This window comes from Phalacrocorax aristotelis, chromosome 5 (assembly GCF_949628215.1).
Source record: "Phalacrocorax aristotelis chromosome 5, bGulAri2.1, whole genome shotgun sequence".
Taxonomy (NCBI): Eukaryota; Metazoa; Chordata; class Aves; order Suliformes; family Phalacrocoracidae; genus Phalacrocorax; species Phalacrocorax aristotelis.
In genome coordinates, this window is record NC_134280.1 from 67,852,050 (window position 1) to 67,996,228 (window position 144,179).

Genomic DNA, 144,179 nt, shown 5'->3' on the forward strand with positions numbered 1-144,179 from the left:
AGAAAATAATAGTTTAAGTTATTCCAGGCTGGTGCTTATTAACTTTTCAAACACTAAATAAATTAAAGCCCAATCTGGTTTGGCCAGGAAAAACTGAGCAAAGTAAAATGTGAGTTAGCATCAGAAAAAATCTAGCAGTAATGTGATCTACACCAGGCCATTACAAAGTCATTAAACAAGAGGGCTGAAAACCACCACTTTGAATTAAAATAGTACAGTCCAAGCACTTGTTTTTGCACTGTAGAGATTATATTATTTAAATGTAAGATATCTAGTTTGGATATATGCAGGTACTCTGCAAATCTATGTCTAGATCTATATATCTGCAATATAATATATAATCTATGTCTATATCTATATATCTGCATAGATATATGCAGATATTTGCCTGTTGAGCATGAGCCAGCAGTGTGCCCAGGTGGCCAAGGAGGCCAACAGCACCCGGGCTTGTATCAGGAATAGTGTGGCCAGCAGGAGCAGGGCAGGAATGGGGCCCCTGTGCTTGGCACTGGGGAGGCCCCACCTGGAATGCTGGGCTCAGTTTTGGGCCCCTCGGGACAAGAAGGACTTTGAGGTGCTGGAGCGTGTCCAGAGAAGGGCAGCGGGGCTGGGGCAGGGTCTGGAGCACAAGTGTGCTGGGGAGTGGCTGAGGGAGCTGGAGGGGGTTTAGCCTGGAGAAGAGGGGACTGAGGGGAGCCCTTATCGCTCTCTGCAGCTGCCTGAAAGGAGGTTGTGGTGAGGTGGGGGTTGGTCTCTTCTCCCAAGTCACCAGTGATAGGATGAGATGAAATGGCTTCAAGTTGCACCAGAGGAGGTTTAGATTGGGTATTAGGGAAAATGTCTTCACTGCAAGAGCGGTCAGGCACTGGCACAGGCTGCCCAGAGAGGTGGGGGAGTCACCATCCCTGGGGGTGTTCAAAAGCCATGTAGACATGGCAGTTTGGGACATGTTTTAGGAGGCCTGGGGGTGTTTGGTTAGCAACTGGACTTGATGATCCTAGAGGTCTTTTCCAACCTTAATGATTCTATGATTCTATGTAGCTATGTTTAGATCATGCAGCATTTTGAAGCGCAGTCAGAAGCTGCTTCTCAAACTCTAGAGCAATTTACCTCATTTCCAAAGGCAATGAATAAAGAAATGATAAGGAAAGCTGTATTTAAGCCTCTGGTACTGCTGTACATGGCAGCACTGGGAGTCATATCTTTCTTTCATTTTAATTCCTTTCACTCAAGACTGTACTCCAAAATTTCAAAAGCTAAAGAGCATATGACCTTATTCAAAAAAAAGGAATGCAGCTTTTTTGCCAGTAATACTGTTCTGATGTTGGGCACAGTGTTGGGCATTTGCATTACTGAATGTTTGATCTGAGCAGGGGTTGTGTGGCCACAGCTATTGCTTGTAAGGTATATGGGGAAGTGCCCTTCCCAGCAATGTCAGTGCAGAGGCAACAGCCCCTGCTTTATCTCTAGCCCAATACAGATGAAACCAGCTCCAGCACTTAATGTATCTTCCATCTTGAGAAGATGCATTTATTTTCTGCATATATTATTTCACCAAAGGCAACACCAAAGAGGAAAAGACAAATGTATGATTCATATTCTAAAGAGTGTTATCAACCTTTTCATCTACTAGTGAATTTGTTTTGAGAAGTAAATTGCAAGGAGACTCTATATAAATGCTAACCTATCTATTAGCAGAGTAGGTTTTTTGACTGTTTTGGTGACTTCAGTTTCCTTAGCAGAAGAAAGAAAATAATTGCCACAGTTATGCCTAGTTCACATGGAAAATGAGCAGCTTCAAGGAAGATTTCTTTAGTGGGAATTCAATTCCTGTGAAAAATTCATAGTCTCAGTTTGTGTGGACTCTTTATGACACTAACTTAACAAAGCTGTCCCTTCAAATCCATAATTTTATTAGAGAGAATAAAATACCCATGGCTCAACATCAGATGATATAACTTAGGGGACAGTATTTTCTAGTGAGTTTGAAATTCCTTTGTCCCACATTGCCTCTAAGTCTCCAGCACAGTGCCAGGAGATTCCCAGTGCTCCCACTCCTTGGCTGGCTGCAGGACATCCAGGCTTGAGGTTCAAGTTCTGAAATCAGACAATTGTGGTGCTGCATTTTTTAATTTTTAAACAGATATTTGACCTGAGCATAATGGTATCTGTCAGAGTATTGGGAAAGCCTTAATGCTTCAGTCATCTGAATAGACTGGGTGCTATAAGACCCACTTTCTTGGGGAATCATCATATGGATTATCAAAGATCAGAAGATGGTTGCAGTGATGTGCAATGGTTGTAATGATTTTACCGTAGCTAATAATTATTTCCAGCATTTATTTCTTTTCCTTATTCTGTCAGCCTTCAACGATGTGATAATTATTGTTCTTGAAATCTTGTCCTCCTTTAGCTTTTACCAGTGGAAAATTCTTTTTTATTCTATTCCTCCTACTGTACCTCCAACCAATCTTCCAGCATGTCCCTGAGAAGCTCCTACTTCCCACCTTCCAGCTTAGTGGGACTGCCACTGCCTTTGTTCTTGATACCGTAGTCATGCTCAACATCAATTTGTTGTACTTATTTTTCACATCACTTACAAAGCCTAAAAATGTCAAGGTGTCTGAGAGCTGGCATCAGGACCTGATGACTGATAGTGCCCCTCTATTTCTCCATTTTCACACTGAACAGTCAATATTTTAGCATTGTCCTTTATTTTCTATTTAGATTACAAGCACCCTGTAATCAAGCTTTTATATTTAGATCACAAGCACCCTGTAATCAGGCTATTATATTTAGATTACAAGGACTCTGTAAAAGCTTTCTGGACTGTGTGGCACAACAGTCTGGGGTAGAAGAGTGACTTGTTACCACTGCAGCTCCCGATATGGGAAAGTATTAGATAACTACATGGACTTATACCATAACGTGCCTAGGGTTCCAAACTATTTACTTTTATTTGCATGTTTACAACACCTAGTAGCTCCCATCAAAGATACTTCTAATGACAAATTGTAGCCCAGGGCTCAGTACAGAAAATGCATAAAACGCCTTTCCCTAAGAAGCTGTCAAAGAAAACTATCCCTGATGTGACCTCGCTTGTGAGACTGGATGTATTCCAGCGCAGGGGAGACCTTTGAATCTAAAATGTATATAAACAGAAGTACACAAATCCAGTAGCAATACAGATCTTAAAAAACATCAGGACATTGTCTTTACAAGAACAGTCCAAGAGCAGGACAGTTTATCATGGCTGCCCTGCCTAATATGGGAAGCAGTGAGCAACAGCAGCACTTGGTAGGAGGCAACACGACTTGCTGGAGCCTTGGTTTGTGTGACAGAGCACCACATATGCCGACACCCATGGGGCGAACTAAGGGACTGCCTCTTAATGCATCTGATCTGATAGAACTTGTTTGCAAATATATTTAATTTTCAGGGTGGGAGATAGGGTCTCTTATTTATGATACTGAAAACTTCTCTGGCCTTAAGAGGAAGCACCACCGCTTCTGCCCTGAAAGGCACTGAGCTATCTCTCAATGCCTTGAGAGGCATTAAATATGCTGATGAGTCTGCTGCCATGAGAAATCCAACCGGCCTTGTACCATCAGTTCTTATGTGCCCAAAAAGAAAATGCACCGCAGCCTTAAGCAATACATTTACACAGTACCAGGTAGGATGTTAAAAGATAACACTTAGAACTAAGGATAATTTTTGCATTTTTAGCCAACTTTATTAATCGACAGATCTCCTGTACTGTAAAATGTATCAAAGACTTCCCATTTGAAAAATGGTGTGGATAATGGTTGAATACTAGCGCTAATTGTACCTTGTTATGTTTGGGAAAACTAAAAAATGACTGAAAGAACGGCCAAGAAAAGCTGAGAAATCACTACCACAGCTGATTAAATGGTGTGATAAGGCATATATAAAACTCTCTGCTTGAAACTGGAAGACACCTTTCATGGTTTTGATTTGTTGCCAAAAGGAGTAAAAGATACAACAACTAAGGAAATACAAAAGCAATGAAGAATGTAATTTATCTTCCTCATGATCATTTTCCTGAAGTAAAACATCTTGTGAAATGCAGAAGTACCAGGTTCAAAGCAAAAAGAAACCCTTACATTGATTTGAATATTGCATGGAGAAAAAGGAACGGGAAATGATTTTTCCATACATGTTATGGTTATAAATTACATAATTTAAATTTATTTGATTAAAATCATATAACAAAAATTTAAAATGGTTACAAAGTTTTAGCACCAGGGATTAAAACCCAAGAACATTGACAGAAATTGATTTATTTATTTCCCCATGGCAGAGATGAATGACCCCTGGAATTCCAGCTGTACTTTTTGCCTGTTCAGCTTCACTGTTTTCAAGGTTCACAATTAGTTTTACAAAAAAATACCCCAAACCCCAAACTTTTTGCTTATCCAGATGGGATTGTTCTATCCTAGTTTTGTGGAGAGTACCTTTTTGATAGAACATTCTTTGTATTCTTTATGCCCTTCAACTTATTTCCTGCAAACAGAGGAGAAATCATAGCACTCTTGGAAATAATTTTGTGGTATTAATTTTCTGCCACACGAACAATCACTTCTAATATATTTTTATGCTTCTTTTCACACCAGGCACTGGAATCTCACAGTAGGCCCTGTCACTATGCCAGAAAAAGCAGTTACAACATTTTTAGCTCATTTTCTAGTTTATTGGCACTGTGATATTTTCCTTTCTTTTTACTCTCTTTTATGCATTGTTGGAACATGATTTTGTGTGTAACTGTTATTACCCGTATGTACACCCACTGCTGCCATCCTTTTCACAAACCCATGCAGAAGTCTGGACTTCCATTTGTTGGTCACCAGCTGAGGCTCGACTGCTGCAGCTGCCTGATGTCTACATTGTTACTGGAATATAGGGTAATATCAGGCCACCAGGGAGGTAGACCAGCTGTCATCAGGCTTGCTTGACAATACCCCTGAAGATATTTCCAGGTCTTCTTTCCACAAGAACAGAATTTAGAAGCATAGGTATTGGTAAATCAAGTTATCCTTTGCGGCAAAATGGGTTCAAAATGTTTTTTGAAGCCTCTGAGCTAGGCCCAGAGTAAGGGCTGCAGGAAGACCACAAGGGCGTATCAGGTGTATTTCTCAGGTCTAATAAGGAACAGACGTGTGCCCCGGGCTAGGTTTAGCGCTGATCAAAAGCAGCCAGACTATCGGGTCATAGTGCGCTGTAGGCGTGACAGACACTTGCCAGGGATCTGAGCCTAGACTGTGACATCTCCAGGCCAAGAAGATTTTAAAAGCCCAGGGTCCACGTGCTGCAATCCATACACAGAAGCTCAGCGCATGCGATAGGAGGGAGTTTTAAAAGGCTATTTGTGTGTCATATATGGAAAAAACATTAGTGTACTTCTGCCTACACTTCTGGGTACTTTAAAAGAAAGTTGAAGGTGTGTTTTTCAGCAGCATTCTTTATTTGATCATTCAAATCCTTATCTAAAATTTCCATGCTAAATGCATTTCTAGCAATTGCATTAAATATTGCCTATGCCTGAAAGGATATTAAATATTAATATTGGGAAAAGGAAGACTGTTCTCTCTTCTTCCTCTTCTAAAGTCCTCCTTTGATTTACTGCTCTCTGTAGTCCCCAATGTAAATAGTGTCACAGCAAATAGGTGTTTAGTGTCTGTGAAGTTTATTCTATTGGTCTATTTAGGTTCTTAAGTCTGAGTTATAATGCATATAAATTAGTGGCCAGTGAGTGTTGTTTAATTATCTAGAAGCCTTGTCATTGACAAAGTGACCTGTGCTGACTTTCTTGCCAGGAAGAATTGAAGTTGTTATGCTAAACTCTGGACAATTTGATGTAAATATTTACCCACCCAATAAAGAGGTGCTAAAACTAGTTCAGCCTCAGGATGTTAACTCCTGGAGATCACACAAGTTCCCATAGGAAGCCAGCTTCATGTTACACAGGGAAACTTCAGATCTCGCTATGGTAAATGAGCAGTTGCTCTAACAAGGTGATGATAAGGAGAAGTTTGGACTTGATCACAAGCATGCCTGGGAAAAATTATATACACACAAAGAGGGATCCACCTCTCTGTCCGTGCTCCCATACGGTGCCCATCACTGTGTGCTGTCTGACAGGGTGGATTTTTTTTAGTCCTGAGTGAAGGTCAATGCAAAGACCTAGATCTTGATGCCTACAGTCTTCTAGTGCCATCTTAGATGCTCTAAAGTATCCTGTCTGGCCTCTGCCTGGAACTCCAGGAGTGTTCTGTAAGTCTTCTAGCATGTGAATATCTTAGCTAGGCTGGGGAGTGTCAAATGGGATGAGACATTGGTGTGTGAGCAACTGAATGAAGCCCTTGCCCTCAGTAAGTCAGAATAATAAATGTCTGCCCAGGGGCTGGAGTTTTGGCAGCATATAGTTGGTGATTTTCATTTTAGCAGTTTGTTTCCATATTCCTCCTTGTGAGGGACAAACTGACACAATATTTGATGAGTGATTTGTAGTATCCTCTTTTTCCTTCCAAGACATGAATAGGGTTGGCTGCTTGGGACAGTATCAGGTTTGTTGGCTTCACATTGCTGCCAGAGAGCTCAAACCACTCTGCTCTGGATGTCCATCAGTCAGGAGTAATGAGTATACAGAATGAGATAGCCAGTGCTCGAGCAGCAAACTTTTGGATAGGAAAGGACTTCAAGGCCTGTGGACAGTAGGACATCTATTTCTGGGCTTCCTGCCCGTTGCCTCCTGACCCAGGAGTGATCAGGCTCTGCCCTTCAAAGCTGCCTAAGGCCACTTCCCGGGCCCTGCAGCACAGCACACATCTGACAAGCACTTTCAGGCCCATGAGGCTGCTGCTGGATAAGGTTCTTTGAACTTACACACTATGCACTTGACTCCCAGGGCCACCATCTGCATCATCCCGGGCAGCTCTGCTCCCTTCAAGGCAGAAGCCCTGCAAAGTCAGGGCCATCTATGTCCCTCAGGGGAAGGGACAGCTGCTGCATTTGGTTTCCATCTGCTGCTTGGCCCCTCTGGTCAGTGAACTCTGCAGAGATGAGGCTGGTAAGCATGGCCTTTCCAAAAATGTTTTCCTGCAAACATAATGTAAAGGGTTCCTGCCTGCTCCATGTTGTTGCACTACTGCCACCTCCAAGTGCAGGTTGCACGCTGCTGGCCCGCGCTCCTGAATGTCATGTGAATAGGAGGACCACAGGGCTTGCCAGGGCTGGGGTTTCTGAAGAGACATGGTAGGAAAAGTGGTACATTTCATGTGACATTGCCTTCTAGAGTGCTTTGGAAAGCCTTAGGGCACTACAGGGTGTGGGTTGTCCAGACTGAGTGTGAAGGTGCCCTCAGAAAGGCTGCAGAGCCCCCACACAGTCAGGACTGACCCTGACTCGCTCCCCTAGGGACTCTCAGGATGTCCTGCAGGCAGGACAGAGCAGAGTCAAAGGCTCTCGTCTCCATACCTGCCACTGAGAGAAGCATAAGAGGACAGTGGAGAGATAATCCTTAATGTCATTAGTCAGTGAGTAGGGACTGCTGGTGGTGTCAACCATTTTGTAGAAGGCAAAAGGGAGCAATGACTGTATCAGCAGCTCTGGGCAGGCAGGTGCGCCGTTTTCTGTGCTGCCATCGGTGCTCCCACATGGGATCATGAAGCCACAGGATAATTGAGCCTGGAAGGGACCCCAGGAGATCTCCCATCCAAGCTCCAGCTCAAAACAGGGTCAAACTATGAGGTCGGACCTAGTTGCTCAGGGCTTTATCCTCTTGGGTCTTGAAAACCTCTCTGGACAACTTCTTCATCTTCACTTCCACCCATTATCATCCATGTTAGACAGATTAAAGCCGCTGTGGATACATCTGTCTATGTTGAACTCACACCTTCCTTTAGAAGCACAGGCTTGCCCTGAAAGGTCTCATTTTTTCCAGTAAAGAAACGGAGGAACAGAGAAATTAATTTTGCCTGCAATAAATTGCAAAATTTATCTGTATATTTGCTGTCTGCTGCAAAGCAAGCACCAACATCATCAAGATATAAGGGAAAGCATATCTTCTCTTTGCTTTTGGGAAAAAATGTAGACAGAATTAAGGCAGATCTGCTGAGCTTAAGTCGTTTCCAACTCCTTCCAAGTGAGGAATATCCTAGTTTCCAATTTCACCTTCCTAAAACAGTGATATTTGCAGAGAATTACAGCAGGTCCTTTTCTGGGATTTTTGTTAGAAGCTAGTAGTAACTTCAGGAAGAAATGACCTGACAATGAATATGTATACACATATTTGGAGTGCCAGAAACTGCTTTGCATATATTTAAAAACACTCACACAAAAAGGTTACTGACTCTGTATACCCCAGAAATGTCACTCGCTTATCATACAAAGCAGGAGCGTCTGTTCAAATTTCAGATAAATACAACAAAAAATAACAATAAAGGAGCAGGGACAGATTTTTAGCCTATGTTAAGAAAATATACCAATGCTATTCTTGATTTGTTTTCTGCTTGTCCCGAAGTGGAAGTGGAAGATGAAGAACGTACTCCATAGAAATTTGCTTTTAGGGGTTAATTTTGCACCTTCATTCTTCATGACATAAAATGCACTTTTACAAGACATCAAAATCATTAATTGACATAACCAGAGACAAGTTAATTTGTATCTCCAGAGAATCTGGCTCCACATGTCTCAGATTAGAGCTTCCATTCTGTGACTCTCTCTCCTTTCCCTTCGCTGTTATCTTCCTTGCTGTCTCTTGTCGGCTGCAGAAGAGAAACCAATGGCTCCGACCACCCACAGTGCATGCTTAGCAGCTGTAAAACATAGGTGCCAAGAACCAAAATGCTTTTTCTCTAGCAGTGGTATGTCTTGTGGCGGGTCCTTTGGTTGGCATTAGGAACCAGGTCTGATGGCAGCCAGGAAATTTCTTTTAAAATGCATGAGGATAACATCCTTGCAATGTTTCCCTCAGACTGAGTGTTTCCTCTGGGGAATTTGCTACTCTGTTGTATGTACAAAAAGAGGATCTTATCGGGGGTGGGAGGTATGTGGGGGGGTATGTTCTGTGTTCAAGGCCCTAATGACTTGGATTGAGCATTCTCAGCACTTTATGGGAAAACAGCCGTGGCCCACCTTGGCTTTTATGGGAGAAGAGGAATGCGAATCAAAAATTAAATTCACATAACTTTGTGGGTGGCCTTCTCTGCTATGCAGAATATCTTTGTGTATGCTCATGTCTGCCATGACTTTGAGAAAAGAGCCCTTTACTTGTATAGCAACAAACTCATAAGTCAGAGTGTTTACGTTCCTAAGTACTATATCATATTTCCTGACTAAGTTAATGAAACAAATTAAGCAAAGCTCCACACAGATTCCTGTATTCACAGAAAAATGCAAAATTCTTACACATCCTGGTTATAGTGGTAGCTAAGCATGCTGTGTTTATACTCCATTTGCTAAAAATCGTAATCTGACTTGCCTAATCTCGGCTTTTATATCTCAAGGAATGGAAGACTAAGTTATAACACTCTTTACAACTACATCCCACTTCTCTTAATTGTTCAAAAGTTACGGTTTTCAAAGTGGCCTAATGGATTGGTCAGCTTCATGGGGATCTAGCATATGTTTAAAGTTAAGAAAATGATCGATGACAGGGTACCCTGAACACATGTTTTCCTGACTTGGGTCATTAAGCAAATAAATAATTAAATTCATTCAATGATAATGCTATAAAAGCATAAATATATAAATGGTTGCCGTGCTGGATTCTTAATGTGGTGCTCTCCAAAGGGGTATCATCGGGTCTTAGAAATACCCTGTCTGTAGTCAGTGAAATGCCTACACAAGAGCTCATTCACAGTATATAGGGGTGTACGTCTTCATTTATGTTTTATTTGAACACAAGAAAAACAATGAAGCACCCATATCTGCACCTAAAGAAAAGTGTTTTCGTGAAATACAAGTGGATCTTGAATTTCAGACTGGTTTTGCATACCCATTTAATGCAGCTTTAAACTGGTTACATACCCACTTTCTGTGGCAAGGTGTCATGGAAAAGATTTCAGCATGCATATGAACAAATGTTATTCAGGAGATACTTACGCATTTACCTAATCATCCTTCTACAGCAAATACTTTCTTCAGGAAGGGGCCTCAGGATGTTCCTCGCCCATGAAGTTCCCCTGACTGTCATGGAATGGGTCATATGAGTAATCGACCCCATAGTGTAAAGGCAGTTCAGAAACTGGCCTTTTACTGTCATACTTCTTTGGTAGTTCATTTAAGAGTTTCACATTCATGTAGATTTTCTACAGAATAGCAAATTTCAAAATTAAACCCGTGTATAAATCAAGACTATGCAATAAATTATATATATGCACTATGAATAATATGCCATTATTCATAAACAAATCCTTACATAAATCTGGTTTTGGATAAACCGAAAATTGAATATTTGAATATTAAAATAAGGATTTTTCCCCCTTGTCAGAACAATGATGTCTTATGCCAGCTTTCTGTTGATATTTTCATAAATTTATATTTATGACATAATTTACTTAGTAAATGTGGAACTTTGCCACATTGCTAGTTTTCCTCTAACCTCTCTAATCTTTTTCTAACAAAAAATTACAACACTGCTGAAAATGTATTGCAAACATTGACCAATATATAATGACAGGAAATACCACGTCTCTTATAAATTTTCCTCCAAACTCACCCTGCATCTAATATAAAAAGAAACAATTGGATTCGAAATTACACATAGTTTTAAGGGCTTACTCTTAGCATCCATTTTTAGAAATACAGAACAATTCCTCCAGCTTTTTAAATAGCTGAGACTTAATGTGCCATAAAAACATACTGTAAATATTTCTGTTGCTGTAATGGTGTCTCAGTTACCACAAAGAGTTGCTAGGATATTATCTGTGGCAGGAAGTTTGTTGTGCATTCATAAAGGAAAACCAACAGTCATTTTGATACATTATGCAAATAATATCCTGTTTTCTCAACAGATTCCTTTGGAGAAATCAAATAAACCTCCTAGCCTCTGAGCAGTGTTCATCTAGATCGTTGTACTCTGCTGTTAGTATCCCTGCAAGTAACACTTTCATTTTTACGCACTGATTACAGTAGTAAATAAACCTATGCTTAATTGAATTTAGTGCTAGAGAACATATTGCAAACATACCTGTAGAAAGCATTTTCCAATTCAGAAACAGGAAAAAACATCTAAAATGTTATAAATAAATCATATTCGTCATCAACATAATATTTAGAAAAGACACTTAAACTGGCACCTCTGCTTAACCGATGGTTATCAAGTATGACATACTTGATAGAGATAATCGTACACAGTAAAGTGCTGAAGTTAATAATTGCAAAATAGACAAACGGTTGCAAAACTTTCGCTGACCCCTATGTATATGACATCTTAAAAGAACCTGTGATAGAATTTGACATTATTAGAGTACTTATAATAAAAAGAGGAAGTTGTTTTCCCTTTAGGACACATAATTTCCCCTTGAGTTGTCTTTGAAGTTCCCAAGGCTTTTTTATTAGATCTGCAGCAGCACATGACTTCAGTCTAGCTTAACTCTAGGCAAGCCACAACTTTGCTGTGCTGCATCCAAGCATTGGAGTCACAATCAGAAAGTGAATTCTCCATAAAGAGAAAATTAAGTTCCCTGAGCTTATTGCCTTAGAATCCAAGTAGGTTATTTTAGAAAGTTAAAAACACCCCAGCATTAGCAGTGAAATGTTCGCCTGGAAGTGCTAGCAATATTGAAAGGATTATAACGTCTGTTGGCATGTTGACATACATATAAGGTAAAAAGTAATAGTGGATTTTACTACTTATTTAGGTGTTATTCTAAACAATCCTTTTAATTCAATTCCTCAATCATTTCATTAATTTGTTCTTTGTTTACAACTCTTAATAAGGACTGAATGAAAGTTAAGTAAAGGCTTTCAAATTATGTCTGTTTCTTGTAGTAACAAGACAACTATGTTAGTCTTTGATTAAATGGATATTACAAACTGTGGCCCAAGATTTAACCGAATGTACTTAATTTTTGTGGATTTCAGCAAGCCTTTAAGCTTGTTTGTGTTTATTGTTTGCATGCCTGTGCATTGCTTGGTGTTAGTGAAGGCTCTAAGTAGCACAAGAACATTTAGCACAGTGTTTCTGACCCAGCTGGGCAAGGAAATGTCAATATGATGGAAAAGTCTCATGAGATCTGCAGTGTGAATTCCAGGGAAAAGTTACTCAAACAAGTATGAAGTGAATGGTGCTAAATCTATTTAAGTTTGACTCATTACTAATGTGGTTTTTTGATGACAATTTTTGTGTATAATCAGAAAAATGGAAAGGATGAAAGGAAGTATTCTTCTGAGATAATCAAAATGGAACCTGTGGTAAATCTGATTTTATCCAGCACTGGATTTAAGTTTGAGGAAAAGCACAACGGACTCATTATATTTGTTCTTTATACAAAGCAAATTATGAAGAAGAATTAGGCATCTTCATAGGGTTTTAGTAGGAGACTTTTTATCTAAGTCTGCAGCAGTAAGCTAGGAAAAATATCACAACCCTATATCCCAAATATATGTCCTAAATACTTTTCAATTTAATTTCAGGTGCAGAAAATTATTCCCATGTGTTGGTATTATATGACTGATATTGATTGGTGAATCAGAATTACCTGGGTTTTAAAGTCACTGCACGGGGCATGCTTCAGAAATGAAAGGAGAACATTGCAAAGGAGTTGGGATGTTCTGCCTGTTCTTGAGAAAACAACTTCTTCTTGGCTTTAATAAAATCAACAGCAGGCCCTGAAGAAAACAGCACCAGGCCAGATGGGGTTTTGAAACTTGATCATATAGGGATGAAGCTTGTGCCAAGATGGGCTGCAGACAGTGTGTCGGGTAGGTACAAGAGCACCTTCGCTCCGTAACACATGCTCCTTATCTTTTGAAACTTTCATCTGGTCATCTGCTGTCTGCTTCCTTCGTTGCAACATCAGTTCCCAGCTGCTGAAGGCATTGATGCCATCAGCTTGCGTGTGCCCCTGTGGGGCTGAGGCCAAGGCTGGGTGCACCCCAGGATAGCCAGGTTAGGGGATGCTGCTCCATAGTGCAGCCACAGCCCTTCTGTGCCATAAGAGAGCTTCTAGTAGCTCCACTTGTCAAGAGTGACCTAGAAGGTGTTGTTAAAATGAAGTTAAGGATGAAATAGAGGTTAATTACTGTTTCATCAAAGGCAAACCACTTTAAAAGAATATTTAGGCTGGGAACTTGTGAGCACCTGGAAGTGCCAGGATTTGGTCTGACAAAGGCAGGAGCACCCAGGCATGCATATGTGTGGGTAGCTGTGTGCAGAGCATGTTCAATAAGATGATCTAATTCAATATACTAGTTCAGCCTATAGAAAGCTTCAAAAAGGCACAGTTTACCAGCTTCTCACTTTTTTAAAGATAAGCATTTCCCTTCAATTTGTATTATTCTATTACAGTCCATGCTACAGGAGCCATTCTGAAAGATATTTCAGAATAGTTACAAATAATCATGATTACATACTATTTGAAATGTGATAGTGCTTATGGGCAGCCCCAGTTAAAAAAAAAAAAAAAAGGTTTACAGGAATGCTGGCAACTTAGAGCAAATATTTTATGCTTAAACGAACACTACTTATAACAGAAAGATAAGCTGGAAGTATTCTTTATCTGAAGTGAATGTTTTACTTATTTCAAGAATGAATAGCACATTACATGCATGTGTTGAATGTGTATATCAGTAGATTTATTTATTTAAAAAATTAGATATTAAGTATTTATTTTCAAGCCCGCATAGGAATAAAGATGGACCTGGGATGCACCCAAAGGTATACAAGCAGTTTCTTTTCCTATTTACATTGTCTAAAATAGTAGTGGGGGGTTGCAGGGTTGGATAAAATATATATCCTGCCATCTTTAAACAAAAGGATCGTATCACAGACAGGGAAATCAAGTATAAGAAGAGACTTTGTGTTATAATTCAGATTCACATTTGTAAAGGAGTTTGAATAATACACATGACAACAGTGTACACTCTTACTGTAGCATAGTTCACACAGCGTATAAAAACCTATGATTTTCTAGGCCTAAAGGCTGTTAATAAATCCATTTAATTTGAGAAGTTGGAGAATAGAATATATTTTGAAGGATTAACATGAAGCAATAATAACAATACACTGAATATTATTTTGAGGGAGTTTAAATACTTCCTCGCTGTTAATTCCCACATAATATCTCCCATTTCTTTTAAATAGATGGTCTATTTTTCATTATGTAAGACACAGACAGTAGAGAAATAATCCCTGGGGTTTTTCAGCTCTCCTGATCTGTAATTCAGATGAAGTTTTTTTTTCTTTGCCCTTCTCTCTCCATAGAAATACGTATAATGAAAAATAATTCCTACTCAATTTTGTGTAATGCAATTTACTTGCCCAGCAGACAGTGGGGTGATATTGATGCATATTATTACCAATCTACAGAGAGAGCTGAGGTATGGCATATACACTGCTTTACAAGTAACCAAGTCATGAAGTGAATCCAGATCCTTCTGGCTGCATTTTCGGCTGCTGTGTACTTTTCAGCCACTACCTGATTATTAGTGCCATGCCAGCTTTAACACTCAGTTTTCAGAAAGTCTTTCCAAGGGCTATGGGCTTAAAAGGCTCCCCAGCAAAACTCCCCATGCAAATCAGCAAAGGGAAACCTTTGGAGTATTTAATAAGCTAGCTGAATCTTTTCCAATAAACTTAGCCATAGGCAAGTTTCTTCCCCGGTTTAATCTCTTAAATATACTCCTCTTTACTTTTCCTTCAGCTCCTCATCAAATTGTCACATGCAGTTTAGAGGAAAGTAATATGAAGTGATTTTTAAGGAGTTTCATACTTGGCAATGATTGAACCAAGGTCTGTGTATTTCATCTTGTGATATGAAAGATACCCACTCATTTTCTAGATCAGCTAAAATGCAGCTACTAAGCTGGTCCTACTCCCAGCTGGTCATGCCCTGTCTTTTATTTTAAGGAAAAACTCCCCATCGTCTTCAATGAACTAAGATTAATATAAATATAGGTGCATTTCAGCTGTTCGCCATTTATCTGCTCTCAGCAGTTACTATATACCAGCCTCTAGCTCCTTTTGCTCAATATTATCCTTCTACAAAGATGGCTCAGCACCTTTACTTTGGTTTAAAATGTATGAAATCTTGATCCTACTGAAGCAGAGAGTAAAATCCCCCATTCTTCAATGGGCTAAAGCAGATGCCCCAATTTCTGGTGATACCACATCCCATCCAAATAAAAAATGAAGCTCAGACATCTGCTGAGGGGTAGAAGGATCTGACTGAACCTTTTGTAGTGGAAGAGGTGTTGATCCTTTCTGAAAATGATCTGGTCAGCCGAAAGAGGGTATATTCACTGTGGCACACTAAAAGAGTTTTATGTGTTCTCCTAGAATTTTTTTTCCATTTTAATAGTAGGTCTATTAAAAAAAAAAACCAACCCAAACAAAACCCCAAGATTTCTTTAGCTTCCTGTTGAATGTGGAGCTGGCTGCAGTTCACAGTAGCAAAACAGTGAGTAGTGAGCAGAAAGGATGCTAGGCTGGGTTTAAGAATAGTTGCCTGAAAATACAGGTTTCTTTTTTTACTGTCTGCATTTTGGAGCAGTTATTTACCATAAAGAGTGAAAATTATACTGTAGAGTCATTTGTATGTGAAATAAGTAAAACAAATGTCCCCTTCTGACAGCAGATATGGTCCAAGTGTCATGTCTTGTAGACTCTTAGAGGAGAAGTTACTTGGCACCTCTAGTTAGTAACTGAAATGCCCACAGCAAGGGAGGGAGTTGAATTTGCCCCAGTACGTTTATCCCTGGTGTGACTCAGCTGAAATCCTTTGACTCTCACCAAAGATGTCTGTAGCCTATGTTTATGCCTTCTGCTTTAGTGCATTAGTCCTCCGAGGAGTGCAAATCCACTTGGAGAGCAAAGAGTGTTACCAAATGCTTTGTTTGTTTTGGTATGGTGTCTGCAGCATAGTGAGAAGGACTGCAGCTCATCATCAGATTAAAAAATTTCCAAAACACAGTTATATTCAGACTTTTTAAATTAAGTAGATACACATATTCATTTCCTTAGGGAAATGCATTTAAAAGGAGGTCTCTCTGCAGTGGGAAGAGAAGGGCAATTTCTAAGGCACAGTAAATACGGAGAAGAGGAAACAATAACTGCCACCTAAGCTTCAAACTTAATTTTTTTGTATAGCAGTTTGCTATTAGCTTTGTTGAATCCCAAGTTCTGTTTATGAGCAATAGGATCGACTGGGGGTAAATACTTCTGTATTTATGGGATGATTTAAAAAAAGACACAATGCCAATATCTCCTTGTGTCTATGTTGGTGCATCTATAATAATGATGGTGCCAACTCTAAGACCAAACAATAAGGATTAAATACAAGAGTCCATACTTGGGCAACAGTTCTGACCATGTTAATACATTTTAACTTTAGTAACAAATTCAGATTTGTAATTCTATCTGTAATCGATGTAAAGTGAACATCTGAGCTATATAAAGTTCTTAGAGCAAAATACAAAAATAGATTAAGCTTATCTAGTTTTACATTTTCTCACTATCTAAAGAACCAGGCTTACAAAAAGGTTTAGAAGAGTTGATGAACCTCACAAATAATCTGAATTTGATTCTGAATTCTAAAGCTGATTTGTCTTCCAGGCTTGGAAAAAAGTGTGAATCATTGTGGCATATATAGCAGCTCTTCAACGCCAGGCAAAACTTGATCTGAATCGGTAGATGTAATACTGTCTTATGCCAGAGATGTTGCCTGAGGTTCCATTGTGCTGGGTGCTGTATGTAGATACGTGTGTTTTGGAAGATGTCCATGTACTACAGAATTATGATACAAGTAGGCAAGACAGAAAGGAAGCAAAACTATTTTACAGACAGTGAATGGAAGCACAGGGAAAGGCATGTTTAAATTCACATAGGAGCTCTGTGCTGGGCCTCAGAAGTGAACTCAGTTTTATTGAGTCCTGGTCCAAAGCTCCCGTTGGTCCCCCAACTCTTTATTTTTTTTAAATTAATAATAGTTTTATTGAAATATAGTAATGATAATGCTTGAATTAGTCTTTTTGAGAAAGTACAATCTAAGCAGACCAAGAATAGAAAAAGATATAGGCACAGAGAGATACCAAAGGTCATACATTACGCGAGTAACAGAAATTGGGTCCTCAGAGTACCACCCTGCTCTTCTTTTTCCTCCAACTTTTGCTGTACTTTTAGGATTCCTTTGAGAATCAAGACATGGAAACTCCCATGGACTAGCACTTTGAGACAAGCATAATAGTCTGTGTACAAAAAAGGCCGGGTTTCTTACAGTTTCACTCTGAATAGTGATCATATTTTAGAACTACTTCATATAAATTCAACTACTTTAATTCAGACCTCATTACAGTGTAATGCAAGTCCTTCATATGCACCGTTTCCTGCAACCCATGTGTTTTCTTTAGAAATGCTTCTGGACTCTCAAAAGCAACTCCTACATATCAATTGTTGTGAATAACATATGAAAACATCTTTGGGTGAAGTGATGCAGGAGGTGCTCCCCTGGTGTGGTGGAGCTCTCTACAATGAAGGTAAAATTCACCTATGTAGAGAGAAAATCTTCTTTGCATGTCACCCCAGCTCCTGGTGATTTCCAAAGGAGCTCATGACCATCCTAAATGTCACAATCTTCCAAACAAAGTGCAGGGAACATGTCTTGGATGTTGAACTTTCTCTCATTTGCATACATAGCCCTGTGTGCCTTTATATGCATGTCGGTGAGCATGTGTGTATGTTATAAAACATACTCCACTGCACACTTTTCTCCCCCTGGGAAGATGTATTTCTATATGCTAGATCAAAGCCTATGACGTGATGAATCCCACTACTACCACTGACTCACACTCCCAGGCAGAAGCTCTCCAGAAGTAAAATGAGAAAGAAGAGACCTCAGAAGGAAATGTCAGGGTAGTCATTTTCTCATAGGACTCTTTTTGGCAGCTGGAGATAGTGACTCTGTAATAGCATGTTGAAGTTTTGAAGGGGGATTCCTCCAGAACGGAAATGTCCTTAGAAGGACCATTTCCTTAACCATATTCGAGCCTGTGGGAAACTGTTACCCTATGACGAGTCCTTCTAAACTAGATAGGATTTATATTTATTCTTAAATTATGTTTTATTTTCGGCAACTCCCCTGCTGTGACTTGACATCCCAGGAACAAGACCCTTCATATTCTCAGAAGCCAGAAACACTGCTGACAAAACTTACTCAGAATTGTCTTCGTTAGCTTTACTCACTTGTAATATTTTATTTCCATTCAGCTATTCCCTTCTCTACTAATTCTGGAGCAGCTGTTGTGTATATGAAAAATTTAAGACCATCTTGCTGGAAATGCATAGTCCAAACCAAGAGAAGCAAAGAAAAGTGCTATCTGCTTATCCTGATTATATTTCTATTTTATGAGGTTTGGATTTTGCATAATGAGGGTTAGAGACAGGTGCTGAGTAAATACTATCTTGGAAAACAGCCCCACTTTGTGGATTTAATTCTGAGTATATGTTGTGAGTTTTGGGGTACCTTAGTTTTGCATCTAGAAGGTTTTATTCACTCCACTAAATTTCAGTTGTAATTTTCCTCAGCTAAGGGACTGTAACAGCTCATATTGCATCGGGCTGAATGTTAGTAAGTTTTTTCCTTCCTCTGCAGACCTTGCAATCTCAGTCTGAGACCTAAGAATGAGACTGGATTCATTCTTAATAGAGAATCTTCATTCTCTAATTGCACATCCTCACAAGAAACAACAGATTTCACCAGTCTGCCTAATGCCTTCAGTGATATTTCTTAATCTCATTAACACCTGGAACTCTATTAATGTGAAGTGTACTCATATATGTAATAGGCCATTCTGCTGATTACGTGCAAGGTACGGACAGATTCCAGCTCAATATTTTAGTTTTACTGGTTGTTCAGATTTGGCAGTAACAGCAAATGGTAAAATCTGCTGCTAATTGATGAAGAGTGATTCCACACACACACAGCGAGAAGCTGAGGCTTTTCCAGACATTCAAAGCAGAGGCACAATCTAATATTTTGTTTGATATTTGCCCTTTAAGTCTTCCAGTTTTCACACAAGGGTGAGAATTTGGTGACTCCTGGTGTTACATTTCCCACAGGACTCTTTCGCTGCATACAAGAACAGCTATTGGAAAAGCTGACAAACAGGCAGCAATTCAGGAGTCTTTTAACTGAAATTAACTAAGTGAAATTCTCTCCCAAGCGAGGGACATGCTGGGTTAGGTACTGCTTTATGCCTTCTTTGAGGACTAAGGAGGAACAAGAGAGAGCAGCTTTGCCAGCCCATTGCTGAGCGAAGGGAAACACACCAGTGAGACGCTCCATGAATTATATTCTCTGATGCCTGCTCCAGCGAGCAAGCCAGAGATCTCAAGGGATTTGGATAGGCAATTTGGATTGAATCTTATAATGTAATGGGCACAAATCCTAGAGGAAAATGCTCCCACGCTTCAGGTTTTGCGCCTGGATTAAATATTCCTACTGTCCTTTGTGTTAAAATTTAGCAAGGACGGGATTAGCTCCTGTACTACACATCACCCACATCAAATAATTACATTTTACTGACCCTTATTTTTAGAAACAAAACTGTAAAATCTTTCTGAAATGAAACGAAACCACTCTTAAGTTCTTGCATTTAGCTCAGAGTTTAGACTTCAAATTTACACTAATAGTTAAGCTGGAGGTTCATGTTATAGACATGTTTTCTCATGCCTGTAAGTAGGCAAGAACAATTAAAGCAAAGCAAGTTAAAATCATTGAACTCCCTTTGTTACTGTAATTGAATATGGAAAAACAATGCTCAATTTAAAATTTTCAAAAATTTCTATTTCACTTTCAAGGTTTTTGCTGTTTTTCTTAACAGTCTTCAATTACTTGCCTGGTAGTAACACAGGCACTTACAGAGCCAGGTAACGTCAAGTATTAACAACCTCTTGGCAGACTTGATCCCATACCCAAACCAGCAAAACACCTACGACTTTCAAGGGAAGACACAGGCTTTCTCTTGGTCAGAGCATGCCAGAATGGCTCTTCTCTGTATGGTATTTGGTGTGATCCCAGATCACCTGTGAGGGGGAAAAAGGGAGTAAAGCTCAGATGCCAGTGCCTTAGTGCAGGGGTCTGAAGACTGGGAACTTTCTCCTTTCACAGCGCATTTGTACAGGCAGACCCCTCATTTTGTGCTGTAAAACTCATGTGAATGTCATGCTCATGGATTTTCACACCACCTCAAACACTGTGCTCTATACGAATCTTGGATGAGCAAAGCCTTGTTGAGCAAATTCTCTCTCCTCAATCTTCCACAATTGTTTCTTTTATTCCACTTTTACACTTAAAACATTTACAATATCTTCATATAAAGACAGACATACTTTTTGTAATTAAACACCTCTGGAAACCAGGCTTGCCACCCAACACATGGGCAAGCATCAACCTGTGTCTTGTGAGCTCAACTTCTTCCTCTTGAATAAATGCCATTAACGTGTTGGTAAGTTATGTGGTGATTCATGTCTGAACACTGTAGACCAGGGCAGAGCTTTTAAATGCTACATCTATGTTTAGGCATAGGTTGCAACAGATAACTAACCTGGAAAATGGGATGCAGAGCAATGTGAAAACTCTTACACAGCCTAGACTTCCAGTCACTGAATGTTGCATAATCTAAGATAAATAGAAATCTTGGTTATGAAGCTTAAAAAACCTGAGAACAGAATGCTTGTTGAACATAATACTGTCTAATTTCTACTTTGTCAGCTGCAAAATTCATCTCCTCATTAAAAAAAAAGTCAAATAAACCAAAGTTTATGAAACTTATGTTTGCATTTAAAACTGTTTTGCTGTTCATTTTCAGATGACTTTGGAGACATGGCCTGTGTTATAATACCACTTCCATTAAACATTGGAAGCTCAACTTTTTGCAGAAAAATTCACACAAACATTCTGCTCTTAATCCAAACAGAAGGGTTATGAACTGAACCTTCAAACAGAAACTTTCAATATTTGGCCTCTCAGCTCAGTAGCACCAATATGGTATGCCAGCTATCATGCACTGTAATTAATAATTGTTGTGAAAAAAGGTCTTTAAGGCAGAATACCCACTGCATATAGCTTGTCTGCTTTTTTAACCAAATAAGGTAATAGGGCATCTCACTGTTTATAATAGCAACATGAAATACGATGTTTCAAACTGTTAAAGAAAACACATTTAAACTTTTCCTGCCCATTTCCAAGTTTCTTCAACCTCTTAAAAAAAAAAACAACTGGCTACGATTCTCTGGCAGATTTATAGAAACCTCCACTTCTTACTTTTCGAAACACTTTTTAACGAAGCTTGAGAGATGAACAACGTGTCACCCAAATTGTGGCATTTATGCGAGGATTGTACACACAGTTCAGAAAGAGTAAACATGCAAAAATCAATTCCAGAGAATGACAGAAAGCGGAACTGGTTAAAGACGCCCAAGTGAAAGAGATCATTTTCTAAGACAAACATGTCAATATTTACCACAGGAATAAAGCTGGTGCTGTAGTGAATCTGGTGGTATTTATAAATATACATCTGGCACAATAACATCTTGGTAATCATAAAATGAATGCTAATATTATGTGTACAAATACTTAAGCCCTCCACTAGACGATTCTCAAAGTACTGCTTTAGCCTTTTATCAAAACTTAAACATTATGTTGTTTGACATCATCCTAAAGTTCTTTAATGACAAAACATTTGTCACTATTCCCACTTGCCATTGTAACTTTATTGACTTAACCAGAGTTGCTTTTGATTACACCAGAGAAAGGAAACAGATTCAGACCATGTTGTTCTCATGAAACATTTTTCTTCCCTCCGTTTTTCTTACCCTGCAAGTCCAGTAGCTATTTAACAGAGCTACCTCGGCCTCCCCTGGTTGTGATGCCAGCCCTATCCAGCGCCGGCTACCCCCTCGCCTTGCTGGAGGTTTTCTTGGCATCACACCTGGGCCAAAACAGATGAAACACATCCTTGGGATTTTACTCCCTGCTACTAGTTTGCTTTATGTTCTGAACAGAAAATTTGAGTCACTGGGTTTTCACTCCCCAGAAACAAGGACAATGAAGTGCATTTAGGATGAAAGGGTGTCTTCCTCAATCCTGACAAAAATCAGAAGAGGTATTGTAATTTTTAAAACTTTGCAATGCTGAAGGTGATGCTGGTATAGTTCTGCCAGGTCAAGTTTTTCTCATCAGCTGAGTGTCTGATGTTGAGTATCAGCAAACCTACATGCCCTCAGAATGCTGAAACAACCACCAGCACCTCCTTTTTTTCACAGCCTCGTTCTTTTAGGGCAAGGAGTACATGGTTGTTACTACCTCATTTCGTTTGTAGCATGGTGTGCCACTGAAACAGAGCCACTTGGAGAGGAGGCAACTATTGCCTCTGTCACTGGAAATGGAATTCAGTGCACTGGTGCCAAATCCAGAGGGTAGAAAGTGGGGAGGAGGGATGAATGAATGTACGGATGGATGCGTATGAGCTACGTGAGCTCTGTGCATTTCTGTACTCAGGTTAGTTATCTTTTTCTGATTCCCTGGCATATTTTGTTACCTAGTATATCAGAGATCTCTAACCACTTTTGAGGTTTGCGCATATCAAATGTATTCAGGAAACACTGACTCCTTTTAGCCTACAGCTCTAGAGCTCATGAATATAATTCAGCTTTTCAGGTCAAAGCTCCTTTTATCATCAATACAAATTCAGTATGCAAACCTAAGAGGAAATCTGCAGCAAACGTGCACAACACAGATTTGAAAGAGCACTGTGGCTGGAAAGCTTTACTTCCGAGTTTGAGTTTTGGGGTTTGGAAAGGTTAAGGTGCTGTTCTTTGGCAGCATTATCTCTACCACGTCAAGGGCGTCTTTCTATTTTTTCAATTGTCTTGAGTGGAAATTTAAATATAGCAGCAACAAACCCAGGTTGCATTCATCATTTGACTTGATTTCTACTTGGTTGGTTAATAAAAGAATTTCCTGTCTGCAGGAAAGTTCCATGCTTTGGAAAGAACACTTTGTTTCAGGTTGATTGAAACATTATATGTCATAGTTGACATAGTGAGTAAAATAAAGTTTGGGAAGTTTGCATTGCTGCCTGAACAGAAATGTCATCAGACCTGACATCCATGATGGCAGAAGTTTCAGTATTCACAATGGGGCATTTTCTAACTTTTCTATGACGGATTCCATTTCAGACTCTCAGCACCACATTCAGCAGCATGGTTATTTAGGATGTTGTAAGTAGCCCTTAGTTCTTTCTCCTTTTCAGAGCTGCCTCCTGCTCTGGACTATCACCAGCATGTGCGCTGTCTTGTTGTGAAATGGTCTGCAGAACTGATTCAACTGAAAACAACCCCCCTTCCCGCCCCTTCAGTTTTGTTACCTGAGTAGTTTTTTGTACGCTTGCAGAGCCAGAATGCAGGGGGAAGAGTGAGTGCAGCAATAAAAGGCCCAGCATGTACAGGCAGAGAGACGGTTAATATTAAGCCAGTGTTGCCACTGAAATTTATTCATATGAAACCTTAATCTCCATATAATTTCATTATCATGTACGGACTACCTTGCTTCCCTAAAACAATGTATCCAAATCCCCAAAGAGTTGATTCATAAGTCTGAACAAGATATATTAAGTACCATGCATGGATGAGAAACAGATGTTTTATGTGAATGTTAAAAATTCCAGGACAGTTTTTGCAATGATAGAGATTGCTCTGGTGTCCTTGGCTAGCTTCCCTGGTGTTGTCACTTGTATTGTATATTGTTTGGATACACTGCAGAGATGGATGCTGTGGTCATGTTTAATGTAAGGCATCTATCAAAGGCATCCCAGAAGTCCAGGGTACACATGTAAAATATCTGTAGATAAAAGAGGGAAAGAACTTAAATGAAAGGAAGGCAAAATGAATCAAATATATTTGTCTAAGGGAAAAAGAGGAGGTAAATGTGAAAGCAACAGTAGGAATAATGCCTCATGAAAAGTAAGCAAAACACGAGGATGCCAGTGAATATTGATTACTGAAGCCCTGAAAAAAAGCATCAGGTGATGCTGTTCCATTGGCAACTGTAGAGAACGAGTTGACTGTCACACGTCCCAGCAGCGTAAGACGAGAACAGTTCTGCTTGAAGCGAAGTTGTGCAATTCAGCAAAAGCAAAACCCGAGCTTTTGCAAGTGCAGGAATTAACACTGCTACTAGCACACACCCACCAAAAATGCCTGTATCGTAAACATAGTTGGAGACATATGGCATAATGCAAGCAAACCCGCTAGTGTTTCTGGAATGAAGTGGAAAGGGAGAAAAAATTGGCTTAGGCAACAGTTGGACACTCCTAAACTGACCTGCTCCTCTCCCCTACTCCATCCCACCATTTAAGACTAAGTGACTGAAGAAAAAGCCCCTCTCACACACCTACAAACTTTATTAAGCCAGAGACTTCCCTGATTTCAAGGGCTGGTAAGTGCGGTTGGAAGCCACCGTTGCTAAGGTTGGAAAAGCTGGGCTTCAATCTGAGGTTTGCAGGAGTGATGGTCTTTTTTCTCCCTAGTACCTGGGCCTGCTGTCTGTAGTGTACGAGATAAACGGTCACACGTGAGAGCTAAAGCACAGACGAGTTAGCTGACTCATCTTCACAAGCAAGGTAGTTAATGGTGCGAAAAGATTTCATATCTCTTGAGTCCCTCTTGTGTGTTTTATCCACAAAACCATTTTTAAGTCACAGGATACTTCTGACTTTATGATGAATTGAAAGAATACATTACATCCTCAACACATATATGTATTTACAAAGCCAAAAAGAATTTTCTCAATCTGGAAAACATTAATTAGCAATTCTACCTACTTTAAATAGGTAAGAAATAAGAAACTACATTTTCATGGCTACAAGAAATTGTGTTTTCATGTCTACACATTGGAGGGTATCTGAGGAAAGAAACTTAACAGCTGTGGTTGCATGGCAGTCAAGGTTATCCCCACATGCAATTAATGCAGAGGGACTTTGAATCCAGCAGTGCCCTGCTCCTCGTCTCCCCAACCTCCCCAGAGACCTTCTGCCTTTGGTTCTGCACAACCACCTCTATCTTTGTTCTGGGACAGATAAATCAATAATAGAGGTCATCACATCTGCAGGTTTCATTAATTTAAATCCACTAATAAATCCTTCCTAAATGTGGCAGACAGACGAACACAACAGTGAACAGGCAGTTCATAACCTATATGAACACAGAATGGGAAAAGCAGTTCTGTGCAGGTCCAAACATGGTAAATTATCAGGAAAATCTTAACAATGAGATCTGTGTCATTGTAGAACCATTTTCCCAAGCAGAATAACAGAAGCTTGAAACCTTCATACTTGGATCATCATCATATGAATGGCATAATTGTCCCGTGTGTGGTATGACTACATTGCTAAGCCATTTTAACCCTATACCGGGTTGTGCAGGGCTCAGCTGTGATTTTAAATGAGTGAAAATAGTTTAGCACTTGAAAAAAACATATTTCCTCCTTGTGATTGTTACCTGCTGTCTTAAGGGTCCCACCTAAATGAGCTCTCAGTTAGGGGAGTCCCCTTTGAGACCTCACGTTCACCTGGAAAGTGTTAATTCCTTTGAAAACTACTGCTACCAATGTTTATTTAGGCTGGGAAAGGGAAGGGCTAGACGGATAATTACCTTGAGAATTAGAAGAGCATAAAAAATCCAGGAAGAATGAGAGTGCACCTAAGAAAGCAGGAAACACCTAGGGAGGAAACCTGCGGTGTCTGAAGTCAATGAAGAGAAAAAATGGAAAAGTTAGAAAGAAAAGTACACTCTCAAAACCATTCACTGAAGTCCCAAAAGCAACTTGCTTTCATTCATTGCATGAAAACACCATGTTCCTTTGAATTCAGCTATCTTTTATAGGCAACAGTGGGAAAATGACTAGCAACTGATCTTTCACATATGTAACCTTACAACCTGACACAGGATCTTGCACCGGGACTAGAAAGCACAGCAGAAATGCAGCAGTTAAAAAGGTGAGCAAGCAGAGCTTAGGTTGCCCCTCCATCACATCACAGCTCTGCTCTCTGGATTTACGCGGTGTTGGGTCTCGTGCTCACCCTCAGCACTGGGGCAAATTCCTCTTGTCTGTATGTGCGGATACCCATATTTCAATAGACGTGATCATGCGACATTAAGAACTTTCATATCTTAATTTATATTTCAAGTCTTCATTTTCAGTCTGCTTTATTATGGAAATACAAAGAAATTGAAAAGAGAGGGGAATTTTGAGTAACATAAACATCACTGATATTTCTATGTTTTAAAAAAAAAAACAAGCTAATGGTCTTTTGGCTCACCTTTGCATTTTGGGGGATATTTGGTAATTTTTTACCTAGAAGCTGGATTCCCTCTTTATAAAACCAAGGAAACAGGATTCCACCTTCCAAGAGAACCTTCTGCGGCCAGAAATAATCCAAATTCTAGCTAGTAAATGAAATGAGGCAGCATAACATGTACATGCCAGGGATTAATTTCCCAGCCATTTCAGATGAAGGAATGATAAAGCACTGCATTGCTTTCTTTCATTTTCAAAATCCGTCTCACTTGAGAAGAGTATCAAGGGTTGTAACAGTTTTTTCTGTGTGTGGTTTCTCTCCTGCTCCACTAGCTTGTTGGTGCCCCCTTGTGTTTAAAAGAACATGATAAAGACCAACTGTGTCTGAGTCTTTTAAGGCACAAGATTCATGGAGAACTTAAATAACTATACGTGATAAAGGCATAAAATTATGACAGAGGAAAAAAAGCTTTTCAAAAGAGGACTGAAAACAGATTTTTAGCTGGTAGTTTTTCAGAATTGTTTTTATGTATTTCCAGTTGTTACCAAAACCACTGATAAATTAAAGGTATAAGTTTATAGTAAGTGTATTTTTTAAAGTATTTAAACAAATATTCATTGAGATTTCTTCTCTTTATTCTGTTCAGGTTTATTGTTCCCGTGCATATCATCAATAATTTAAAAATACCTTTTATGATCTGGTGGTGAAAGGTATCTGAGGACTTGTTTTCAGGTACATTATTTTAAGGTGTATGGGTTGTTGGGTGTGCAGGTTATACATGTCAAAAAGGAGTTAGAGCAGACTTTGCCACTGGAAGGTCTCTAACTGCGTCCCTGATCCCCTATCAGACCCTGTGCCGAGTACATCACCTCATAGCTGCTGATATCCTCATCTTCAGTACGTGTGTTGGTATCTTCCCGTAGGAATTCAACCTGCTGTTAAGATAAAAGAACTGAGTATAAGCCTCTTGGTTTCAATTTATCATTGGAATAGCTGATCAGCCAAAGAAAAAAAAAAAGTTACAGATGTGGTAACTAATGACCAGATCTCCCCCTTATTCTTGTGCAGACACACAGAATGGGAGAAAAAACACCGTGGTTTTCGGTCCCAGAACTAACATGGGTCAGTGGGCACGTTGCCAAGCACATATTTTAGTGTGGTCCTGGTTAATGGCAGAAAATTGCATCTGTTGTAACTTAGGAGCATAGGACGAAGCATGTCAGCAACCCAGCAGCTGAAAAAGAACTACCGGACTACGGCATCAAGTTATTGGAAGAACAGTGACCAGGCACGGGTTGGGTGGGTGGCAACCATCCCAGCACAACACAAGAATCCAGCAAATTTTAAGAGCTCTTGAAGGTCCTGTGTTTTGAAAGGGAATATTCAAGAGCTGATTTTGAGAAGAATATGAATCACCAGAAATTTGTGTGAATGTATCTATTTCCCCCTTTGTTCTACATAAACAATACACACAGAACTTCCTAAAACCCCTTAAAATCGCTTTTCCTCTGTGGTCAGTATGAAGCTGCTGTGATTTGAGTTCTCCTGAAAGGCAGCTCATCTCTGAAAGAAAACTCCTTAATCTGGTACTCCTTGGACTCCAGACCTAACAAAGGTAGTAGTGAAACACCCTTTCTTCTCTTCTGGCAGATAGATGTCTGTCTGACAGTCTCGAGGGTGAGCTACAAAAAATTCTCAAATGACAGATTAACTCCCAAGTGGTGCAATTAAAGAGATTTATTAAGATTAGGTGGAGAAGGTGACATGAAAGCTGAAGAAATGGCCTGGATGTCACACTTATCCTGACACATGGCAACAGCTAATCAGAGAAGTTCTGCCTTGGCTTAGTCACGCTGAATAAGACATCATGAGTTTACAAACTCTTTTTTAAAAAACATTTTTATCCCTTCTTTTCCAGCCCTCTCCTCTCACCACTTAGCCTAGCCCAGCCCAGTTATAGCTTTGGCTTCACCTTGGTTTTGTCATCCCTTCCTGCTTTGCCTGACTTCCCGCCCTGACCTACACGGGTGATGCTTTGAAGAAAGCAGAGACCTGGGCTGCGGGAACACACCAGAACCACTGTAAGTCACTTGCTTCTAAAATGTAGGGGTGTGCTGTAAGCAACACATTTTGCTGGTGCATTTGTGTACAGTAACAACCGACATGGCTTTGTTACTCTTAATTACCCAGCTGGATACAGGCAAGCTAACTATATTTACAGATACATTGCTGAAAAGTACATAGTGTTCAGCCTGACCAGGAAGCGATCACTGCTGCATTATTTTAGTTATATAGAATCAAAGCACAATGTAAAAATGCCTGTATTTGTTCTTGGATCCATTTGATATCCCACAACATATACATGAGCATACAACTATACCCGATTACCGTGTTCAGCACTCATCCACTGCAGGCGATGCTCTGTCTCGCTAAGACCCACGTACCCTGTCCCAGGTGGATGGTTGCATATCAAAACATTCTTCAAAATTTTTTTTCTTTCAATACCTGTCCTGCAGAACAACAGATATTTGAGGCTGGAAACGTGAACAGAACTATTTCTTTAACCAGCTTGTCACCCTCAAAGTTTCTCATGCAGGTCCTTGGATATCCATGTTTTGGAAAATATTGGTGAATCTCTCTGAACTTGTTAGTGACTCACAGCCCTGGGCTGGATGCTGGGTTCATTGTTCCCTTGTTTCCAGGGAGTCTTCACAGAGGTCCCGACTAAATTCATGATTCACATGTTTAAATCACAAACACCTTGGAGATAAATAGTGGATATTAAAATAGATAACGTAACCAGACCTTTTTTAAAAAAGCAAACACACCAAAAAACTGGCAAACACCTGTTATCAGCAGTTGCAGCTGAGTATATGAAAGTATAGAATTTAAACCTACAATTCAGTGAGAGTCACAGGTGTAATTTCACCACTAATATCTGATGTCCATAATCTTTGTATGTTACCTGGGAGGTAATTGCGGTATGTAGACCACTGAGGTCTGCACTATAATAATTAAATTCTGAAAAAGCAGACATCTGATCATGAGCAATATTACCCAAATATTAGTGCCACAGGTCCTCTGCTGTTATACTACAATCTGGTACTGTTATAACATCAGATCTTCACTCATTTACACAAGTCCTAACATTTGTAAAATTATGGCCTTACCTTGTCAGCTACCACTGCATAAAACGCACTGACAGGATCCCAGACACCAGAAATGACAGCAGTCTGGACAGAGTTAACAGAGGCCTCAGCATCTTCCCACCTGTGCCCATGATGCCAACTGGAAACACCTGAGTGGAGGTTCCCTGCGGGGAGATGGGAGCTGTGGGAAGGGAGGGATCCCTGAGCAGGCACCAGGGCATAAAAAGGCTTTTGGCTTCTTCATTTGTGGTATCTGGACTGGATGCAGGGAAAAGAGGTCAGTCTGGTCTCCTGGCTGCCTAGGAGGTGGGGTGGCTGGGGAGTGCAATACCATGGTTTGGGGCTGTAGGTGTGATAGCTGTTCTGCTGGGGGCAGGTAGCCATACGGAGGGGCTAGAAGAACTAGTAGATCCATCTGGAAGTGTGGTTGAATCTCTGAGCTTTTCAGAGCCTCATCTCCAGTAGATATCAAATCTTGAGCTGTTGCAGTGGCATATCTGCTGATAACTAATGAGGATATGAAAGTACTTAGGTCCTGGCACGTGAAAACCATTGCTGCTCATGGCAAAACTCCCATTACTGTTAAGGAAGTATTTAAAAACTTGTCTCTTAGTGGGCTGCCAGTCTGTGCAGGATGCTATTCCTGCTGTCTCTGCCCTGTAGATGTCTTGTAGTGCATGGGTTACAGTCTTCTGGTATCCAAGCCACTTAAAGGGTATTAGTTTGAGTCACCCTGTTAGTGTCTCTTTTTACCTTATAAGAAAGGGCTTTGCTGCTGCTTTTATAAATCGTGCAACCACTGCAGGTTCAAAAAATAAGTTACAGTAAACACCTAGACTAAAAGTGTGTCAAGGGGGATGCTGGTTCCTATCAATGCAAAGAATGTCAAGTTGAGTCACAAGTAAATAAATACTTCACCCTTGTTTCCTCTGTATGATTCAAGGGGCAGTAAAGCTGTAAGAGTTATTCCTGGTAAGCAATTTCCTTTTTTTCAACTTCATTGCTTAAGACCAAAGGTACAGAGGCAGGTCACAGCATGCAGCTGCAGTTTGCACATGGAAACACTGGGCTGGTTTCTGCTTTGGGCTGTAGACCATGAAAAAAGAACACAGGTATAGGAAAACTCTTCTAACTATCCTGGTTATCTGAAGCTTCAGTTCAAGCAGGTAATCAATAGCTGCTGCTAACCGTTAGCCACACAGATCAAAGAGAAGGGAGCATACACGTTCATGTCTAATGGAAATGGCCATGGACTGATAGACTCGCCCTATAGAAAGAAGGGATCGAGATTAGGAAAAACTTTTCTAAATGCAAAGGTAATTCGAAGCACAGCACCAGATTCCTGCAGAAGCTTGAAACTGATGATGGCAATCTCATAAAATTGAGTCAGGGAAACTCAGATCAGCAGTAGCTTGAGTCCAGTTGAATCTCCTTTGGGATAGAGAGGGGGACTGGATCCAAAGACAGAGGGTTAAAAAAGCCCAACCCTGGAGTGGGCTCAGTTTCACTCCCCCACCCCTCTGGCCAGCGCAGCTGGGCTAGCCGTGGCTGTCATAATTTCCTTCCATCAGTAGCAAAGGGAGAATCGGAGACCAACTGTGACTCACATGGTCTGAGTCAAATCTTCTCTCTTGCTGTTCCTGTGAACAGTTTACAGCATCTTCTAATTTAATTTCAAAGGCCTGGCTGGGCTCTCGGGCAGTGTTACTTCCAACTGTAAATTGCAGAGGGAAGAAGTGGGAGGTTCCTCTAACTTGTGTAACCTGAAACTTGGAAAGTTCAGCGGCATTAATGGGAAAACCCTGCGCATATCCATAGAGGCTAACAGCAACTAGTGAAAGCCTTTCACGAGGACATGAGAAAGGGAGTGGGCTTCACACAAGCAGAAGCAGGGGGGGTTGCCTTCTATCTTTTTTCTGCTTTTATGTGGGACTTTGTTTTTCATTTCTCTTACAGTGGCTAAATTTGTGAAACATCAGTCATCCTAAATACCTATTCTTAATTTTGGGATTGTGTGGTGACCCCCAACCTGCTGCTGCCATTGGCACAGGCAGAGACCTGCAAAGTAGTGGGTGTTTTTCACTGTAGATGCTGTTTGATTCAGTCCTTAAACGGCCTTCAACTTTGAGCGTATATTAGACATTACTATTTACAGTGTCATTTTTCTCACTCAACTTAGGCAAAATGTTAGATCTCAAAAAAAAAAAAAGCAGAGACTGCTCACAGAAGTAATATTTAATATAAGTGTGCACAGAAGCTCTTGCAAGATTGGAGCACTGATGAAATAATGTTTTTAGCAGCATCTGCTTAATAATTCCAACCCAGAACTACACTTGACCTAAATGAGTTCATAACAAATAAAATATTCTGCGCCTTGGGTACATGAGTTCTATATAAATGCTAAGTGTTATGCAGCCAAAGGACTTGCCATGCTCTGAGGTCCATCTAGTCCAGGACCCTGTGTCTGTCAGTGGTAAGCAGCAAGGAAAGGAGATAAGAAACAGAACATCCTTCCCCACAAATGCCTTTCCAACAACCAGAGGCTTAAGAGCTTACTGAGCTGAAAATTATAGCCAGACTACTTTGTACAGTAGACACCTCTGGACCTATTTTTCATAAATGTTTCTCATCCCTTGTTAAAAAAAACCCCAAACCTGTGCTTCTGACTTTGCTTCTATCGCGTGAAAATGTAACCATGCTCTGTACCCGTAGGTCTGCTGATTTCTCTGGGTATGCTTTAGTTTTTATTTTGTGACTTATCATTCCCTGCTTATCTTTCCCACATTGCCTGTGATTTTGTTTTTAGGGCTCTCTGGAGCCTGATTCCCCACCTCATGTGCAACATACCCATTAACTTATTTTGCACGTGCATCAACGGCAGCCAGGGAGTATGTCGTGCGTAGTGCCGAAGGCGAGGAGGCAGGGGGACGCTGCTGTCTTAGCCATGGCCAGGGTTTGTTTCACCATCATGTGATTGTGTTCATGCCGTTTCGGGTGGCTGCCAGGGATATGGGCTCTTATCTCCGGAAGCCCCAGCCGAAAGGAGAGCTGGAGCGTATCCCTGCCTTCACTGCGTGCCCCTCAAAAGTGTAAAAGACTTCATAAAAATAGTTCAGAGGCAACTGCAAGGCGCAGAGGTCCTTTTTGGGCCAGTTGGTTTGTTTTGCCTTTTGGGATGGTGGGGCCAGCGCTTCACACAGGCATTGCCCCAGAGCATAAGCACCCTGAACACCCAGAGCCTTTGCTCAGCTCCAGATCTGAGCTGAGAGCTCCGGAGCTGAGAACTGCATTTTTATTGTTATAAAGGTACACAATATTTTGCAGGAGCAGACTATAAATATTTCCAGCAAGTGTACTTACTATAGGTGTGGATGCCAAGCAGCACTGTCTCCTTCCTAGTTGTTGCAAAAGCATTTTTGTTTTATTGCACAGACAGTAGATTCTCTGTCCCTTTACCGTTCTTCTCACAAGTATCCGTTGAGATGGCACACTGGGTTTATTGCATGCTAAGGAAGAAAACTGTAGCTGGAGTCTCTGCTTTCTATCAGCTCAACGGCCTATTTTAGTTCATGGGGCTCTTGAAAAGACAAATCGTATTTCCTCCGCTCTTGTGTGCGGTGAGAGTCTGAGAAGTCCCACCGCTCAGTTCTGCCACTTCAGGTGCAAGAGTGGTCCAGCCTTTTGGTCTAATTCCAAAGTCCATACGCATGCACAGGGAGGAGCCCAGGGAATATTGACAGGTAAATGAAACGGCGTGTGGCAGCAGCACAGAGTGATGGAGGTCAGGCAGCTTCTGTCCAGACGCATGATGTTCCTGTTATCTTTATAGCTATTTCCAACAATAGGCTTCTCTAAAACAGCTGAGGGATCTGCTGGAGCTCACTAGGGGAGTGGGAAGGAAGCTCGTGGCCCTGCCTCTCAGTACTACAGGGTGGAGCACAGCTCTCACCTCTCACAGTACACTGAGATTTTTTTCCATTTCCACTCAAATCTGGGCCATGTCAGCCCAGGACCTTCTAAAATAATACTGGGTGATTAATGTATTTTAATTTTCAGGACACTTTAAAAATAAATAATTACCCATTAACACTTAAACACCTGAAATGAGGCCGTAATGTTAGCTTTTTTCCATGTGTGGAGCTGGAATACAAGTTTAACTTTTGAAATCCTGCTTGTTAGACTAAAACATCCTACAGCTTGTGACAAAATGATGTCACCAATCAGTTGGCCTGCCTCTGGCTGGGCTTTCAGCAGGGAACTACCTGCAGAAAACCTGCCCATTGATGAAGGCATGCGCTGTCCCTGCCCTGTGCCCATGTCGGGCTCGGTTCCTGCCCCAGCTGCAGTCGGCAGCAGCTCACAGAGCTTGTGACCATTACGAGATGGGATACTGGAATCCAGCAGGACTTCCAGATTTCCTTGTGTTTCACATTCATAAAACAAATATATATGTTGGTCTTGTGCCCACATTTGGTTCTGTCGCAGACCTCCATCCAAAATAAATTCATTTTAGGCGAAGGAAAAAGAGCATGCTCCCAAGTGCCTTTGATCCCTGGTTAAGCAAGCTGGTAAGCGAAGCTTCAGTTCAACACGATCTACTTGCCTGCTCTTCTGCTAATAATAAACTAAATGTGCATTTTAAAAATAGTCAAAATCCATACTGTTACAAAAAAAGCACTTAAGTTAAAAAGGAGTAAGAAGATATGAAATGTAGCTTGAACGCACCCTGACTTGGTTTCAAAGCCTCTAGGGTTTATATTCATGAAAGAAAAGTCTATATACCTAAATTCCCTTGTTTATATATTTATCCCCATGTGTTTTCTATCCCATGTGTCAAATCTCCAACCAAACCAGGAAAGGTGTTATTACAATTTAAAAAATACAGTCTCACAGAGATATCTGAGCCATAACCTGCTATCCTTTTGGTAACAAAGAAGAGCTGAGGGTGGAATTAGGACCATGACCTAAGCGGGAGCAGCACAGTGGGGAGCCATGTACCCCTCGATTGTGCTGGGCACCATTTTCTGGGCAGGGGGAGAGGAGGTGGCTCAGCCCCACCCGCTGTAGCTCAGCACAGCTTCATTGTAGCCAGGGGTGAGTACCACCAGCAAGCTGCCACTCGGTGACGTCCCTTCTGTGGGTGCTAGGGGACCGGGAAGGGCCTGGGTGCAGTGGGAGCTGGGTGGTGTGAGGAGCTTGCCCTCGTACAGCGGTGGCGGGGGACCTGGGGGCTGCCTGCCAGAGGTCGGGAAGCCTGCTGAGCCTGTTTCCTTCTGGCAGAACCCTCGCACGCTTCTGCCTTTGCATTTTTGAGGGTTAAGTGCTTGTCTTAGATTTTTAAAGAGAAGGCAGCCAGAGAATGGCACAGATAAATCTGAGTCAGTTTTGCCAAAGTGGGTTTCTGCTGCGCAGCAGGGGATCAGGCAGCAGGTTTGTAGAAGACCGGGGAATCCCTGCAGGGCACTGAAGAGGGGTTTAAGTCCATGGAGATGAATAAGCCTGGAATCCTGTTCAAAATCCTGTGCAAATACCGCAGCCATCCAGCTGGAGGTGTAAAAAGCGAGTGGCAGAGCTTTTTACACTTCACATTTTTTAAAAAAAGTAATGAAAAGGTAACCTGGGATATTCTGTGAGGGCCCAAATTTGTTGGTGTGTACAGCGACGCTCAGAGCATCCCACATGGACCACACCTGGGGCGGCGAAGGCAGCCGGGTGGGCACAGCCTCCCTGGGAAACGGGGCTCTGGCTGTTTTTCTGTGGCTGGAGGTGAATGTCAAGGTGGGGTGGTGGGAAAGCTGGGGGGCAGCTGGGCTGGGGGGGTCCAGCCTGTCCCTTGGGTGACGGGTGGTGTTATCACCTGCAGCCACGAACAGCGGCTTCGCTTTGGTGGTGGCCCAAGACGTGCTTTTCCTAATTTTTTTTTTTTCCTCCTTTTACTTCTGTTAAACCGAGAAAGTGCGGGGGAGCTTTTAGCATCCATTTAAAAAATAGGAAATGGAGGAGGGGGGGAAACGGTTAAATCGCCTTCACTTCAGCGACCGCGGGCGGGGGGGGGGGCTCAGCAGGCTGTGTGTCCCCCTCCCCATCTCCGTGGGCGCTCCACGGTGTGTCCCCCACCTCCACGGGTGCTCCGTGGTGTCCCCGTTCCCTCCGCGGTGTCTGTGTGTGTGTGTGTGTCCCCGTCCCCTCCGCGGGATGTCGTGTGTGTCCCGTCCCCTCCGCGGTGTGTCGTGTGTGTCCCGTCCCCCCCCCAGCGGGCCGCGGGCGCGCAGGGCGCGCTGACCTTTCCTGGGGGCGCTGCCCCCCCCGGCAGCTGCCGCCGTCGCTCGGGCGCCCAAGGTCAGGGCAGCCCCGCGGGGCCGGGGCCGCAGGTAGGCGCGGAGCTCCGCGCAGCGTGCGCTGGGGCGGCGGCCGCGGGGGGGAAGGGGGGGTGGTCACGGGGAGGGCCGGCTCCCCGAGGAGGAGGAGGAGGAGGAGGAGGAGGAGGAGGAGGAGGGGGGCGGGCCGGCGCCCCGCCGAGGGCCGCGCTCCGGCCGGGCCGCGCCGCCGCCCTTATTTAAAGCCCGGCCGGGGGGCGGCGGGGCGCTGCGCGGGGCCGCTCGCCGGGTGAGCGCGCCCTCCCCGGCAACAGACCGGGGGAGGGCAGAGGAGAGGGAGGAGAGGGAGGAGGAGGAGGGATCCTGGCAAGTTGAGTTTGGTACCAAGTGGCAGGCGGGCTGCGGGGCTCGGCTGGGAGATGGATAAGGATGAGATCCACCTGCGCAGGCTGCCGCCCGCGGCGCCCTGGGGACCGCGTAAGTCCTGCCGCGGCGGGGGAGGTGCGGGGCCGGTGCGGGGGGCTCCCGGGGTGCGCTTCTCCCCGCCGGGGGAGCGGGGGGCTGCGGGCGGCTGCGCCCCCCACCCGAGCGCCCCAGTGGGGCACTCACTGTTGGCGTTTCCTCCGCTGTTTTTTAAAAAATACAGGAATAATCTCTGCAAAGTACTATGAAATAGAATAGCTGTCTCCCATCTTCCCCCCCCCCCCCCCCCCCCCAAACCGTAAAATAGTGTAGAGTCCTCTTTACCCACATTACTATAGTAATTAAAAGCTTGTCTAACCCTGGGAAGCCAATCTAATTATGAAAAATTACCGGAGTACAAAGTATACGGGATAAATTCTTGAGTTGATGATTGCCGTTAATTCGCCCCATGCCGTGGAAAATGAGGAGGAAAAAAAAAAAGGTGTTACGGAATGAAACGGGTCTGTCTCAGAATGTCAGTAATGTTTTTACGGAACTGGCTAAATCATGTATCTCTGTATCATTAACTAATGTGTGCAGCAAAATAAATTACATATATTGGAAGGGGGAAAATACATTCCTTGGCTGAGAAGTTACAGAATGTTTAGAGCCAAAGAGCAGATCGTTTAAATGGTAGGGGGTGGGAATTTCCTTGGCTTCCCTCTAGAAATAAATCACAGCTCGGTGTCTGCGTGCATGCGTGTGCACCCACATAGGCATTTATATAAAGCCTTCACGCGCACGCATCGGAACACAAGCTTTTTACAAGCACTATTTACTGAATGCATTTTTCTACCAGTTTGGAGACAATAAAGCTAGAACTGAGATGCTAACCAGGAACGTGCTGGAACACGCTCGATTATCCCGCTGAATTGTATACAAATGAAGTAAATTTAGCATGGCACCATTTATAAATTCCATGCTTTACAATCAAAATTCCAAATCTAACTGTTTGCAGCTAAGAATAGGACGGGGAGCCCTTTTCTTTACTCCTCCTTTTTGGATTCCCACGAAAACCGTTATCCTAGAGTCTACTCATTAAATGGCCAAATATTTCACTGGAGTTCAGCCCATTTCTAAAAGAAATACGCTCATCAAGCCATAGGCTAGCCAGAGCACTCAGAATGAAAACTGTTTCTTTAATGCCTGACACAAAACAGCTGGGCTTTATCTCTAAATACTGGGGGACAGGGTTTCTGTATGCCACTGATTGTCCCATGTTAACTTATTTATTATAATAAGAAGGAGCTCGAACTTTCCAAAACTGAAATGGAAAGCAAGTAAAGCACGGGAAGCTGAAGGGCTATCGCAGTACGTTAACAGAGGTATCAGTAGGAGGACTGAATGATAAAATGGCACTAGAGAGCTCTAGCATTACTCGCGGGGCAGGTGGCAGTTTATCATGAAATAATCACGGCGGTAGGGTGAGAGTCCTGAGAAATCATTGGAGCGGCTCTTCATCTGTGAGAAACTTCACACAGTATTTTAGGGCGACATTCTCTGTTTAATTTACCGAATTGCCCATTAGCGGCATGGACGCTGTGTACGGGCTTCATTAGTGAGTTCAAGGAGCAGTTTTGTTCTCGGAAGTGCATGTTTGTGTTTCTATTGATAACCTATCAAAAAGAGCATGTTTGTAAAAGCTGTTTGTAAGATGAAACTGCTAATTACATAGTGGATCATGTATCGCGGTACAAATCCTACCCAGTTCTGTGGTAACTTTTGCATTATTGCTGGAGAGACGTGGGGACACCCATCCTTGATGTTTTTACATGGCCTTTATACTCAAAAACCCCTCCTGCAGACACCTAAGGAAATGGCTTGTTGCAAGGAGTTAGGGTTAGTGAGAGGATGATAGAAGAGAGGAGAACGAAGGGGAGCCTGTACTCCCCTGAGCTCTGGGTGAATCCTACCACTTACCTACATCCAAAGTACTCTTTTACTTTTCACTAGCAAGGAAAGAAGTGACCTCAGTACATTATTTTTGGCTCTTTTGGTGGCATGAGAGGACAGGTGTCCTCAGCTACATCTGTGCCCTGAGGACCCAGACATCGCAGCTGATGGCTGCCAGCTTGTTTTATGCAGATTCCTTTCTTGTGCTCTGGGGTAACAAGTGCATCTAATGAAGGCGGGGCGAGGGTCAGAATTGGGGTGGGCTCTGGGGAAAGGTACTGGCATGTTGGCTCCTGAAAGGATCGCGATGATATCCTGTCACTTCAGAGAAAGGCTTAGAGGCATTGGGACAAGTGCTCAGGACTACGCACAGGATTAGGAGTCAAGACTTTGCCCCTTAGATTTCAGCAATCAAAAACTCCCTGAGCAGACACCTGGCCCCTTTGAAAACCATGAGAGTTTTTTGTCACCTACATAAATGTTGTCTGACTATCACCCCAGGAAATAAAATATTTTCCCTGTTTTCTCTGGAAGGCATTGTTCAATCCAGAGCTGGGACTTCCAGCACGGCTCCGTAGGTTTCTCATATGTCTTCCCCTGCTTCCTGTGGTAGCGCTGCAGCTATTTCCATTAACAGTGAAAATGATGAAGCATATTAAGCTAATAATTAATCAGAGATGACAAGGGACTAATAACTATATTGATTTAATTAGGACTTCTTTTCCAGCTCTGTAACTTGCAGTCACGCACATCATTAACTTAATATTTTAATTTGTAGTAATAACTTATTAATTTCTGTGGATGAGCATGTACGCAGCCAAAGCCGCAGCTCTGGCTTTGTGCTGGACTGCTTGCGCCTCGGTCAGCCGAATAGCTGCAGGAAGCGTGCCCAGTCCTGTGCAAGGCTGACAGCAAGCAGGGCAGTTTGTCAGTCACTGAGAGCTTGTACGGAGCATTGAGGTGGTGGGAAATGGGGCATCGCCGAGTCAGATAGGGTGGATGCGCTGGGAAGGTACGTGTAGCTCTGTGGCTACGCGCTGCGGTTGTATGGGTATGACATGAAATATGGGGTAAAAGCAGCGTGCCAAAACAGAAGGCAGGAGAGTAACCCTGGGAATTAGCAGTATTTGTTGGCATCAGGAAGGGAAAAATGTCCCTTTTGACTTTAATTACACCCTTTGGATTCTGGCGATTTTGAGAAAAGGAAATGCTTGGGGATGTGTTGTGGTTGGAAAATAAGGCTTGCTTTAAATTAGGATCACTTTGGGGAAACGGAAGAAAGGAAGGGACTGCAACAGGCATGACAAACCTCAGGACTTTACTGTGTGAAAGGCTGACAAATGCTAAGTTTGCTCCTCTCTGCCCTGTTTTAGTGGGGATACACTGGGTCATGCTTGGCATCTTACGCAGCTGGGTCCTCCGCAAGACGCCCTCTGATACACTCCTGACCAGAGACTGCTCCAGGAGGCAAAGGGGGGAGAAGCTGTTCTCACTGAGAGCATAGTGCTAAATATATGGCTGTACCACACTGTACGGCAAGGTTTGTGACTTCTCGGGAAAGCGGTGCTGTTAGAGCTCAGTACCCTGCTCTGTATTATGAAGGTGCTTGTGAGTCTTTGCACTGTACCATTGAAAGGCTGAATCCTCTGCTATATCTTCATTTGCTGCAGAGGGCAGTCAGCACAGGGAGACCTGTGCGAGCCAAAAGCACTGAGCAGGCTTCAGAGGAGGGCTAGTCCGAAGTCCTTGGCATTGTCCTTCGGCAAGATGATGGGGAGAAGTACCTAAGTTACCAAACGTTCATCCTGTATGGAGTTGTTGGTCACCGTATAGGTAAACCATTGGACTGATGAGCTCCATGAACAGAAGCCACTGTTTCTTTTATTTCTTGCAAGCGTTTTCAGGCAATCTGAAAAAGTACTTCCGCGCACGTCCCCGTATGTTATTGTACAGGCCAAGTTAGCAATAGTGGCATGAAATAGTTCTGCTTACTTTCAGAGACTACAAAAGCAGTTTATCTTGGGACAAAGTGTGCTGGTATGGGAATCCTCACCTTCCTGACCTCACCCATGTTTGCTCCCAAACTTGAGGCTGTGGCAGGACTCGCAGTTCTGTCATAGGTACAAACCCCAAGCTGGGTTTTACAAATGACAAGTTTTCAGGAGTTGGCAGCCTCCGTGCCTCGCTGGGACCCTATCACAGCGTTACTTTCAGTGGTGCTAAGTCATCTTGTGCCAGCTGTTAGATCTAAGTAATGGAGTAATGTGAGTAACTGCACAGCTCTTTTCCAGTACTTTGAAGAGTAAAAAGTTAGTGGTGTGTCCATTGTCGCTGCGAGGTAATTTATGGTAAATAATGGCCTTTTAGAAGATACTGCGATGGCTGCCTCACTTGGGAGGCTCTGAATGCGCAGGAAGCAAAGCTCCTTGTGCTGGGCCACATTAGTCACCGCCGCTGCTTCAGAGGCTAGCCCACATGCCCTCGAGGGAAATGGATTTTTATTTATTTGGTTTAGCCTTTGATTTGTATCCCTCATCCCTCTATTTCTGAAAGTAGTACTACATCCTGGTGGGAGGGCCAGCCCTTCTCCCTGTCCTCTAACCTCCCTGTATCCTATAGCCTTTATTTGCAGACAGCTGACCCGTGTCCCCGCGTACATCCTTGCTTCTCGTTTGTTCTGTTTCTTTGTGCCGCACCGCGTGCTCTGCCGCCGCCGCTTGCTTTGTTGCTTCCAGTGTCCTGTCCCCGGAGCGTCGGTGCCGCTCCTCTGTGGCTGGCCCACATGCCAGTGTTTTCTCTGTTCTTCAGACTCCCACAGCTCACATCTTTGAACCTTCTACTGGCGGTCTGTCCTTCCAGCCATTACGGAAACTATTTCCAGATTTGAACTGATAAAAAGATAGTAACGCTAGATCCAGCGCCGTCCCTCTTCAGTGTCTTTGCCTGCCTACCTTATCTGCGTATCTGATTTATTCTTGGCAGCTCTGTATCTGTGCTAGGACCTGGATGTACATCCTTAGTCCTATGAGTGATGTATTAATAATATATAAAGCCACCAAAATGTCCTTTCAGACTGCAGCTCTGAAAAATAGAACGTTTTTTATTTTGTTTTTTAAAACTGACACAAACACCCATGATTTTTTGCACATGACTGCAAGTGCTCAGAGGGAGTTTTAAAGTCTGAAATCTGTTATGAAAAGGCTAAGTGGTTTGCAGGCATTAACCACTCTTTTTATATCTTATAAATTATTTAACTTACATCATGACATCAGTGATTACAAGTTATGTATTCCTGGCTCCCAGTCCTGCTGTCTTACCTCTCCCTCTATTTGTGTCCTGTGTGGGGAGCAACTTGATGAGTATGTACTAAAATGAGAAAAACCCCTTTGTTTTCTAAACACGCTGCAAATATTTGTCGCCTCTTGCACATCTTCATTGATGTCAGCTGATGTCCTGCTTGCAGAACAAACTTGGAATATGCAGTAGGGATCTGTATGTTGGTAAGTGAGGTTCACAAAGAAAAAAATTTGTCCAGGGAGAGAGAAACACATTTCACAGCACTCTGTTAGTAAAAAAAGGGAAAGGTTGGCAACTAAATTACATTTCCAGTGTGGATTCAGGATGCATTTTTAAAAAGTGAATAGGAAAAGTGAGCAGATACTGACTTCAGTGACATCATAGAGGTAGAAGTAACGAACGCAGAGTCCTCTGAATACATTTTAAAACTCTTCTTTTTAACATGATATTCTGGGATTTTTATGGTTGTCCTGAAGAGGAGGAGCAAGAGCCAAGGTGGAAGTTTCAGGGCTAAGCATCACTCAAAGTTTTAGTTTTTTACTGCTTTCAAGTAAGGAAAGTGGCAGAAATGTGTCCAGCACAGCATTAACAGTCAAAGAAAAACCTATTCTGTATTTATGTCTGATCATTTGTACTATAGCATCTTGGCTGACGATGTACCGCAAGATATGTCAATGAACGTGCTTTGCAATTCTTCCCGGATTTTGGCAGGCAAAGATTCAAAATATGGTGTGACTTTATGCTTGTGGTATGATTGCCCAGAAGAAATCTACTGCAGACTGCAAAAGATGGAAGCTTTTATGCAAATATCATTACATTCATCACAGTGTGTTGCGGTGCTATTGTCCTGGAAAGGTTTTCTACTGATGGATGCATGCTATTTTGGCAGCCCAGCAAGAGGAGGAAAAAGAAGGGACGTGTGGGCGTACTGCACTTGCTGCTATGTTCTTGGGGGTTGAACATCCAGCTCTGTATTAAATCACCTATTTGGTTTTGGCTAGCGTTGGCATGGTCTGTTTGTATGGAGAAGCTGATCTAGAGCTCGAGGCCTTTTCCCTTGTGTTTAACCTGGTATGGACACTGTTGATGGAAGGCGTGTTTATAGCAGTTTGGGTTGTACCACAGCATCCCAGGTTGGAAGGGACCTCAGGGATCATCTAGTCCAACCTTTCTAGGAAGAGCCGGCTGGTGCCACGATGTATCTGAAGGGAGAGATCATCTGTAGGGCTACTGAAAGGATAAGACGAAGCAGACCATGTCAAAGCAGCTGTAGGATATGTGGTGAAAGCACCCTTTCCCAAGGCTCACTAGTGGAAACTACTACATTATTGTCTATCCCATGTTCCTGGCACAGAGTCTGAGACTGGTCTAAAGGAGGCAAATGGTTCTCTGTGTGTAGCCTGAATGTTGGTATGTGGTCAGCAAACCTCGTCCAGATGCTTGTATCTTGCTACATACTTTTGAATGTTCTTTTTCTGATGAATGGCAAGAACAGTATTCTAAAAATAAATTAATGGTTTTCCATTTTTACTTCCTGTGACTTAATATACTTTATTTATCTATATAGCTACTAGTCATCGTCATTCTTCAGCTCACAAGAGTATAAACAGAAATGAGCCTGAGTCACAAACTAAGGATGTGGAGCCAGGCTTTTTCCAGGTTTTTAGCCAGGTGTAGGAGTTGCAGCCTGGGGCTCGTGGAGGGAAAGGTCTGGCTCTGGGGTTGGGCCGCAGGGGTCTCACGTGTGAAACAGGCAGCATGGAGGTGAAAGGCTGCCTGCTGCCGCTTTCGGTGTCTTCTTCTAAGCTGGTAAGACCTTGCAGCTCTGCAGAGTTAAAAAATAAATAAAGAGTGGATTTTTAAGGTTAGTTTATCACTAAAATAATAAAACCCGAGTGAGACTCCAGTTAATTATTCCTCTTGCAGTACCCCTAAGGTTGATGAGACCAACATCCAAAGCAACATTTACCTTCATTTAATCAGGTCAAACAACATACTTCAGCAAATTTAGTCTCCTAGGGCACATAGTCAATTCATCATGCTGGTGATCAAGTGCCCCAAACCAATCATAAACTGGAATCAAATAGATCTGAAAATAAATTAATGTTATTGGGATTTCTAGGAAATGGTCTCCTTTCCGTGGTGATTGCCTACTAAAATTTAAGGCTCCCTGTACAACGGTACCAGAACCTGCTATAATTTTGTTTACTCATCAGAAATGTGATCTGACCTAAAACATGCTGAGCATCATTTTAATTCCCAGAACATATCTTGGGAGTACCTCTCTGTTGCTAAGCAGCACATCTGTATGTTATAATGTATGTTAAATAGGAAAGACACCTGATCAGGCATACTGCTCAGTACGAATTCGTGCTGTCTGGAGCTCTGTGTGTACACGTACCTGTGTATTCAGGTATGGCTAATAGGACTGACTTTGTGTCCTGCGGGAGAAGCGGGCTTGCTAACAGAATCACGCAGAGTGAGTGTGTCAACATATTCCGTTTTTTTCATCAGCATCACTGATTGTACAGAGGGCGTGAATTGAATAATCCTTAACTTTCATTTCAAATAATTAAATGCATTCAGTTCAGCTCTACTAAAAGTCTGTGTACTATATTGGTATATATCGTATGACCTTGTACATAGTGGAAGAAAACGTAAGATTTTCCACGCACAATCCATGTATCTTTTCTGATCTTGCCAATACATACATTTTTCATATTTCCCTGTGCACCATGTCTGGTTTGCTTCTTATGGGTAGCTTTGCTTCCTTCCCTTCTTCCTCTTCTCATTAGTAACCATGCTTGTTTACCTTCATCCTCAGCTATTCTTACTGTTGGATTGCCTGCTGAAAGCGACTGCTTCTCTGAGAACTGCTGTGTAGGGTATTGCAGAAGTTTTCTGTGCCTCGCTTCTAAATGTCGAGCTCATTAAAAGGAATTAAAGCTTCAAGAACAATAACTTTCCCCCCTGGATCCATGTTTGCAGTTCCTTTGAGTTAAATCAGAGTCTTCTGTTAAGTAGGCAGGGACAGTATTTAGTCCAGAATATGTTGTCACAGGTTTCTGGGGATACGGGTATCAGCACTGTACTAGTAGGGTCATGTCTGCAGGCTCCACCAATTTGTCCCTGAACAGTCTTCCAGGGTTTAGTGTTGACATCGACAGGGACATAGATTTGAAATGTTATTTCATCTTCCCGATTGCTGACAATAATCCATTTGGCAGATAGCTGAGACCGGCTAAAAGGCATGAGAGAACAACCTAAGGGACATTGGGAGGACGTACTTCAGCTAACGGAGACAACTATTTCTATGCTACAGATTTGTATTTCAAATTCAGTCACCTTGTAGAAATATTTTACTCCACGTGTCCTGGGACGTAAGATGATGGGCTCTCAGAATAGGAACAGATCCTGTTTCTGCACAACTGTATGCAGGAGACCCTCCTTTAGCTCACGTGGCGGAAGCCGTGTTGAGAGGCAAAGGCTGAACACAGAAATCGTGTCCTAGTCCTTCTGCACATGCTTTAGAAGTGCAAAGTATTTCTTTACCCACTGATATTAAAGGACTTCATAAACTTCAGTGAGCCATCGGGAGAGCCCATCAACTCCTTTTGCGTTGCGTTCATGTGCTGTTGCAGAACTTTTGTTATACGGCAAGAACGATATGTTGAATTTATGGGTTTGACAGGTAACAGAAAACAAGAATTGTCTTTTCAGTTCACTTGAAATGGATTTAGCTGAGAGAAGATAATACTTGTCCAGGATACGACCACATGCATTGTGTAGGTGCGAGTGGAAAAAGCAGAACGGCGTGTATCTGCCCCAAATTAAAGAGGGTAAAATTGTTGTAGGTGCTCCGTAGTTAAGAACTGGAGTTTAGGCTGTCAGGCTGTGCTTATCCACTCTGCTGTGTACCTTTGCAGGGGACTGCTGCATGTCATCACACTGGAAAATCTGGCCTAAATGGAACAGCTTATTTTTTAAAAATTGCAGCTGATCATTTTCATTTGAGAATGAAGCTGGTTATAAGTGGGCTATAAGTAGCCTACTTACAGGCAACAGGCTGTAAGTAATGTCAGGCCATCGGCTGCAAGCGAAGTTGAGCTCGCCAGTACCATTCGTACACTGCTGTAATGACTTGCCTTGGGTGCGTTGCAATAAAGTGTTTTTAACCATTTAAGTCCATCTGACAAAATAAGTGAGTAGTGGGATAATAAAAAAATAAGGCTACCAGTGGAAGAGCAGAAACAGGTTTTGGTTTAGATTTTGGAGATTCTGTTACATACCAGAGGCATATAAAACAAATCTCAGCCTTTTAAAGCTAACAGTTTCTAAATGGCAGATGAATTAATTTTTAAACTTTCTCCTTGTAGTATTTTGCTAACAAGCTTTCAGTTAAAAGAGCCAGATTCTTGTTTCCAAAACAAGATCTTTGTTGTCTTGATAATATAAATTAATGAAAGCTTTACCTTTTCTCTTTCTCTTCAATATATTTTCTCAAAATAGCTCATCGGGGCTGTATCCTGCAATTCGCTGTGCCCTCTGGCCCTCGTCCAGTAAAGCACTTAAGCATACAAATAGCCCTACTTTTGGTGGGAAGTGGGCGACTGGGCACGAGACCCTCCTGTGCATCCCGACAGCTTCCGCGCCTCTGTCTTTTCAAGGGAAACCTGCAGCACGCTTCCCACCCTCCATGGTGTTTCCCCCACCAACCGTGAACAGTAGTTCACAATCGAGTCCTGGTCCTTTATTTGTGCGTCTATTTAGGAGGTTTTAATACCTGTTTAGATGAAGTGGAGGATCTTTGAGCTTCAGGTAGCTTCTCATGAGCTCCGCTCTGGAATTCAGCGGAGATTTTGCCATCCATCTTCATTCTGGAAGCGAAGCACATGGTAGTTGAGGAGTTCAGCATCTCACCAGTCACGGCACTAAATCTTTAAAGTAAAATCCAGTCAAAGCAGTTCTGGGAGTCTGCGATTGATTTCAGTCCAGCAATTACTCTGTATTGACTGACTGGAGCACGTTGTCTGTCAGTAGCAGGAGCTGCCTGTGGAGACTCGATTGCGGGAAGCTTTCATGTTTTGCAGGTGGCAAATAAAACTGGGGACCCTAGCAAACATATTTCAACCTCCACGTGAACAACCTAACGTTTTTTGGTTTTGTTGTTGTTTTTTTTTTTAAAAAAAGCATTTAAATCTCATGCGCTGCGTGAAGGGTGTATATGGGCTGTCGTTTAATAATGTAAGTAGGAAAATAATGATTTCTCAAAACCAGGTTATTGCAGGGGATTGTCCCCCCTCTGCAGTTTGGTATTGCTGTCAGACCACAACAGGGAACTAATTCCAGCTTTTACCCTTTCCCAAGTTTGGTACCATCGCTCTTCCTGTTTCTCTGCACCATGTCTGTTTTGCAGCCGCTTTCTTTTTCACTCTTTTTTTTTTTTTTAAATTTATTTTTAAGACTCAAAAGAAGGAGAAAAGAGGATATTACAGAAGCAGGGACCAAACTGGGTAGGGAAAGTGTTTCAGCTATCCACAGGCAGGAAATTTGAGCTCCTCTGGAACCTGAATGAGTCCTGGAGCCGTCTTGTTATTTTTATATATTTATTTCCCCATTTGGCTGTTCTGCCTGCTTTTCCCACGTTATCATCAAAGTGGCCCCAGAAGGGACAGTTGTGAAACAGAAACTATCTGTGAGTAGAGGAACAAAAAACAGAGCTTTTGTTAAGCTACAGATGCCTTGATTTTAGCAAAAACAAACAACTTTAATTGCCAGAAGTATTTGCAAATGTTGCTGCTTTTTTCTAAATGTGTTTTGATATTGGGGGGAAATGGGGAAAGGCAAGAAGAGATGTCAGCTGAAATCTCACTGAAACACGAGTTGAGCCAGTACACTGATGGTGGTTTCTCCTTTTTCCTACTCTCTGCCCTGGCCTGAATGCAGATAGGTTTGCAGCAGTGAAGCTAAACAAAAAAATAGTTTCTTCCCCTGGTTCACATGAACTGCTTTGAACTGGAACAGATGTGGATGTACAGAACTATCTGCTTACAGCAACCGTTCCATTTATAACCATGGGGTTTCTATTCAGGTCTCTTTATCATTTTAACTTATTTTCTGTTTCCACATCCTTTCCACAATAAAATATTCTTAACTAAGTGGGTTTTCAGCTTGCATCCAAAACCTTTGCAAGTACTATTCATTGCATGAACTTACAATGCCAGCATTGTTGTTTGGTGAATTTTTGCTAATAATGATGAAGGCAAGGTCGAGTTTGGGTTTGCGGTATTTGTAAGATGGGGTTCAGAATTTCATTTTATTACCAAATTAGGGCAGAATCCGGAGTCTGATGTAATGGTGATAAAATCTCACAAAAGGTGTTTGTAATATCTAACTTCTGAATGGCATTTCTATTAATATTCTGCTTTGTTGAGCTCTATTTAACTTTGGTGTACATAATAAGTTTGTGTGTAACCCAGACCAGAATTGTTCCAGTGAGTACAGATAAGAGGTCGAAATTCAACCACAGAAATCCGGGCAATGGTGTTGTTTTTGCTTTGTGATTTTCATGAACTCCTACTTGGGAGTAAGTTCATTCACTGTTTGATTTAATCAAGTGCTCAATAATTAATTCCGCAAATGCTTTGCTAAGTGAGAAGGTGAACCCTGCAGTTCCCATTGACCGAGACACGGGTGTGTCTTGAGGTGAAGGGAAAATGCGCGTAGTCACGGATGAAATCTATAGTAGTGTTCGGTTAAAACTAATCAGTTACGCCTCTCCAGTTCTGCGCTCACTTGGGTGGACCATGTGGCCTTTATTACAAAAATAGGAATTCATTTTTTTAGAGTTACTTCAGTTTGTTCTCTAATTTCCTATGGATACAGTCAGTTGTTTGTATATTGGAGACCATATGTGTCAAGTTCTTTGTTTTAGTTCATTGCTTTCGGCCTTGACGCAGGAAACAAAAATTCCATCGAAGTTGTGGAGACAGATAGGATTTTAATCTAAACCATATTAGAAGTTGAGACCCTCCGTGACCTTGGGGGTCTCTTAGGGTTCAGCCATGAACTACCTCCTGCGCTACCTTAGGGAAGGCCAGAGATTTTAATTTGTAATCTGAAGGCACTTTTCTCTTCCGGTTGACTCAATACCAGCTCTAAAACTGGATGATACAGTCCTGTGAAGCAATGGTGTGTTGGTGTTGGGATACTCTGAGGAACAGGCTAGGAAGGCAGGGTGTCCTCTGGCTATGGATTCATCACAGCATTGCGTAAGCAACGCTTTGCTGTTGTCCCGTTACCTTCACATCACTCCAGCTGCATTGAGTTAAACGAAGATACCAGTAGATATTTGCAGTATGGAAAAGAGAGTTTAAAAAATCCCCTGGCAACAAATAGATGAAGAAACAAAAGGAAATGTTGTGCTTAATTTGCTGTTACCAAGGTTAAACACATAAGATCTTTCTCTCCATCTGTCAAGCTGGTGTGATGCAGACAGGTTTCTGACACACAACTTGCACTTGCTTCCACTCACTTAAACTTCTGTGTGACGCGTTTCTCTTGCTCTTTTCTCCTTCCTATTATCTGTACGCTTTCTATTTCAACACTGCTATTGAATTGCAAATAAAGCAGTTCAATAATTGCTTTATTTGCTTGGTTTAATTTTCATTTAAAGTTTCTTCTAAGAAAAAAATACAGTTATTCAACTGCAAATATTTTATAATATCTCTGAATGATTTTGGTTATACAGTGTGTTGCCACCACATAGAAAACCCTTTCTGCATTAGCCCCATGACAGAACTTTTCTCCTGAACTCTCCTAGTGTCCCTGCGCTACCCTTCTACAGCTTTATTAAGAATTAAAACTTCATGGGAATGTGCCCAGTCCACAGCCACATCAAAGCTGTGGTTGAAGTCCAGTTTTCAAACAACCCCCAAAGCTGGCCAAGCCTGGTGGTTCAGTTTTGATTTGATATGTTATGTAGAGGCCCTACTTGCAACATTCAGCGAAGGCTGGAGAGCAGACACCGAGTTCCCAAAAGCTAATTGCTGTCTGGACTGAGGCAACATCTCGATTATCCATTCCTGTAACTTGTCCACATGAGTTGTTTTATCCTCTCTTTCACCAAAGCACCACGTAATTTGTCTGGTTTTAATATTGACCAGTAGTAATTTCTTAATGTGAAGAATGTGCAGTGAAGGAAAATCCGTTTACAGTCCTTTGATAGATCAGTTCCATTTCTCTTCATATTTGCCAGGTTTATTGATTTTATTTTTAAGGAAAAATAATTATGTGGAGTCTGGTTTTAGTCGAGTTTGTCTGTTCCTCACATAGAACAGGAAAAGACCTGTCGCATCGGCAGAGTAAAATTAGGTGGGGGAAAAGTGTTCTTTCCCTTCAACAAATAAGTCGAGTGCTTCCACTGCACAAGAATATACAGCAATGTGACACGTGTGGGCACTAAGGATGAGCAGACACATCCACAGAGGGAAATCTCTGACAAGTTTTAGGGATGTCACTCGGACATGGGATGTATCTTAGTAGACAGTCTGTCACTTTTATTCCCTAATAATTTTTGACATGAGACAGATAATACTGTGGAGTTTATTTTAAGGTAGATTGTTTAATTTTGTGTCTGTTCTTTTTCTGTTTGTTTGGTTTGTGGTTTTTTTTCTGGACACTTTCCCTTTTTCATACCAAAAAACCAGTGCCTTGGCTATTTGTTAAGTTCAGGGATTTGGGGTAAGTAGCTGGTTATATTTGGGAAGGATGCAATGGATGCAGAGAGCAGCTGGCTGCTGTTGGAGTGACAGTTCATTGGCTGTGGAAGGCGTGTCCCCACTCCCATCCCTCCACCACACGATGCATCCCCCGGAGCAGGGTGGGAGCTCGGGGGTTACTGGGTACCCATATGCAGGAAAGAGATGATACTCCCAAGCTGTCCCCAAGGTTCATGTGGAAGAATACAGTCTTTTTCCTTTTTTTCTTTTCTTTTTCTTTCTGGATGCGTGTTGTTCTTTGGTCAGGTGAGCACCTGAGGGTGCACGCAGAGAGAGCGGTGCTGGTGGAGTCAGTCGCAGCCCTCGGGTCCCTGTAAGCCCTAAGCCTTCCCTGGCATGACTGAGCAGACTCCCAAGCCATGTGGCTGTTCAACTGTGGATTGGATATCTAAAAACATAGATTATCTGAACAGTACTTGTGACCAAAAGGAGATTTAAACATTGGGGTCTCCAGAAAAGAAACAGTTGGTTAGTTAACCAATGCCTGAGCATGCTTGGTGCAGGCAGCTGGTGCTTTGCTGTCTCTCTGCATCCGGCTACGCTCCCACAGCACTGAATACATCCCAAGGCTGAGCACCCTGAGAGGTGCTGAGTGCCCTCATCTCCCATTGCTTCCCACGGTCAGAGGGCGTTGGGGAGGAGCGGTGAGTCAGAGGCAGAGCCAGGCAGCTGTGCGGCAGCAGCGACTCGCCGCCTTCTGGGCCTGGCTTGTTTGGGATGGAGGACTCAGAACCAGAAGAAACACAAGAGTCCTCTTGGGACCAATGTGGGAGCATAAGGGCCATCCAGAGAGGCTGCACCTGGGATTTTTTTTTTTTAAAAGCCTCTGAAAGTGGATAAATTTAGGTGATGCTCTGTCTTTTCTAGCTTCCCATCGTACACAGACTGATTTGTTGTAAATCCGTGGCATGATCGATAGATGAGACATTGGAATATTTACTCACCAAGTTTGAATAGCACAGAAATTTGCCGTGGGAAACCGTCACGTTCCCATAGGCTGAAGCTCCCCCAAGTCACAGTGTGCCTCCAGGTGTATCCCGCAACCTCCTCCAAGAAGGGGGCAAGAAGTCTTAGCCCAAACAGAGAGAGGATAATTTGCCCCTGAAGAATTTTCTTTCAGGTTCAAAACATCTGAGTTCCAGGTTGGGTGGTTAAGTGTTGTTTGAAAGGCTGTTTTTGTAAAACGCCCTTCTTGAATCCAGTAAGCTCTTTGCATCAGGTGGTATATAAGACACCACCAGCGAAAGTTTGCCAAAGTTTGCGTGAACAAGTGTTTTACTTTGTGTTTTCTGTATTTTAGTGATGGTTTCCAGCAGCGGGAATGTGCAGCATAAGATCAAGGAACTCTCTGTTAAAAAAAGAGGAGAAGATCCATCTTGCCTCACTGAATTTGTACAGTAAAATTGTTAACTTGGACCATGAGGATTATACCTGCAGCATTTGTGAGCCCTCACACCAATAAAGCGTTTTGCTTTCCATTGTCTGTGGTTTTAGAAGCAGGGATCTTGCAGCAACACCATCTTTAGCTCATCAGGAGATTTTGCTCCATTCTCACCGTTCTCTTGCTTAAACGCTCAATCAATCATTGATGAGCCTTCTAGAAGCAGCCTTCACTTTCCTTGGACTTGGTAGCATTATTTCATTCCACCCTAATTTATGCAATAATCTTACAGCTTAAAATGATGATCCTGTCATTCCTTACTCGGTGCATGTAAAACTTAAATCCAATCAAAAAGTCTAGATAAAAGTAAACAGATGGGTGTGCATGGGGTTGTCTAAATCCTGCTGCTATACTAAACCTTTCTGAGAGCACTGACGAGAAGCTTATCCTTTAAACTTTCTTTATAATACTTTATGAAGGAATAACGTGTAGACTGTTGGCTCTTATTTTTTTGGCTGGGGGGCAACCATCAAGTAAAAATCTGTCTGGAGGAAGTGAAATTGATAGTCACCAAAGTATGTGTTACAGTGTGGAAACATCTGTGAGAGGCTGTCACTGAGAACAGGCCAAAAAGGGAGCCTGAAATCAAAATTAGAAGGGGGGTGGAATGTTATTAAAGCTACAGTTATAAACATAGGAGGCACTGTGATATTATTTCTTTTCTTTAAAACTGTTGTGTGAGCAGGAATTGGTGCCTGGGAGCTTGGAGCATGGGATGCAGTAACCCTGTGTTAGGGAAGAGGGGAAGATGCATGCTGTCTTGCCAGATTTATGCATCTAAATAATGAATTTGGACAGTAAGATTTATGAACTGTAGGATTTCTAAGCCCTAATATTAGTGTTTTCCCACTCGCTGTAACTCAAGTAGGCTGGTAATTGTTTGAAGGGGAATATGGGCTGCCCCTTCACTGGATAATGTTTGACTCCTAACTGGTTCTGAAATGTGAAACCCCTGGTCTGCTCCCAGTGTCGTGCAGCGTGCAGACATGGTCCATCATCCAGCATGTAGATGCAAATGTTTTGGAAAGGGCTTTGGAAAAGTATTTCCACCCCTGTTTTCCTTGGTACCAGCAGCTATTGCACCCTGAAAATAAAATGAGAGTCAACTCATTTGCCCCTTAAGGAAAGGGTGTGTTAAACTAATGTTGGTAGTGGTTTGTGTTCAAATTTCATATGCTGCTTGTCTGGGTGGCTTCAGAAACATGGCATTGGAAGACAGGCACCAAAGCTTCGCCGAGGTCAAGGGATGGGCTCCAGCAGTAAGTCGCGGAGGCCCAAGGAAGGACCCACCTTGCAGGTGACCACCACGGTCTGTGTCCTGTCACCTGGGGAGAGAAGGTGCCCATGTTGGTGGCCGTGCTGACAGCTCAGCGTGCAGGCAGGAGCGGCGGCGGGCTTGCAACCCTTACTCCGTGTAATTAAACACTTCGGCAGTGCCAGCGGGCAGCAGCTGTTTTGAAAATAACATGATGGAAACGCGTAGGGACACTTTGGTGGCAGTAAGCCCATGCATGCTTGCAACTGAGGCCGCCCTGTCTCCCCTTTGATGCCCCACTCCATGCCCTTGTTTCAGATGTCCTTAAGGTTGGCTGCGTTAATGACAGCCACTGGTTGATTTGCTTGACTTTGAAAAGCTGTGGTTCACGGAGCCAGAGATGTAACTTAGGGCACACGAGCCATCCCATTCGAAAGGCTGGGTCTGCTCATGTGTTACGCTTGTCCCTGGAGCTGTTGCACGCTCGCTTGGTCCCCCTTCAGCAATTTAATTAAAACCACTCCTGGCGACGGGTGAGCAAGACAGGCTCTTCTCCATGCTCTGAAGTGCTTCGATTTAATGGCAAGTTTCATAAACAGTCCAATAGATGCTGGCACATATTGTTCATGAAGGGTAATCCTGACGGCACATGCTGTTTTGTAGTTTATATATAGGGTGTTTTAAAAATGTATCTTTACTTTTTTTTTTGTGGAGCTCATGGGCGTGTTCCAGTTGTGCTCCCTGTGCCCCCAGCTCGGGTTTTCATAGGAATTCTGAATTTAAGAATATAGGAAATGTAGATGGGTAACGTGAGGGGAAATTATTTTGTGTCGTTAATACCGTTTTCAGAATTTTCATGGTATATTGAAAATTATCATATGGGGTTTTTTGGTGACACCTGAGGCCATCAAAGTTGCATCATAACAGCGAGAAATTCCACTTTCCGTGGCTTGGCTGCTGAGAGTGAGAATGAAGCGTATCACATGGACGTTATTTGTTGTGTAAATGGAGGGATTGATGGCTGTTGCTGTTGGATTTTTTTTTTTTTTTCCCTGCGATGGCTTTTCTGTTCACTTATTTCATTCAGTTGCAGTCTTAGAAAAACTTAAAATGTCTTTTTAGTTTTGTCTCAGGTGACTTTCTGGCGAAGGGTGTTATAGAAAAATATTTTACTGCTATATGGGAGTATAAGAAGAAATAGTGTGTTTAGAGAAGCTTGAATTACTCCAAAACTCTGTTCATTTGCTTTGTGTTTTTATTGCTCACCCTTGTTACTACTGGAACGCTGATGCTTTTGGAAATACCTTTTCAACTCGGTCCTGCAAGTTAGTCAGTAATGGACCAGACCTATCCAGCCTGGGAGATCTTAGCTTAGCACCAGCAAGACAAATGACCTGTATAAATATGCACAGGTTTGTGTTTTCCTCAGTCAGGATTGATGTGCTTTGCCCTTAGTGTGGTACTTGTTTTCAGTTTCTTTATAAAGAAGGCCCTGTAGTCAAGTGGTCAGAGCAGAAGCTAGCAGTCTGACCCGGGTTGTACCCATGACTCAAATTGCACTGAGTCAACACACGTCTTGGCCAATCCAGGCTGCAAACTGAATTATAAAGAATTACTTCAGTAAAATTTTGCATTTGGATTTAGCTTATGTGAAGGAGAAGTGGTTTTAAAGCTGTTTGAACCAGAGTTTTAACTGAAGAGGGTTGTTTTGTTTTGTTTTTTTCTAATCCATGTCCGTGTTCTGCTCCACCATGTATTTATTTTAAAATCTAGTTGTGCATCAACACATTCTCAATCTGAAACGTAGATCTCTGACTGAGATGTTTTAAATGTTTGAACTGAATCCAGTTCTAAAGTACCACAGTTATCTAAGTACATCAAAGTTTCCTTCAGTGTTCATTTCTCATTATTATCTGTTCTGGTGCGCTGATTGTTTTTCAGTATTATTAGTCTATGTGTTACCATAAGTTCTCTTTCTGATTTTGCATCAGATGTACTCTCGTGTTTACAGGGAAAATCTCATCCAGTATCTATAAACTGAAGTTTTATTATGTCAAAAACAAATTTTTGCCCTGCTTCCACAATTTTAGATATTGTATCTGTGTTCTACCAGGTCACTCAAAAGTACTGGTTTGATTTCCTTTGAGTATGGGCACGTATGCTTTGCATTTCTAACAAATTCCTCAAAGCACCAAATGAGTTAACGGTAGCTCTATTCCTCTGTGCCACCTTTAGGTTGGCTGGGGCAGGACAGTTGGTCATAGATCTAAAATAAAGCCTGCAGATGCCAAATTGCCCCACCAAAAATGTCTTGAAACTTGAACCAATAAAGTGAGTGTATTTACCCTTCAGCATTTTGTGTTATGGGACTGTGGAGTTTTGGCTCTGGTACTAACAGCCTTAAATCTGACATTGTTAAACCAGTCTTCTGCTTATCTTCCTGGAGAAGGATGTGCTCCCGTGGCTTGGGATGAGAACCGGGCAAGTGCAAAATACTTGGCCTGGGTAAGAATAATGAACTGGTTAAATAGCAGTTCCTCAGAAAAGGGTCTAGGAGTCATAAACTAAACATAAATCCACAATATCTTATGTTGTAGGGAACATGTTGGCATATGCAATAAATCATGTAGTAATTCTGCTCAGGGCTAGAAAAGCCTGACCTGGAGTACTTTATCCAGTTTTGAGCATCTTTTTGCAATAAAAGTGTGTATTGTACAGCCTAAAGCCGAGAGGAGAGCAACAAAAATGAAAAGAAATCCAGGAAAATATGTCTTAGAAGAAAATAGTGGAAGAGAGGCATTTGGCCAACAGGGTTTGCCAACTTCCATTTGGGTTTCTAGGTACACTTGTTGTTTGTGGGGGAATATCCATTATCCTTGTCCTATTCTGAGGTGCCCTATGTTAATGCTGAGATTTGTTTGTAACTCGGAGGGAAAAGTCCGTCTTAGAGAAGGGGAAAGGAAATAGTGGGAAACCCCCTGTGCATGCATGGCCTCCGTGCCAGCTGCTTTCAGGAACTCCTGGGTCATCATGTCCAAATCTTTGCTATTTCGGGCAACCACATCACAGAATCCCATTCATAAATTTCTCAAGTACCATTATAAAAATAGTTTGATTTTATTTATTTATTTAAATTTTTGCCTCCATTGCTCTGATACAAACCTCATGCCTCTGATCTGAAGCCTCATCTCTAACGATAGTCTTTGAGTGTTTTAAACGTTAATGTAGTCACAACGTGCACTTTGTTCTTCATTGTCCTTTGGCTTCTTGACCACCCAACTGGGGGGGAAAACAGGGTAACAAAGGGGTAATTTTCTAGTTCTTTTATTGTCTTCTAGAAAGACAAGCTTCTCCCTCCATCACTGCTACTGCCCCTTCAGTCATTTTGCATCTGTTTAAATTTTGAGTTTGTGTTTCTGATATAGGGGGTGATGAGTACTGGAGGCAATATCCCAGAGTAACGCTGCTGTTGCTCTTTCACCTTTACTGGAAGTACCCTAAATTGTCATTTGCCTTTTCCTGAGCTATGAATCACAAAGGGATAGTTGTACTGTGATCAACTGACATATAAAGAAGGAATCCTGAAGTATTCTGCAGTGCTAGACGGAGCAACCATGTGATACGTCTGGAGAAGATTGGGAACAGCCTGCGTTAGAGCAGAAACCACTGAGAGCCCTGATGGGCTTGTAAAGGAATTACAGTCATAGGAAAGATATTTTTGTGGGTGTTCCTTGAAATTGAGAAGTCCCATTGCCTTTGGGCACAGGGTGAACGGGCAGTGGGTGTGCAGTTTGCTCATGAGGTGTCAGCTGCATGTTGGGTTGACGCTTTTCTGCTATTCTGCTCTGAGAGCACCTCTGCTACCAGTAGTGACTAGAAGTTCTCAACAGAAGGGGTCTCCCACGAACAAGATGCAGGTGGCTGTGGGGGCAGAGGAGTGTTGCATTAACAGTTTCTCACACCATCATGAGGGGGCTTGAGAAATCCAGCAACTTGAACTTGTTACCTATGGTAAAACCAATTTCTGCTTGGTTTACAAGGAAGAAGAGGTTTACAAGGTTGTCCCCTAACTGACATGTGAGAGAGGAGCTGATGAGGTTTTCTAGAGGTTGAGCAAGAAAAATCTCAGCTGGTTTTTTGGAGGTGAGGATCATGAGGCAGTAGTATAAAAACTCAGAAGATTCCCAGCTAGTCACCCTCACCTCTCTCAGCAGAGGGAATCACACGTCCTCATTGTGGATAGCAAGTTCAGTTTCCGAGAGGGGTTTTGTGCAGGAGTTTAGGCAAGAGATTGGATTTAGAAATCTGAAGAAATGTTTGGTCAGCTGCGGCTTACCACATCGTATGTGGCTATATTTCACATCGAGTCATAGAATTATAGAAGAAAAGTTCGAGAAATTTATTGTCACTGGGGCTTGAGCAGAAACAGCCTTGTCTTTGGTACCTACAAAGTAAGGAGAAGGCAGAACTGTCAGTAAATGGTAAAACCAATAATTTCCTTCCCCAAACCAGAAGAAAGAGAATCCAGCTCAAGGACAGGACAGACCTCGTGCCGGTGGTGGGGATATCGATGTGTTTTAGGATTGCAGAAGCCTGGCATCCCAGCTTAAAATGCCAGCCGATGCACTCGTGAGGACTGCGACCCACGAGGATGCAACCAGTGTACCCGATTTGGTTCCTGATGATGGAGTAACAAGGCTCCATTCAGAAGGGCAGAGTTCCGAAAGGCCATTGCTGGGGGGAAGTTTTTATCTGCTGAACTGAGTCTTGCGATTTGTAAATCTTACAGCTGTGTGATGTGCCCCAGTGATGCTGGTGGATTAATGAAAGATAAATGGCTGTCTGCACAAGATCATCCCTTTTCCACCACGTCTTTTTTTTTCCTAAGGCATAGCAGCAGCACAACCAGTCACTTTGGTTGCACTGCTACTAAGCGTTTCCATATTTAAATAGTACTCCAGATTGTTTATTGAAGTGGGTAAGCGATACGCCATCTGAACCTCTGGGAATCGCGCTGTAAATTTCCCAAATAAATAGGCATAAGGAGAGAAGCCAAACAGGATACAAATGCTAAAAAGCCTCGATATCAGCAAACATGTCCCTTTCTGTCAAACTGGCAACTAATTGTTTTACTATAAAAAACAGCATTTCAGATACAGATTTTTTTCTACAATTGGCTGACTTTGGTGCTTGGCTTCTTAAATCTTGTTTAAAAGGTCACAGGCTGAGTCCCTTCTAAGAGCCTGATTAGCAAGTGGAAAGATTAGCAGAGAAAGCACTTGATATTTTCTTGTCCAGGGAGATCCCGGTAGGGCGCTGCATGAATTGGTACGCAGGCTGGAGTAGGTGTGATGAGGCAGGTTTTTTTTCTGCTGGAACATTGTGTTCAGGGGTGACAGCGTTGGCCTGTAGATATTTTCTCCTTGTGAGAACTGGCACGCCAAAAGCTTTGGGCTGAGTCAAGTCATACCTACGTTTATATACTTGCTCCAAGTTTCAGTACCATTAGGGCATCCAGCCTTCCACAAAACGCAGTTTTGTGATGTACACTTGCGGGATGTTATTCAAGATGACTTTCTGTGTTCTCTGAAGTTTCCTCGAAGCACCCTGTTGGACTGCTTCGTCAGAGCTGTGCTGTGGTGGCATTCACCGCCTTCCTGCCTTCAGTCACGAGGGCTTCACAGGCAAGGACCAGACTGCAGGTAGGGATAGAATAAGGAATATAAACTGTTGATCTGAGTATTAAGTACTTTTTGAAGGAATATAGTTAGAGACAAAAATTATCAGGAAAGAAGTCTTGGTTTCATATAAACAAAAGTCATGCTGGTGTTTTAAATAGGTAAAGAAAATAAATAGATTCAGAAACATTAAATGTGTGGCAATTATGAAATATTTCATGTTAAATATGTGTAGCTATTTGTAGAGGTGCACTCACTATCCACTCTTTGGGGGCACTAATATCCCTTGTGAATGTATTAGTGGTGGACAAATGGCCTATACTCTACCCTGCTCTCTTCGCCGCTGCTGGAGGAGGTGCTTGGATGGAAGCTGTTCCTCAGGGAGGAGGTCTGACACAGCTTTCCCTAACCAAGCCCCCCACCAAATTTGCACACACCACGCTCCTGCCTGTATATGGTCTCTTACAGGCTATAGAGCCAGGCAAAAGGATGGCACGCACATTCTATCCCAAGCATCGCTACTGTTCCTCTATGGCTGCCGTATTGGCAAGAAACGAATTCACATCACTTGGAAGGTTCTCTTGTTTTTATCATGCGAAGGAGGTGAACAGGGCCACGTGTGTGCGTTCGCTTGGGGGCTGGCTGCGGGCGATGCCCTGGTGCCGTTGAGGTGCCTGCCCCTCTCTATGTCTTTACCAAGCAGCTGGTGGAAGGGTGCTTTGATCTTGAGTTGGGCCGGAGAGTGACAGTGTGAAAATAAAAACTTATACCCCATGGAATTTTTTTTCAACCACTGCAACTGGTTCAAATATTTTAAATATCTTATGTCTCTCAAATTAATGCATTGTGCAATAGCTGATCCAGCACTATGACACCTGTTCCACCGTAACCACTGTTGCTCGATCGCATCACATCACAGAATATCTCCAATACATAGCCAGTCATAATAAAAAATAGCAACAGCTATGGGTTCCAGACATCCAAAAGGTTAGTAAAGCAAATGGTTCAAGGGCGTTACTGGCAAGCTATCTCCATTAGATTTGAAAACAGTCAGAGTTACACCACCTTCATTTATATTTACCTAGTTGCCCTCTATTCCTTTAAATACCAGTATTGACATCATTACTGTGATCAGGGAGGAGAACTTTTCCTTCTCTTAATCTGTAATAAATTTATTGCAGGTTTAAAAGCAATCACTTCAAGGTAATTTCTGAAGAGCTCAAATATCTGAAAAAAGAAAAAATACATAGAGACTATTCATGAGACTAGAAACCTAGCTGGCAAAAATGCATCATGTGTTTTGTAAACTGGTTGAACTAACCAACCAACATAGAGTATGCATTATTAAAAAGTGATAAAGTTTGCAAATAGCTGTTTACAATATATTTTGAAAAAGTTTATGGAATAACAGATATACTAAGGGACAGTATCCAAAGAAATTACTTTTCTAAATATTTTGGTAAAAAAAAAAAAAGACTTTTTTTTCCTGCAGAGTATTGTTTTTCTAAGTGTTTCCATGCTTGAAGATAAGCAATATATTAAAGTTTAATTCCATTTTATTCCATTGTTTAGGTTTTTTTTACTGAACTGATAAACATTTACCAGATAAATGAACAGAACATTTTTCTTTTCAAAAAAAAGAAGACAGCAAGTGAAATATTATTCTGCGAAGCAAAACAGAAAAACATAATAAAACCTTATCTTAAGCTTATAAACTTAATCACATTTTAGAGGAAAATAAATTCCTCTTCTAAATTCTAGGATGAAACCTTGGCCCTCTATAAATAACAAGGTTACAACATCTTCAATGTCTTTCTCAGGAAATATGAAAACAAATAGCGTTTTCTCTCCTTCTCTCTATCTGCATTGATGTCAAATGCTTGCTCCTGGCAGGAGTTGCTGTTTCCTTTCTTACCCAGATTATCTTCAGGCAGACCATCACCGAACACGTAGGGGTGATGCATTTTGGTCTGCTTCATAGTTGTATTTTTCTAAAGTCTCAGAGCTGTAGAAACAATTTTTTTAAAAAACTGCTAAAAACATCTTTTGGTGGAGCCTTACATTGTACGGTCCAGGAGCGACCAATACCATTCAACACAAATACCATACAATTTGGGAATTAACAGAATATTTGGCTACTAAAGAGACATACTGTTTGAAACTATATCATTTCTGGTTTTTGTTTTGGTGGGTCATATGTTTATGGTGCTCAGAATTGTTTTCTCAAGGGACCAGGATTTATGCCTAGTACTAGAGAGAGAGTATTGAGAGTGTGTCATAGGAGGAGTAACGCCCACCTGGTGATGCTTGTAGTTGTCAGTCTCCTTCTGGGGATGATTTCTCAAAGAATAATGAATAAGACAGAAAGGGCTCTCCCTTTCGCTATCGGTCTCACACCTTTTGACATAAAATACTGGACTACAGTTGCCCTTTATTTCTGGTTTCATTAGTGCCTTAGCGTCATACACAATCATCTTAATGATTAGAAAAAAAATCCTTTTTTTTGGAGGACATCTCTTTGATTTTGCCAAGATGTCCTTGTTTATAGACAGGTTGAACACAATGATCTTTCAAAATATGTGTGTCTCAGGTTGTTGTGAGATGACCTCATTGGGTTGGGTTTTTTTTGGGGGTGTGTGGCAGTGTTAAGTGCCTACATGCTGGCTGTGGACACGACTGCCTTGATGCAGAAATCTGCTTCTTTAAGGGCCATACTTTTGGCATTGATTCTGAGCTCCTTTTGGAAAGGTACTGCTGCAGAAGAAACAAGAGCAAGGTAGGAATGAAACCTGGAAATCTGGACAGAGATTTTGGCCCAGTTGCCTTTGACCACCTGCAGCAACCACAGAGCCCTCCCCACTCTGCTTCTTTCCATTTTACAGTTGACAGCAGTTTCGTGGCAATTTCCTCTTCTTTCGTCTTCGGTACTAAATGTGGATTGACCAGCGTGCCTTTGGATAATCCAGGCTTTTTAGTTAAGTCTGTCCCCTGTTACCAGCTTGTTAGTAAAGACTGTCAGAAGCTCGTTAAGGAACAGACTTGGTGAGCCTGGGCTTGGTGCTGCTGTCGTTATCAGTTTCGCTGCCGAAGGCCAAACTACAAAGAATGTGTCTCTCTGCTCAAACATTTCAAGTGTGCCTTTCATCTGGGGGGTCTCAAAATGCTTTACCAAGGCACTGGCCCAGTCCTTCCTCTTGCCGGCACTGAAGGGAAGCTGGCTTTGCTGACAGCCTAGTTTTCTGCTCCAAGAATTTTGCCACCCAAGATGGAACCACCAGGAATCCTAAGCAGGAGTATCTTATTTTCCTATAGCGTGTGTTTCTGCACCCTCTGGCACAAGGCAAGCTAGCTGGCTGGGTTGGGTCGGGCTGGCACGTAGCACCTTCCCAGAGCACCAGCCTCTTTGCGGCAGTCAGATCTCAGCTCGCTCTTACAAACAAGGGGAGGCTGCGGGTTGCATAGCCACTTCTTAGGTCTTCTGCATCTGGTATGCGTCAACTTAGTTCATTATGACTGGGGAATGCAGGGAATGGCGTCCCATGGCTAGACAAGAGTTAATAGAGCTTTTACACTTTGATTTGCATCCATCTGCTCAGGGAGAGAGAGATACTGTTTCAATTGCCAGTGGAACTTAGCAGTTTATTGTCACACAGCAACCCTGTTCCGCATCCAAGTTAAAACTGCAAAGGTATGAAGAAAACTTGCTAGAACTAAGCTTTTGCTGGTGCAGGATTTTGATTTTATTTCCTCAAATAGCACAGAGCTAGAGGCTGCCCAGGGACCTTGGGTGAATACCGCCTACCACCACCTCACTATCAAATCACCTCCACCTGCTGCAGCACACCCAAAGAACATACAGAAGTTGGAGCTCTGCAAAACCTGACCCCACCCAGAGTGACTGGCTCTTTCAGTGCCAACGTAGAAGAGCTGCAGTTACTGAACGTGGTGACTGTACTCAAAAACATCTTTATAAGGTTAGCAAAACCTTCCAAGACATCCGTGCCTAAGTCTATGCAGTCTGAATGCCCTCGTGTCTTTGATGCATGCAAGTTTAAATGAGTTTCAAGATTAGGACTTTAAAAGGGAAACCTTGGATGAAGAGCAGCTTTGCCCGTAAGTATATGCTACAACCTCAGCCCCAGATGGCAGCCAACAGCTGATATTTTAACAGTAAAACTGATAATCTTTGGATCTTCATTTTTGTGTGATTGGTATAAGGAGCTATTTGTAATAGCCTGGTAAAGGAAAATATATTTAATATTTTAAATGTATTTAGATATCTTCAAAAGCTGCTGTGAAAGTTTAGGTATTCATTGTCCCAGTGCATACCAATATTCTCCCCATAATCTCTTTCTGAGTATTTCTTTCCTTGCATCTTACTGCTCATATTGGTAACAACTGCCTTCCCTTGGAACATATAAGCAAAAATCATTAGCATCATAACCCTTCAGAGCATAACTAACAGGATTCCTAGAGCACAGACTCAGTGGATCTTCCATATCTAGTCCATCCTCTTGTTCCCACAATACGTGGTAACTCAGGATATGGCATTGCAGAGTGCATTCAGAAAGTCATCAGTATGCGTTTGGAAGTCAGCAGTAACTTGCATAAGAAAGAGGATTACAGCCTTTAGATGAATCCTAGTGAATCATGCCAGTGCTTCTGCTCTCATTAAAGCTGATATAAAATGCAAAAAAAAAATTGCAAGAATTATTCTGTATGTGTAGCAAAGTAACTAGGAGCAGAATTTTGCTTATTTTGTCTATTTTGCTATGAAGTACTATCAAATTACAGGAACATAGAAATAATCGGTAAAACCAGTTACAGTTGGCAAAGAACAATCTGCAATGGACGTAAGCCTGGCTTTAATGCTGCTTTTTGTGGAATAGAAACAGAAGCAGATCTGAAATCCAGTGTCTGATAGAAGAAGGGTGCTTGATTTAAGTATTTTAGAGATGTGTCTGAAAACAGACATACTTAATAGACCATTAAATAGTTATTGGGTGGGGGTGTGTGTGCAATTTGTCTTAGGGGTGGGGGGAATCTTTGTGTGTTTTTATAAAATGCAGGGTTTTCCAGGGTCTAAATAAACAGGCAGTATGAGTCTTGTTACGGTAGAATTTGTGTTTGCTGGACCTTTATGTGCTGTTACAAATGCCATTTCAACCCAAATGTTAATTTCACTGTCATTAGGGTTTTATGTAATTTGCTTTTGGGTTTTAGATCTCATTTTCCCACAGTTTGTGTCAGATTAGATGTGTTCAAACCTAGGGCTACATACTGCAAACAGGGTAAATGAATCTTTAAAAACAAAAATAGAAGGGCAGAAATAGGAATGATGTCATAGTTGTGTGTCCTTCTAACCTTCTTTTAACATGTTGCTGATAATAATAGATCAATAACTTTAAAGCTGTAGACAGCCTTCCAGGAAATCTGCAGCCCCACTCTAGAGACCCACCGTTAATAAGCCAGTACTGAGAAATAAAGCTATACAAGCTTATGTTTCAAATAATCCTGCCAGGAGCTGAATTTTCTCCACCCATGTGACAGGATTTGGTTTTCAGACTCCCAAGTACTGGACACAAAGTCTCTGAATGGGCTCTGCCATTCAGCGTAATACGAAGGGCTAACAAAGTTGATGGCGTCAGCTATATGAAGATTGTCCTGCTTTAAGAGTATTTCAATTCTGTAAAGGAAACTGGCCTTGGAATCCAAGTTTTATTTCACCGTTCGATCTTTTTCTTTTTTTTTAATGGATTGGATCATAACCTCCTATTTGCTTCATTAAGGTAATGCTCTGTACAGACCTAGGCTACGGCCAAGTTTTAAAATAAATGCAAAATTAAAGGAGATGGGTGAGTTCCAGGGTGTCCTCCTTTGCATGGTGCTACAGGAGATCAAGGGGGCAGAGAGTCACCTCCCTGCAGGGGGGTGGACAGAAGGTGCCAACATCCCTGAAAGCATTGATCTCGCCTGGGGGTAGGTCGGTTGCCTTTTACAGCAGCCCTTTCCCTGCCAGGCCAGTCAATGGTATCAGTGCAAGCTCCTACATCTACACAAGTAGTGCTCCTAGAGGCAACATCTGGCTGTTCGCAGCTGGAGAGGCGAGGGAAAATTTAAATCAAATGATCACAGATGTGGATCTAATCAGTGCTTAACTTCTGGACTTTGAACAGAACAAAAGTTCAGGACATGTACGAGTGCTCCTTGGAGAGCGCTGCAGTTCCTGACCGGGCTCTTGGTTTCAGGCCAGTCCCTCGTAAACAGGTGTCAGCGTCCCAAAAAAGAACTCCCCGCTTTGCCAGCGGCGGGTATCCTCGCTGGCATTCCCGTGGCAGAGCTTCGCGGGCCAGGAGGAATGACCCATAGGTCAGGAATGAGACGCGCTGGTGGGGTGGCATACTGAGGCTTCCTTGACATTTGCCTTGCCTTATTTTTCCCGAGGATGAAGCAGGGATTTCGGGCTCCAAATCTAACAACCCTTTAATATACTGGGACAGGGGTGGGGGACCCAAAACAAAAAAGAGGAGGAAGTGATAGGTGAGTTGCTTGTGAGAATGATTTTAAAAATTTATTAATTTTTTTTCTTAGCCCAAGGATTAACCTGTAGCTTTGAATTGGGAAGATACAGGAAGTAAAGAAATGGGTAAGAATGTGCTGAAGGAAGATTCTGCTGCTAGGGGGCAATATATAGTAAGCAAAACCACACTAAGGCGTTTTCTCTCAGCATCTATCAAAGTTTTTTTTAAAAAAAGCCCCAAATCCAAAAACTACCCGACATATTGCAGACACTAGGATTTCTTCTGCAGAAAGAGCATCGTATAAACAAAACATACAACCTATATTTATATATATGTGTGTGTTGGGTTTTTTTAACATATATGTGCGTGTGTGCTCATGACTTCTTTAATATGCTTCCTTCCTGTTGCAGTAGGGTCACTGCCCGTTCTGGGACCTGTGTGAAACACTTTTACTTGTTAATTTGTATGAGGCAAATATCTTCAGTTTAAGGAATCTAAACCCCATGTGCTAGTATTTCAGAAGCTTTTGTGAAGAACTGGCTTTATGGCTTCTCTGAAATGATTCACTCAGGGAACTTATTCTGCGTGATTCTTAGTGTTTCATTCTGAATTCTATCACAACTTTTATAAGGCAAAAAGATCAGAATGTGTTTTAACTCTCCTGCCTCTTCGTTGTTCAGAACAACTGGGACAGCTAACACAGATGTCTTTACGACTCTTCTGTTCTAGCCACCTTCTTAAACATACTCCCTAAAAAAGAAAACAAGGGGAGATAAGAGAAGCCAGCTTCAGCGAAGTTATTAGTTTCAGGTTGAGCAGTGAAACAGTTGTTCGTTTGTTTATATGATACTCATGCTGACTTGATGATGCTCATTTTAGAACTAGTACAGAATGCTTCTGTAAAAACTGCACTGTGTGAATGCAATTTTCCATTTCTTTTAATGAAAAAATTAATTTTTGCCTGAAAGTTCAGTGTTATATGTGATTATGACTATAATATTAATAAGCTAGTTGATCGAGTCTGAGGCTAGTAATGGAGAAAATACACCCATTTTGAGAGCAGATTTTCAGTTCTGGTTCACCTGGTCACCGAAGTCCAATGAAGAAGCATTTTCTAAATGAGTAGAGGTTACAGGACAGTGTGCCAAATTTCTGTGGTGGAAAATTTGTCGTTAATCAATCAGTGTTAATTTTTGCAAGACGAGTTTGAGGACTTTTATAGCTGCAACTACAGTCTGAACAAAGGCACAGATGTCTGCAAGTTTAAGGGGGGTTTTTATGAACTTACTCTCATTTCCCGTATTGTTCAGAGTGAGAGACTCACTGGAGATTCAGGGGGAGAAGTAACTGGTGCAGAGACACAAGACGTGCACAGTCCCTCCTTACACTGCACTTGTCTCTTCTGATCTTTTAATTCACCAGGTCCTGCCCTCATGCTCTCACCTATCTGATTTCTGTAAGTTTATCTACTTAAGATGAATATAGTGCTTGCTTATTTTGTACTGGAAATGGCACAGAGCTCATTGTACGTGATGCCTCTCACAGAGAAATCATTTCAGAATGGCAAAGGTATCTCTAACTTCATTGCAGTTTGCAAGGTCATTGTAGCATCTCCGTGCTCTGAATTGCAGCTGGTGACTCAGTGCAGTCCGCAGCATCCCACGATCTCTGGGAAAACTCCCACAGAGCACAAAGGTAGCTTGAGAGCTGCTGCAAACATCTGTTTCTATGTCGTCTTTTTCTCGCTCTCCCGTGTTACCTCACTCCTAACAAAAAAGGGACAGTTGTTAAGATACCTGTATGGTCACATACTGTTCAGGAGCTGTTCCTAAACACAAGTGCTGCCTAAAAGCCTGTTCTTTTATACCAGCTACGAAGAATACAGGGTTATTAACAGCAAATACAGGACCTACCTGGCAGCACCTGTGCTAAGAAAGGTAGAAGTTCTATACGCGTCTGACGTTCACCAAATACTTTCTCAAACCTGGCTCACAGATGGGATTGAAATTGGTATCAAATGCTTTTGAGAGTTCTGCACTCTTACAGAACGTGCGTGTTTTGAGACAGGCAAGGAATACTTTAAAGTATACAACTAGATATTGTACACTTGGTGGGGTGTTCTGCGATTCATAGCAAATACTGGGAAATGACAAAGCAATACATAATAAAGTGTAAAAGAAGGATCAGGACGGTTTGAGTCTATGTTCCAGGAACATTAAGAACTTCTGCTGTCTCAAAATCTGTGGGTTTCTGAACAATGTCAGCTGTGGATATGGAGGAGAAAGGGCTGATTGCTTATATGGCTATGTTGAAATATGTGGAGTGCTTCTTCAAGGCTTTATTGCAGTGTTTTCTGGTTAGTAAATAGAAGAGAGTGGGTTAGTCAAAGTTAGAAGGCAGCAAAGCTAGCAATTTTCACAATACTCTCCTTCAGCTCCCAACAAAGAGATTAAGATATGACTCTAGCTGAATTAGGGCATTAATGTGCTTTGTGCTCTTCAAATGACATCCACTATCTTGCCATAAATAATTCTGCACATGAATTTATTTTGAGATTAAATTATTGTCCTTGTTTAATATGATTAACACAACATAGAGATTCACATCTTTAAGTCTTTAAAATACTCTATTCCATATAAAAAGATATTTTGTGTTCTGCAACAGAATGCTTTGGCTTCTGCCAAATCAGCGTAAGTGAACTAGTCATAATCCCTGTGCGTTTGCAATTACCAAAGTGGTTTGGATGGCTTTACTTAGTATTAAATCCTGACATCATCTTTAAGTACAGAAATCAAACTTCTTGTAATTAAGATTGTATCAATAAAGTTCTCACATTTCACATCTTTTCCAGCAGTCATACTAAACCAAAATTGTATGATTCATTGCCTACCTTAAGCATTTGTTCTTTCCGATAATGCCAGGCTACTGATGTGTAAACAGAAATGTAAATACATGCTTGGGGGCGGGTGATTGTTTGGGCTTGCACAATAGTACTGAATCATTCGAGCAGGTCTCCTTGCTCTGTACTGTGGGCTTCACAAACGCTGCTCAGAAGTGCGGCTCCAGAGCACAGGGAGCTCGTTTGGACTCAGTGAAGCTTGCAATTTTCTGCTCTAAACATATTCCATCCTAATTGTAACTTCCGAACTAGGACTTTTCAGTTCACAGGTTCATTATGAGATACACAAAATACAGAGATTCATAGTCAGTAAAAGGTGCTTCTCTTCTAATATGCTCTGTAATCTGCTGAAGTAGCTAGGGTTTTTTAGTACATGCATGAAAGGAGGAAAAAGGAGTGAGGACTTTTGCAGCACATAAGCTATTGTTTCTAGAAAGTTGTTTCAGGCATTCTTCCAAATAAAAATGCAAGTTGGTATGCTTATGAAGTTCCAAAAGTTGTTGTATTATTCTTTGAGGATTTTTACAGCTATAGGCTAAAAGCTTGAGCGCATAGGATTCTGCAGCTGATGGCATTTGTATCAGTTCCTGTGTGTTCAGGGAGTGTGTGTGCATATGCATGCGTGTGCTGGGAAAAAGAGACCAACCATGTGTAGGGAATTGTTAAAACATGCTAGTCGCTCCCATGAGACAGCTGACTTCTTGGCTGCCTCTCTATACCACCCCATAAAAACTTCCTTGACTATTACAAATTGTTATTCAAGTGATTTACTGAGTTTGAGGAGGCTGCCCCACGCCACAAGTGTGGCATCTTTTCTGAGATAACTATTTGAGAATTTTAAAGAAAAGCCAAGAGCAGCAGCACAGATCTGGAGAGATGTGGGCGTTACGTGCTCTGCGCATGAGATACGTAAGGATAATTGCTGCCCAGATTTTGTGCAGAGGTGATGGTGTTAATGAGCATGGCAGTTCCTAGGAAAGTGGGCAGCTTGTCGAGGGTCATTTGGGGCAGCGATTTTCCCCAATATAGGAACTGAAATGAAGATCCACAAACTCATTGTGTTTGTGAGTTCCAGCGAAGCATGACTAATTCCGGAGAAGCATTACTTTCATACTAATGATGTTGATTTTACTCTGATAAGCTCAAGAAATGTGCCAGGGCCTTGGCCACACCTTCCTCCTCTGCTGTTGCAGGTTTTTGTCCATGCTAACTCCTCCATGTCGCCAGAAAGAACCTGGATCGCATGTACATGCAGTGCCCTCCCAGGACTGAAGCTGGGTCAGGTTGCTTGGGGCCATGTGTGGTCGAGCTCTGACCATCTCCAGGGATGAATGGAGATTTGTAGCTTCACAGGGCCCTTTCCCCATCATATGATGACCCTTGTTGTTAAAGAATTGAGATTTTTTTTTTTTTTTAACATCTGGCCATAATTTCCTTTGTTGCAACTTGTGTCTGTAGCCTCCCATCCTTTTGCTGTGCATCTATGAGAAGAGTCTGGCTCTGCTGTGTCTGTACCTTGTCAGTAGGTTGCTGAAGGCAGGAATGGGACCCCATCGTTTGCCTCCTCTCCTTTGGGCTGCATAAGCACAGGTCTCTCAGCCTCTCCTTGTGCGCTCGAGCCCCTGGACCATCAAGATGGTCCTCCACTAGACTTGCTCAAGTTTGTCAATGTCCTCCTTGTGCTGGGGAGCCAAAACTGGACACAGCACTCTAGCAGTGGCCTGGCAAGTGTCAAATAAAGGAGAAAATCTCTTCCCTAGACCTGCTGTCTTTGCTTTCTTACTAAGGGAGTCCAGTATGCAGCTATCCTTCGCCACTCAAGATGATCACTCCCTTTGAACCTGTCCCCTGGGACCCTCAGGTCTGTTTCTGCAGAGCTACTTCCTGTCCGGTCCGTGCCCAGTTTGTGCTTGAGACTAGCCTGTCCAAGTGCAGGACTTAATTTTGCCTTTGAGTTTCATGAGGCTGTTCTAAGCCCATTTTTCCAGCCTGTCGAGATCCCTTGAAGTGACAGCCTTACCCTGCAGCTCCTCAGTTTCATGTCATCTGCAAACTTGTTGGGGAATGAGATTTTCCCTGTCTCTTCCTTCCACATCCTCCCTGGAGTTCAACCAAATGCAGACGGGTAGTTTGGTGAAGAGGAGTAACATGCTCTGAGGTTAAAACATAGCTAATTAAAGTGTGATATCTGTCCTCACCTCATCATAGGCTTAGTGGCAGCTCTAGGCAGGAGGGAAGTATTTTTCCCAATGGACTAATTCTGTACAATTTCTGCGGCTATCTGACCGAGAGACAGTGGGTTGAACTAGTTGCAGCAACGGACTGTTGTAATATAGTTGCTATTAGAGCGTGCTCCTCTGCGTGTTTTTGTTGTTGTTTTTGGTTTTTTTGGGAGAGTTAGTATCCGTTCAAGGCTAAATTCTAAAATTCTTGCTTTATCTTGACCCTTTAGAAAAGCAAATCCTGCTCCTGTGTGGTTTAAAAAAAAAGGCCATAATGCTCCAGTATTTTACTTCAATGTCAAAATGAATCAGACTTTGGAAAACTTTGCCTTCTATTGCTTGCATAAATGCACATATGCAAACACTAGTTTGCATTTTATCAATTATCTGGTTGCTCAGTTCGTAGTGAAATTTTTACATTAAATCCTTTAGCCCATCTATATATATACTTAATAACTGGAAGCAGATCTGGCAGGTTGAGAAGGCGAGAGCCTCAGATTTTCCAGACTACTTAAATAAGAATGGTTCAGTAATTCAGGAGCAGTACATAGGTACTTGAGGGGAAGCCCACTACTTAGTTTTGCAGCCTGAGCAAGTGCTTGCTGAAGGAGACAATGCCTGCTGAAAAAGGGGGAAAACACCATGCCATCTACAGTCACTAGCTAATTCTCAGACTGTTTTTTTTCCCCTTTTCCTCTCTTGCCAAGAAATATGATCATTCTTTGAGACCATTCAGTAAATACATCCTGAGATAGCAGTGCAGAAAAGAAGTTAACTGAGCACTCCTCTGGAGGAGGAGGAGACCTAGGTAGGACTGAAGAGGGCTGTGGGAAAGCTGAGAAGGGAGGCACAGAGGAGGGTGGGAGCCCTGCACAAGGGCTCATTGGCAGAAGGCGGCAGGAACAGGATGTGTTTCAGCTTGGGTGGCTCTGGGAGGAGCAAGTGTTGGGATTAAAGTGTCTTGAAATTGTTCCTTTTCTTTTCAGACGCAGACAGTGAATTTCATGGGGTGGATTTTCTGCCAGAAGATCTCAACGAGGCTCCAAAAGAGACAGGAATGAGGGTGAACAAGAAATACTCCTGTCTACCTGCTGAGGAGAAGGGGATCCATATTATCAACATCCGAGCTATTGAGGATATAGGATACGACCAGCATGAGAGTACAGTGAGTAAAGGACTTGCCAGATGTGTCATAACTGGCGTACTGTGCTTTACCCATTAGCTTATTTCTCATTCTTTCCATTCCCAGGATGCTCTGAAATCCTCTCCCTCCCTTTCTCAGGGGTGCTGAGACCAGCCACAGTAAATGCTGATTTAGTGATGTTTGTTCTTTGATGTGAAGAAGGGAAGCAAGGGATCCTTCTTTGATCTGTAGCATAAAAGGGGGTTGGTTATTCTCAGAGTAATCAATCTGGCAATAAGGCTGTGGCAGCCCTCAAATCTCATCGCCCATATGGAGCAGAACAGGAAAAAATGTCTAAAATTTCATGCAAAAGCTGTTGTTAACACAGGTAACGTTAAACTAATATTCTGTAGCACACCTCTGTAGAGGTTAGATTTCCAGTGTCATTAATTGTGCCTTGGTTAAATTCTTTAACACTGATTTTAACAGAAGTTAGTAATACGAATACCCAACAGGATTAGGAGTTGGTTATGTCATAAACACATGAAAAGGAGTTTATTCAGGTGAAGGAGTCGAGGTGGAGCAGGCTACGTAACAGATCTCGCTGGGGAAAGATGGACCAGGAAAAGCAATCCTTGATTCATTGTGCTTGTGCTTAATTAGGATGGAGCATGGAGGAATAATTCTGGCACAGGGTAAACGTCCCTCCTGCTGTGGTAAAACTGAAATGTCTTTTCTGTGTCTCATTTGCAACTGAAGGGACACAAGCCTTACATGGTCTAAGTCAACACAGCTTGCTCTCTATTTCAGCATAGCAGCACTGCGAGAAAGGATGTGGCCTATGAGCTCCTTTCAGCATTAATACCACATCCTTAAAAGAATCTATTTCTTTCTTTAAAATAGGACCAACAGCCTTCTTGGAGCCTTTTGGCTGCATCCCTTTCGCAGTGGGATATAGCTATTCTCATATATTAATAAACTTATTGAGGCTTTAGTATCCACAGTGCAGCACCTTCTCCTAAATTATCAGTGAGTCAGCTTTTCAACAGGAAAGGTCAAAGAAATGGGAAGAAGCTCTCGTTCAATTTCTGCAGTGTGACCCATCCCTTCCCGGTGGCAGTGCCTCAAGGAAACAGAGAAACTAGGGATTTTCAGTGCTGCTTTTCTCCTCCCAAGGCATGCTCCAGGAGAAGAGGAGCTGTGGCCAGGACGTACTGATCTCTCCTGAGCTCCCCAAGCACTCACTGTGGTCACCTTTGAGAGCCATCTTCAGTCCTGCCTGTTTCCTTTATTTATTAGTCTCCAGGTCAGACCAACCAATTGCTGTCCCTCATAAAGTCAGTCCAACGAGGGTAGGAAGCGGCTGGGCTCTGAGTCTTCTGCCTCTTTTATCTCCCTGCACTTACCTGAACATCCGTCGGTTCAGCCTAGTTTTTCAGAAATTGATGTTTAATTAATTAATAGGATCATCACATCTTTAAAAATGAAATACAATTAGTTAGCTTAAAAGAAATCGCAGTGTTCCTCTAGCTTGTTTACAACAACTATTTACTTGGAAGAGGCATTTTATCCTGAAAATCCAGTTAGTTATTCTTAATATTTTGTTTCTATAGAAATTTGCGTAACTGAGTTGCCTGCCACAGGCAGACTCAGCTTGCTCTAAAGAACTGTTCTGAGTTCACAGGTGCATGTCGTTAATCACGAAGCAATCGGAAAGTAATAGTTATTAATGGTCTTCTATATTATAGTTATGCTTAAGAACTAAATAGGGATCTCTAGATAGGGCACAAACATGAGCAGCCTGTGCCCTAAACAATGTGATATTGCTGTGGCTAAATCAGATGCAGAACAGGGGAAGGAGGAAATGGGACAAAGAGTGAGTTCCACGGTAGCAGCAAATGCTGTATTATTTTATGATATATTTATATATTTGGAGCAAAGGGTTTAGGTTAAATGGAAAAGAAAGGTGGGATCCTGAAAGAAAAGGAGAGAGAAACAGATAGCAAAGGCAGGTATGGAGCAAAGCTGCAAGGGACTGGGGAGATGGGGACCTGCAGCCAAGCTGGCCCTGGGCAGATGTGGTCAAGTCAGGCTTGGGAAAGCAGTGAATGTTCAGGCATCCCCACCTCGGCAGACGGCTGCTCCATGTACTCCCTGGCATCTCGGGCTTCGTGCCGGCTGCCAGTCCTCCTTGCTGTGTGTTACTGCTATGTGCTCATCTGATCACACTTGGCTAATTACTTCTTCAGTGCACTTCCTCCTCCCTGCGAGCCCAGGAAGATGGGGTTTGCTGCTTGAATTTGTTGTCTGAGTAAAAATCTCCCCGAGGCAAAAAAGGAAGGACAGACTGTCCCTTAAAGGCATTGGTTTATAGTTACAATAGCTGGGTCCTGCCCTCCCCAAAACGACGTTCAGAGATATACGCAAATCTGTGTAACGTTGACTGAAGTTTTGGGTGTATTGGCTCTAACATACTGTACTGTAAGGTCAGAGGTTGCTCTTTTCGTCTGGGGTTTAAAAATTGGACTGTCTTAGAAAAGCTGTTTGCAAATAACTTACATTCACGGTTTTATGTATGAAGCAAGGAGAAGGTGTACACGTCCCAAATGGGGTTTGACCGATATGATTTGCAACTGATAGCCAGTTGCTATCATTTGGAGCTCAAGTCCTTTTCCCTACAGGGAGGCTTAATGTTCTTCTGTAAAATTAAAAGCCAGAAAATGTTCCCGGTCCCTGAAAAGCCTTTCCTGTGATGAGTATTTTCTGTAAAAACAAATGCAAGTTACTCGTGAATTTTCATTTTTTTTTTTTAAATGGTCTGTGCATTTCCAAGGACAGACTTGTGATTTATGCATGAGAAGTACTACTGAAAGTAGAAATTAATAATTGTTAGTGCTTTTGTATGTTTCTACAGTTGCCCCATGCAGTTTTCAAATAAATGCTTGGAAATGGAATTGTGTTTTAAGACTTGCATCTTGCAACCCTTAACACAGTGTTAATTCAAAATGAGAATAAAGCCTTTGCCACCATCAGATTGCAAAGCAACACAGGTTTTATAACCTGGGGGGGGGGGGAAAAGTGACGAACTCAGTAAGCAGTGAACCCGCTTCCCTGGCGACAGTCCCCCTGCATTTTTGGCCACGCTTCCTGACCAGCTGGCTCCCTTCAGTCTGTATCTAAGATGATCTCTTTCTCAGATGATACGAACTTGCAATGATAGATAAGAGAAGTGAGAAGTGTTTGCACATGATATTAATCTGTTTGTCAGAATTGAAACGCAGATGTCTTGGGTGGAAAAGGACAGATGATCTTAGTGGCGATTAACCCCCAAAGGAGAAAACCAAATCCACCAAGTAGCTGACTTACGAACTAGTCTGCTGGTAATTAGATTAAATCCCAGTCATTTCATCTATTTATTTCTGGCCAATAAAATCCCAGCTGTCTATCAGTAAAATTGCAGGTGTTAACTTGCCAAATTGTTTTGAGTAAGTAGCATGTGGGGACTCCTCCCGTATGTCTGCTCTTTGGAGATGGGTCATTGTGTGCTCCAGGCAAGAAGGAGCCCTTGGTACAAGGATATCGTCTGTCTGGTGTCCGTGTTAGTGTGTGTACTCATGGTCTTTCTCCTCTCTCCTCTCCATACCCCCATTCCCTGCTTCCAGTTATTAAATTCCCTATCCAAAAATCCAGATGCTGACTGCAAATATGGACTCTACTTCAGAGATGGCAAGAGAAAAGTAGACTACATCCTAGTTTATCATTACAAGAAGTCCTCAGCAGGGAAGACACTCGCCAGGAGAGTTCATCACAATGATTCAAGTGCCCGAAGCACCAAGCAAGACCAGCCACTTCCCGGGAAGGGAGTGCAGCTGGAAATGGGGGAAAGTGAACCTCACGTGGATTACCATGAAGACGACAAGAGATTTCGCAGGGAGGAATACGAAGGGAACCTCGTGGAGGCTGGTCTGGAACTGGAACGCGATGAGGATGTAAGGAGCCATTTCAAATGGTTAAAGATAAAGAGGATAACTGGTGGTCAAATCCTGGGAGATGCTGAGCCCTTCCTGTGAACCTGGCTCTGATCAAGGTTACACAAGCTCAGCTCTTGCAGAATTTGATTTCAGTTCTGGCAGTGCCGTCCTTGCCCACCAATTTAATTTGCTTCACAGGAACAGGCTGCAGTGTTGTTCGTACCCCCAATGAGGTGGAGTTTCTTACTTTTCTTGGCCAGGACTTGTGGCACATCCACTATTGCAACACAGCTTGTTGATGTGTTGCCTTATCTAGAAGTGAGGCTTAAACTGCTCTGAACGCTAGTCCCAGTTTGGTGGGTTTACAGTATGCTGTGGCTTGGATCCACTGGTAATTCCAGTTCTGATGAAAAATACCTGATACAGACAGTGACATTTTTATACCTCAGCATAGACTTCAAGAGAATTTAATTCGTTCAGGAGGTTCTGGTACATGCTCTAGCTCGAGCACGTGGGTCTGTATTACAGTTTGCTCTTTCCATTCTTAGATATGAACAGTACAGCTTGTAACGCCTTTCACCTGTACCCTGAAAACAGTATATTCTATTAAAAGACCATCAGACTATTTAAAAAATGATGTGTGTGAAGTACTGCCAGTGTGTGATTAGTAGAAACAGGCACAGCCGTATTAATTTCAAAGAAAGCTATTACAATTAACTGATCCAACCAATATGCCTGAAACTCCTGTGACAGAGGGTAAACATTTATGCTGGTTTTATTTACAGGATCTAAAAGTTGAGAGTAAACACTTAGACCTGTGATCAGCGTATTAAAAAAAACCCTGCCACCTATTAGTCACAAATTACAGGCGTTACAAAAAAATAAAATACATATTTTGCATGGTATAATGCAAAAAAAGACCCTTTCACTTCTCTGTCCCCCAGGTAAAAATAAGATTTGCTTTCCATCAAACCTGCAAGTTGTTGTGGTGAACTGGAAGCTTGCCTGTGCCAAGTCACAGATACTTAAATCCTTTGCAAGATGGGAGGACCCCCTGTGACATGTAATATGATTTCAAATGATGCAGAAGGGTGCAGGGTTCAAGCCAGGACACCATAAAAGAGAGAGAACCCTGTCCTTTCAGTACAAGATACCAAACCAGATCAGGAATGTACAGAGATGAAAGCAAGCCGCAGGGATTTACATCAGCTCCCATATCCAGCACATCAGCGTAGGGGGAAAAACCTACACTTGGGCTTGAAAAGCATGCCACAAAGTTGCGTTGGAGGCTTTACCAATTGCAAGAAGAGCAAAGGTTTCTTAAACAGTTGATGTTTAATAAGTCACTTAAACTCTCTTCAGTAAAGTAAATCCAAAGGGTGTTTGGAAGCCATGCCTTATGGGAAGGCTGGCAGTTATTTATGTCTTCTGAGTAACCGATTTCTAGAAAGCCAGTGCGGAATATAGCTGCGTGAAAGCTAGTTGTTATAATAACTGCCTGAACTGACACAGCAGCAAGATTAGAAAGGTTCATTGAAGTTTCTTTCTCTTCTGTTTGCTGAGTCCCTGCTAGCTTGGTATCGTTTGTCCAAAGGCTTTGAAATGATTGCTGCTGTGGGAGTAAATACAGGTGTATGTGGGAGTGCCAGCAGCAAACCCCCACGGCCAGCCATCTAGAACAGAGCTCAGAGAACTACGGGGATGCAAGCACACTGCTAATATTATTGACATTTATCTCTTTTATTTTTGTTTCTTTTCTTCTGTTGAATTCTTCCTAGCAGTTTTCCTAATTACATTAAAACACTACACATTGTAGATATTCACATCTGTACCTGAGGCTGCTTCTTTCTTACCGCAGTTCTAGTCCTTCGAGATGCTGAGCAGCTCTTAGGAGGCAGCAGGGACTTTCTCAGCTCCATTAATTGCAATGCACTCACGAAATCATACCATTTGGCTGGATGCCTGTGCTTCAAATTTAACTGGCTTAGTCTGTATTTGTGTCCATAGCCATTAGTTTTTATTTCCCAAACAATTTTTATCTGTTTAACCTTGTGGTAATTGTTCTGGAAGACAATAGCATTTTTGAGTCACATTTTATAGCAGCTCAGCACAGAGAGGTGTTCGGTGATTGTCCTGTTGTTAGAAACCAGCTGTCTCAAAAAAGATTTAGCGTGTCGGTGGTAATAGGCTGTTCCTTAACTATGTATGAAGCACAAGTGGAAAAAGACTTCATTTCTTCTCATCAGTAACCTTTTCTATTGCTTTTGTTTAAGACTAAAATCCATGGGGTTGGATTTGTAAAAATACACGCACCGTGGAATGTATTGTGTCGAGAGGCAGAATTTCTTAAGCTCAAGATGCCCACGAAAAAGGTGAGTCCCCGTTTTCTTTTTTCCCTCTGGGAGGCATAGTTTAAAGATATGCTCACCTCTGAGCACCTTACAAATGTAGACTTTCCTTCCCACAAGCATTTTTAAAATAGTTAACTAATCTGCACAGAAAACAAGAGTCACAAAGTTGCTTGCTTGGGACAGCAGAAAGAAGAACTGGAAGGAGGAATGGAAATCAAGAATTCCTACCGCTATGTGGTCGCAATGCGAGTGACTTCATACCATGCCTCATCCCCTCAGCGTGTTTCAACAGAAACGGCTGCAATTGATGGTGAAATTTTTGTGTGCGTTTTGGAGGTTTTTTCTCACCCGAAACGCTAGGCTGCTAAAACCGAACATAAGAGTAACAATTTGTGTGCAGAAGTCTCGCTGGGTTTAGTGACTCTTTAAATACATCGTTAGTCATATTAGCAGGAGTTGGGAGTACACTACCACAAAATAAATTACCTTTCAGAATATTTGAAATATCATTAAAGAAATGACAGTATATTTTCATCAATTCTAAATCATCTGTGATAGGTAGCTACCTGTTCAGTGAGCATAGCTTAGAGATGGATTAATATTTAAACACATACTAAGTGCATGTCCCAGACTGCAGAGGGAAGTCTATAATGGAGCAAGAGACAGACTCAAAGCCCAGCATCATTTATTACAACACTAAAACCACAGTTTTGGTTTGGATTTCATATTAATCCTCATTATTGCCTCACTTACCACCGATTTTAATCAGAAGCACAATTAGATAAAAAAGTCTGTTGTGATCCTGCACTTTAAACTGCTTTGCCACAAAAGGAAAGTTAGGTTGAGTGTTTTGGGGGGGGGTGGGAGGGGGTATTAAAGAGGCCACTGAAGCCTGCAGGCCTTGCCTGGGAGAAGCAATGTGCCTGAGAACACCCTCAGACCCCTAAAGCCTCATTTCCAGCTGAGCATCTTTTAGGAGTGGGAGCCCTGCCCTGCATCTGCACATAAGTTTTGTGGCTCAGAGGGGGAAGCCTGTAATCCTCCGTTTAGCGCTACAGAACTGCAATAGACAATTGAAGGTATTTTGGTTCCTTTATATGGAAGAGGGGACGCTCCTGAAACCTGCACAATATTCCTAGGAACGCCCCCTGGGAGAGGAGACCACTCCTGTTGTTTTACACAGGGGGTCTGTAGCTCCTTCATTTCTTTGCACCAGGAAAATAGTAAATGCCAGAGGAGCAGGTGTCTCAGGAGCCAATGCCAAGTATCTCTCTGCTGCACACCCCAGCCTGATTTATTTGGAATCAAACACGGGCCGTGCCTTGGCTCAGAGGAAAAGCAATAGGCTTCCTCTGCTTGTCTTGGTCTGACTTTCCTATCCCTTTATGTGTTTCCAAAAGTCTTCAGGAAGGTAAGCTATACTGCTCGCTAGTTTATTCTGATGGATTTACTCAACTGATGGTGTATTCCTTACAGTTCACTCTCTCCTATGGTTAACCAAAAAGCAATAAACTTTTACTGTTTTTTCTCTTTGCCCACTCAGATGTATCAGATCAATCAGACCCATGGTCTTCTGAAAAAGATTAATTCTGTCATTCAAAAAATCACAGAGCCCATCCAGCCAAAAGTAGCGGAACACAAACCTCAGACAGTGAAGCGCCTCTCCTACCCCTTCTCCAGAGAGAAACAGCATCTGTAAGTGAAAGCTTTCTGTAAATGTCCAGGTCAACATGTTCCAGCCTTCCTAAGGGACCAAAAGGTGAAAGGGAAAATAAACGGAAAATGAACGCCAACACTTTGTTAGTGATTACTGTAGAGAATATTTCCAGTTTGCAGTAAATTTACGTTGGTTTTTGTTTGTTTGGTTGGTTTTTTTGGTTTTTTTTGGCTCACTGTTGAGGAATGAGGCTTTACAGAGCCCCTCTGTCAAATCCCCATGCTGATGATGTGGTATATAATGCGTATCTATATGACTACACACATCAACCGCCTATGACTATACACATTAGGCTGCCAAACAAGATTTATAATGTGGTTTACAATAGTCTCTTTTCCATGTAAAATAAAATGCTCCATAAAATTGGTAGCCAGAGATGATTCTATGTGGGTTGATAAATTTCAGAATAATTTCATTCATCTGGTATGGGCAGCTCACACATGTAGTGCCAACCAGTCCGTGACTTTGGAGACGCTATGAGGTCCGTGGTAGCTCTGCCATCGATTCCAGATCAGTGAGAATAGCTGTAAACGTGGGTGTAGGAAAAAATCATAAGGTGGGGCCCAGCCAAAGTTTCGACTGCTGTGGATTGCTTTGCTGCTGCTCTTCCTTGGCCAGCATCCCAGAGGAGAAGCTTTGAAGGCTGTGTTTATGTATGTGCCAGCTGGAACGAATAACAGTCCTGGGGCAGGATTTCTTCACTGTACATACAGGGCTTTTAGTTTTTAATCACGGGATGCAGAACACCGTTGGAGTTGCGTGTGTTAGTCGGGCTGGTCAATGTATGTGACATTTGACATGTTCTTGGCCTCACAGGAAATGTATTTATATATTTATTTGCATGTAGGATGCACCAGGCAAAGGAGCCTGGTGGCTCAGAGAAAGCCCAAAAGATGCTCTGTAGCTCAGGCACGGATGTGCCTTACGCTGTTTGCAGTGGTGGCTTTTTAGAGTGAGACCACCTGTGTCTTTTGCTGAATAAGGGAGGCAAGAGTTTAAGGTACAGGCAAAATGAAAAGATTATTAGGAGAAAGTCAAGGCCAGCGGTTGGGAATTTAACTTAAATGAGCATCAACAGTCTCCTTTGTGCAGGAAAAACCTATAAATATATAAAACCAGTGAAACGTGTAAGTGGCCTCTTTCAAATATGAGGGTTGGGATGCACTTTCTTTTTAATGAGGTTTCTACAAGCTTTTCTTTAATGTCAGGTATGAGAGATCCCCAGGAGAATGAAAATATTGAAGGGGTCAACAAGAGCAGGAAATTACTGGCTTTTTTTTTTTTTTTTTTAGCCTAATGGGCTTCCTTCTAATCTTTTAACAGATTTGATTTGTCTGACAGAGATTCCTTCTTTGACAGCAAAACGAGAAGCACTATAGTAAGTACTGCATATAAATAATTTATGGTGGATGGTGCCTTAGTTATGGTGTTAATAGCCCCTTTGCCAGCTTGAGTACGTCTGTTGCGAGTTTGCCTTTCTTAACCAAATGCCAGGGATCGCCTGCGGTATCAGTTATTGAAATTATAAATAAAGCATTTCCAGCTTTAGCTTATATAATGAATAGTCTTTGATGCTAACAGGTTGCTGCATTTTGGAAAATAATTTGGATCTTTTCTGTAGTTCACTGTTAATCCGGGACACATTTTCTTAGTAGATGTATCACCAGAAAGGATTAGATTTAGATTCTACCGCTGGTTCTGCCACCAGCTACCTGCACCCCCGTGACTCATTTACCTTCTTGTAACCCTACATTGCTCTTTTTATAAAATGCTGGGAAATCTCCCAAGACAAATTCCAATGAAATATTCCAATTTATAGGTCTTTGGGGGCAATTCTCTAGACTGGTGTTGAAAGCGTTGAGGTTTATTATTTTTATTTAACATTATTAATTATTTTTATTTAACATTAAAGTTTACATGAAGCAAATGCAACAAGGACAGAAAATTGCATCTTGTTCTGACTGTTTATGCGTCTGTTCGCCTCTCTGACACTAACAACTGTGATGTTCACGTATGCAGCACTGGGATTGGGCTGAGCCATTCCTGCCTTCATGTTGGAGGGTCCCTCTACCCCTTCAGTGCTAGCGTGGGACTTTTCCTCTCCTACTTAAACTTCCGCAGTTCCCTTACAGAAATGAAGCCTAATACAGGAATACAATATCACAAACTACATTTGAGTGCTTTCTTGTGACTTACAGAACACAAAATAGAGTGGGGAAGAAGGCGTAGCCGCCTCCATAGCCACGGAGGGGGGAATTGAAAGGACAGCTCATGTGACATCCAGGGCAGTTGGAAGGGAGCATGCCAAGCAGCACTTGCTGCAACACATTTCAAAGTATAGCATGGACTCTTTGCCCCATTCCACTGCTGCTAATCGGTGTGTTGGAATGTGACTGTGAGCGTGCTTTTATCTTATATTTAACATTAGGCTTTTGGATGCTAAGTGGTTTCAAAAAGAGCTTATATCGCAATTATAGCTGTCTTTTATTGCTACGGTGATAAGGGGTGTAAGATATCTAACTTCCCTTCCCTGCTTTGAAATTCCAGTGCGTGGACCCCATGATGTAGTTCCCCTGTAGCTTGAAGTGCACTGATTTGATGTGAGCGCAGGTTATCAGGGCTAGGTGAGTTTGACCAGGAAAGGCAGATGCAGCAGCACAGAAATGGAAAAGAAAATGACAAGCACTGAATTGGTTTATTTGCAATAAAATGTTTAATTTGAGATTGAAAAAAAACCCCATAGCTTTTGTTTGTAGACTTTTAAAAATAGATATATAGTGAAAAAACTTGTAAGTACAAGACACTTCAGGGAGCAAATGAAGAGTTAAAATTCAGGACAACAAGCTGAGAAAGGTAGCGAGGCAGAATGGCACCACAGGACAAGAGGGTGAGCAAGACTAACTGAAAAATGGAGTGAAACAAAAGGAGCTCATAGCAGAGGCTGGGAGGAAGAGGAGGGATGAGGGGGTTTAAACCACTGAAGGAACACTGGGCATATAACAATAATGCTGGTAGTATGTTGCTTTGTTTGAAATCCCTGTAAATCACCCAGGGTTACAAGACATATTGAATGTTTCCCAGCATCATTTAACTCCGTGTGCTTTTCTCTTTGTATTCTTGTTTCTTAAAGTTCTCTCCTGCCTCTCTCATATGTATTTTTAAACCATAGTGCAAATATTGACCCTTCTGCCTACTACAAAATGAACAGGAATCTAGTCACTCCCTGTGGTTCTTTGATGAATAGAAACTAAGCCAAAGACTTTTTACTTATTAAAAGAAAAAACAAAACCAAAACCAACAAACACATTGTATAACTGGAAATCTCTCTGTGACAGCCCTTTAACTCTCTGGAGTTAGAAGACAACAACAGGTAGATGAGCTGTGGGTCTTGCCTTCTATGCCCTTGCTCGCTTCCCTCTGTGAACTGGGCAAGCGGCAGCCAAGTTAGCACACGGATCTGCAAACATCCCCAGGGAACCGGTCCGTGACTCCCCAGACAGGCCAGGCAATGGGCAGCACGTGCTTTTGCCCATGGTTTTGCTCTGCTGCCCGCTCCCCTGCCAGCCTCGCGCTGGCCTAGCGCTTGCCTTGCCTAAGAGCAGCGCTACGTGGGAGCAGCGTGGGGCTTGACCGCTCGGGCGGCATGGTGAGATGTGCAAAGGTTATTTGACAATAAATGCAATAAATTGTAAAATAAATAAGTGTGTTCTGCCACTGAGGTCATGCAAGCTTAGAAATTTTAAGGTCAGCCTGGGTTAGTTAGTCCAGTTTCTGATAAATGGCTGCGTGCTGTGTGCATGTTCTGAGCCTGAAGCTCTGCTGAAGTCCGTGGGGTGAAGGCAGCTCGCACCATCGGAGGCGAGGGAGGAGCTGGCCCAGCACAGCACCTAGTCTGGGTAGAAGAGGGCTTCTGTCTTTCATCGATGTCTAACATGAGCAAAAATAGCATTGCTGTTGTGCAAGTAGTTAAATGTAACCCTCTTTCCCCTGATCAATTATCTTGGTAGCTGGCTATTTAGTTAAGCCTCTCTCTACTATGGATAACTCGGCATGGAAATCTTTAAGCCGCGCTCTCCTGAATACCATGACTTCTATTGAAGAACGATGACTTCATCGGCATCTTGGGTTTGCCAATATTTGAGCTGTACACAAAAAAGATTGTGCTTTTCACTGGCAGTATCTGAAGTAACCCTTTCCTTTCATTTATTTTGCTTCTGTAGGTTTATGAAATATTGAAAAGAACGACATGTACCAAAGCAAAATATAGCATGGGTAAGGAACTTCATTTAGCTTTAAGATCGATATCATTTTCAGGTATTGAAAATAACTGCAAGTTGTAACTGGCTGTGAAGTTTAGGTTTTTCCCCTGCTCTGTAATTTGATTTGTGTGGATATAATTGTTTTATTTGGAAATTTAATTTAATTAATGTAGCTGTTTGGAATGTTTTCAAACGTGAATTTATAGATTCGACTCTAATTTAAGTGGTAAGTGAGCATGTAGCCCCTGCAGATGTTCATTAGGCCCTTTGCAGCAGGACTGGATGTGATATAAACCAGTGGATAATAACGTGCTCTGCGTTGGTTCAGTGTTATGCTCACTGAAATGGACGAGGGTATTACCATGAATTTCAATAACTGCGGTGCAAGGCTATGGATCGGCCCATTCTTTGAAAGCCGTAACCTCACGTTTTTATCGTGGGGTGGCTTTTCAATGACTTGACTGAAATGGTCTTAACTGATGGCTGCCCGAAACACCGTCCTAAGTGGAACTGAGATTATCCTGGTGAAATGGCCAAGGACTAAGGCATGCACTGAAAGCCAGCCCATCTCTTAGCCCTCAAAACAGTTGTTGCAAGGCAGTGGGAGTGAAGTTCATACTGCCAGGGCTGGTAGTTTTAGGATTTCAGCCTAGGGCTTGTGTTCTAAGAACTGAATTCACAATACAGGTAAACGAAAATTGCGAATCAGGTCACCTTAAAGATTTGTTGGCAGCTTTTCCTGTTCAGCAGTTATATATTTTATTTCATATGTGACATGATATATAGTTATATACTTGACTGTGGGACCATAGTTAACAAGTAGTTAATGGTAAACTGAACTATGTAAGCTAGAAAGCTGAATTTCCTCATATCCGAGCTTCTTCACAGACAACCGACAGAAACAAATCTGTGTGAGAAAAACTGCATGAACATGGGAGAAAATGTTTGATAACTGTTGGAATCGCATTTATTTGCCTACAAGCAGTTAAAAAAAACAACAATGGGAACTTGAATTACAGGTAGTTCTGTTCAATATTGACCCATCAGCTGCTTAGAAATACATCAAATAATAGGAGAATAATTATGCCAGAAATTATTTCCATGCTTTGACTTTTCTGTTGAAGTAACAACCTACAATGTACAATTGTTCAGTCCTTATATACACTAAATTTTGGTGTTCATCCAGTATTAACAGAAGTACTGTTTCTCTGTAGCATGGGAAATCCAAATTAATCTGTGCCTTTCAGGACCTTTTCGAGTCTGATGCTGGATCATTTTCACTGGAAATTACGTATTTGCACTCTTGAAAGGGGAAGGTCATACAGCTCAGTTTGAATTTTTGCCTTGGAGTTGGTTACTCACTTGATTTATTTTTTGCTCCTTTTTTTTTTTTCTTCTTTTAGTCCAGAAATGGGAACACACGTTAGAGGTTAGTCAAATAGGGCAGAGTCTAAAGGAAGGTAAAATGTTAGGGTTCTTGGATCGTTCTTGTTCCAGAGACTGGCAAGATCACACAGTATACCTAATAAAAATATCATTAGGCCAGCCTGTCCGTGGGTATACTCAGCATAACTCAATCAGGTCCTTTGTGTTCCAGCACAGGAATGCTGGGTGACAACCCAGCACAGGTTGCAAACAGATTTGAGCAAACGCTGATAATGCTGCAACATTTCTGCCCGGCAGGAAAAAGCTGCCCAGTGAACACTGCAGTCTCTGTCGTTTATTTTGCCCATTTTTGAAAATGTGAATCTCTCTTCAGTGTTAAATCCCGGTATGTCGAAGGGTGCTATGTAGCTCTTCGGTTGGTCGCGCAGCCCTAGGAAAAGAATTTATCTGCTCACTGGTTGTTTCTGCCAGAAGCATGGAGACATCTGCAGACAATTCATAGTGCTGTGTAATCTTAAACAGGACTTTGAAAATTAGTGATACTGCAGGATACTGAGCACTCCTGGAGCAGTTCTTCCAGCAGGTGATTAGTATCTCAACAATGTTAATGAATGAAAAATCCTCATTTCAAGAACAATCAAAAATGTCTCGGTGATCCTACAGTGAGCTGTTTCCTGGTTCACAGTCGCTGTTCCTTCCAATCCAGTCCCACGCTCTCTTCTTAGCAAAGAACCGATGGGCATCACGGAGCACACTGTAGCACATAATTTTTCTTATTCTAAGTCCTTTTAAATTCTCCATGATGCCACTGGCCAGATTTTTTTTTTTTTTTTTCATTGGCATTAATCATCTTAGCCTTGCACAAAGACAAGTACTTGACTTAGCTCTGATTCAGCACCCAAGCCTGATTCATTGAATCCCCAAATGTATCTTCACAGATAGCACGACACCGTCAGACATGGGTAATACTCCATAACTGGAAGCAGCTATATTAATGCCAGCAGCTGCAGGAAAACCATTAGAAAAGTAATGTGCTACAGCCCTCAAAGGCCCAGGTCCAGCCAAGGGACCTTAGGGGAACGGTGCCGCGAGCTGCGGTGTCGAAGAGCCCCTCACCATTGTGCTCCTCCAGACTTACATGTCAACTCCTCCCCACCCGCCCTCACCTCCGTACTCTGGCCCCAAGCTAAGGAGCGATACCGCGCCTGGGAAGGCAGGACTCCCCAAAGTCCCTTATGCCGCATACATTATATAGATGAAGCATTAATTGCTTTCAGCCTCATGCATGTCACTAATAAACGGATGTGTAAACAGGGAAAGGAGAGGGAAGAAAGAAGGAAACTACCCTTTTAAATAAAAGACGGAAATGTGGTAAATATGGTAAGTATTACGCCAAGGTCTTCGCAAAGGCTTTCCCTACAATTTCTCTAATCAATCTGAAATCTAAATTCAAAACTTTGTGTGGATGATGCGTGCGTATGCGTGTTCCCGAATGCCATCAATTCCAGCCATATTCTTCTTGTGATCGAGCCTTCTGCTATACACTTTCAAATCTGCAGGCTTGCCCTTAAATCAAACTGACTTTTCAGAAAATGTGATTTATTTTAATGACTAATTTCAAGTCATTGGCTTCTAATTCTTGATTCTCAAATATATATGACTTCCTCTTGCTCTCTGCAGTTTTCCATTTCATAAAATGAGTCATGTTTAATAACCTATATGATAAAAAATGAAAGTACATGGAAAGGAACGAGATGGCAGAAAAATCATTATCTGACCAAACGACTGTTATTTTGAGGGAAATCTCCAGGAAGGAAGATAAAGTGAGACTGTCTAACTTCAAAATTGTAAATAACTATTTTGTCTTTATTTTTCAAGGGATCACCAGCCTGCTTGCCAATGGAGTTTACAGTGCTGCATATCCTTTGCACGATGTAAGTGATCTTGGAATATATTTTACAAGTCTACTATCTGACACCAAAAATCCGTAATGTGTTACGTATTAACGGCATCATCCCAAGCACGAGTGTTCGGATCCTGACTTCCTGCTGACTTGTATCATGACTGCAGTGACTTTTGCAGGTTGTTTCCATCACTCTGCTCACTTTTAATGAACTCCCCACCTCTGTTCTAGCTTTGATGATCATAAGTGACATTTGAATGTACCATTCGAAGAGTTGTTTCAGTGGCTTAGCAAACAAAATGCTTCTGTTACTTTCTGACCTTCTGCTCCTGAGGTCCCTGGCATCAGTGCTGGGAGGCATGTTTACTCCTGGGGCACCAAGTGGCTGTCTCACATCATCCACATCTCCCTGGCATCCCCCCTTGCAAGTAGGGAGGTGTCGGTGGCTGTGTGTCCCTGCAATTGGCTGCCACTGGAGGAAAAACCATAAGCAAGAGTTTGAAATTATGTATTTTGTGGGACGGGATGTGACTGCAGACCTTCTTACTGATGAAATCTGCTTTTGAGCAGTTCAGTAAGATGTCAAGAGTGTGTTCAATTATGGTGTTCATCGAGAGCATTAGAGAGAGATAGGGAATTGTGGTGGCACTCCTAGCTGAGTGGGGGATCCCCATCCTGCCAGAGGTGCGCAGCAGTTGGATGCTGACGGCGTTTTTACTTCGAGGTTCAAGGTATGACTAGAACTGACAAACACACGCTCTTAGCTAGACCCTTACAGAAAGGTTTGACAGGTGTCGAGGGGACGTGTCCGTCGTGCTGCTCACGATGTACTGGCTGCGTCAGCATACAAGGGCTGTCGAGCCTGGTGCCGGGGGATGTGCAGATGGAAGCATGTCTTCCCAGTTTTCTGCTCCCCTCACTTGCACTGCTTTTACATGGGACCATGAGTGTTTTATCTCAGTGTAACTGAGACCAGAACAACCTCTTTATCTGCCTGATGTTTATCATAAATGTCAGGCACTCTTAAACTGCAGCGATATCGCTTAGACATCCAGAAAGGTTAAATAAACTTCTCCGCATGTGCTTGTCTCGCATCTTTAGACAGCTACTGATAGTCTTGTATATAAGTTATTGTCTTAATTTACTCCTTTATCGTATTTAAAAATAGCCCCAAATTAAAACTTCAAATCTAATCAGCCCTGAGTGTTTGGAGAGTCTGGATAGAGATCAGCTCTCTCAGCTGGTCTCTTCTCTTTCAAGTGGACTGAGCTGAACCCCAAATACCGTGGCAATACCGCATCCTTTCCCTTGACATTTTTAGGCCACCTTTATCACTTATTCATTCCTTTTTCCCCAGTGACAGACATTATTACTCTTTCTTAATGTGCCTGATGACAGAAGACAAAGTGTGCTATGACAAATGATCTCCTAAAATACAGCATTATTTTACAGATTGCTTTTTCTGTTTTTGATGCATTAAGTGCGTGGGATACATGGGTATGCAAGATGCATAGCAGCTCTGGGCGCGACTCACTGAATGACGCAGATTTTCTTTTTTTAAAGGGTGACTATGAAGGTGAAAACGTTGAACCTAATGACAGAAAAGTAAGTTGATATAAAAGGGGGTTTAACATATTCACGAGAGTCCCAGGCTGAAGAGTCACCTGTTGGAATTGGGACGTTTGCCAAGATTTCACAGAAAATACCACAAAAAGGCACTAAATGCCAAACAGCTGAAGTACAGAAGTACTTTCCAGTGCTTAAATTTGCCCAAATGTGGAATGGACTATGGATACGTAGAAATTACTAAGCTTGATAAAGATACATTTCCTGCCGTGTTGGTAAGAGTATTGACAGCATTCACATATAACTCCTAAAGTTCAGATGATGTGATTTCAGGCCAGCTCTGATGAGAATATGCTCAGTTGTATTCTGCTGTCCTATTCTGACATAATTCCTGCTTCACTCCGTGGCGAGCTCTGGTCTCAGCACTGCAACCTCTGCTGAATTAATGTGCTGCTGATCTGGAGTGTGAGGATCAGAATTGGGGCGGGGGGAGGCAGTTGAAAACCTAAGTATAAAAGTCATTTGGGAAGATAAAGATTGGATATTTTTCAGAAAAGAGACATTCTCAGCAAAGCTTTAAGGTGCGCTGTTCAGCCAGAAGCTGCCCTGTGGATGTATACGGATGCATTGCATCACTTTTCACATAAGTCTGTGGCTTAAATTGTGTTTTTATTGTCTGTATACTGAAAGACATTTGTTTGTTGTAGTAAAACAAGTAGGAATTATTCTAAAGAAATACTTCTCATAAGAAAAAAGCAAATTTTTCACCTTTTGCATAAATGTTGGTTTCTTAAATTCAGAGTGCAGTTACTACATAGTCCTGATCGCACTTCTCTAAAGATAGTCCTATTTTTCTGTGTATCAGACAAAAACTGAAGTAGAGAGGTTACGACCAGTCCTTTCAGGGGGAGCTACTGAATCTGGGTGCCGTGCACGTTGGGCTTTCAGACTTGAAACTTCACCTTTCCGGTTTGTTTTCATGGTCACATCTCCAAAGAAATGCTGTGGACATTCAGGTCATAGGAAAAGCAGATCTAAAGCCCTTCAGGTTGGTCAAATAAAAATAGGTACTCAAAATTCAAGGTCTGCTGGGCCTTAAGCTGCAAATGGCTCATCAAAAGACACTGACTGTTGTTTCCCACCCACCCCACCCCCATTGATTTGTGTTAAAAATACCACATACCTGTCATTTCATTATTAAGCAACACATTGCTCGACCAAAAATAGGATGAAAGTCCATGTTTTCTCTAAGTGTCTGGATTATCATCTTTATTACTAACTTTCCAAACCTCACAAATTCACTCATTTCACAAGTTCACTGTGTATTTGGAAATGTTTACCTTGGCTTTTGGCTTCCAGTTCCCTCAAATAATCTTTTGGCATGTTTTGGCATGTCTCTTCTGGTTTCTTGAAGTTTTCTTTAATCTAATCCAGCGCTAGGCCAGGCTTGTGCCTCTTTTAACAACAAAATTAAAGATTTGAGGCATAGAAATGAAGTAAATATTTAGGGCTAGTACGCTGATCTCCTGTAATTGTGTCTTTGAAGCTGTGCTTTGAATATCAGGCTGATAAATGTCAGGATAAATGAGATAATTCATTTGTACTTTAGGCACAAATTTGGTTTGAAGTATTGTACGAAACTGAAACATGGCACTGATGCAAAATCTTCTTAGCTTAGTATTTTCCCAATATGCCTGACCGGCTTAGATCACAGAAAAGGAATCTGATTTCCAGCACAAACTTAGCTTGTAAAAATGAAGTAAAAAAAAAAAAAAAAAAAAAAAAGGCAGGGTCTTAGCTAGTGCACATGGATGTTGAGGTGTCCCAAATCATTAATTGTTTCCCAGACATAGGCAGCTGGCTTTAAATGTTTGGAAAATGTGGCTGAAAGAAACCTAAAGCAGAACAAAATAAAATAAAATTTGCAAGAATGTTGCTGTATAATAGAGGCCTGCCTTTAGGTTTCTGTTTCTGCTCTTACTGTTGTAAGAAAACCAATAAAGATGAATGATTTTGGGTTGTGGAGGGGGAAATCCACAGTCCATTTGTATTTTTTGAGGTCATATTTCTGTAAAAGTAAAGAAGCTGTGTTTTTTGAATGACTTGAACCACTGGCATGAGAAGTACAGCAGTTCAGCTTGGAAAGTTTGTGTTAATGATTTGGCAGGAGAATTGCAAAGCTGCTCTAGAGACGTTGCTCGCTGTACGACTTGTGTGTGATAGATGCGAGAAGTAGGAGTGGGCAGGGGCAGCAGCAGGGCCGCCAGCCTGCCCGTCCTTGCTTTGCCGCATTTCACCGGAGAGATGTAGGAGGCTGCCATGTCAAGTTTCTCATGACAAAATAGCCTACAGATTTAAGCATTAACATCCTGTTTGGTCTGTTCTTCTATAAAGAAGATTAATAGCGGTGCCCTCCCTGAAATGATACCTGGTTTAGGTCTTGGTTCCCCGTTGCAGTTTCCTTCCGCAGCTGAGCCCACTGACAGAGGTTTGTGTAACTGAGCTCCGAAATCTTCTGCCCTTTTTTTTTTTGTTTTTTACCCAATGTTCAATGAAGAGAAATACCTCAGCAGTAATCAGTTCATGCTCTTCTGTTTGAGAGCAGTAGAAGAGGAAAAAGGAAAATGAGTATGTTGTTGCTAAACAAGTTAAAGAAATCAGAAGCCGGCCCAGGAACTTTCTGCTACTGAGTTCATGTCACTGGGCTGAAGCAGGGAGAGAAGCAGTAAAGGGAGACCTGACTTCACAAGCAGATGTAAAGCTTCTCTTCCCCTTGTCCCACAGAGGAGGTGATGGCGGGGTGGACAGTGAACACACTTCATCTTCTCTAGTATTTTTTGTACACACGCTGACTTCTTGCTCGCTCTGTTAGCTGAACTGAATTAAAAAAAAATAATCAGATCAGAGAAGCGCTATTTATATATTTTACAAAGGAAAGGATAAGTTGAAGGTCTCGGAGGAACCTATTTTTGTGAGGGATTCAGTTCTATAAATCACTAATGGGGATCATTGTTTTCCTTGGCCCGTATCCTAACCAAAAGGATGAGTGGAAATCATCATGTTCTTTTAGTTTAAAGCTGAGAAACTCTAAAACGCAGCTTTTGAGGCATGTCTGCACAGCACCTCTTGTTGGATGCTCAATATTATAGCTTCTTATAGTGAAAACAAACCAGTTGATTATATTTTTTTTCTTTCCCATAACTCAAAGCATGTTCATCTTTCACATCCATTCTGCTAGATACCTCCTAAGGATCATAAAATCAGGACTGCTCTCCCTGTCCCTGCTATAGTTATCCATCAGTCCAGTTGCTGAAGAGCCTTTTAATGTACTAGAATTTGTCATTGCATTATAGCATGTCAAATCATCAAATTTGTTTTTGATACTTAATGCAGGCAGCGTGTATTGGAAGATTAGGTGTTGAAACCACTAAGTGCTGGGGCCAGATCCACAGCGTGAGCTCTGCAGTTTGCTGGGACCAAAGGAGAAAAAGCTCACGTGTGCGGTGCTTTAGCTTTCGCCTTGCCTTTTGTGTTTTACAGCTCCTGTGTGAGGAGTGGGCGAGCTATGGAGTCTTTTATAAATACCAGCCAATCGACCTGGTGAGGTGAGAGCTCAGCCCTTAACGTCGTGTTTCCACGGGGCAGCGCTGGAGCTGCGCACGGCGATGCTCATGCGGGCGTCCCTGCGGGGATACTGTCCTCGGTGCCACCCCGGGGGACTCCGGAGAATGGAGTGTTCACTGGGGGAAAAGGAGTTTTCTGTGGGTTTAGAAACACGCTGGTGCATCCCACCTAGTGTGAAACCTTGCAGGGGACATATTTTTAATGAATTTTGCTTGCTTGTGGTGAGAGCTGAGAAAATTAGGTGCTTTTCTGAGAGGATTTGCTCTCAGAAGATCCAAAGATACCAATTTACACAGCAGAAACGGGGGGGGGGGGGAAACTACTAGTTGGACTGACTTGTTTTAATGGTGCCTGTATCTCTGGATTAACTCCAAGCATCATGAGAAAGAGAGTCCACTGAGAAGAAAAAAATTCCCACAGGCATCAGATCTTACTTTCTCCATGCTTAATCCAGCTGCGATTGGTAATTTTAGCCATGTTATATTTTAAGAAATAGGAAACATTTCTCTCTCTCATTTCTTTTTTTAAAATGTATTTCAGAAAATACTTCGGAGAGAAGATTGGGCTATATTTTGCCTGGCTGGGAGTTTATACACAAATGCTTATCCCAGCTTCAATTGTGGGGATTATCGTTTTCCTATATGGCTGCGCAACTGTGGATGAGAACATACCAAGGTAAAATAAATAAATAGATTCTATTATTGGAGGCAACTAGAAACTCAGAGCAAAATGTTACCTTTCTCTGTAAGCGTTTTGTCACTAATACCTAGGGCGAGCACAGCTGAAACTGTGGCTCCCAGTTTCTAGGGCTCGCCCTGCGCCACAGCAGCCCGACACCCCGCTCCGTCTGTGCTGGCCGTGGCTTCCCCAGGTCCGTCTGCCAACTGGCGCCTGCCGGAGCGCTCCCACCGCTCTCCCTCCCCACGCCCCACACGCTTCGTCTTTTGGAAGCTGTGCTTAAAATGAAGCCACCTCCACACGGATGGGAGAGCGTGCAGTCCATCGATTTCTGCTTCCAGTAAGCGATGGAGTGCTACCAAGGGCTGAGAGTGGGCAGCAGAACCTCAGCACGTTTCGAAATCATTAGCATTTATTGTTGATATTACTTGTGGAGTTTGCATTGATGTATTAAAAATAATTCTTGGCCAGTTGCCTAGGTGGGTTGGTTTTTTTTTTTCCTAACTCAGATCATTATGTTAAAACAAACCAACAAAGTACTGCTAATGATAGGTTTTAGTGCTTCCCATCATAAAATGCTGAGGAGGACATTGTGTAACATAAAGATGAATCAAGAATATACATGCCTAAAATAAGTAGTTGTGGTCGGATTAACAAAATCTTGATGTCCTACTATTTTTAATTTTTTAATAAGTTTTGTAGTATAATCTTTTTAAAGCCCTATGATTTGGCATTATTTACGCTGCATGTGTCATCAGCTGCAGATGAAAATTACATAGTTTGTACAACAAGCATGAGCACTGAGGAACAAAGCAGATAATGGATATCAGAAAATAGATTTTTTTTTTTTGTTGTTTCTGTTCATTAAGGTTGCTTTGTACTGCTTCCAACAGTAGAAGAAAGTCAAAGGGAGGGTCACTGTTGCTATTTCACAGATGGAGTGCAGAGAAGTTGAATTGGTTGAACTCCAGTCTCTTGATACTCAGCACTTCCCTTGTACCTTATCTATTGCTGTAGTTAGTATTTCAAAACAAGAATGATTTTTTAATTGAATTTTGTTTTTAAACTGTAAGATCCTATAGTAAAAAGCATAAAGCCTCATGCCTTTCATAATGCTGTCTTTTATTCCTTGCAATGGAAGCAGGGCTGGGGATGGAGGGAGACAGGACAGCAGCCTCACGTGAGGATTTTGGCCCCTGCGATGGTGTAGCTTAAGGACAGAGCTGCTTGCTGGGGCAAGAGCTGGGAAGCACTGTGAGCACTGATGGTCCTACAGACCAGAGACAGATGCTCTGCAGAGGAGAAAAGATCATTGCAGCATGGAAGACGGAGCCGTACTGACTGTGCTTTTTCCATATCTTGTTGCTTCGTTGCAGCATGGAAATGTGTGACCAGAGAAACAATATCACCATGTGTCCCTTATGCGACAGAACATGCAGCTACTGGAAGATGAGCTCCGCTTGTGCAACTGCGCGCGCAAGTCATCTGTTTGATAACCCTGCAACTGTCTTCTTCTCAGTCTTCATGGCTCTCTGGGGTAAGATGATGTATGCCTTCATGTTAAGTTTTTAATTATTTAAAATACAACAGGAAGAAACAGAAGAGATAAAGGAGTATATTTATACTCAGGCAGTTAATTATATAAAGAACTTCTCTTTCTTTCTTTTTTTTCTTTCCCATGAAACTGTCACTCCCAAATTTATATTCTGGACTGAAGGCTAAAATTCAAAAAGTTGCTCAAGATGAATATCAAATGAAATTGTTAAACATCTGTCATAAAACTGCTGCGTGGTATGTCAAAATTTCATTAACGGGATTGCACAGCTTGCCAAAAAAAAAAAAAAAAGACCTATTTACAGAGCCAGCTTCCACTTTAGAACATTACAGAAGAAATGTATTAATGCACTCTGGGGTCACGGGGAGGGCTCTGCAGGGAAGTCTAATGGCCTTTCGCATCTCAGGACAAACCAAGATTGATTCTTGAGTGTGCTCCGAGACGCAATTAAGTTTATCAGCAGGCAGACATCATGCATGTAGACCAGGAAGCAGGAGCAGTGGCATTATAGGTATTTTTTCTGATGCTGACTGCCCTTGTGCTTTGAACACATCACTTAACCTTTCTTGGCACATCTGTAGAACTTGGTTAAAAATATTAACCCGCTCATGAAATCTGTGTGAGAGTGTCTTCAGGAATGGTTATCGAGGGCTTTTCTCCTCCCTCCTGGAGGAGGGATGGGGACCTCCTTGTTCGGGCACCCCAGCACCAGCCACGGGTGCTGGAGAGGAGGAGCCTCCCTTCGTTCTTGCTACGGGCCAGGAGGGCCTGTTAAGATAAATGGGACTTGATGGGCTCCAAAACCCCTGTTTGGACCTGGGATCCCTACACAGAAAGGCTACAGAGAACAGGGAAATGTGCGTTATTCTTCCCAGCTGTGAAGTTTGATAGCCACATACTCCCAGTGTCAGTGAGAGCAGCACAAGATGATGCTCGCCCCTCCTGTATGCCTTGTTGCGAGTTAGCAAATAACCTGGTTTGGATTATATTTAATCCTAAAAAACAAAGCCCATGTTTTTATTTGTGCTAGTATGTAAGGAACCATTCTTACATTAACGTTCATCTGAACTGATTTTAATACAATTCAACGTAAATCAATGTAGAGCAGTGTCTTTTTGACCAAGGTCTCCATTTGAGATAGCGATGTTTTAGATGCAATGCTAAGAGCTCATTATCAAGTACTGTAAGGAATAGGGCAAGGACAGTCCTGCAGAAGGATTTTGGGATCAGTGGGGAGTCAGGAGCACTGCAGGTTTGGAGGGAAAGCTGGGAAGCGGGGGAGGTTGAACTCCACCAGCTTCACAGCAGACAGGAGTGATTACTGTCTTACAGATCATCTTGCCGTGTAGCACATAGGGAGAAATGTGATATACCCCGCAGTGCCAGAGACTTTAAATAGTCTGATTCTCTCACGTGGAGAGTCAAGTATCGGTTTTGGTCTCCTCATTTACCATCATTGTGAACCTCATGTGGATCTTGGTACATAATGCTCTGTTGTCCAAAAAGTAATGCTCTTTGCTTCCTTTTCCTTAGCAAACAACTGTGGGTCCCTCCATCCACTTTTTTACATTCTTGGGCAAAGTAAGGCAGGTTGGCAGAAGGCAGTTTCTGTGCTCTGTACAAAATCAGGTAATGTCATTACCTGAGATAACAGATGCCTTAATATCTGAGATAGTTTTGGAGTAGGATGTGAAATTCCTCAAGTTCTTCAGAGTCAACATAAAATTTTATTGTGGGACAGTAGCATATAAAATAATTGTTGTTTCAAAAAGGTCTTTTTGAATTGGGAAAGTTGGAACTTTTCCCACATAGTTTTGAATTTGCATTACTGCAAATTTAATTTCTAAAGGATTTCACAAAATGATTTTTTAAAAAATGAAACCACTACTTTATTTGTTAAGGTAATAGTATCAATAAAAATTTACCATCTCTAAATGTAGGCACACGTTTAGTCTCCAGTGCCATTTGTGAGCACCTCTGCATGTAATGAGAAGTTTTATTATGTTCGTGTGCAGTTGCAGAGTTGAGGCAGACCCAAGTGACCTGCTCAGGTGACCCAGGGCATCCTTAGCATAGCAAGAAAATTAGCCCAAGTTCATGGGTATTATTGTGAGCAAGCATTTGGCCAGGTGGCCAAATTTGTATACACCATTTGTATGGTGGTGGTATCGTAACATCCTGGAGAACTCCACTCACATGAGCACTGAAGCAGCTACAGCACTGAACTGAGCCCCAGTCAGAAGTTCAGCGCTAAACCTGGACCATGGCCCAGTGCTGTTTGGTATTAAATGGCATTAAAATGTCAGAGAATCCAGATAAGATCATCTGGACAGTAACCTCTGGGAGTCTTTAAGTTCCATTTATGCTTATGGGCCCAGATGAAATATGAAAATGCAGGTCCGCTTGCCAAAGCGGCGGTACATCGCTACCTGGCACGTTCGCCGAGGGCTTTTGAAATGAGCCGTCTATGCTTCAGATGCAGCCTTTCATTTTGCGTTGTTGTAAGCCAGCACCATGGAAGTACTTCCAGTAGCACTAAGAAACCACGTCTTGTTCGTTTTCCATATTTCTCGCTGTACGTGGAAGCTGCAGACCCCGGCACAAGAACTGCCGGTGGGGGGGAGAGGGGGGCAACTCCAGCACCATGACACAAACCCTCTTAAGATACAGCCGTGGCCATCCCCATTTACGGGAAGCCTATGGCTTGTAAAGGGGCTCAGTTGTAAGTTATGGACGTGACAGTTTTGCTTGGAAGGCGAATGAATGTCACGATCGTAGCCTGGTTCCAGTCATGAGGGTGTCCTTTCCTCTCTGTTCAACTTTCTTACCCTCTTCCCGCCTCTCGTTTTTCTGGATACAAATGTTTTGAGCACTCACTGCGGGGAAACTCCTCTGGGAACACCATTTCTCGGTAGACTTGCCTCTTTCATAATCACTTACTTATTATACAGCGCTGGTGTATTCCCAGCACCTAAATATGTCCCCTGAGAACTCGCTCGGTCTCAGAGGCAGATAGACCGGGATCGTTCGTTGGGACTCGAGAACTGCTTTAACAAGGCTTCTTTTCTGTAAGTCTTCGCCATCAAAAAAGAAAATGGCAGTTTCTACTGATAAAAGCCCTTCAAGGCTTCCTCTTTAACAGCCTGTCCACCTGCAGCTTTCACACTGGCATGAGTATTGAGGTTTGGGTGTGCTAATCGGAGCTAACCATACTACTATGGCCACTAGACAGATGTAATTATAACAATATAAAAATGCTTTATCTTGATATCTTTGGGGAAATAACTCCAGTATCAGTACAAGGCTAGTTAAATCATTCATATTTTGTATAGGGGTAAAACACAGGTTTGTATGGACTTACGGATGGGATTATATGTGACGAAGACCAACAATATCATCAGTCGCACATACAAATATATAAATAAGTTTGGGTGTCTGACTTTCTTAAAACCCGTAAAAAAACTGTAAGCATCTTTCTACACGAAGCTGTGGAGGTAATAAATGCCCTTTCTTTTAGCTTGTCTGGAGACAAAGGTTGGCTCCTAGCACTGTTCATCAGGATTTCCCAGATAGACATTACTGTTGAATAAAGGGTAACAAAAATGAAGTTAAACTGGCCTGGTATATGACACAATATTGTACCTATTGAGACCTTTGGAGGTGAGAGTCTGCAGGCGTTCAGCAGGCAAAGCGGAGCGTGGCCAAGACAATCCCAGAGGGTGATGAGATAATTGAAAAAGTTATCTTTTTTTTTTTTGGTAAAATGTCAAAATAATTGTTAAACTCTTGTTTCAGCTGCCACCTTTATGGAACACTGGAAAAGAAAACAGATGCGCCTCAACTACAGGTGGGACCTGACTGGGTTTGAAGAGGAGGAGGTTTGTCGCTTCAGTTCTTACTCTTTGACTTCCACGGTGGCGTTACCGATAGCTCCTTGCCCTGAGCCCGTAGACGTTGCCTCATGGGGAACTGCTCTTCGGGCGGTTCCGTCATTTAGAAGAAAGGAAAATCCTGTGCATGAACTACTTGTGGTTTTTATAGCAAGGGTATGACTAGTATGTCTTGTTGCCGTAGAAACATAATTGTATAGCCACAAAATCTAGGTTTTTTTGAAGTGTGTAGTCGGGTCACACCTAGCAGCGTAGGCATGGAATATACAGCTCAGACCTTACTCCTGGGCTGATGTCAGGGTGCTAACAACTAAGGACTTCATTCATCTCATGCTGCTGTAAATCAGAAATGAATGTACTGAAGTTGATAAAGTTACAGCGCTGTAAAAAAAGCACTGAAAAATTCCTGTTAACTTTAACGATGCAGGATCAAGCCCTGACTTGGAAAATACCTAAGAAAATATTGCCAGACATGTGGGCTTGGGGTATTGGGAGGGACACAGTGTGGAGGTCTTTTTTTTTCTTTTTTTTTTCGTTTTCTTAAAAAAAAAAAAAAAATAATATCCCTAGTCAGGTTTACACTAAACGTGCTAAATAGCATGAAGGAGAAAAGGGCTGAATCTATATAAAAAATGGTCTTAAAAAATCAATGAAGTTTCAGAAGGAAAGGAGAGAAAATGCTCAGTCAGCTGAGGAGTGTATCCCACATTTTTGTGTTTAATTTTATCGCTTTACAAAAAAGGAGACACCTTCCCAGACCCCCAGACAGTCCCAGCCCGGCAGCCTTGCCCTGGACTGTACTGCGGTGTGGAGGCAGCGGAGGCGTGCGGGTCCCTTCCATTTTCCCATTGTATGTGACAAGCCCTGCTGCAAAAACCCCGCTGCAGGATCTGATCTAGGACCCACGGGTTGTACAGGCGATCGCCGCCTTGTTTGCCGGCCAGCTGGCTTTTTGTTACTGTCGCTATAGAAGTATGGCCACCCCTGTCGTACCTATGGATGGTGTAAGTAAATACGCAACAAATAGCGCTCACGTGAAACAAAAACCTCACCGGCCCTGGGTTTAACACTGTGCAGCTCGGTGAGCCTGGCACGGTTATTGTTCCTCTCACCCCCAAAATCGTTCTGCTTGAATTATCTCCTCTTAATATGTTCATCTCCTCCATAATATATGTAGGCACACTTACGCCAGCAGCCTCTATGCTGTGTGCTCTGCTAGATCATACCTATTTTCCTGGGAGAGAATATAAGGCTTTATTTCCTGGATACTATACTGCTCTTTTATTTTTGGTAACTTCTTGTTAGTGCACATGAAAGTAGAAAGGATTAACTGTATCTTTCCGCTGTCTGTCCCCTTCGTGTCTGAATTCAGAGCTCCACACAGCTAAAATGGCAGCTGTTAATAAAGTATTTTTTATTCTTTGTTTTGTATAGTCAACTAGACAGATGGGTTTAGCGAAGAATTTAAGCCTCTCCTGTTTCTGATTTGGGTAAAACTTAAGCTGGTATCACGTTAAAGATTAAGGGTTTCAAGTGATATAGCAAAACCCAAGTGTCTCATCTTCCAGTGTTCTTAGGGACACCTAGTTCATACAAGACTTAGAGTAATGTTAGTAAATGTTTTAGAGCACGAGCAGACTGATTTTCTCTGGTAGTGTCTAGCCATCCACTGTAGCTATGTTTGTGTCATGTAATTTTTAAAATATCGATCCAATATGATTTGCAACAGTTGAGTAATCAAATTTTTGTGTCTTTTTTTTTCTTTTTCTTTTTTTCTTGTGTTTTTTTCTGGTTTCCTGAAGGAGGCAGTCAAGGTTTGGAAAACATTTTTTTTTTTTAATTGCTCCTACCTTTTTTATTACATGTCTACCGATGAGTGTCATCTTTTGATCTCCACCTCTTCTTTTTTGAGCATCAGATTTTCTTTAGATCTCCTACTGATTGCTTTGCCTTTACACCCTCCCCCTCTCCAATTTGTTCAGACTTTTTTCAACTCTGTTCTGTTTCCCATCCGATGCATAACTGTAAATTCTGAATCTTTTGTGAATGCATAATTATCGTGAATTCTGAATCTGTCTATCTTTCTGAATCTTTTGACTGTCTTACTTCTGAGTGTTTCCTACACCCTCTCCTTCAAGGCACATGGGTGATTGGTGGATGCTGTCAAGACAGGATTAGAGGCAAACCCAAGTGACAATTTTCTGGGATCCCAAAGCCAAGTATTTCGCATACTGACAGCAGATAACTGTTCCCATCATGAGCTGAGGGTCACTAAAATTGCAGTTAATGTCATGTGAAATCTAATTTAATCCAATACAGGTTGTGCTGTATACTCTTATGTATTGAATTTAATCTACATAGTGTTGCATGTGGGTGTCTGATAGTGAGTGCGGATCATTCTGCAGCTGCTGCTGTAGAACTCAGAATGATACGGGATTTAACATTTTTTAATTATAGTCGACTATCATTTGATGTAAATGACATACTGAGTGAATTAGAAATCAGTTAGAAAACTTGGAAATGATCAGGAAATCGACCTGCAAACAGTTCATATGTAGCTGATATAGAAAAGAAATAATTTTGCTTTTTATTAAAAATGACTTATTTCGCAGGATCATCCAAGAGCAGAATATGAAGCCAAAGTTTTAGAAAAATCACTGAGAAAAGAACACAAACATAAAGAGGTAAGGTAAAAATATTCATTTGTTTCACTTATAAAAACTTTGAGTAAGAAGGTCATTATAGCAGGCGCTGACCCAAGACTAAGAAACAGGTGAAAAATAGAGTCACTGCACATTGTGTTTAAATTCCAGATGTCTTCAGCCCTAGCATACGTGGGGTACTCCGCGTATGCCTGTGCACAAGGCCGGATTAAGTCTGGAAATATCTTCAGTGATCAGATGCAGGACTGTGGTTCAGGGAAGCTTACTGAGCCCGACTGAAGGGGTGCTCCTGTTAGGCTAACGAATCAAGTTTGAGAAAACTGTAACAAAACATCTTCTTCTGTGCTAGTATAAGTAACTAAAGCCTCTCAGGAGAGGTTCTCTGTCTTGCTAGACTTTTTTTTGTAAATAAAAATATTACTAGAGCATTAATGAAGAGTACTAACACCAATTTCCTTGCCAAATTCCAGCTTTGAGAATAACTTTCTGCCTTTTAAAAACATAACTTCCGTTTTATTCCACTGAATAATGTAGCGCTCGCTTCTGCTTTTAACTTGCTCTTTACGTCGCCGCGAAAGCGGTGCTGCCAGTCGTCCCCGGGGTGTGTGCATCTCGCCAATGGACGGTGCGGTCCCTGTGAGCAGCTCCCCTCCCCTTCCGCTGACGGCTGTTGTTCCTTCCCTATTACTGTCTGTCAGCAGCAGACCAATCTGAAAAAGCTCCTTTTCTCCCCCGCGTGCTGGTTTCCACCCTACCAGAGGTTATTCCCCCTTAACCGCAAGAATTCAGCCGTCTGTATGACGGTGTTTTTAAGCACAGAAGTAAATGCTTCAGCATAAACAAAATCCGTCGACAGAAATTCCTCTTCCGTATCTGTTGCCAGTGGCAGAGTAGCGTGGAACCATGCCCTAAATTGGAATTTTATGAAAACCTTATGAAAATACAACTGCAACAACCGCATTAACATTAAATACACTTTAAGAGACAGCATACATAGGTTGGACAGGCGTCAAACTGACTGTGTCTGCTTCTGTCATGTGCTTATACTTGAGTACCGTTGGGGCCCGTGGTGCTACAAAGCCGACGGTGGTACGTTCCCGTTGATCTATAGGATGCGGTGGTACGTTCCCGTTGATCTATAGGATGCGGTGGTACGTTCCCGTTGATCTATAGGATGCGGTGGTACGTTCCCGTTGATCTATAGGATGCGGTGTGTAAGTGGTTCAGTGCGTGTGCGATACCTTACTCACAGCACTGCTTTAAAATCCCTTGCAGAACAAGAGGAATTTGGGTTGCTGCCCTCTTATGGGCTGGATAAACAATGTTGGAATAAAGACTTCGTTTTACCCTGCTAAAAACCGGCGCCTCACTGTACTTTCGGGTAGATTAGAAATTCAGACCTTAAATGTGTCAGACTGTAGGGTAATATGACAATTAATGAACGGTGGCCTCCAAATATCGGAGTATGAAAGCTGAGCAGTTAAGGGAGTTTTGGGCTGTGTTCAATTTGGATGTTACTAATTTGGGAAACGTGAGAAAAGGAGGTTTTTTCTGAAATACTCAGTAATTATCTTTCATTGAGATCTAGAGTGTTAAAGTTCAAATTCAACTGTTGTAAGACAACTTGGAAATCTTGAAAGAAAACATGTCTAAAGCTAAACCAGAAATTGCTCATATTTTTTTCAAAAGAAGTCCAATTAAAAAAAAAAAAAATAAAGAAAAAACTCTTTGGACATGTTACACATCATAAAGGCAAAAGAAGGGCACAATCCCGAATTAAAAAGGGAGTATCCTTTGCAGGATTGCTTGATCTACCACAGGATTTGGGGCAAGGGTTTGTCTTTTGTTGTTGTTATGTTTTATTAACCTAAAGCTGCAACACAAAGCCTTGAGCAAACTAACGGAGCATTCGCTTGTGGCTAAAGTGCTATGTACACAGAGTCAGTAGAGAGTATGTAGATCAATTTAGCAGTGCTTTGTAATGCTATGTTGCCCGATCCTTTTTTTGTTTCCTTTGACGGCCGTCAGAAGCATCAGTATTTTCCAGAAGAGACAGCGAACAAATGGAGACAAAGAGTTAAGACAGTCATGGCTGGGGTGAAATTGGTTCTTTTTATTCAAACTTATGAAGAAACTCAAATTATGAGTAATTATGGAAGACACAAATCAATTTGTTTTTGGCTGTTGAACCTCTGTTTAATATTCACATTCAGTTCTGGGTTTCTTCCCCCTCCTCCCCTCGTTTCTTCAGCACTCTTTGGGACACGGTTTCTATGCGTTGGGAATGGCACTGCATGGCTAATCTTAGATTTACCATCCTGGACTGGTGTTACGTTTTGCAGTGGAGCATGGGGCACGTGTTGAAAGAGTTGCTTGCACTTCCCTGAGACAATGTGCATGTCATAAAAATAGAATTTCAGTAATATTTTTATGCCCATTATAACATATGCATCATCTTCCGTAATGACTTTTTGTTGTTTATTTTCTGGTGTTTAGAAACAATTCCCGGCATCAAAGTTTATGAAAGACTCTAGATGAGCAATACTGTGCTAAATGAAATTTTCACAGCCAAATTCAGGCTGGTTGACTGGATTTAGGGTAATCCTATAAAGAGTTGTTATACGTGTGCATCTTAACTCCTATTGGCGTGGCCTGTTGAAGACCATGTGGGTAGTCCGGTAGTTAAAAATCACTCATATTGAAGGAATTTCAAGTCTTATCACACACCAAAACAAGACCTTCCCTGTCAACCGTGCGTTCACCTTGGAGTTACTCGGTAGCATACTTAATCCGTATTTCAGTGGAAGCAGTTGTGCAACTGCAAAGCTGCAAATATTAACTGGGGAGGGAGAGGGGAAGATGGAGAATATTTCTAAGGAAAGCAAAAGAAAATATTTAACAGTAGGAGAGATCTTACTTCATGGTTTATGACAGCCTATTTGCATGTTTCCTTCAAAAAGTATACAGAAAAATCTGGTTTATTTATACTCGCAGTGCAGGCGCTTGACTGAGTTGAACCTAGATACAGAGTAAACAATTTGCCTGTGTGGAATTGTAACTGTAAACACTGTCTCTTTGCATCTTCTAACTGGTTGTGTATTTGCTAGCCTTTTTTTTTCCCCTCCCTCTCTGTTTGTCTCATGCAAAATCACACGCTCCGTCTTCATTAAATGTCCCGTTTTCCCCCTCCCAAATTTCAGACAGATAAAGAAAAGCTGACGTGGAAGGATCGGTTTCCAGCCTATTTCACCAATTTTGTTGGCATTATCTTCATGGTAAGCATCACCCGGCAGAACCTGAAATTTATGTTACCGAGTCATTGCACAGAACAGAAGTGAGGGAAATGTTAGTGAAACCGTGACAGACTTTATCAGATTAATGTGGTTTGCAGTAGCTTTTCCCCAGTGAAAAAAATTCAAGCATTTTATTGTTTTATAACCTAGAATCTTTTCAAGAGCTTGAATTTCTACTTTGCCGTCTCTTTCCAGTAAAGAAATAAGAATACCTAAATAGGGTAGGGGAAAAACGAGGGCAGGCAAACAGAAGTTACCACCGCCATTGATGGGACGACACTTAAAAAGTAGAGGGATTCCTCTCAGAAAGTAGTCAGGAAGTAGGGAACAGCTTCATTTATATCCCAAATCTTTTTGAAAGAAACGATGTGGCCAATTGCAATCCTGATTGCAAAGATTTTTAATAAATCAGTCAAATTTGGGGTTATACCATGTAACAGGGTAATTGCAAACAGAGCACTTAATTCAAGACAAAGGTAAAATAATGATGAGAACAGCCTTCTCCCATTTGCTGATAAAGCTTCAGCATTTAAAACAAATTTTGAAGGGAATAATAATAATTCAAGGCATGGAACAGATTGGCAGATGGATAAAAAAAGCTTAAGACCTTTCCAAAGGTAGAATACGCCAGACTAACTTGGTTCATTTGGTTTTTAGGGATAGGGATTCTGTTTTGGGGTTGTTTTTTTTTAATATTTGTGTTTTCAGAGAACGGAAATGCAGTAAATCCAATCTTCTCAGCTGGAGAATAAGTACCTTAGAAGAACCACATTTTGAAAGTATTCCTCTATTTAAGCAATGAAAGATTGAGTAAGATTTTGTGCACCTCGATGATAGCAGGAAATGCGTTGATTTAATCAGACTTAATTTCAGTTTAGGATTATGACAGCATAACAAGCCTGAGTAGAGTATTTGAAAACTTGTGTGTAGACTTAGGCTGAACTACTCCTCTCTGCTTCAACCCTGCCCTTCTTTGATAATAAAGCAAATACTGTGTGTACACGGTGTTGCTGTTAGGGCTGAAAGGAAGCCCACTAATATTTTTAATACAAGCAAGTAGTTTACATTTAGGTGCCTTTAAAAAAATACTTTTGCATGTGATGGTGGCATCATTATATCATTTTTTTCATGTGATGATCAAATGAGGATCTTTTCCCACAGTCCATCAAAGTGATTGGGAGCCTTCATGCAGAATTGGGTGGACTTGGGATGTGGCCCAGGGATGACATTTTTAAGGTCATTGCTAAATCCCACGCAAAGTATTTATAGTTAAATCTTTCATAAGAGGCTGCGCTATTCTTACTCGCAGGTTGGGCTGACGTTCGCTATAGTGTTTGGAGTCATCATATACAGGATCTCAACTGCAGCGGCGCTGGCAATCAGCTCAACTCCCTCAGGCCGGTCAAGCGTTAGGGTCACCGTCACTGCCACCGCAGTCATTATCAATTTGGTTGTCATCATCATCCTGGATGAAGTCTATGGCTGCATCGCAAGGTGGCTAACTCAGATCGGTAGGTTTTAATCCTCAACTGATACTTGCTAGAGCGATTTTAAATGAGAGGACCCAAATGACTGGCTTGCATGGTTAACCTCAAACTGGTGAGCAAACCCAGGAAATTCAAATGTGCGGCTAAAGGTCTAACCAGCTACTTAAACATATCAAAGCACACATGGATTCGGCTTTAAAGTTTTTCTTTCAGCAGTGGTAGTACTAATCACTAGTCTGGGTAAGGGCAACAGAAAGACGGGATACAGCAGAAATTCCTTTACCTAATCTTGAACTTCACTCTTTTATATCACGCAATTACTACTTTCATTTTCTGCCATTTTTTATTTGGCGTAAGGCATGTCAAGAAATATAAAATCGTGAGTGCAAAAGAAACCACTGTAAAAAAATCCAATATTTTTAATAATTTCCAAAAAGCATCAGTGACAAAAGGTCCAGAAATCTTTTCAGAGGAGTTCTTGTCCATCTGCAAGTGATTGTTATGGAGGTCAGCCAGATAGGGAATGAAATTGGAATTACTGTGGTAACACATCTGAACGGCGGGACCCTGAGCAGATTGAGCACTGGCCTCAGTGAGGCCATATTGCTTTAATATATATATATTGCTATAAATATATACCTCTTTGCTTAAAAGATGGCTGATGTTGTCCAAAGTCCACATTTGTAAGATCTAGAAACGTTGCAGGTAGGATCATTCCTTAATGTTTCTCATCCATGTCACATTGGTTCCAGAGGTGCCAAAAACTGACAAGAATTTCGAAGAACGGCTGATTTTTAAGGCTTTCCTGCTGAAATTTGTCAATGCCTACACCCCCATTTTCTACGTCGCTTTCTTCAAAGGCCGGTAGGTAATGCAAAAGGCTGTTCCGGGTTTCAGCTTGTTGCTTACGAGACAGCTGTAGCTGAGCTAAGACCACAGTTGGATGATAAAGTAAATCTGGTTTAAAAGCTCCTGAGTATTGACCCTAAAACTCTTCAGCCTCATGGGGTAAAGCGGGGACCCGGTACTCTGCCGTTTCAAATTTGTTAAAGTCATTATGTTCTGATAACTTTGTGCATTCAGACACAGCCCCCCATCAAGATATTTACTGTTGTCTATTTACCGCTCTTTACATCATAGCAAGTATTATCTTTCTTCTTGCAACCAGCATGAAAGCACAAGGCTAAAATAAATACTCCATGTGGCACGTTCTGGCTAATGCAACAGAAATGAGGATTACGTGAGAGGATTTCTGCCAAGATGTGCCTATAATATTGTAGGGCACAAGACTTGCCATTTTACTGAGTGGTTTACTCGGTAAACAGGACTTACTGTCTAAAACGAAACCAAAGATAATTATTCTCATTCACTTTTTCAGGACTAAACATTAGGTGGTTCCACTCAAAGGCATGGAGTTTGACATAAATTACTTCAGGAATCAAATATAAAAAGTATAAAATGCATATGAAATTTATAATTCTAACCATTGTGCCCTAGATTTGTCGGACGCCCGGGAGACTACGTCTACATTTTCCATTCTTTCCGAATGGAAGAGGTAATTGCGTTTTCACCCTGTCTGTGATCACGTTGGGTTGGGAGCACCATCTTCCCCTGCCACAGGGATGCAGCAGATGTTCTGACTGACATTTCCTCTGTCCACCCTAGTGTGCTCCAGGCGGTTGCCTAATGGAGTTGTGTATCCAGCTCAGTATTATCATGTTGGGCAAGCAGCTGATTCAGAACAATTTATTTGAGATTGGCATCCCGTAAGTAGCCACTTCTGTTTGTTTGTTTATTTCGAAACGTGGGTTTTTTACGATGCATGCAATACACTGTGTATCCACTGCCCCTTGACGAGAACATGGTTCGTAGGCCACCCGCAAGGTTTTTGCAGTGAGCCTGTGTCTGCTGTACTGGAAATACCTGCATCCTCGCTGCAGCTGCATCCAGCAACGCAGACGTCTTTGGAAAGTCTATTGCTTCCTACAGGTTAGCAAGGGGTGTAATACTGAACGGGTGATTCAATCATAACTGTGTTTCAGCACCTGTATATGCTGATCCCTGATACTTTTAGCGTATTGTAGCTCTTGCACAGTTTTAATGAAAATAGTTATGGAGCTTATCGTGTCTGTTAATGTAAATTAACTGAAAAATGGACACCTCAACCGGAATGGCATGCTAACTGAACCGTTTCACTTCCCCCAGAAAAATGAAGAAATTTATACGGTACATGAAATTAAAGCGTCGGCGTTCTTTAGACCATGAAGAGCATGTGAAAAAAAAGCAGCGTTATGAAGTGGACTATAACCTGGAGCCTTTTGCTGGACTTACCCCTGAATATATGGAAATGAGTGAGTGCGGTGGAAAGAAGGCATTTTAAACCATACTTATTCTGATTAATTGGGATGGAGAGCTGAGGTTTTTTGAAACGTGGATTCGGTGGAGAGTGGATATGAGACATAACTTAATTATTAAAGTGTATAGTCTCAGAGTGTAGCATGTTTCAGCCAGCTGCTGGCTGCTTTAGGGATGGATTTTGCTCTCTGTTGTTCATGAGCCCTTACTTTAGCGTGATATTTTAGATATTTTCTTCCAAGCCATGTGACTTCTCACTGTCAAGTTTCAAATGCAAATTATTAAATGGCATAAACTTGAGATTGCGAGGCATGTTTTATATTATCAGTCGCACCCTCCATTGGAAATAAGTTACTTAATTCAGATTTTACAGTTTCCACTGCGTATTCTCACACCAGATAGTTCCCGTTTTCTGAAATCAGGACTAAATCTTCTGAGACACATACATGCCTGTAGACCAGGTTGTACCTGACAGATCACGTATAATGTTTGGGTTTTTTTTAAGTAACGTATTATGTTAAGTGAGTGATATGGAAATTAAGCACTGGATATCCGCTCTATATTGCTGTGGCTGTACAACTATATCTCTCTTCCTACCTTCACTCTTGGAAAGGCTGAGAACTGTTTGACATAATGCTGTTTGCTACAGTATCAGACATTCCTGAAGGATCTGTTGTAAAAGAGCAGCTTTATTTAGTGTTTTAAGGAATGACTAGCCAAAAATAGTGGTAAGGGATACTGAAGTGTATTAATACTGAAAATTGGCATGCCCAGAAAATGCAAAGGCAAATTAGAATATCTGATGTTCAGATTAGTTGAAACAGATGGAATTTTAATGGTACACACTACGAGGTCATGCTGTCAGTTCCTAAAAATAAGATGCAGCTAGTGAGATCAGAAGAGGAAGAGAAAGACGTAGCTCTAATTGGTACAGTTAGACATCGATGTGATGTCCTCTTCAAACAAAAGCAAGTAGGATGCCAGGTTGTAGGAAGCAAGTTATTCCCAATAAAGGCAGAGAAACAGTTGTGTCCTTTTTGAAGCCCATAAGTTTCTATTCTTCAGAAGAGAAAGCTTTCAGGGAGTTTAGCGAGGGATAAAAAGGTGGAGCATGGCAAGGTTATATAGAGCTAACACAGTCGCTCCCCTTCAAACATGTCCTTAAAACATAATCCCACTTCTTCAGACCACTCCTGTGCCAGCATTGCTCATGGCAAAATTGTTTTAGGAGCTTCCCTGTCCTTCTGGTTACTTTGCCTTGCCTCAACAGCCCCGGCTTTTGCAAGAGGGGCAACTGGCCCTCCAGTGCCCAAATGGAGCAGTGGTCAGGCAAGCCATGCCTGATGCGGAAAATGTGGTTTCGTCTCCCAGCAAGTGTCATTTTGTTAGAATTTGGGGGATGGCACTGACGAGATGATGCGTGCATTCAATAAATACTGACCACAGCCATTGAAATGGTTGCTTTTTCTTTTCAGTTATTCAGTTTGGATTTGTGACTTTGTTTGTTGCATCCTTCCCGCTGGCGCCTTTGTTTGCTTTGTTGAACAACATCATTGAAATCCGTCTAGATGCAAAAAAATTTGTTACTGAGCTGAGAAGACCGGTAGCAGTCAGAGCAAAGGATATAGGTGAGTGCGCGTTGCTATTGTTATCCCTGTGTGTTTATTCCTGGATTGATGGCAGGATATTATTATGCTGAGTTAGTTTCATTAACAGGAAGATACTTATAGGAAAATTCAAAACATTAGACTGTGGCTTAACTGTGAACTGTCATAACTTATCGAGTCTATACTTCTAAAATAGAAAGACCAAAGCTTTAAATTCAGATTAATATTTTATTAAGTAAACAATATCACTTTTCAAGTCAAAATGATCAATACAATAGCAAAATATCTTGCATGGTTCTGCACATCAACAGTCCTTCCTGGCGATGCAGTTTTCTTGCAGAAGCAAAAATTTCTGCATTTAATAACTCTGGACTGGGCTGGAGAAATAAACCTGGGAATGAGAGGAGACTCAAAAGTCTGTAGGTAAATGTATCCCTTTGTCCCTACTCAGCATGAACTTCGGAAGGGTGAAGCTTGAAAGTTGCAGTGAATCTAGCTGGAACTGGGCTCTGCGGTTGTACGGTGACGACAGACCATCCTCCCCTTACTGCGGGGGTCTAACAGCTATGGGTGTGTGTAACGAGGAAGCGGTTTCTCCCAAATGTTCGGTACTTAGGAGTAAAAAGGTCATTCAAATAATTGTTCATATTACTGAGCCAGTCAGCAAAAGCAGAGAAAGTTTATAATCTGTTCATTCTGGTATTGTGTGAGCGGAGTTTTTCCTTGGGCTCATCCTCGTGGCCTAAGATCATCCTGGATTTGAAGAACGCATCATATTTTGTCGTGCTATTGCCTTTACCACAGCATTGTATTTGGGTTGTTTTGTGGCTGGCTCCTTTGATGCTGTGGGCTAAGGTTGCTGGAGGAGATGTTAGGGAGGGTATTGTTGGTTTTTTTTGGTTGTGGTGGGTTTTTTGAAAGGTTTTGCTTGTTTTGGAAAGTGTGTTAATTGCAATTTGTTGCAATTCAATCCCACTCTTGTGGGTGAAAGTACCCCACTTCTTTCAGAGACATCCCAAAGTCAGAGACTGTGAGATGGCCACAGGCAAACCAGACAAGTTTTTAGGGCAGGCATCAGCAGAATCAGGAGAGGGAGAAGGTCCCACCTGCTAAAGGCAGCAAACAAATGCCTATCTCTGCTTCCACTGATACTGTAATATCTGTTCCTGAAGTTCAGTGCCGTACTCTGACCAGGCTGGCTTGTGTGTGCTGTGCCAGAAGACCAAAGCTATATGAAGGATGAGTTAATTATCAAGCAAAGGATTTGGCCAGGCTGGAGGCTTCTTCCAGGGATGTCACCCTGCATAAATCCTCCTACATCTTCCTTCCTCAGACCCAGAATAGGAGAGAGGCCTGTCAGGGCTGTAGCCACGAGGATCTGGTAGCAGTCCTGGATTTTTCCATCAAGACTGAATCTTGCAGTTTGAGTACTTCAACTAAGGAGAAATTTTCATGCTGTCACTAATGACCAGGGACTGTTAGAGAGGCCAGGCACGAGGGTGCACGACCATGTGCGCTAAACCCGCTTTTTATGTGGAGTTCAGAGGAGCCCTTCCATGAGGAACAGGATCTGGAGATGAGGAAGGGGCAGAGCTGTGGGACTTCACACCTCATCCTCAGACTAAATCCAGAGGGGCTGAACCTGAGTCAGTATGCGGTTGGTTGGTATTACGTTTTGTACGCACAGAGCCCATGCTGAGGAAACCCGTATCTACGTGGTTTCCAGATGCAAATGGAGAAATCCTATCAAGTGGCTCCACCGGAGCTTTGCTTTCTTGAAACTGAGGTAGGATCAATAGTGATGAGAAGGTGTAGAAACAGTTTCAGATCCTTAAAGCTGGTAGACCAGTGTGTTCTGCACCTCATGTGTGGAGGTTCCAGCTCCTTATCTGTAGCTTTCTTGTTCTCCTTAAGCATTTGAGGAGTTTGAATGAAATTTCGTTATATTTTTTCTTTTCTGCCTATGCCGGCATTCCTCTGTCTCACACTTGCCTTCCTCTTCCTCAAAGAACCTTTTAGCTTAAAACTTAAAAAAAATAGGTGCCTGAACATAGCTTTGGGAGACAGAGTTGGGCTCCCTTTGCTTACAGGTCATTAAATTAGTCTCTGATAATTTGTTCTTTTTTATTTCAAATACAACTCTAGTTCGGCAGAGTCATAAGTGCTCCTAACACTGTAAACTAAAAGTGTAATTTATCTAATTTTAATGACTGCAACAGCATTTACATGTTTGTCTCCTTCCTTAGGAATCTGGTATAATATCCTCAGAGGTATTGGAAAGCTTGCTGTCATCATAAATGTAAGTAATTCGGCATGAATAAAATTTTAATTCCATAGGCTGGCTTTCCCATTCTGCTCCATTAGTTTTATTTCAGCATAAAACCCTTAAAATTAAGTGAAAGCATATGATATAGAAATTTCCTAAAATATTAGAGAATTGGATGCACTGTTTATTTTAAAGTTGTGGTCGTAGTAGCAAGAATATAAAATAGCAAGTAGTCGTTGCTGCTTTTTTCCAGAATGTTTTCATGAAACACTTTTGCCCTTCAAACAACTAAGGTCACACCTGCTTACTTTTGCTCTTTTGAAATATTATCACTAAGGTGATGTATTTTTTAATTTCAATGCTAAAACCTATTTAGGGTCTGGTAGTCAACTGGGTTGACTGATTAGTTCAGCTCATAAGAGTTCAGTGTCCCTCCAGTGAAAATCTGGCCTGGAACTGCACTGCTCTCGCTCAGATACCTCTGAAAAATCCATGAAAATATTTTTGTTTCCTTCAACGGTGAACAGCCCAGCCCTTAGAAAGCTTTAGCATGCCGTAATATATTCATGTATGTACTTATCTAATATTGTATATGAATAGACATCCACAGTGATCATCTTCGTTGCACCCCACCTGGGGAAAGATGAAAAAAAGCTGAATGACAAGCTGAAAACATGTTTGCAGTGCAGCAAAACAGGGGCTGCGTAGCGCTTATGGCCACGCATCCGTGGGCCCTCGCAGTTTTTTCACCATTAACCAGACTGAAAGTCCCGTCATTTTGCCCACAGGTGTCTGTTGTGCTATGGCCAAACCATTCTTTTGGTTATCTGGTATGCTGCCTTAATTTGTCTTTACCATTTCTCCTCTTTTCCTTTGGAAATAATTTATATTTTTTTTTTTCCTCTTTTCTTCCATGTAGTCTCTCTTCATCATTATCCAGTGTTATTTTTCCCTCTTTGATCTATGTACTACCCCTCTTTATCATAAAATAAGTAAAACATTTTGTACTGTGTTTGTTCCGCATGTACGTGAGACTTACGCCAGTGAGAATGTTTCATGATAATGATAAATGAGAAAGGCTAAATTTATGAAGAACTCAGCCGAATTGGCTGTCTTGCATTTTCTGCATGACATTTTTCGAAAATCTTCTGAAATAATGAAACAAAACACTATTTTTGAGACCATAAAAATAAAACTGGGCTCAGTCTGCTCGTCCTTTTATCTTGATGGAGTGAAAAAACACAGACAAATAACGGCTGTTTGCAATGCAATGAGAATTCAAAGAGTCAATTCACTGTCAGTTGTTTGCAGAACAGAAAAGTACTTGGAAATCCATCAATTGGACCTCATACAATGCATCAGGGACAAGCTGTGACTGGGGGATGGGGAAACAGCGCCGTGTTTTGCTTTCCTCTGGTGCTGGGGGGTACGGCCACTTCATTCTCTGGGGAGTTCAAGTGGTTAACCACGTAGAAATCTCAGCTGGCATGGAACTACTCCGTCTAATACTCTGCAACTTGGAAGAGTAAGCAGTAAATACTACCTTGTTGCAGCAGTGAATGCTCCATCTTTAGGGCCCCGTGGGCTGCAGCCTCCCCCCGAGTTTCCTGAAGCAGTCCCGAGTTGCGCGAGTTGTTTGGGCAAGACATACTCAAATATATTATTAACTTAAGCACTGCCTGAATATTGCGCTCACTCTTTACTCTTATGGCTTAGGCATTTGTGATCTCATTCACATCCGACTTCATTCCACGCCTCGTGTACCTGTATATGTACAGTGAGAATGGCACCATGCATGGCTTCGTGAACCATACACTATCCTCTTTTAATGTCAGCGATTTTCAAGCAGGAACAGCTCCAAACGACCCCATGGATCTTGGCTACGAGGTTCAGATATGCAGGTACTCTCTTGAATGATAACTAATTATAAATATTTTCACAGCCGACTAAGAGTGGGACCAATTTTTACATTCCTGGGACAGGTCCGTTGTATTTTCAATACCTCTTTAGCACCTTGGTAGCCTTTTATATCAGATGGATCCATCGCCTTGAACATCTTGGCTTACATATTAAGCAACCACAAAACCTGTATATGAAGTACCACTTATTTTGGGAAATAGGGATTAGCGTTGTTAAATTCAGCATCTGCCCGTGCAAAGATTTTTATTATTATATATTCCCTTTTTCAGGAAAAGAGATAAATAATGGTAAACAGCACTATGACGCTTTAAGGGAACAAAATGATGTTACTCTGATGTCATATTGTTGTACCACATGCTCCTGATAGAATAACCATGACTTCACAGTTCAGCTCTCTTTTTTTGTGTAGTTTCTGTAGCAATTCCTGATGAGAGTAATAGCATCCTTATCTGCTCTGGAAGTTAAGGCCTACTTAAAGTGTCGTTGTACAGGAAATCTGCGTGCCTGTAACAATTTTGACATATTCTTTTCATTTTTGAAGATTATTGTTGCATATTTCTGCTTATGAAGCAATCTAGGTCAGGGCTGAAATGCTTGCTTTGCCTAGGCTTCCTTTAGATATGCATCACCTTCAAAACAAATATTCTAACTCTTAGAATTGGGGACCAAAGCCAAACATAACAGTGAAGCACTTAGACCCGCACAGCTGAAGGGGGGGCAGTGGGGTTAAGGAGAGGAAGAAGAGAACAAGGAGTCCATGGGAGGAAAAAAAAATGATGACTTTGGTATACATATACTGAAAAATTACACGAACTGACCAGGAAAAACCCCACCTTTGTAATTGTATTATTTTTCAATTTATATTCTTTATAAATGTGAATAGTGCAAGTTAATCTGCTGCAATGACTGCTAAACAGAAAAATCACTTTGAGATGAAAGAAAAAAACAACAACAACAAAATTGCATATGTATTATCTTTGCTTGCTTTTACTTTCCCCTGCTTTCCTTCTGGTGATCTTTGGGCACAGGATAAATGAGGTTGACAAACATGTTTTTAGCAGAGAACTTACAGAACAGAAGTGTTAATGGTCCAATACAAGAATGCCAGGTTTATTTGCTTTCAAGTCCCAGCCTCTTTCTTCTTCCCATCCCATAATTTCTTCCATATTCCAGGGATTTTTAAATCATCTGAAAATATGGAACCCTGATTCTTTCAAAATAATGACAGGATGCTGTGGGTTTAAATTCAATGTATTTTTCTTGGTCCCATTTCTAAAAAGTTATTGTTGATCAGCTCATAGATTTTCCGTAGGCCATAGTGAAGGCAAAATTCTCCCCTTCTCTCCTTATGGCAAGATTTAGCTGTGACCTTTTCCTAATTACGAACAAGGAGATCACCACGTAGCATAACACACTCTGTGGGGCTGAGATTAGTATTTTCATCTTTAAAATTAGACTGAAAAATATGTGGTTTTTTTTACCAATGGTAACAGAAAAGAAGTTACCTGAGCTGCGTAGTTTACTCCGTCTTTATGCAGAATTGATATTATTTGTATTCATCAGAGGGTATTAAGATTGAAGACCTTTAATTATGAGTAAAACCTGAAGGCTGTGGGAGGCTTTCAGCTGTGTCTTGTGTCTGAGAGGTTAATACAGCGTCATGCTGTAACAGCGACCTTGCTTTCAGATGGTACTGTTCCCCTGTTGGGTGTTAATTCCTCATGGTGATGAATTTTCTGAATGACCTCACTGATTCTCTGAGTCTTGTTTTGCAGATACAAAGATTATCGAGAACCCCCCTGGTCTGAAAACAAGTATGACATTTCAAAGGATTTCTGGGCTGTCCTAGCAGCAAGATTAGCATTTGTGATAGTTTTCCAGGTAGGTTATTCTGCAGGCACTTTTTATATAAGAAAAGAGTTACTGTAATTATTCAGCTACATAAGGCAAACCACCTTTGGAAATAAGTTATCAGGGCAAAGAAAATACCTTCTTCCTCAGCTGGTTCATGCAAAAGCAAAGAAATTTGCCCGTCCTCGTTCACCTTCTTCCACCCACCCACTGAGGCCCAGGTATATCCCAGTGGAAAAATTCATCCCCTGGGTTTCACTGAACTGGTTTGATGCAGCAGCAACTTAATGACCTTAGCGAGCAGCAAAGCACAAGGCTGATACTAATTGGGTCCCATGGATGCCTCCAGTTGGACGTCAACGAATTCACTGTAGCAGCATAAATTTCATCCAAACTCATTTCTAGATGTAGCCAAGAAATGACATTTCCAAAATACCCCAGTTAGAGTTTATATCGCAGCTGAACAAGAAGGCAAAAACTTGTAATTTTTCTCTAAATGACATAATGGCATTATTTGATCACAATAGTGATGCTGGTTATTGTGACACAAGTGATTTAAGTCTGCCTTATCTAAACAACTTATTTCAAAACTTTTATTCCTTTTTTTTTTTTGATAAAATATGTATCTTTTTGTGAAAGACCTCCCTTTTGTTGAATCAAGTTTTTTAAATCAAACTTTTCATTGGAATCGATTTTACCAACTTTCATCATTTTACCTCTTGCTATTTGCTTCTGCCTTTCCGATGAAAAACTCATAAGTCATTTCTCAGTGACAGTATTTCCTTTCGATTTCTGAGTGGCTGTGACAGTATTTGTACATAAATCAGAGATCTGTGCCTGCCGTTTTTCTCTCCTTCTAGCACAAACAAGAAGTTGAGGTGAATGTGGCTCAGTATCAGGCTTGTGACGTGCAGTTGAGCCCAACTCAAATGTTGTCCTTTCTTCATTCTCCCTTCCTAAGTACACCAAAATGGCCCCTTCCCCTACAGTCATCCTTTCATTTGACCTTGCTGACATTTTCTCACAATTTTGTTTTCAGAACTTGGTCATGTTTATGAGTGACTTTGTTGACTGGATTATCCCAGACATTCCCAAGGACATTAGTCAGCAGATTCATAAAGAGAAAGTTCTCATGGTGGAGGTCTTCATGAGAGAAGAGCAAGGGAAGCTGCAAATGCTAGAAACCTGGAAAGACAAGGACAAGAAAAAAGGTGAAAACTGTAACAATCACAGCCCCCGACTCTCCAGGAGCCACAGTGGGAGCTTGTCTTCCTGCCACTCGTATCCTCTTGACATATAGAAGAGGAGGGCGCTGAGTATGTCGGGGCATTCCACTGATACACAAGCCATCACGTAAAGGGCAGGACTCGATCAATGGACAACCTGGTGCATGTTGAAGGATGTGCTGCCATTTTGCTCCCATCTTTGTGAGAAATGCTCTTCTTACAAACATGGAGGACCACATTCTATTTCTGATAATGTTGTTTTTTTCTTTTGCACAAGCAGTAATGCAGGGAATTTTTATATTTCATTGATAGATAACACTATTGACGTTGGTGTGCATTAATAAATGCAGATACTTAGTACGTCTTGATAGAGATATTCTCTGAGAATTTGACCGTAGCCTATTAGTTAACTAACTAAATAAAGGTAAATTTTAAGTAATAATAATCCTACTAAATGTAAAATATTTTTGGAACCCCAGGCTTGAAGGTCTGTGGGGTAACTAGATAACGTATATGCAAAATCAGCTTTAGAGTGTGCCCTGGTATTCCTTTTGGCAGGAGACAAACCACATAAAGCCTCCCAGACTGACTGGCTTTCCAAGTAGGGTTTAGCTCTGCTGGCAGACATCTGTGTTTGAACCTGCTGCTCTGAAACAAGCAGAGCTCCTGCTGAGCTTGAGAGTCAAACAGGGCACTTGTGGCAATCTGCTGCGTGCCCGAGACCTTCACCGGGGCGCTGCTCTCTTCAGAAACATCAGAAAAGTGAATCTGGAAAAGTTCTTTTTTTACCAGTGAACGACTGATGTGGATGAAGCTAACTTGGTGCCCCAGGCTGCATCAGCTGAGTTTGAGCAGTCACCCAGCGGCTCCTCGCTCGCGACCAGGCAGCAGCAGCACAATTCCGGAGATCCTCCCAGCAGGTAGAAGATCACAGAGCATTTTGTTAAATGGTCTGAATTAACGAGCACATGTAGAGCTACAGTGACTCACACTGCCCTGCCTAGTACTCGGACACTGTTGTTGCTGAGGAAATTCCCTTTTTCCCGTGGTTTTAGCACATCCCTTCCGTAGCCAGGCTTTTCTCTGTAGCCCTCTATCCTCTGCAGGAGAAAGGAGTCTGCACCCGTTTTTCACAGCCAGTTGCTCCCGCAGACTTTCTGCTGTTGAATGGCATTTCCCAGAGGCTGTGCTGGAGGAGTAAATCCAAACCATGTCCCACTTACTGTCTTCATTGAAAGTTTTGCCTGCACTGGGGCTACAGGACCAGACCTTCAGTTAGTTACAGGACTTTTATTTTGTCTTAAAATACTCTTACCTTTTGTACAAGGAGCTTCCTTAAAGTATAAGTCTAAATTCCATACTTACGAAGCCTAGCTCAATCCCATCACTACGACTCTTTTTAAGCATAGTACATTTTAGTTTTGCTCTGTCAAATGATAAACTGCACTTCCAAATAATATTGGTGCAATTAACCTCATTTCTTTTATCGCTTTGTCTTGTCCATGGCACTTGCATTACAAGTATAAAACTGAAAAATAAAATAAAAATGAAAGATTTCTTTAAAGTCTAACTACTGTATGGTTTGTTACAAAACCAAACGTCAAAAGACTGTTTTCAAGAGAAGTTAGTTATTTCTTTTTTCCTTTTTTCTTTGCCAAACTAATTTAAAGATGGATGCTAGAACTTAAAAAAAAAAATGCCATATTTAGCTTTTGATGTATTTATTTGTTTTAAAGTATGTGATAAACTTGATATTTTTCTGTAGTCTGTCCAAAGAAGGTACCAGAAAAGAAATTATGTGGAAGAATGAAAATGATATTAACCAAATATTCTTGAAGCTTATTTAAAATATTGATCCAACCAAAGATTTTTATTAATAAAGGGCTTATATTTTGTTAACTCTTGTTTCTGTTGTATTTTGACTTGCAGGAATGTCACTATTTTTAAAATGTGTAACTTATGATAGCTTACTGCTGCAGGGCCAAATCCTGCCTGATTTATTCACACAATGAGCATTATGCGCGGTAGTAGGTGTTTTACCAGCTCAGGCCCACTGATTGCAATAGGACCGAGAGTGGGAATAAATCAAGCAGAATTCTGTCCGTCCATCTTGTTGAAAAAGTGTTCTTCCTCTCATTCCTCGGTAGCCCAAAAGATCCACGAGAAAGCCAAACAGGAACTACCTGTTCTGAAGAGAAATCTTAGGGAACGTCCTCGAAAGGAATCTCATCTGTAAATACTTAGCCGAAAGTATTCCCAACTTAATACTGACATTCCTGTAAACGGTAGAACTATATCCTGAACTCACACTTATCAGAATTTTTCATTATTTGCTGAAATCGTGGAATAGTAACAGTTGCTTATACTTTCTTTTGTACAGTAAATTGTTTGAAATGGAATTTTGTATATAAAAACTGTATTACTACTTAGATAACTATAAAACTCTTTCATGGAATAATTTTTTTAAGAAAAGCAAATATATACTAAATCTGTTTTAGTTCTTCTTTTTTTTTTCCTTTGAACACTTATTTGAAATAAACTTAAATATACAAGAGTTTCTCCTGTGGGACAGGTTCTGTTCCCAATCCTCCTTGTGCTCTGAGTGTGCAACTATAAGTACTATTAGATTTGAGAAATACAGTAATTTTTGTTACAGTTTGCCTAAAAATGGATCTGCGATGCCCTTCCCAGTGCTTCTTGTGCGCTCAGACAGCAGAGGCCAGAACTGAGGTTTGTCTGCATTCATGTATGCATCTTCCTAACAACATAGCAGGTAAATCTTGTGTTCTAGCTGCTTTAGACACCCACTTCGAGATTAAATGAACCCCACCTAAGATGCGTCTGTCTCTGTGAGTACAAAGGGAGGTTTGGCTTCTAGCACAGATGTAGATGGCCGCACCATAGACACTGAATATTCAGTGATGGATCTTAGCCTGGGAGCTTTAATTTTCTACTGATTTTAGTCTTAGGCATTTAACAAAACGTAATGTGTAAGAGCTGTCACTAAGACGTCTGAAATAGGCTCATAACGAGGAAAAATGCTATTTATTTTGTTCATTTAAACTGAAAAATGTTTTCATTATTAAGAAAAAAAAATGAAATGGTAAAACCAAAGGAATGAAACTCAGGGATTCCTTCTTCAGCTGTGTCTTGCGGAGTTCAGCTCTGAAGGGAATTAGCTGAGGAGGCAGAATGGATACACTGTGGACGTCACATTTTTATTGCCTTGTGGGACCTGTACAAGCAAAACTGGGCTCAGAACCTGGCTTGCCAATTCCAATTCTTTCTCCTTCTTCCATTTAACTGTTCTGTGAGAAGGCAAAGCATGAGGCTTCATACCAATCTCCCTTTCTAGCTAGAGAATATGAATGCTCTAACTAATGGAAACATAGTTAGAAGGTGGGAATTCCATTCCAAGATAACGGATATGAAAACCAGAAGCAGGTCAATCACTGCCTAGCTGGTAACTGGTTTGGTTTTGTCAGTTCTTAAAGACAAAATAGTAGATACGAGCTCATTAAATATAAGACAATGCCTTCCAGAAAGAGATTTGCACTGCGCTTGTGGTACTTTTCATGAAAGTTTTTTTTTAATATACATGATGCAAGTAGAAACAAGTTTTTGTTTTGCCAATAGCAAATTAGAGGCAGGATTATGCTAATAGGGATTCCTTGAAAAAAGGGGGGAAAAAAAGAAAGTTAATACAGAGAAGAAGGGATCTGGAAGTGACCAAGAAATAACTGCACATACCTCGATGTGACTCACAGCTACCATATGGGCCAGGTTTGGCAAAAGATAGCAATATTTGTATTTGTAGAAATACAGCTGAATTCTGTATTGATTTGACAGTATCTCCATGACGTGCATTCAACCTCTTCTTGGGCATGCTTCTGCCACAGAATTGTAAGTGTGAAACCCCATTTCCCAGCCCCACTTTGACCAAAGGAATAGAAAAAAAACCAAACACAACAACAAAAGAAAACCCAAAGTATCAATGTCTTAAACAGGAAAATCATTATACTGGTTTACTCGGTCCCAGAGCGAATGCAGACAATAGTAGGAAAGATTACAGCCGGCAGTGGCTGTGTAGACCGTTTCTGAGCCATTGCTAAAACACGCTGATTGTTTTTCGCTGCCCAAAGTGTGTGGCAAAGACACAACTTCAGTTGGTGCATCTGAGGAGGAAATCATACCCACCGTATTGTGTTGACAGTACCAGTCTGAATCTTCTGGATTTCCATGTCATTGTGTTTCTAAGATACTGTCTTACAAATATTTTGCAGTCTTAAATAGCTTAAGGGTGAATAAGCCTCAAGTCAAGGCACAGGCACATTTCTATTTTTAAAACCTCAGTGCTCTCTGGTCCTGAGCTGTTAATGATCTTTTTGGCTGTTGTGATTTCCAATAAGCAATAACAAAACAATTTACTTTTCATCTTGTTACCTCAGGAGCCTGAACTCTCATGAAGTTTCGTAGATCACTTGAGTCCATTTATATTTTCCCATGAAGTTTTCAGAGTAAACAACTCCTTTCCTCTTGCCCCTGAAGAAACTGCGTCGTAAAATTTATATGGATTCCGTTCAAACTCTGGTTCAATTCTTTTCACATTTGAGTACTATTTATTCCATGACCAAACGCAATATGCCATTTTTAGTACAGCAGAGAAAAACCAAGGTTTTCTTAACCTCCTCTTTTTTTTAGCCCAACAGGCCTTTCTGAAGAAGAAACTCAATGTGGCTTCTTTTTAATTTTAAGCTATTTCTTTAATTTTTCAAATCATGCATGCTGCCTGATGCGAGGCCAGCTGAAGCCAAAGAAAATATTTCCTTTGACTCCCTTTGACCACAGTGCACTTTGCATGAGACTAAGCGTTGCTTATTGAATTAAGGTTCCACTTACAATAAAAATTCTTGACACTTACTCTATGGTACTTTTAGAACCCAGAGTGTCAGCTAAAGCCAAAATATACGGATACAGATGAGTTGTGCAAGTAGCAGAGGTCTGCACACCGTTGTGTTAGTTTCCACGAGGTAAAGGGCTCAGAGAATCAACGGCCATGTGAGCTTAGTTATAAAAGTTTGAAGGTTTTGAGGTCATAGCTTTCGTCTTGCTTAGTACCACCTGCGTGACAAAATTCATGCCAAAATGGGGAATGCATCCATCACAATGCTCATGGGAAAAAGAATCAAAACACAAAATATTTAGCAGAGTGCTTGTGCTGAACAAACTTAAAAGCATAACAAAGTCCATTTTTCAGAGCAAGAGTTAAATGCAGGTAGTTAAGCAATCTTTCTTAGAGCAGAAGAAAAGGTTGCTCCCTGTTTTTACTTCTAAATGAAAACAGAGTGGCCATCTTCTCCAGCTGAAATATGAGACACAGTCTAGGGAAAAGGTGCAAACAGGGAAAGGAGGACGAAAAGGCTTTCAACTGATGTTCTCAGCTCCAAGTTAGCTGGCAGACCAGCCACAGAGTTGTTTTTCTGGAAAGAAAATCACTTCCTAAGGTGAGGCCGTCTTGTAGGTAGGTTATCAGGTAGCCTTTGCCAATGTTCCTGTAGCAGTACGCAATCTCATCCTGCCAAGCAGTGCAATGCTGTTGATCTTGTGTTCAGCTGAAAGCTGGAAGGCTTTGGTCCTTTGGAAAGAAGTGGATGAAAGTGGAGTAAGAACGGGAAGGCCTCTCCGGCATCAGTGAGGCCTCAGTGACTATGCTTTCTCCACTGATGTACTGAGTTGCAAATAATACCATGATCCTCAGCAACCAAAAATAAACAGTTCCTCTAGGAACACTTATTTTTAATGTTGATCAGAATGATTTATAAACTCCCACACAGCTTCCAACTTTGAAGTCAGGCCTCAGGTGGTACAAGCGCTTTGGTTCTGCAGTCAGTAAGCCTCTCAAGCCGCAAAGCTGATGTGCAGGTAAGTGCCTGATCTGCCTGCACTGCCTGCCTTGAACCGAGACGGCAGCGTTGCGTCATCCCGGCATGGTGCTCACAAGCATGGAATTCCCATCTGTCCTGGCAGGAGCACGCGATTAGCTGAGCAGCTCACATTTCTTAATGTATTAATCTTCAGAATATATCTGTAGGTAAAGAAGGTAGGTAATTACAAGTAAATAATCATTAAGTGGGAAAGTAATAAATCTTAGCAGGCTAGGCTACTCCAGGTTTACTGCACAACCTCTCAGGTCTCTGAGACCTGGTGGATTCTGGGCCACACACAGAGTTATTTAGGTATTTTACTCTACTCAGGTGCTGTTGGCAGTGGGAGGGAGTTGGGAGGAGGGAAGGAACAGTGAAAGTCCTTAGAGTAAATGAATGTGAATTTCTGCTGCCTCATGTTCCTGGCTTCAAAGAGCAAAAGAAGTAAAACCAAGAGTCAGCTGTGAAATCCTACTAAACATCTTCACTTTTGTCTGTTTGAATTTTACTTCTGAAACCAAATTTCTCCGCATCTTTATGATGCTTGTCTTTTAGCTCTCACCAAAGAGAGCTGTAGAGCTAAGCTGGTAATCATCTCTGGGTCTTGTGGGTAAGAAATGACAGTAAACCACTTCCAGGTTCAGGTACTTGGCAAAGATGTAATACAGGCTACTTCTGCTTTAAAAAGCCTTGCTCCAAAATCAGTGAATAACAGCAAAGCCCTATGTTTATGTGTATGTTTGAGAGACAAGAGAGGGTGAGCTTGGGTCTGATCTTACATTGCAAGTCACTTAATTTTGGCTGTATCTCTGAAGAAGAGCTTCTCAAGAAAAAAGAAAATGCAGTACGTGAATTTTTTTTTTAGGGTAGGCAGACAAAGCTGTGGTGTGTATGACTTCCTTCCTTCTTCTAAAGTATACAGACTGTAAGGAAAATATATAAATTCTCTCTATATAGTGTTATATTAATCCATTCTTCTCTCAGTAAGTCATGCTCTTTCATAGACTTTTCATGTCTGGGAACAAACGCAACCACTTTCCACCGTCTTTGTATATGTAAATGAACTCCAAATTGTGGCTTAAGACTAACTTGTAACTGGTTCTGACTACAACGCTGAGGACTAGCTCAAATTAAAGTGTTTCTTTAGAGAGCAGAAAATACTGCTTCCCTCCCCCGGCCAGGAATCAAGGGAGGGACATGATGAAACCAGATTTGCTTTGTTATTTACTATATCTAAACCCCTATGAGTAACTAACCTAGTCATATCCTGTGTCACTTAATGGTTGCATAAAACTATTCATGTTTTAAAAGGAAATTAGTGCTCCGGATAATAACCGTACTGTGTTCGAGCAGACAAAGCACTCCCTCTCTAATCGGATTTGAAAAAAAACTTACACCTTCCAACTTCAGTGACGGCGACATAATGACTCAGCTGGAAAAACACTGTATTGGCACATTCTCAAAGGGAAGAACAAAAATCCAGCGATCTTTCCTCTAATAGGTAATTCCACTGCCATTGTAAGGTGTGTGTCTGTGTGTGTGTCTGTGTCCACCTCTTGCCTTCTCACTGTCTCCAGTAGCGAGCTCACAACACCTGAGTTTAACTCAGAAATCGAGCAAGTGTGGCCAGGCTCATTCATATATATTTATCAAAGTGAAATTTTAGTAGCTCTGGGAGACATTTACCCAAGATATTTTCTGGTCTGTGACGAGACCGTTCTGCAGGCTGGGTGCAGAGACGTGGCTGGGAAAACGGTTACATTTTTCACACCACTTCTGTGACGATCACCAGGTCCAAAGCAGAGTCTGTTCATGCAGAAGAGATTAGAGCTGGAATATTCACAGACAAAAAAAACCAATCCCTGCCGCTACTTTTTCAACTGCAATGCTGTGTAGCAGGCTACCGAGTGCTGCCGTCCTCAGTGAGGAAAGGGGAAGAAAACCCTTTCCTTAGGTGAGAGGATGAAGTCCTGCGGTATAGACCTATTTGCCTGCTTGTAAGAAACATTTCCAAGTGGTGCAAACTTGTGCAAAATTTGATCCATTTTCTGCAAAACAATTAATTCTAAGTTACCCTAGCCTTTTTTATAGCTGCTCAGAATATTGTTATTTTCCAATGCAAAGAAGGAGACTGAAGAAAAACAGCTCCATTTATTTTCCATCCATGAAAATAAATCTTAATATGGTAAGTATTTACCTTTTCATGTTTTTATTGGGCTTGGGAACTGGCAATAAGCAGCTTAGAAAAATAAAGAACAAAACTACATACTCTTCAGAAATTAATCAGTATTGGCTTTCAAGCCTGGCAACCAGAACCACTGGATTATTTTCCTGGATGCACAGCAATGTCCAGCTCATGTCTTAACTTCATTTGCTTCGTTCTCAACCAGTCGCAGAGCCCACCCCTGCACAGTGAGGTACAGGCCCCAGGATGGATCTGGGAGTCAGTGTGTTGGAGCGAGTGTTGGACTCACAAATGACTTAAGTACAGTGGCTCTTGACCACCCTAAGGGAGATATTTTGCCTTCAGACCACGCCGGTATCTCTGTGTGGCACCACCAAAGACAGGAATGTGGATGGACGTGCCTCGGCATAAGTTAACATGAGATTTGGCATCTACCACATTCTGCCATAGGTTTATCTTCAGGAGGCAATTGCTCAGAACAGCTGCCTCATGTGGCAAGTCTAAGGCAACCCTCAGAGAGCAGACACTTCCGATGCTCTACAGGTCACCTTAGCCTAGTTCCAGCAAGGACAGAATAGAATAGAAACGGAAAGGGCCCAAAAAGAGATCTAATGATCATTCACTGCTATTTGAGGAGTTTTTTTGTTTCCTCCCTGGCTTATTTCACAATGACATTCCTCTGCAGACAACCCTCATTTTCTGTTTTCTCTGTTCTTCTGTTTTTCCAAGTGCAAAATTGATGTTGCAGAGCTCAAGTAATAAATATGGTTGAGAGGAATGAAATGTGCTGGTCTAATATATACACAAAGCTTTATTGACATGTGAAATGTTTGTCTGAATGATTTCAGACTTACATGGTATGATGAAAATTCACTACAAAAATAGGTAAAAAGTCAAGTCAGAGGTTTTTATCTGGAGAAAATAAACAAAAGTCTACAATTTACCCTTCCCCTAAAGTTAAACTAACTTCTTCTGCCAACAATAACAAAACAGAACTATATCAACACAACTATATCAACACTTCTTCTGTTTCAATATTAAGTTCAAGCATCTGTTAACAACTTATTGCTTGTTGTTGTTGTTACTTGGCCAGATCTTTTATCTGTATACAACCTATTTGTGCCAGAGTTCACTTTTTTTTCAATACTTATTTGCTTTTCCCACACTCTGCTTCTAATTGTCTCTCTTTCAGCCCACAATAATTTAACATTTCTTGGAGGCCCTTTTGTCACAGACGGTTTTCTCCTAGGGGCCTACGTCTCTTCACAAATAGTTTCTTTACTAGAGCACTTCTTTCTACGCCAGGTGTTATAGCAACAGAGGTAATATCTGACAAAAGAAACAAGGACGGATCAATTCATTCACAAAATAAAATGGAAAAACTGTCATTTCTTTGCTGAAAATGTGCATTTTAGGATTTTGCAAATGATGAATGAGAGGCACTGAATGAGTCTATTAAGAAATTGTATGGAAATCAGTTTATTCACCATGCATGTAAAAAAACACAAGGAAGTAAGGAAGCAAACAAAAAACCTGTTACGGCCCAGTTCAGCTAGTAGGGAAGGGGTTGTAGTTTTTTAATACTGCTTTTCTCTTGAAGACAACAAAGAAAAAACTGAGATGTTCCTAATCCCTTGAGACAGAATGGCAGTTATAATAACAGAAGTGTACAATTGACTGGACCTCAGAAAATAAATAACTCCTCAGCACTGAGACAGGATTAAATATATCTAGTCAATGCAAAGAAGTTTGTCCAACCTGTGTCTCAGAACTGTCAGGGATGAGAATCTTCAGTTCGCCCTGGGTTACTTGCTATTGAGTTGTCTGATAAGATAGAAAAGTTATCAAAGCTGCTTCATTTAAAAATACTGTAGCTCTTAAATACTCCAGTTTCTGCAAACTCAGGCAACTAGAAACTGCATCCCACTGTGTTTCTCATTCCTCTACCAAAAGAGGCAAGAGCACCCCCCTCTCTAGCTGCAGGGCTTTTGAAAGCACCACGTGGTCCACCTGGAGGGTGTGCCTCAGCATACAGATCTCTCTTACTACAACGGGATGCTTTCAATTTTGATGCCATCTCCACTGTATGGATATTCCCCTTTTTGCTTCCACTTGCTGAAAAAAAAGGAAAAAATACCCCTTTGAAAATTCTACTTCCCCTTGACCATCAGCCCAACCAATCTACTAAGTACCATTAAGCATCTTGTAAAGAAACAGCAGTAGACCAGCACGCTCTCCTTGACATGACTCGTTTCTGCCTCTGAAGACACCTATTGACTATCTCTTCATCCTGCATATTATTTAAAGCAGCTACACCATCAAGTCTATCAAGATACAGTCCTGATCATCTGAGTCCTTCACCTGTCTCTGCTCTGTAAAACCAGACAGGAGTTCCTACAGAAGCCCATCCTTTGCACCTTAAAAGCGTGGGAGCCAAGCTTTAACCTCATACAACAGGACTGAACTAACAGCGCTGATTTAAGCTGTAAACTTATCAAAGGTAAGCAAAGCATGTGCAAAGCAGGAGGAATGTAGCCCAGAACAAAAGCAAAGAAGAAAAATACATGTATTAACACTAGAAACTCTTCCTGTGTGTAGCCCTTGCTGTGGGCCTCAGAAAGGAGAGAGATGTCTTTCAATATCTCCATTACTATCTCTGTTTTGAGCATGCCATGTACTGTGCTGAAGTAGCTATGTTGCAACCAGCATTGGAAATAGCTAGATTAAAATGAGTTCTGGTGTGCCAACAGCATGCTGCAAGCACATCCCTTGTCAGAGAAGAAGGGCTGGCTGAGAAAGCAAGCTATTAATGCTTACAGAAAGCTATTTGTCATACCAAGAATAAGTTGCATGGCAGTAATAGAGAAAACAGTAATCACAGGTGCACTCAGTGACTCGTATACTTGTTAATGAGCACTAATAGCACAGCCGATTACACCAGAGGAATTGCAGCTCCTGCAGAAACTGTCAGACATTTCCACAGCCCCATAGCAGATCAGAGTACGTTGCAAGAGCAAAGAGGAGACAGCCAGAAATGTAGGTTGCCTTGGCCTGAAAACACAAAGCATCTTCCAGAGTTTCCATGCCAGCTCATCTCAGGCACCCGTAGTTCAGTACAGCCGCATACATTTTACCAAAACATTTACTATTCAGGACACATGGACTCCTATCCTGCTTTTTAAAGCAGCTGTTTAATAAGTCAGGACCCCTCCCAAGCAACCTTTCAGCCACCCCACGTTTATTCACACAACGTGACAGTGCACAGACCCTGCAAAGGGCACCCACGCGCTTCGCAGTCTCTAAATGGGTGTTTGTTGCCTCAATGTCCTGGCGACTGACACCTCACTGAAGGCTCGGCAGAAATGAATCTTTTTTTGGCTCGCTTTGCCCTGCTCCTCCAGCGAAGACCGTGAAGTCAAAAGGCTCAGTTTGAAGTACTCCCAGGCTTCGAGCTCCCTCTGCAGTATTTCGCAAGGAATCGTCTTGCCTCAAGAAACCTCTAAACTATTTGTTTAGGAACTGGATCATTCGTAGCACTTAAATTTCTGGGAAACTTCCACTGAAATCTGAGCTGGCCTAATAAATCATTTCTATTAAGTTTTATTCTGATGTGGCGCGGTTATGATCTGTTGACCTTGGCAAATATTTTCTGTGCTAAAGCCCCGTGAATTGCTTTCAAAGGAAATAACTGGAGGAAAACAAGTTGCTTGGGTATTTTCATCTGTGAATGTGTAAAAGTAGAGTTAACGGGTCAGATTCAGACATAACAAAAGGGACTACTAAATCACTAAGCTAGACATCAGGAGTGAGTTTAAAAGCATTTAAGTGATGATTTATATCTTAATTAAATTATGATTTGTATCTTTTAGTTCCATGTCTGTTACTAGCTTAGACTCCCTTAGAATTACACTGATATATGGAATCACGTTCACGCCTCCTTGTATATCATTGCTGAATCTGACCGCTAAGTTCCTATAAACCTATTAAAATCTCAGCTGACATTGCTTTCAATTCCATGTCAAGGGATAGAGACTAGAGGTATAAATTACACTATTTAGACTTTCCTCACGTAGACTTGTCTCTGAATTCGGCCGCCTGCCATCACCAGGCACAAACTGTACCATGTGACTTGGTTCCTCTTGTTTTGTAGAGTCATCTTCCTCAGCAAAATTAAAATGAGATTTTTTTTATTTAACTGGATTTTTTACTTATATTGTTACTAGGGTTTATATCTGCTTTCTAAATTAATGCACACACTGCAAATATATTTCTCCTTGGCATCACACTAGCCGCCTTATTAAAGTTCTCTCCTTCAGTTTAAAGTATATTCAGGGCTGCAGAAAGAAAATGGACCTCTTAATTCAGGCACATCTCATCCCACCTCAAATTCTTAGTGCCAGTTCCTCTCACTATTTACTGGAATATGTGCGTTAGCTGCTTTTTAAGGCTGGGGTGATTAGATGACCTGTCATCTTTCCTGGATGAGGAACATAAGGGAGGAAAAAAAATAAAAAGGAGGCTGATGGAAGTCCCAAACTTATTGTGAATTACCAGCTATTGTGAATAACCAGATGGTTAAAAATCACAGAAAATACTGCTAATACTATAGCAAAGGAAACAATTCTAAGGGAATGCTTACTTGGAGGAGACAAGGTCGCCCAGTGTTTGTATAACTTGTGAGGATTATATGCGAAACAAATCTTGTATTCAGTATGAAATAGGTATCTTCTTGTATCATTGTGCCCACCACTGTGGATGCACAGATGGGCTCCATGCACATAGCCAGTTCCATATATTGGCTTTCTTGATCATATGTAAGACTAGTTCTGTGTAACACACTAAAACAGAGTGCTGAAAATCTAGGGGTTTTATCTAAGAAGGGCTTGTGCCTGTAGGAGTTTTAGAAATGTTTTGGGATTAGGAGTTGCTCCTCACATCGGAATGTGAGACTGGAGAAGGAAATGCAGAAAATGGTAACACGTTCTGGCTCACATTTCTGAGATGGCAACCTTTTTATGACAAGGACCATAGGTCTATTTGTGTGTTGCAACAATAATAAATCAAAGACTGTACTAGAAACAATTTAGTAACAGGGTAGCTTGGGGAATCAACATGCCAGTATTCACAGAAGGAAGAAGGAAATCTCTGAACTACCTACACATGCTGTGAAGAAAAACCATTATGTTTCTTCTGAACTTTGGGCCTACAAGCAATGCGGTGAACTTGAACTTTCCCATTTAATAAAAGGTCACAAACTCTCATCTTGTACAAAAACTGCCTTTAAAATACAGGGATTTAACATTTGCCCTATTTTTTCCATTTTAAAGGCCAGGAGTTATGTCACGATTAGTGTTTGTGAGGAATAAAGCCCAGGCTGCAAGCCCCATGTTTCCAGCAAAAGGTGGGGTGGTCGCCAGGGGCAGCCAAGGCCACAAAGGGAGGGCAAAGGCTATTTTCCTGGGCATCTGCCCAGGACAGACACCATGGAGATAGTGTCTTTGGAGAAGGGGGGCCCTGATGCGGAGGCCCCATCCCTGGAAACACTCAAGGTCAGGTTGAACAGGGCTCTGATTGACTTGATCTAGTTGAAGATGTCGCTGCTCACTGCAGGGGAGTTGGACTGGGTGGTCTCTAAAAGTCCCTTCCAACCAAAAGCTTTCTAGGATGCGGCCTTTCTTGCTCTTTGTTGAGCCAGTTCTGTTCAGCCTGTACTGCTCTCCTTTTCCCCTTCCACAAAAAAAAAACCAAACAAAACAACCCAAAAAGTAACCCTTGTAGGTACACGAGCTCTCAAGAAGCCCAGTAATTCTGTATTAAACGGGGAACCTACAGTTCCCCCAACTTAGGGCTTGGCCAAGGCTGAGTGCTGGGACCCAGCCCCCCTCCTCCTCCAGAGGACCGGCCGTGCCAAGCTCGGCTCCCACACACATTTTCTACTCAGCATCACAAGCCCATTCGCCTCCGCAGGGTTTTTTGAGCACTGCGCGGTTCCTAAAACCAGGCTAACTGGGGGCGAAGGTCGGACTCTGCCCTGACAGGAGTCCAGGCGCGGCCGCCATTTTAGGGCGGGAAGCCGGGCCCACCGCCCCCATCACGTGACTTCCGGGCAGGGCAGGGCCGCGGGCGGGGTCGAGGCCAGGGCCAGCGGTCCGCCATCGTGGCGGCGCCGGGAGCGGCAGGTCGGCTCGGTCTGCCCCCGCCTCCCCGCCCTCTCGGCCTCCCGGAAAGTCGCTCTGTGAAAGCAGGAACGCAGCCCAGCCCCGGAGGGCGGGGACGGGGCTCCGGCAGCCTTTCCGCGCGGCCTGCGCCTCGCCGCGGGCCCGGGGGGGGGTTGCGGTGTAGGCCTCGGCACCATGGACCCGTTCTTGAGTCTGCTGCACTCGTTTTCCCAGAGGTTGTCGGGCAATGAGCTTGCTTCCCTGAAGTTTCTCTGCCGGGACAAAATTGGGAAAAGGAAGCTTGAGGCTGTCCAAAGCGGCGGGGAGCTCTTCAGCATCCTTCTCGAGCAGCAGCTGATTGCGAGCGACAACGTGTCGTTTCTTGAAGGCTTGTTTGAGGGCATCAAAAGAGAAGATTTGATCTCGCTGCTAAAGCAGTTCGCAGAGGGAAGGGAAGTTAGTTCTGCTGATGATCAACCAGATCCGCATGAAAAACGTAAGTGGATTATTTTTTTAATCCCATTCCCCCACCCCCGGTAAGTCTGTACACATTCTCTAGTTGTGGGTATGCTTAGAGCAAACAGCACGGCTGCCCTCAGTTGCCTGCTGTAGCAGAGCCTGCTGCTAAGGGTGTTTCCGCTACTAACTGCTGCACAGGACTGTGTTGTACCCTGGAAGAGTACCATGAGGGCAGCATATGCTGCAAACAGCTTTCCTGAGCAGAAATTTCTACCCTTTTTTAATCAAATGGTCACTTGGAAATCGTGCTATGTACCTTGGATTCTAAGTATATCCAGCAGCTCTTCAGACATGGTATGACCTTCGGTATGTGCAATGCACCAAGAGGAGTAGTGTTTTGCTAAAAAAAAAAAAACCAAACTAACAAAAATTTTAAAATCGTCTCATATTTCGTAGTAAATCCATCATTAACCTGATGTATTTCTGCTATTTCAGGTCTGCAGGACGCAGCTATTGAAGTTATATGTGAAAATGTCGGGAGAGACTGGAAAATGCTCATGCGAAAACTTGGTATCTCTGAAGTGCAGATGGAGAGAATAATGGCAGCCAACCCATATAATTTGCATGAACAGTTGTTTCAGTCACTTCGAGTGTGGCGGAAAGGGAAGGGAAAGGATGCAAAGGTGCTTGACTTAATAAAAGCTCTTCGGGCCTGTAATATGAATTTGGTGGCAGACAGAGTTGAACAGAAGCTTTTGCTACTGAACACTGGAACCAGGTGAAATTAATATAAAAACACTTCCACATCTCACAGATATGGATGAAAAAAGTAAAAGTGACTTCTGTTTTTCTGATCCAAGATCAGTATCATCGGTTCTGTTACTTATTCTGCAATTAATTTTTGTGCCTTACTAGATTGATCTGTGATCAGATGAAGATTAACATAAAACCAAATTCCTTTCAGGTAATGCTTTGTAGTTTGATGCTGCCTTTAGGAGATTTTAACTTTTTGAAGACCTAAACTCCATTTTGTAGAAATCCTTTTACCGCTCACCTGAAAACAAGATTTGCTTCATTGCAGGCACTTTTCAGATGTATCTTCTCTGAAAATACATCCATGGAACACTTCTGAGGCAACTGTAATTTAAAGTTTAGGGGAGGTTGGATTTCTTTTTTATGTGGTCTATTCTAATTAGTGTGAAGGGGGAAGGCTTAGACCTCTTTGCTGTGTACTGGGTCTTCTGAATAGCATGAGATAATATCTTCCATAATTTGTTGAATACATTTGCTCTCTGTAAAAAGATACTAAGATGACTGTAACCTCTAGGCCCTAAGACTGCAGTGCAAGAAGGCTAGTAACTACTGTGGTGGCTTTGTCTTGGCAGAAGGTGTGCCTTGGTTGAAAATGAACTAGTTGAAATCGAATCTCTCTTATCAAGTGCCTTCATCATACTGAAGGAAGTATTCTCCTGAAACTCAAAGCAATCATGTGTGTCTGACAGATGTTTACAGCAGCCTCTTTTTTTACTGCCATGAATGTTTTAAGATTCTTTACTAGGAATCCTTTCATAACCTGTATCACAGAGCCTGGTCATGTCTGCTGGAAGTTGCAGCTTACCTCATAAGTAAGCTGCAGTTACCTGTTCTCTTGGTAACAGAAGTGTGTACTGTAATAAAACCTCAAAAACAATTTGGTTTCTTTTTAGTGGAGGGCTGTGAAACCCAACTGAGAGCAAATACATAGTACCGACTTTCTTCCTCTGATAGAGGATGGCTAGCATCAGCTATCTTATGCCACAGTTTGTTCTCTTCAACTGTTGCTCCAGATCCAATAGCTCTTCCAGATCCTTTGCAATTTTTTAGTTCATTCCTGTTCTGTTATGTTTTTTGAAAGTGGTTGTAAGCAACTCACAGAGGAAAGAGGATTTGTGAATGAGACCAGATTCTGTTTTCAGCTTTAATTTGGAACAAACTTCAAAAAATGGTCTTCACACCTAATCTAAGACTGGAATAATTGCACAAGCTTCAAGACATGCAGGGCTGTAGAGGCCTCTGGGAACTATCCCTCATGCAAGGGGGAAAAGTTTTCTGAAATCATTATTGCTTGATGAGTAGGATTGTTTGCTACTGCAAACATCCTTCTAACTACATAAATAGATACTTGAAGAGGAGGGGCTTCCTTTTTGCTACTGTACCTGTGTGACTTCTTGCTCCTTTCAAGTTCATTTCACATGGTGCCATTACTGTGGAGGCCGGGTGTCTGCATATAATATACCACTACTCTACATAAATATTGTGACATGGAAAATTTTCAAGTTCTTGTTGCAGTTGGTGCCTCTAGTTTAGACAGCGACACTTGAACGCTTGATCGTAGTTAATCAGAAACTGCTGTAATGTGGACATACCTTTTCATTCAGGTTATTCCTTAAATGATTCTCACAAGTATTTTTCTACTTGGGGTATTTTACATATCAGTGCTTGTGTACAAGCAAAGGAGCAATGAGTAATACAGACGTTCCCACTTGTCTGCGATTTGGGCAGGTACAGTTCTCTAAGTACTTGCTCCAATACTTGTCAGTATGGATTGTTCATTTCAGACTTCCAGTAGTAGATCCAGTGCTGCACTTCAGCTAAATGACTAGATCAAAAGTTTTTTTGTTTCATAGATACGGTCTTCATTCTACAGTGTTTAAAGAAAGCGATCGCTTCAGACTTTCTTCCTTCATGCCTCTAAGCAGTCTTTGTGAGCAGAGTGGAGTAGAAGGGAGCAAGATGAGCTATGCTTGTGGTGGAACAGCTTTGCAACAGTTCTGACTTCAGTCTGTCCAGTAACAGATTTTTCAATATCCACTTCAAGTAAGTCTTCTGGTTCACAGAAGATACTTCTTTTCATATTCCAAATAAATGTATATTGCCTACTGCATAGAACCAGGATATTTTAAGAATCAATAGGAATAACTTGTTAGTTGTGACCAAGTGTTCGTGAGCTACGAGAAATATTCTGCCTCAAGATAAAAACCTCTTGTTTCTCTAAGGATTTGTACATAGTGGATGTTTTACTGCGTATGAAAGCAATGACCCAGACCGCATCAATCAGAACAGTACCTCAGGGCCAATGAAAAACTGGTTTTATTACAGATCTAATAGTTTATCATGTGAGAACAAAATCAAATGGAACAAAGGGAACCAAAACTTTTTATTGGGAGGAGGGTAAGGGACAAGGGAATAATTTGGAAGGAAAAGTGTTGTGATCCAGTGGGCAAACTTTTATTTTCAAATGAAGTATTTTGATTCAAAGACACATATTTTTATAACTTGAATTAAAGTTTTACATTGTCTATTTTTGTGCACATTTCATTAAAATCTACTTCCTTAAAAACAAAAGAAATTGGACTGTTTTTCTCTCTTATGGGATTGCTGTCTGTGATGAGATCTCCAGTTGGGAGAAGTGTTAAGGACACTTTTAAAGCCAGGAGTGGTGCTAAACAGGCGTTATGCTACAAATGTCATTCTTGGAACATTAAAAAAAAAGGCAAAAAGCTTTGTCACTGAACTTTTCAGAAGTGCTAAAAAGGCTGTAGTTTTCCTAGCAGGACTAGCATGTGAATGCTGAAACTCAGGGAAGTGTAAGAAACTAAATTCTCTGCCAGCCCTCGGGACCCTAAAATTGAGTCACAGCGCAGCATGTGCATGGGAGATAGGCCATCTGCGAGTAAGTCCCTTACAATTCCTTTCTTTATTTTCCCTCTGCTAGGTATGCTGTGGTGAGGGTGTTGATTTTGTTTTTATTTAATTATAAAACAGAAGTCTGAACAGGTTCAGAATAAGCTGGAGGATGTGTTCAAAAGTTAAATTGATCTAGGCTTTGGTGCTCCATATATATTGTAACTGAAGTGTTAGTGCACACTTAAAGCTTTGAATCTGTAAGACAAGTAACTTACCAATTTTATAAAATTCTCTATGATACTCTGCAAGAGTATCTGCCTGTGAGGAGTTACTAAAACCTTTTCTTTTCGGTCTCTTGAGAGTCTTGTTTCCTTACAGCCTTGGGAAAACAACACATCAAAACATGGTTGAGAGTAAAAAGTGTCATCTCAGGAGACTTCTCGTTTTGGAGGATGGTTTTTCCATGTCCCATCACAGGCTCTTTCAGTACTTACTGGCCATTTCCTATGATTTTTTTAAGATATCAATTATATATCTCATTAATTTTAATTGCATTCTTTTTATTACTGAGTTAAAAGAAGTTTTCTAGACTTTTAATTAAAATTCCTCTTATACAGATTGGTTATCATGAATATTTCAAATGCAATACTTTGGTTTGCCTTTTCTCCATTCTCCAAACACAGGCAGCTGTATTTCCTCCAGCCCTTGTTTCAGACTTAAAATAATTGGCTACACTCTGAAATCTAATTGCTTCATTTAATTGCCTAATGCAAAAAGCTTAGTAACATAAGGCGCATCTCCGAGCTCTCTCTGGCAGTCAGCATGTTCTTAATTCAGGCGTTTTGGCTGAGTATTTTTCAATTTAAACTTATTTTAGTTACTGTCTTTGTTTCTTTCACAATTATCAAAAGGTGCTTTGTGCTATTCTTCACATTCCCTGTGTGGAGGATCACCTGTGTCTTTAAAATGTGATCCAGCATGGAAGATATTTTTCTAAGTTGTTTTCCCTCTTCTTGATTTATTACTTCTTTTCTCTGCCAGTGTTTTTATTGCAAAGATGCACTGACAGAATTATAGAACCTACTTTTCTGTTTCAACTGTACACCATAAAAATAGGAGTTGCGAGGGGGTGAGATGAAGGGTAGGGGGAGGAGTTTTGAGTACAGGTTCAAGAACTTTTGAAGAATTTATCTTTGTCATCGTAAAAAATTTCATAGCTGAGGATTACTTAAGAGGGTGCGATTCAGTGGGTTCTGGGAACTGTAGGTTTAGAGAAAAGGAAGCACAGCTTTACTCAGCTGCTGGGAAAGCGCAGATTGATGCCGGCTTCTGCGTGGGAATCTGAGTGGAATAAACTTACAGGCACTCTTAATGCTTAAATAGGCATAAGTCTCATCCACAGAGCTATTTCTGCTACTGTTTCATTCTTGAGAGCATTACACATTCAGTTCTTAAAACAGACTAAAAATAAAACAGCTCAGGTTTGTTCCTGTAAAATTTTAAGCGATACACGTTATGTTAAGTTGGTAATACTGATCGACTTTAAATTTAGCAATTCCTGTGATTTGATCAGTGATGGGAAGTTGAAAACCTTTCCATCATCTTCTACGTACGTTATTTGTGCAGTTCTTCTCATGTTGATGGTAACGTAGCTTTCCTTTCTTCTGGCTTGGGGTTTAGTTTGTCAAAGAAAAGGGGTAATGCTGTGTTCCTGGCAGGACACAGTACTTAAGACAGCTCTCAAAGTAACCGGCTGTTGTAGCAAAGTTAAGGGTTTTGTATGTATTCTTCAAGACTCTGAAGAGATTGGTGTATAAAAATTAACATCTATAAAAGAGGTTTTGAGGATTACATCTCCAATACAATGTAGTAACTCCCTTGGCTAAGGAAAGCAGCTTAATGCCTGCTTTGTATGTCTAATGTTTCAAAAAGTTATCAAAATAACATTTTTATTTACTTCATAGTGTTCAAGCCGTCAGACCAGGCTCTTGTGCTGTGTGAAGTTACATAGAGATGAAATTGGATCTTTGTCATCAGAGATGTAAAAACCATCCAACTGGGTTTTTCTGTGGTAGGCATTTTCTTCACAGGTGAGCCTGATTTTATAGAACTTTTACATAAAGCAATAGTCTTGCAGTTAAAAATGTTCACAATTTTTATAATGTTGTTATCTTTACCACTTCTTAATTCTGTTATTCCTATTGATCCCAGCAGGACTGTTAACTTCAGAAAATAATCTGCAGAATTTGATAAGCGAGCACTTCTTACTGTGGTCTAACTTGTAAAAGGGCTTTGACAGCTATTCTGCAAGTGTACACGCTACCTGTGGCAAAGATTTGTCCAAAGGGATATATGAAGGCTGCATTTCTGTACAAAAGTTAAGTCATTTTTGTATGCAAATCTGGTACTAGGTTTTATGAACAGTGAGCATATAAACTGTGAGAAAGGTTTGGTATAAAAATTAAGCTACAAAACTTTTCTTGTCATTAATGTCTTGAGGATTTGAGCATTTACAGGCTTTTAACTTTAGAGTTCTACTCAAATTTAGCTCATCTTCTTCCCATTCTGTTTCAGATTTGTTTTACAAAAAAAATTTTTTTTTTAAGGAATAGGTTCCCACATCTGTTCACTAAAAAAGGACTAAATATGTGAACAGTCAAGCTAAATGCTTATCTTTTTTCCCCAACCAGTGGTGTCTCCCTGAGAGGTGCTTCCTGTCGCTTCTAGGCATATCGCCAAATTTTGAAAAAAATAAAGTTGCAGAGAAAATGGGAATGAAAAGGGTGCAGCACCTGGCAGGTCTGGGCCCATGGTTTCTGGGATCCACATCCTACTTTTATTTTTCTTTGTTATGCTCAATGTGAGCAGAATTCAGTCACAGTTTCCCGGCTGTAAAGTCCTTAACGTGGGAAACCCTGGATAGCCTGAATTACTCCCAAAGCCTTTACTCCCATGGCAACCGCCGTGCGCAGCAGTACATGGGGCATGTGGCAGCAGCACGCTACCTTCTGCCTATCCCAGCCAGCTGAATAATTTTTGGAAGCTGTTACTAATTGTGAGATTAGCTGCAGTCTCTGATCGGTGACCATGTCAAAAACCCAAGCTCTGAGTGCAGGAATGCAAAATGAAATTTCCTACTGAATTATCTCCTTTCAGTTCCACCGCCCCATTGGGACAGGGCGCATGAGGGAGCGCAGGCCGAGAAATTAAGACATTTACTTTCAACATTTTTCTAACCTCCAGTTTAGCACATGGCATTTCCATTTCTGTATCCAGCTTGAATGGTAAAATTCAAACTTGTGTGTCTAACTGCATGTTTGTACATGAAATAGCTAATATATATGCACATGAATTAAAACTAATTAGAGCTAAAAACAACAAAGTATACATTTCTAGCTAACGGCTACTTGCAGCTCTGTTATATACCACCTAAGTTAGTTATTCACTGTGGACCTACTCATACAATTTTCTGTAAAACGTATTCTACTTTTTTTTTTTTTTTAAAAAAAAGGCACTTTGATGCTAAAGAACTTCATATTTCCATACAGTAGGTGTGAGCCTTTAAATCGAAATGTCAAATTCCACATCTGGTCTGTGAATTTTAAGGGCTATTAAATGTTACGGTATATCTTGGATGACTGTATTTATAAGGCCCTTCAGTAATACAGTATTTTTTCCTTTCATTTCCTGGAACTTCATAGTTACCAGCACTCCAGCCCTGACTCACTTCAAACCTTTATTCATGAGACTGAATGAGACCGAATGAGCGAGGAATAATTTAAACCCCTTACTTTCATGTTAGACTGACATAATAAAACAGTAACATGAGCGAGTACCTTAATGTGAGCAAGAGGCACGCACAAACCATGGACGCTGATTGCAAGAGTAACTCTGTGGAGGGGACCCTCATTTTCCATCCTGCATTCAGTACATGAATAAAGTCCTGGGGAAGGGAAGTGTTGAAGCCACTTTGGTGCTTGGCCAAGATCCCAAACAGTCCTTGAGCTCCTCAGCATACGTAACTGGTGCCTGTGCTTCCTACAGCCTCTGTGGGTAACTAAAAGCAGCTGGAGCATGGCACCAGGTACTCCAGTCATGATTTTCTCCATAGGAATATCTTCTCCTTTCTACTCATGCTGCTTAGAGTGGGAATGGGCGTGGGAAATCTCATCAGAGTGAGAAATCCTCAGCCCTAGAAATCCCTGATTCTCCAGTAATCATTTCTACCGGATGAGTAGCGTGAAAGGACCAGATCATTTTGCACCCTGAAAGCCAAAGACAGATTTCACCTGTCTTTACTTTTGTGAATTAAGGTTTGCAGAAGCATGTAGCTCAACAGCCTTGAAGTACATACCATCGCAAAAACAGCTTGAGTCATCCACCAATTTTAATATCAATCAACATCTTTGAAAATCCTGAGTTTGCTTTCACACATAATGTAATACTGGTTTTTGTGCCTTTCCTAGGTTAGTACTCTTACTCTTTTGTAGAGTGTTATTATTAGCGATATTTGCATTCAGGTTGAACTGAAATTTTTTAAGGGTGACTGTTTTAATAATTGGTGACCCCAATAGGGTTGTGCCATGTCTGCAGCCAGGAGAGGCCCCACCAGCAAAGTCTGATATCGGTTGCTCAGGTCTCAGTGTGGGGAGCTCGATTTGTTTGGCAAAGTCTGAGAAGTTCCCACAGGCTAATTCAGAGGAATCAGAGAAAGAATTATGGAGAAATTAGATCAGAGTTTCTCTTATTTAAACAGTACCTGAAGTGCCCCATAGGCTTGTCCCATTTTCTCCTTCAAAAGGTTACTTTCATCCCTTATCTCCTGCAAACTCATACCCCCACACATCATTAAATGTTGAATAATTATAACACACAAGCCCAAGGGAGGACAAACACCGGCTTTCTCGGCGGTTTGAAGAGGACTTTGACATTTCTTGAATCATCCCTAGTTACTCAGACAGCCTGTTCCAGTGGGTTTTAATGTATTCAAGTAAGATACCTCAACTAGGGAAGAATGGGCATTGATGGAATTGCCACGGTACCTGTAAGCAGGTCAGGGAATATCCTGTTTTTGAAACATTGTCATGTCAAATGTTACAGCAGCAGTGGCAGCTTCCTCTTTTTTCCATGCAAGAGGAGTAATGGGGAGCTGCTGGCCGAAGAGCGCTGCCAGCTTCTTTTGATCACGTATTTTGGTACTACAAAGGTGGCATTATTAAAGGCAGAGAAAAAAAAGCTTCTACTCATGCAACCAAACTGAGGCCTCAGAGCTGAAAAACCCTTCCTTTGTACACTCATAAACCTTGCTAAGAAGTAACTGGTGTCCATATATGCAGAATTTTCGGCAGCATTTTTGGCTGCAAACTGAGAGACGTAAGTGATGCTATCTCTATGAGCACCTAAAATGGGGAGTCAAGAACTTCCCCATTGTGGCTACTGGACATCCTGACGTTTCTGTGGAATGTACGATAAAACAACCCAGTCCAGCGAAACGTCACTGGATGTGGTACCTAAAAGTTTAAATCGTCACTGCAGATTTTGGCTGGCATAAAATCTGATGGCTCTGTTTACAGCAAAAATCTGGTACAGCGGAACTTATTTTCATTGTATCACTTATACTGGATATTCCCCTTATTAGGTTAATATCCATGGACTTGAGCAGGTAAATGCTGAATACTTATGCAAGGAGCATTGCCGTTTGTACACCGCTTAAAGGTATATCGGAATCAAACTTGTGTCATGTCACTTTGGTGAAAGGAAACTGTGCGGCTTATTATGAGAGAGAAAGGAAGCGTAGGACACGAAAACGATGTGCCTCCCAAATCCTGATGCACTCATGTATGTGTATATACACATATCTCCGTATACATATGCATACGTACACACACCCTTAAATAAAGTTATTTGATATAATCTGGAAAACAAGCCTTTCCTGATGGGGCTATTTCTCAATACTGCTCTCAAACTTAGGCCTATCACTTGTAAACTGTATACTACCTTTGCAAAGAAATATATCCCTATGACAATCTCCAGGAGCAGCCCTGGTTTTGCTAGAAACAACCATATTGTATTTCTGGGCCAACACTAAGTATTAAGTACAAATTCAGCTGCTGCATCTTCAAGATCAGGCAGAGCAGAAGTGATTTTAAGCTATTGTTTTTGTCTCTCAGATTTAAATGCAAGAGTTGGCTTAATTCCTAGTATAAATCAGAGCAGTCATCAGTTACTAAAATTTTCAGCATTTTCTTTGAATCTCATATTTTGGGTCAATAAAAAATCTGTGATGCTGACATTAACCCTCTGTTCTCTTCCCTGTTACTCCTGCTCTTGCAGGCAGCAGCTGTAGACACCAAAGACGTGATTTAACAGGCACAGTGCAATTTAGAAATTATATACCTGACCAAAGCAAGTGGAAGAATCCTTCTCTTTCTGCATACACTTTCACGGTGCCCCTACATGATTGCAGCAGAAGGTAGGTGAATCCCTGCCACTTTGGTCTTTGGCTTCACCCGGAAAAACTACAAAGAACAAGTTGGTGCCAAGTTCCTTGATGGCTTTTTTTGGCAAGGGCAATGTGTTGTTCGATAGACCAAAGCTGGCAAATTAATCTCACCTTGGCTTTTGTATATGAAAAAACGTTAATGATTCCTGGAAGTTTTAGGCGTCAACATTTAAAATTGTTTAAGGGACAAAGGGAAGTTATAAGTTTGTTTGGACTTGCGAGAGGATCTGTCCTGTATTTGGAGTACTGATTGATTGATTGTTTGCAACACGAAAGGAAAAAGTGATCAATATTCCTCTAGCTCTTTGTGCAAAAGCTTATGTGTATTGTGGCAGCTTAATTTACAGGCCTAAGCTAGAACCTGTACGTGAGTCAATATTTATGCTGACTCTTAAATGTGAATTACAATGCAAACAGATGGTATGGTCAAAGGGTCTTTAATATAAACTGTGTTCAGGAGAACAAGGAATTCAGCTTTGAAATAAATCGTTTGCCCTGCTTGTTATGGCACAGATGAACAATGTCAGGTCTGCTGGTTTTTCTGTTATGAGTTATTCCCCTTTATATCTTACGCATGGCTTTCAGCCATTTCCTAAATGCGGTGGGGATTTTTTTGTTATTCTCACTTTGTTTAAGGATTAACTAATTGATGTGGCTTAGGGACAACACAGTGACAAGGCTTTTTCAGTTTTCGTCCACCTTCCTAGAAATAATGATTTCTTAACCGAGACCAGGGAGAGGACTACCTTTTATACCTTTTTCTCCTGTTTTCTCTTGCAAGCTACATGCCTTGTAATCTTACTTTCAGCAGCTAGATTGTAAATGGATTTTTATTTAATAACTGCCAGCATTAATTAATTGTAATTTGATAAAAGGTATGTAAATACTTCTGTACAAAGGAACAAGGCATTCAGGCGAACAGAAAAAGGTAAAAAGAAAATTCGAGTGACTAAGAGTATTGTCTGGCACAAGATAGGGACAAATCTTTTGTTGGTAGCTGAGTCAAAAGACTACACATGGAGGCCTTGATGGCAGCAGAGGACACACTGGGTCAAACCTCGGGTGAAGATAAACACACTCCTGTAAGATGCTTGAACTCAGAGGAGTGACCCACAGGGATCAGTTAAGAAGCACAACCTGCTTTATGTAAAGTTAGACTCCAGTTAGAGCAGCAATATGAACCGTGGGGTTCGTGCTCACAAACGTCCGTATGAGGGTGTGCGTGGCGAGAGTCCACTGTTACCCCTGCTATCGCCGCTGCCATCTCTGTAGGGTGCCGCTCTGCCAGGAGTTTCTGTACACACCACTGTGGCAGCAGCACTGTGGGTGCTGCTGTATGCGCAAAGCCAAGCTTCACGTGCGAGTTGACACCTGTGTCTTTGGGATAGACAGAAAGCCATGTTATGCCAACATCAAAGAGGAGGTTAATATAATTAATAATGGCAGCATTAGCTTCAGTTTCCATTGTAAGTACTGCTCAGTAGTAGCTATCTGAAGCTACATGTCTTGCTCTGATTTTAACAACAGGGTTTTTTTTTCTAGAAGAGAATGCAGAAATTGGCCACCAGCTGAGCTTCACGTGTGTATTTGAGAAATTGCTATCAAAGTCAGGAGAATTAGGTATTCTCCCTGGAAGATGTAAGTATTGTACATGACGATTACTAATGTTGATGGAGGAGGTTTTACTAAAGTAGACAGCCTTTGTTGAGAGGAGAGTTACTGGTGTTTAGACTCTGACTGTGCATACTGTTTGCACTGAATCCCCATAACTACTAATTCCAAGGGCTGCAGTGATTGCTGCGTACAATTTCATGCAGGCAATGTGTGTGTAATGAAAGGTATGTTATCACCTGAAATCTAGTCAGTTAAGGATTAAAAATAGGCTTAAGTGCTATATGAGATCTCTTTATTTTTTAAATGCTTTTATCTACTTTACTACAGTATGAAGGGCTAATAATAGAGGATCCTGAGTACATAGAAATCATGGTCCAGTTTGCTTAGTGCCTACTCCAAAGCCACTTGAAACAGTAGGAGCCTTTGCAGAGCAGACAAAGTGAAAAGAAACTATTTTTTTCCTTCAGACTCTGATTTACAGGAACAGAAGTGTTACTTCACCCACAAATCCTTTTTACTCTAGTCAGA

The 144,179-nt window shown here is 41.7% G+C and overlaps 2 protein-coding genes and 1 long non-coding RNA gene across 9 annotated transcripts in view; all 3 read left to right on the forward strand.

The window, feature by feature from the left end:
* Window positions 1–36,274: 36,274 nt before the first annotated feature.
* Window positions 36,275–119,707, forward strand: ANO1 (anoctamin 1). 5 transcript variants are annotated; one of them, XM_075094996.1, is made up of 28 exons: window positions 36,275–36,293; window positions 71,439–71,617; window positions 75,238–75,564; window positions 77,820–77,918; window positions 79,441–79,592; window positions 80,938–80,992; window positions 83,835–83,886; window positions 86,574–86,639; window positions 87,138–87,193; window positions 88,726–88,767; window positions 92,269–92,333; window positions 92,893–93,027; window positions 94,407–94,567; window positions 98,381–98,463; window positions 100,278–100,289; window positions 101,088–101,159; window positions 103,167–103,214; window positions 104,339–104,413; window positions 105,741–105,942; window positions 106,671–106,782; window positions 107,416–107,473; window positions 107,584–107,684; window positions 108,124–108,269; window positions 109,749–109,901; window positions 112,127–112,179; window positions 113,863–114,047; window positions 115,842–115,947; window positions 116,957–119,707. In XM_075094996.1, the coding sequence occupies exons 2-28, from the start codon at window positions 71,510–71,512 to the stop codon at window positions 117,215–117,217; spliced, it is 2,985 nt and encodes a 994-aa protein (XP_074951097.1). In that variant the 5' UTR covers window positions 36,275–36,293; window positions 71,439–71,509; the 3' UTR covers window positions 117,218–119,707. The 5 variants fall into 5 exon arrangements, with proteins under 5 accessions (XP_074951097.1, XP_074951093.1, XP_074951094.1 ...); XM_075094992.1 differs by lacking the exon at window positions 36,275–36,293 and adding an exon at window positions 36,356–36,481; XM_075094993.1 differs by lacking the exons at window positions 36,275–36,293; window positions 103,167–103,214 and adding an exon at window positions 36,356–36,481.
* An 11,658-nt stretch (window positions 119,708–131,365) lies between these two features.
* On the forward strand, window positions 131,366–135,267 carry FADD (Fas associated via death domain). The gene is made up of 2 exons (XM_075095007.1): window positions 131,366–131,906; window positions 132,365–135,267. The coding sequence occupies exons 1-2, from the start codon at window positions 131,606–131,608 to the stop codon at window positions 132,649–132,651; spliced, it is 588 nt and encodes a 195-aa protein (XP_074951108.1). The 5' UTR covers window positions 131,366–131,605; the 3' UTR covers window positions 132,652–135,267.
* Window positions 135,268–136,634: 1,367 nt separating this feature from the next.
* LOC142057992 (uncharacterized) overlaps window positions 136,635–144,179 on the forward strand; it is a 7,796-nt gene continuing 251 nt past the window's right edge. The window contains exons 1-4 of one of the 3 annotated variants that reach the window (XR_012660828.1): window positions 136,635–137,625; window positions 137,750–137,912; window positions 141,869–142,007; window positions 143,580–143,675. This is a non-coding gene — a long non-coding RNA (uncharacterized LOC142057992). Of the gene's footprint in view, window positions 137,626–137,749; window positions 137,913–141,173; window positions 141,374–141,868; window positions 142,008–143,579; window positions 143,676–144,179 lie in introns of those variants that run through there. The other 2 variants (XR_012660829.1, XR_012660830.1) reach the window with 2 other exon arrangements.

Bases quoted from the DNA above. Each gene is read 5' to 3' on its own strand.
- ANO1 (XM_075094992.1), top strand. From the start codon at position 36,424: ATGGATAAGGATGAGATCCACCTGCGCAGGCTGCCGCCCGCGGCGCCC. The intron at 80,993-83,834 runs GTAAGTACTGCA...TTGCTTCTGTAG, and splicing joins GCAAAACGAGAAGCACTATA to GTTTATGAAATATTGAAAAG. The intron at 112,180-113,862 runs GTAAGTAATTCG...CTTATGGCTTAG, and splicing joins AGCTTGCTGTCATCATAAAT to GCATTTGTGATCTCATTCAC.
- FADD (XM_075095007.1), top strand. From the start codon at position 131,606: ATGGACCCGTTCTTGAGTCTGCTGCACTCGTTTTCCCAGAGGTTGTCG. The intron at 131,907-132,364 runs GTAAGTGGATTA...CTGCTATTTCAG, and splicing joins ACCAGATCCGCATGAAAAAC to GTCTGCAGGACGCAGCTATT.